Raw genomic sequence first — 144,179 nt, forward strand, 5'->3', positions numbered from 1 at the left:
TATTTTTATTACTTGAACATTTTTAGACATTTATAAACCTATTAACAGAGAAGCTGCATGGATTATAATAGACCTATCTGGGTCCCAGGAAACAGAATTCCTGTTTGGGAAAATGTCTTTCTCATAAATTATCATTATTTGTAAAAATAAAAATTCCTAAGCTGTTAAGTTTACCAGGGTACAAAGTTTTTTTTTTTTTTCTTGGAATCCACTGGTCTCTAATACTTATTACGTATGTATGTTGCTTATCAATTACTCATTACCTATACACATACAGCATATATTTAAACATGTATACACGTGTACATACATACACATTCATTTTTGGAAAATTACTAAACTCCTTTTTCTTTTATTTAAAATAAACCACACCCATTGAAAACTGGATAAAAGCCTTCTGATAAAGTCTTATCCTAAAATGAAGTGTGTACGTATATACATATAGTCAACATTAATTTTGAATACTGCACAAACTATTTTCTAGTTTAAAAATTTACAGTGATCAACTAGTTACACACTGAATCATGGGAGAGAGGCTATAGGCTGATGTCACTTTGAGTTATGCCTTAATTACCCTGTTTCTAGTGCACTAACTTGCTAGCCATCTTCTTTTTTGTCCCCTTTATTTTTCTGAGAAGGGCAAAACATCCTTGAAGATCACTGTTATATTCATAGCAATGTGTTTTATGTTTATGGAAAACCTAAAAACCAGAGAAAGCCCACAAAATAACAGTCATTTCAAACCAGAGACAATGCATTTTTTCTCATTTATTCAAATTCACTGCAGGAAGTAAACACTAAAAGATTAAAAAACAAAACAAAAAAAATTCACACTGCAGTATGTACAGTTTCATGACATCATATGAAGAAATTAAATTTCTAATAAAAATGGCAAATTATATTACTGAGCAGATCGCATCAAACTTGGTTGTAAACACCAGAATTCTTACTATGAATGGTAATGTGCCTATATTCCAGTATTGCTAATACTGCGATACTCTTGGAATAATATTTGCAATGGGATTACAAAATTCATGAAAGTAGTTGTGTGAATTCTTTACGTTTAAAAGTGGCTGATGATTAAAAAAATTCTTTAATAAGACCCTTGGATTCAAAGCACATTCTTTCACAAAGCTTAAACCACAGACGTCTTGTCCAGAAATGGAATACTGTCATGTTGCGATGAACATCTGATCTGATTTGTTAAGACATTTTGCCAAATGCACAGATGCACAGGGTCCCCCATGCACTTTTCATGCAGCAGGTAATCACAACTTAAATAAAAGGTTTATTCTATACATTTGTCCAGACTTGCAACTGTATACATACATGCACAACTTTTAAACCTGTCTGATTATATTTACACTTATACATGGAATATACAGGAACCAAAGAGATTAAAAGGCTTTTCTGTTGCATTACAACAATACAAAATATGTATTTTTCATTAAGGAAATCACTATTTACATCACCTTTAAAAACCGATTTTAACATCTTCATGTAACAAGTCAATATATATATATACATATTTTATATATATATATATATAAAATATATACTCTCACCAGTTTACTCTTCTGTAAGATGCAGCAGAGAATAAACAGGTAATGAATGCTACCTTACTGATGTCAATGAGCTGTAGTACCCTTTCACAAATGACTTTATTAGAAGAAATTGTCTAGATATCTAAAATAGTCCTTGAAAATGTGTATATGTGCATCCTTGTATCTACATATGCATAAACAAAGTGAATCTGTGGATGTATGCCCTTTCTCACTGTTCTTTAAAATCACCCTAAATTCAAATTGGGAACATTCTCTAGTAAATCAGAACAGCATTCTTTGTGGTCATGTTTACTTAAGTATTACATATTCTCATTCCTTTGTTAACAACAATGAAAACAACCAACCAACCAAAAAACAAAACAAAGCCCACAAAAAAAAAAAAAAAAAAAAAAAAAAAAAGTAGCAATGCTGGCCCTTGGTCTTTTCCCTGACCTAAATTTCACTCTCTTGTAAAAAGGTCATTTCCCCCTACCCAAGGGAGAATACCAACATATTTTTTCTGACATACCTCTAAGGCTCCAAACCTTCCACAACGATCAAGAAAAATGACTTGTTTAAAAGCTTATTTATATAGTGTTGACAGTAAGATTGTCATAGTATGGACATGGAATAGAATATATTCAACTGGCCAGTGGATTTCTATGTCAGAATAAGCCTATGCCTTCACTTCTCCATGATGTTGCATAATACCCACTCCTATTACTGTATAATATTTCCAGTAGCTATTTACAAATCATTCTGAGGAAAAATAACCATTTAGGGTTTTAGATCATATTAGGAAATCACACCTATTTTTAATATAAAAATCTTAGAAACCACTTCAAGTGGAACAATTTTAAATCAATATCTTTCTAACCAGTAGTGATTATAGAATAATTTTTGATAGGTCATTTGCTAACCTGGTTCACAATTAAAAACAAAATATCTGGTGAATGAATTGCGGATTGTACAAACTGAACATAAAAACAGACCTGTTTCACAATTGAAATCCCATGTGGCTTCAATAATATATTAATTTCTTCTAAGACAGTATCAACATTTATTTTTCACCACTATTTTAAAGTAAAAGATCCAATGGAGTGATTGTGTACAATTCTGTCATGTATACGTGCCCTTTGTACTTTTTATTTAGTCAATCTGAGTTGAGTGCCTTTCTTGGGTTTAAACTAAATGTTGTAACCTTTGTTGGCATTGTTCTTAGGACAATGGTTTTAATAACGGTTAAGGATGTATTCAGGAGAAGTTTCCAAACCATCCTGGAATCACCTGAGTTTGGTAAGTGGCCCTGTTTTTCCATCCCTAAGGCTAACTAAGTAGATGTTACTCATTAGAACACATAAATAATCACAGATTTACCTGAGATGTTGAGCCAGATATGAAAGTTATCCCCTCCACCCAATTTTTTTTGTCATAAAAAGTGTTCTGAACCCGATTTCCAAAGACATAACGGTAATATATGAACTACAATATTGCAAATTTTTAGCTGATGTTGTGACTGTATTGGGGAAAAGAGGCATCACATAGTTTTTTTGTTTTTGTTTTACAGTCTCATGTTCTGAGGAAAGTCATAAGCCATGGTTCTCAAACACAAGAAACACCTAGAGAGCATGTTAAGATGCAGATGGAAGATTCCATGTCCACTTAGCAGAGATTCTTGTTCTGTAGATCTGAGATGCTGCCTATGAATCTGCATTTTAAAACAAGTGCTCCAGATGGTTCTAATGCAAGTGGTCTGAGTTCAGCTTTAAGGAATCCTGGTCATAAGACTCGCAGGTACCACAGGAATGGTAAGAATTAACTTTTACAAGAGATGGTGAAAACTGTCCAAAGAAAAGCCATTTTGCTTCTGTTAAAAACAATTTCTTAAATATTCAACTTTTCAGGAAACCACCTAAAGATAAATGTTAACTTTTCTAATTCTGTAAAAGGAGGAGTATTAATTTAGTAAAGTAGTTAAAATACAACAAATGGAAATCTGCCTTTTTTTTAAAGGATCTATCAAACTTCCCTCAACTGTAATCAATTTTTACTAAGTAGCACAACGTTTAAAGAAATATATATTGAAAAGGAGCAGGGTGGGACAGACATATTGGGAACCACAAAACCTCTTCCAAGAGTTAAAAATAAACATTTTTTTTTCTTTTTAGCAAAAGTGAAAAATGTAAGCATATATTTTTCTAATTTATTTTTGAATTGGATAATAAGCTGTGAATCAGCACTAGGTTTTTTTTTTTTATTGGATAATTATCCTTTAAAGAGTCGTTTAACAGTTTGGACTTTAAAAAATGTGTTATGTAGGCTGACTTCTGAAAAGCAAACTAAAGTACCCTAATAAAGGCAGCAAAATGCATGAATCCACTATGAATGGAGTTTTACATTTTAATTTATGCCTATTATTTATGTTTATAAAAGAATTTCATTCATAGGCTACTCACAGTTGTTATCTGATGCATACAGAAGTGTTAAACAACCAATTGCTAGTTCAGTAGTTTCCTCATGACACCTAATGTTAAGCAAAAATTAGTATGCATATTTCAACATCACCAGTAACCAATACTTTTCAAAATGAAAAAAGTTTCAATTATACCATGCTTTTTTCAAATCATGCTCTTATTTATACAGATCTCAAGTTCATACTCATCAGTTTTAAAAAGATCAAAAACTGGATGGCAGGTACATTTTATTCTGATTCTTTCTTTATCGTTAGCACGTTTCCCAGAAGTCCATAAACTTCTCCATTTGCACTGTGTGGGCGAGAAGCATTATTTCCCATATGGCTATTGTAAGGGCTTCTTAAATTAAAGAAAGAAGCTTTCGTTTCTGCAGTAGGAAGTAACTCTTCTTTGACTGTGACCTGTGAGACACTTTCAGCAGATGAAGGCTCCCTCCAAATGTCCTTGTCTTGTGTTTCTCGACTGGTAACAGAATTGCCTCCTTTCTGAAGCATATAATATAGTATTGGGTTGGTTTTGGTCAATCTTGGAGAGTCTTTTTCATACTCATTCTTCTCCGCATCAGTGATAACCCACTTAATGGGTCCTTTCTCACTGGGCATGGAACACCCATTCAAAAGCCCAGATTCTGGTCTAGACCCTGCACAGCCCAAGTGCTCAGGGAAAGTAGGACTCACAGGAGTTTTTACTACGCCTGGGTATGAAAATGTCCTGTTATCCATGCAACTACTGGGCTGAGTGGAACTGTACATCAGTCCATTTAAAGAAGAAATGCTAAATTCAGGTTTGCTGTTGGTCACATTATTTTTGTGTCCTTTCTTTTTACTGTCAGCCACAGAGTTACTTCTGTGCGGGGACAAATCTCGCGCACAGTTTTCCGAGAGAAGCAGCTGTTTCAGAACATTAAAGCTTTTGCTCTCTCTGGCCCAACTCCTGTGTTCACTTTCGCTGGCTGAGCCATGACCAGCAGGATATTTAAATTCAAGATCATTTCTGCTAAATTTCAGCTCTTCCTGGTTAAGCAAGGACCCATACAGTACTTCTGGGGCACTGTGATTGTTTGCAGCATCAACAATGTTGTTTTTCATCTTTTTAAATGGATTTTCTAATGGCTCAGTATAAAGCTTCCTTTTCTTAGGGACCATGCAAAGATTCTTTGATTCTAGAAATGCCATTTCATTATCTCTGTGACTCTTGTCTGAATCATCTGCCAGGTAACTATCTTGATTTTGTCTTAGCAATCGACTTAACAGACCATTCTTGGAGAAAGAAAAATCCTGAGGTGAAACAGGCTCCGATTTAAAGTCTTCGGACACTGGTAAGGCAGGTGCGCTTCTTTGCACAGCAGGAGCCATACCCAAGAATGGGGCACTCTTAGCATCATGGCTCAAGTGCACATGTGTGTTAGGAATTTGTAAGTCATCACAAGGCTCAGATTTTATTTTCACCATCAATATTTGTTCACTTAAAGCTCTCTCTGAGTGTTCCTGAGTACTTTCATCTCTTAAGGGAGTTTTCTCTTTCTTTTCACTCTTCCCTTTGTTGGGGTTCCCCAGGAGCAACTGGAGGACAGTACGTCTTTCAAGCAGATTTTCTATTTCAGAACCAGAAAGCCCTGGTTCAGGACCTGTTGGTTGACTACTAAATGCTTTATTTTCTTCGACTGCATTCGTTTTATTTGAGAGCAAAGGGCTATTTAATCTATCAATCATACCTATCGGTTTATCTGTGTTTCCAGTTAACAGCTGTTTGCTGGGTCTCTGCTCTTCCACTGACATGGAAGACTGCATTCCACATTGTGCTAAATTTTGTAACAGCTTACTGGCACTAAAAGTTGCAGAGTTTTGTGCACCTTCGTTTTGGCCTGGTTTCTCTCCTGGTGGGTCTTTGCTTTTTGTAAGGTCCATTGAGTGGTTAGATGCAGTATTTGTTAGCTTTTCAGACTGAGTACTGCAGGCATATGGTGGGGAATTCCATTTGATGACTAGAGAGTGTTGAGAGAGATTGATGGGAGACCCTGCTTTGCTTGATGTAAGTAAAGGTGGAGTGCTCACTGGAGTAGTCCGATTTGTACTGGGGCTTTCTATCACAGAAGTCCTTGCATAATTTTGTGTATTGAACTTGGTCACATCATTGTGTACTCCCTGAGGGCTGGTGTTTTTTTCTACATTTTCTTCATTCTTATGGCCAAGTAGCAATTGAAGAAGTGTTACTTTCTGGTGTGAGTTTAGCTTAGAATTCTTTGAGGTATCTTGATCTTCTTTGATATCTACATCTGGGACTTTTGGATCCCAAGTGTTTAGCAAGGATTGAGTAAAGTTATCCAGGGAAACAGGTTGGTCAGATTCTGATTTTTCAGTTCGGTGTTTGCAAGACAAGTCTATGGGAACACAGTTGGAATAAGAACTTTCATCACCACTGCTGTCATCTGTAAAACTAGGGTTGTTATCTGAATATTCATCAATAGTTGTAGGTGTACTACTTTCCTCAAAAATGCTTCCTCTCTCACTGTGACTGTGTCCATTCATTGGCTTAGGTATAGTCTGGCTTTTAAGAAGATGTAAAAGCAAACTATTGTTAGCAGCTTGTTTTATATTGTTTCTTTCCAGTGAGTTCTTATAACCTGCATTTTTAGGGGAAGAAGGAATGACACCCATTGGATTTTGAAACGCTGTAGCACTACTTTTGCTAGCCATCAATTTGCTTGATGATGTTCTTGCCTGACCATTAAGATGGCTTGACATTCCTTTTGGGAGCTGGAAACTGCCAACATCCTTCTGGCCATTTTCTTGCAATCTGGCCATAGCAGCAAGTCTTTCACTTGCTGCTTGATTTGCATTTTGCGTTTTTAAAGCGTGTTCTCGAGAATACTGCTGCAAATGGGCTTCGCTTGACAGAAGTAATGCTAACTGGCTACAAGCAACACTAGGTTTAGGTGAGGTGGCAGGACTAGCCCTTTTTTCCACCATGCTTGCAACAGCCTGCAATCTTGCAGCACATGACAATGGTTCACTCATGACCTTTGTTGCACTTTGTCCAACATGATGAGGAGACTCTGCAAACCTATCTCTGATGAGGTTTTTAGTCACATCAGGAAGATTCGTATCAGGCTTTTGATCTTTAACTTTACTTTTCTTCAACAAAGTTTTTAAGTGACTTGATGCAACACCATAGCACCTTAAATCCTTCTCCACTTTTAAAGAATCATGACTGAGAGCATATCCTTGCTCCTTGAGGCTCTGCCTAATTTGTTGTGACAGAGCAACAGTCTGCAGCCTAGAGCTGAATGACTGAAGCAAAGAGGCCAGTAATGTGCTATCCTGTTTGCCTTTAGGCACACTGTCAACCATGCCAGCTAGCAAAGCTTCCTTCTTTACGTTTAAATTTACGATAGAATCAGACAGCCTCTTCCGCTTTGCTGCATTCCAGTCCTCAGAAGACTGCAACAGTCTGGCTTTTTTGAGGTGCAGCATGCCAGATCCCTGATATGTATGTGTATTGAGAACTGGACCATTACTTTGACAGGTGGGAAATGCACTGCCAGAAATGTTAAAGTTCTGATCCTCTTCATTATGCCCAGCAGACTTTTTGTCAACGGCAGTACCTGATCCCCCTGCTGCCTGATGCATTAGTAATCCTTCTAGGTAAGTTAAAACAATAGAATCCTGGTGCACATCAGAGCCAAGCTCTTCTCCATGAGTCATGTTCAATAGAAGTGTTCACAAGGGCTTGGTTTCTATTCACTTTAAAGAATGGTTTTCTGTGGTGAGTGCGATGTAACTTTAATAAAGGAGTATCAGTTCATCACCTTCCATCGCAATCAGAGAGAGATGTACTGTTACATTCTGTCCAAGATTTCTTCTGGCAATGACAAGATGAATGCAGTCTGACCACAGAGCTGATCAACTTCTATGCAAGAAGGAGGAGGAGAATTCCTTAACACATAGGTCTGCAGCAGTAAGCAGATAGAATCCTTAGTGAATATACTCCTTTTCCTTCTTCATCTTTTGTTCCCCATTAAATGCAAATATCAGCGTTCTAAAAAAAATAAAAATAAGAATAGTTAAGGAGGCAGAACTAGAATCATGTTATGATACCTACAAGCAAAATAATATAGCATCTGTAAGTGTATATATATATTACATATAAATAATAGACATATATATGGACTATAGTCACTTTAGTAATTTGTTTTATTGCCGTTCCTATTCAATTGAAAATGTCTACTGGAAATCCTGTGGGTTAATCCATACTGTTAAAATGATCAAATCATTAGAGAAGAGAACATACTTTAATGTTATATAACCATCTTCCAAAGCTGCCAAGTCTCTGAATTTTCATAACCACCTTTCTGCAAAGTAATGTGAATGTTAAGTCTCCTTTATAGCTTTATAGCTCTATAGGGGAACTAGAACTTGCTTCCTTACATTACTGGGCACTTAGGAAGAAACAAAAGTAGATGTGCAGAAAAAGGAAAAGAGATGCAGACTCTGATGAGTCTGATGTGGGGTTGAGGCCAACAGAACAGATTCATTTCTGACATCATCCCCCAAACACCAGACATTCCATAAGTAATTTTTAGAATTTCCGTTTTCAAAAAAATGAAACCACTAACAAGCTGAAGATTATTTTGTGAGACTGTTCAAAGTGTGACCATCTTAATCATATTCATAAACATTAAAATACAGTCATAAACTTACCTACCCATAGTTTTTACCATGACTTATTAAAGACAGAGGGGAGTGACTCTTTAGATGCTTGTTCAGGGCTATCAAGGGTTTAATGTAGTTCGTTAGTAAATCCTTACTCATGTGCTCTATGGAGAAGTCTTAATGTCAGGTCCATTCCTTACAGATACAGAAGTCAGGGAGGGCATAAACATATATAAGAAGTACAATGGAGAATGCCAAAGACATTTTAGTCACAGTTTGAAAAATATTCCATGATATTTATTATCTAAGAAGATACCAAAAAATTTCCTATCACTAACACATACACAACAGAAGAAGCAAGAACTCATTGCCTTTCTGAAAACTTGATAGATTAAGTTTCAAAATTGACCTAAGGAAGGGGGGCCATTACACCTTTGGAAGAGAAGCTGGAATAAATCCCATGCAGTTTGTTTTTCAGGATGCCAAAACATTTTGTTCAAGTTATTAGACCTGAAGCTATCAACAAATACCTTGGTCCCTATGGAACTTAAAAGGTAAATTTTAATTGAAAGACTACCCTGTAGCTTTTTAAGTACAATGCTTAACTCTAAGTCAAACTTTAGGAGATAATTATCTGATTGTATCAAATTGTTGAATTTATTGATTAAAAGGATAAGAAATGATAGCCAAAGAGAAAGATACAGAAAGGAGGCAGCAACAACTAATTTCAACTGTGTAAGGAGTAGTATGAGAAGAGACTTTCTTGAGATTCCAATGCCACCATTTTAAGAAGCTTTGCCATAATGTACTTAAGATGGATATTTTAAGAGGTTAATAATGATATAGAAATGAAATGGTTATAATGACTGCCACCAAATATCCATTCTCCCATTTTCCTTTACTAATAAAACCCTGACTTGTTTTTCAGGGAGTACGGAGGATAGTATCCCAGCTAAACACTACTTTTTCCCCCCAGTTGGTTATATCTTACAATTGATGGCATGTTGCTTAACTGGAGGCTTATTTTTCTTTCTTAGTGGTATAAAACATAATGGTACATTTTACAACTGATAACATCTTGGAGTTGAGGAAACACAGTTTTCTAATTCTCTTAAAAAAACTTAATATGGCCGGGTATGGTGGCTCACACCCGTAATCCCAGCAATTTAGGAGGCCGAGGCAGATGGATCGCCTGAGGTCAGGAGTTTGAGACCAACCTGACCAATATGGTGAAACCCCATCTCTAGTAAAAACACAAAAATTAGCCGGGTATGGTGGCATGTGCCTGTAGTCCCAGCTACTCAGGAGGCTGAGGCAGTAGAATTCCTTGAACCTGGTAGGCGGAGGTTGCAGTCAGCCGAGATCGCGCCACTGCACTCCAGCCTGGGTGACAGAATGACACTCCATCTCAAAACAAACAAAACAAAAGTAACAACTGCTAATATACAATTAATTCTCAACTAGGTAAGACATTTAACAACCATTTAATGGGATATGCAAATCCACTGTATTTCCCTCCATACCACTGCCAACCTTTTTGTTCTTGGGTAGACTCAAGAAAGTCAAAATCATACCAGTCATTTGAAAACTGGTTTGTAAACAGCCATAAAACATACTTTATTTAAGAATAAGAATGAAATAAGGAGCATCTTTGAGTTCATATTACTCCTGTTATTGCTTTCTACTTTTTACTGTGCATGATATAATTTGCAAAGTATTATTCATTGCTTTAAAAAGACTGAATTTACACATTTCTGAATTTACAAAGCAGATTTGGAAGTTGATTTAAAAAGGAATTACCACAGTTTCCTTGTAAAGGAGCTCTAACACTGTATTTTACCATTTATTTACCTCTCTACCATTTATTTCCTATCTTCACAGAGAAAGTAGATGACAGATATTAAGAATAATCATCTCTTAATAATCCATTTTTTGGCAATCAGCTTTCTCAGGTTGAAAATTATTTCTTAAATATGAAAACAATTTTTAACTTCAAGAACCAAAATGACATATACAAATAATTTTATTAAGCTCCTTGGGTCTGAGGACTGTGCTAATTATAATTAGTACAGTGCAACACAGTCAACAGATAACTGAATCTTGGGATACATTAAGTTATTCAATGACCAAATTCCCAGTAGGAAGGAAGGGATTTTCACATTCAAACACACACATTCTCTCACTCTCAAAAAATACATAGATGAGATACTAAAATAATTCAAATCACAAATTTGAAACCACACACTGTAGTTCATCACTTAAAGGAATGACGAGGCAAAGGTCGTTCTAAATATTCAATTGTTTATTTCATTTAAATCAATACAACATATTCTTACTGAACTCCCAATCTGCTTCGAGATATGTCTTAGGATTGGTGAATTATGTTCATTTTTAAAAAGGGATGTGATAGACAACATCTAGAGAACCGGGCAAGGTGAACGTCCACCTTTAAGTTTCTAGAATATCTCTAATAATAAAAATATCTTCTCCCCATGCTATTTCTTTTCACATTTTCACATGACTCTTATATCACCAAGCACAAAAAAATTAAAAAATTAAATGTGATTTGAAAAATCTTCCAAAGATTAAGATTTTTAAATGAAAACTATAAAACAAACATTTTTAGTTCAGAAAATGTGGTTACCATAGTATGGATAAAAGTCACTATGTGTATGCACTAAGCTGTCACACTTTCTTCTAGAGAAGTGGACCAGTAACACATTTACAATAGATTTAAAAGGAAGATGAATAATTGCTTCCAAAATATTCTAAGTCAAGGCGGTTATTTTTCATTAATTTCTTTGAAAAAAATCCTATAAAACGTACCAATTACACGAAGCAGTGGAGAAAAAGGATTTTCTTATGGAGACCTGTTTTTTAAATGAGGTAAGTCTGTAAATCAAAGATTGTGGTCACTTGGAGAGGCTGCCTCAGGTGACACAGCAGCAACACCTACCACTGTTCTAGCAGAAAATGAAGTGTCTATCCTAGGAAAGCAGGAATTCTTACACCCCTTAAGGCCTGAATGCACTTAGCTCCTTCTATTGAAAGCTCTTCGGGGAGCAGAGTGAGCCAAATTTCTTTAGATATCTTCCTTTTCTCTCTCTTAAACTAGAGAGGGAGAAATCACTAACAATCCTTCTCACCTTTCCCAAGCTTTGCCTTTTCATTTCTATAGTATAGAATATAATTGAGAAATACAGGAAAAAAAGAAAATGAGGCACGATACTAAATAGTACAGCTTGTTGGGACCTATGGATTTAGGGTATAAGGTAAAATATGACCACTACCTAATAAATAGGAGTTTTAAGGTTAAAATGTTATTTTAAGTTATTCAATATTAGCTTAACTCATTTTCTTTTAGTGAAAGACAACCACATTATTCATGAAATTCCAACACATAGTTCTCTTGCCTGGTTTTATATAAATATAACTTAAGAATTTTGCCAGGTGTATACATGAGTATATTTAGTTACAAATACCTAAATATCAACACACATTTAATAATTAGGTTACTTTAGAGCAGCGGTCCTCAACCTTTTTGGCACCAGGGACTGGTTTCATGGAAGATAATTTTTCCATGGAGTAGCGGGGTGGAGATGGTTTCGAGATGAAACTGTTCCACCTCAGATCATCAGGCATTAGATTCTTATAAACAGTGGGCAACCTAGATCCCTCGCATGTGCAGTTTACAATAGGGTTCACACTTCTATGAGAATCTAATGCTGCCACCGATGTGACAGGAGGTGGAGCTCAGGCGGTAATGCTTGCTGGCCCACTGCTCACCGCCTGCTGTGTGGCCCAGTTCCTAACAGGCTTGGCCTGGGGGTTGGGAACCCCTGCTTCAGAGAATTGCAATTAATGTATATTTTGAAACTGGAATTGTTTATAAAATATTGAATCCACTGGTTATTTTCTTAATTTTGATGGTGATTTCATTAGAGCTTGTGCTTGTGTCTATTTAAATATATAAAACATTTTCATCACAGTAAGGGAGAGACTTTACTTGTATGGTATATACTTGTTAAATAACTTCTAAGTAAAGAAAACAGAACTTTTCTAGAATTTGGCTTATGGCAGATGAGAAGAACCAAAGGAAATAAAAATACTAAAGGGGCAGAAAAAGAAAAAAAACGGGAAAAAATACTAAGAACAAATAAAGGCATCATAAATTCTGCAACGCTCATGAGGTGCCAGAAGGAAAAACTTAGTTTACAAACTAAGTAGATTATATTACTAGCCTGCCTAAACATTAGGTTGGTAGATATGACATGCAAGGTGAAGAAACATTTCTTTCATGAACACTAAAAATGCATATATACAACAAGAAAAAAGTAAAACCTACACAATAATAGAATAAAAGCTAACTGAGTGATGTTTGTTTCAACTTGGCTGTCATTTTTATAGAGTGGTTCCATAAAATTTTGAGGAAAAAAATGGTTAATTTTAACGAAAAATTTAGTATAACATTCAGGATACCAAGAAGTGCTAAATTTTGATTTCAGTATTATTGTCTTAAGTGAAAATCAGCTCGCATAATTTTTTTTTTTTTTTTTTTTGAGACAAGTTCTCACTCTATTGCCCAGGCTGGACTGCAGTGGTGAGATCACAGCTCACTGCAGCCTCAGCCTCCTGGACTCAAGTGATTCTCCCACCTCAGTCTCCCAAGCAGCTGGGAATACAGGTGTGTGCCACCATGCAGAGCTGATTTTTTTTTCCCCTGTGGAGATGGAGATCTCACTATGTTGCCAAGGCTCATCTTGAACTCTTAGCCTCAAGTGCTCCTCCCGCCTTGGCCTCTCAAAGTGCTGGGATTACAAGCGTGAACCACCACACCTGGCTCTTCTACAATTTTAGTAAATTCATTTTAACCCTCAGTACACCAAGAAAAACAGTCATCATCATTTATCATCTGGGTCCAAAAGACATTTTATTAATATTTAAGTTAATTCATGAATAATTTACACAATAAGAATAAAGAAATGACATAAAACAACTTCACTGATTTTTTTTCCATAAGAATTTAAACATAATATTGTAATTCAATTCTTCATTCCGTTTTCCTGGTTTTGAAGGAGTATACATCTGAAAAGGACAAGGTGCTTTGAAACCGACAGCTCATCAACAGGTTCATGGATGAACCTGGAAATATTTATAAATATTGATTCCAGATTTCAGGTATGTGTTTAAAAGGACTCTTGGGTCTTCTTTTTGTACTTGAAGAATTCAAAATGTGTTACATTTGATAATTTTAATAGCTCATAATGATGTTGAAAAGATGACAGAAATTTCTGCTTTGAAATTGCCCAATATATTTCATTTTTAGATTAACAGCAATTACAATGATCAATCCAATGAATTACTTCATTTCTGTATCATCTCTTTCTTTACAATCTCCTTTATCAAACACCCACCTTCAGTATTTGTCCACTTATGAACAGCTTCAAATAAATTTGGTGTTCCAAAAATCATAAAAGACGAAAGAATACTGTCACACACTCTTTGAGGAAAACAGAGCCATTGAAGTTTTTGCCACAAAACACTGAGTGTTGAATACCGAGCAATGCAGTCTTTCCTAATGAATAACTAACTGGATGAAAATACTATACTTACTTTTTGTCCTGAGAACTATATTTTTGAACAATATTGTTACTCATTGATCCCTGTGTTTGAGAAAATTCACCTAGGGGCTGGGCGCAGTAGCTCATGCCTGTAACTTCAGCACTTTCAGAGGCTGAGGCAGGATGAATGCTTGAGCCCAGGAGTTCGAGACCAGCCTGGGCAACATAGCGAGACCCTGTCTTTACAAAAACATTAAAAAAAAAAAAAGTAGCTGGGTGTGATGTTATGAGCCTGCAGTTTCAGCTACTTGGGAGGCTGAGATGGGAGGATCACCTGAGTCTGGGAAAGTCAAGGCTGCAGTAAGCCATGATAGCACCTGTGCACTTTAGCCTGGGTGACAGAGCAAGACCCCGTGGAAAGAAAGAACAGGAAGGACGGACGGATGGAAGGAAGGAAACATTCATCTAGGATGTATCTGAAGACAACAGTCAGTGGTATTGCTTATATAATCAATAGCACCACAATCATTCACGTGTAAAGTATTACCATCAGTTTTTTTCCATTCATCTTCTGGTTTATCTAACTGAAATATCTTCGTATGTCAACTTTCCTCTTTGACATTATAGATGGAAAAATACTAAATCATCAATTTTTAATAAAAATTTAAAATGGAATGACTATAAAGAAAGGGTCTCCAGATTTTTTATTTTTATTTTTTTACATTCTTGAAAGATAATGTAGTATAATGGGCTCTAAGAAAACTGAAGATGGGGCTGGGTATAGTGGCTAGCCTGTAATCCTAGCACTTTGGAAGGCTGAGGTGGGAGGATCACTTGAGCCCAGGAGTTTGAGGTTACAGTGAGCTATGACTGAGTTACTGTACACTGCATTCTAGCCTGCGTGACAGAACAAGACACTGTTTCTTAAAAAAAAAAAAAAAAAGGAAGGAAGGAAGGAAGGAACGGAGAGAGAGAAAGAAAGAAAGGGACGGGAGGGGAGGGGAGGAATAGAATGATGGTATAACAGTGATGATTTGTTTTAGTATTGCATCATCCTTCTAGACACTTTCATTATTTTTACTTTTTATTATTTTAGCCTTTTTTTTTTTAAAGGACAGTTGGGAATAAATAATGAATTCATTGCCAAAATGGTAAAATGCCAAAATACTTAAAGATGCAGAAAAAATAAGATCACTAAGATTCCATATGTACTTTTGACTTCTAAAAGGTTCCAATGGACACATATAGTAACAGGAAGATACTTTGTTTGAGTCTATTAAGGACACATTCATTAAAACTTAAAAAAAATGTGGTATTATCCTTCCTACCAGTTACAAATATATTTTTTAAAAAAGCATTTGAAAACTAAAACTGAGTCCAAAGAACCCTGATAGTATACAAAAGGTTAATGTATTTCATGATAATAAAATTCATCTCCAACTACTTAACAATGTTAAAATTATAAACAGAATCTTCCTTTTATTAATTTAAAATTGTTTATAAGCATAAAAATCCTTTAAAGTTTATAAAGTTTAGATTTTACTGATCTACATCATGTGGTGGAAAAAATTATTATGGTGAAAAAGAATTATTTTAGAAAGTAATAAAATCAAACTAAACCATGAAAAAATTCCATGGAATCTTCACCATATGCGTAGATTGATTTAGGGCAAGATCTAAGTTTCAACACAAACTAGTTTAATGAAATATCTAATAAAATGCTTGAATTACACAGTATATTTTAAAAAGAGCTACATTTACTTTTTTTATAAGTATCTGAACAGTACAGAACTAAGTGATAGGTAATTTTTTTAGAGCTTTTTAAATAAAAGACAGTAATAAATACTGTGCATACTAACAGTTCACAAATGGGTGATATATTGATTCTCTAAAATAGTTAAACTATTTTCAATGCAATATGTTTTACATTTTCTGTTTGGAAATGGTTTATTCAACAAAGGGAAACTTTGAACTTCTACACACTTTAAAATGATAAAATCCAAGTGATAAGCTTTTACTTAGATAAATGAAGAATGCATCTGGCAGAATTCTTACATGTAGGACTATTTTTGGTTGAGAATAGAGAAATAATGACAACAGTCTTTCTCCAGCTGTTTTTAAGGATGCAGTATCTTACTTGCAATTAAATACTCAATTAAAAACACATTTAAATGATTAAACATCGACAAGTTTACTTGGTATGCCATTTAAATTATATCTAAGGACTACCTCACGACTTCCAATTGTTTCCATGAGATCTCCCCCAATTTGTTCTGCAATATCAAGTAATACCTATTTGAGTACTGAATTTAAAGGGATTTCTACAATGCAGCTTTGACCATTAGGACACTTGGCTTTGCCTGGTTCCTCAAAATGCGTTAAGTAATCAAAGGGCTACTTAATTATGTCATTCAAGAATAACTCCTAATGGACAATAATATTATCTATATTCCGCTGTGGATAATTTCAGGGGTATTTTTATACAAATGGTAAGAAAAACATTAATATGTTTCATTAAATATTAGAAGAAAAATATCTAAGTACATATTAAGAAGATTCCAAAGTCCCAATTATTGACTCTTTTATTTAAAAAAAAATACAGATCCAGGTATTCAGAGAACTCTCGTTGTTCTCCAAAGCAGGGCTTTGAAAGGAAGTTTTAAAAGCTGAATGAGAAACAGTAAGCCAAAAACAATTTACCAATGGGATGTAACTCCAAACATTTTATCCGAAGGCATGAAAGTAGCTTTCCAAACCAAGGGCCAATGAAAAGTTAAAATACGTAAAACCCAACACGTAATTTCACATAAAAAGAAAGGAAAAGTAACATTTTAGGTATGGGTCCCGAAGTTTCATTTAAGAAGACAACAGTGAATCCTCTATTATAAACTAAAAGATAAAAAGTCGTTGGAAAAAAACATTTAAAAAGGAATAAAAGAAACATTCAAGTGTTGACATTTCACAGCAGGGAATAAGACGACAATAAGAATATGCCTGAAGTTTCATTTCTTAAAATATATTTCTAATTACTCGAAGAAAATGAATCAAAATTAACATATGTCTTTTAAGGGAATCTGAATTCCAAGATACTAACTTTCTTTGAAGTATTATCTTTATGAAAAGGTAGATGTGTGGTCATACAATTTAACAGGTGCCAAAAATAATTATCTAAATACATTTTGCTCAACTGAGGGCCTCAACATTTGAAATGAGAACTGAGGAGTTTCTTGCTCTCTCCCAGGGGTTCTCATTTTAGGTGCAGATGCTCCTCAGAGACAGGTGGCATGGACACCAGAGACACCGGTGACAAAAACAGCTGCCCAGGCTGCTCTCCACTGCAACCTGAAGGACTTAATTTTTTGGCCCAAGGCCAAATTTGCTCCTAACTTCTAGGTCCATCAGCTTTAACTTGCTCGTCAGCTGCTTCCATAGGAGTAAAATAGTGTCATTCACATTCCCACCTAAAAAAGACTCATTAGGAGACATTCCTGCTTGACTAACTCAAGCATTCAATGCAAGGACACATGTATATGAGGACCTCTCTAAATCTAAAATTTTATGCCTATGATTCCAAGTAATTTGTCAAATTATATAGCTGATGAAAATGACAAGCATTTTAACGAGAAAGATGATATGCTGTCATAAAGTTGTGGAAATAGACCTGACCAATATATTTTATTGTCTTTTCAATAAATTCTGGGGGAAGGAAATGGTTTTGAAATAGCCACACACCCAACCCACCTAATGCCTCAAAAGTTATCTATGTTCACAACTTTCTTCTGTAGAGTCACAGAATTGCAAACAGATGTTTATTTAAAAGCTAAATATGAGCTTATATTCAAATTGGAACTTTTGCTTATCTCATAACAGCTATATACGGAATAAAATGGAGGATAATCACAAAGATTTAGGATCTTTGATGACACAAATAAAAGAGACAGATGAAATAACTGTTCTGGTGACAGGAAGAAATACCCCATAATTGATACGGCAAAATAAAGAAGGGCTTCTTTGTTTTGAATTCTCCTCAGAAGGCCTAGGTATATGAATCAGATTCAATAAATTTGCTATTCATTTTACACTGCCTCTATAGTTAATCTTAAAAACATTAAATTTTTAAAAACAAAATTAAGATGAAAAAGTTGGAGATTTTAAGTTAAAAATCAAAGATCTAGACAAAGGAGCTAGAGAAAGAGCTAAACTGCCAAACAATTTCTATTTCAAAAATACAATACATTTCTGGATGCTGTGCTTCAGTCTGTCTTGAAAATACTGACACTGGAAAATTGTTAAATAAAGTTAATTTTACCTACAATTTTTAAAGCTCCAGAAAATTATTATATGACAGACAGTACATACCTATTTATGATTAGTACTAATGTCTATTCACTACCTTCTACTGTTATCAAAGAAACAATAGTTTTTCTTAATGAACATAAAATAATCATTAACAAATTATTCTGGCAGCACATAAGTATAAGAAAAGAGTGTAAATACAAAAATAACAGGGAGTGTTTGCTTCTCACCTTTCTCAACAGCTCTTTGGAGTAACTGGTGCTTTCTATCAGTTTTCAAGAGCATAATATTTTCCAATCTCTATCAAAATAAGAAATGTAATGGAAAATGGATCTTTCTTCTTCTGGAACTGCTTGAGTGTTTATAGTATATATACAGGGATATCCTTTGAGATGGGAGCATCAATCCTATTAAACTCAACTATGGTTTCCCCATCCCTAAAACAGATATGATATACAGACACAAGCACAAGGTCAAGGTCACAGATCGGCAAGAAAGATTACCAACAGAACTGATGTAACCAGCTGGCTTTTGATCAAAGCTCCTAGGGTTTTTAGTACACTTAGACACTCTGCACTTACCCACAGAGTACACTCTGTTTTAAAAATGTTCCCCATCTTTGAAGTCAAGATCTTCATGCACTTCTTATTATAAAGTACACTCTGTTAAAATATTGTATTGGATTAGGAATAAGCGAAGAAACCAGTATGTGTTTTTTTTTAGTAGAGACGGGGTTTTACCTTCTTGGCCAGGCTTGTCTTGAACTCCTGACCTCGTGGATCCACCTGCCTTGGCCTCCCAAAGTGCTGGGATTACAGGTGTGAGCCACTGCACCCGGCCAGAATTGTGAAATTTTATGTGTTTGTGTGCATGTATATATATGCTTGCACTTTTATTTGTTTGCTTGTTATAACCGATCATTGCCGTGTGACAATTTTAAAATTAACTTAACTTGCAGTTCCCTGAATAGATAATGCTCTCTCACAATTCCAAGCTTTTGACCCATCTGAAACTGAAATTAGTAGTATGTTCTGCAATGTCTTGGGTCACTTGTTTCCAAAAACACAGATTTAACTTGTAAGTCACTGCTTCAACAAAAGAAGTTTTATAATTTATCCATAGTCTTCCACAACAATTTTCAAATCACAGGGATCAAAAGAAACTTTAGTTATCAACAATGACCAAAAAAAAAAGTGATTCTTAAAGGAATATATTATTAAATATATTAGTGCAGGCCAGATGTGGTGGCTCAACCTGTAATCCCAGCACTCTGGGAGGCTGAGGCGGGAGGAGTTCAAGACCAGCCTGGCCAACATGGTGAAGTCCTGTCTCTACTAAAAATACAAAAATTAGCTGGACACAGTGGCATGAGCCTGTAATCCCAGCTACTCAGGAGGCTGAGGCACGAGAATTGCTTGAACCTGGGAGGCGGAGGTTGCAGTGAGCCAAGATCACACCATTGCACTCCAGCTGGGTGACAGCAAGACTCCGTATCAAAAAATAAAATAAAATAAAATAAAATAAAAATAAATAAATATATACATATATGCAATTATCTAACAAAATCATGCCTTTTGTTTTAGTTGTTTAAACAAGATGTTAAATTTATTTTAAGTTACATTTATGAAACCAAGAGTTATGTGATCAACGTTCTTACTGAAGCATTCTGGTCAAGAAATCATTTTGAAGGATGCATAAAGCTGTTGGGGTAAATTTACACTATAAAAGCTTTCCTTGCTAAATCAAGTACCACCTGCTGTAGCTTTATACAATTTGCAAATTACTTATGCTATATGTACATGTAAATGTTCTCAATTAGTGGTTTTTCATATTTTTGATAAATTAAATACCTTTGCATGAAAATAACCCAAAATTTACTATCCTAGAAAGACTGCTAGTTTTTCAAAAATAAAATAAAAAAGAAAAATTGTCAAATTATCAAATTAAATACTATTGAAATGACATATATGACATCACTCTAGTCATTACAGGTCCCAAACACAAAGATATCTAGACAGAAGTTTCCAGTCAAGCTGTGGAAGAGAAATATCACTACAGACACAATCCGTGAGCACCCAGACATGGTGGTGATACCTGTAAAGAGGAATCAATAAATCTAACTAGGTCCCATCCTACAGGATTAAGGAATCAAAACCAAAAATACTATATGCACAATGTACCTGCAGAAGTTCTATGTCTTTAAATTTTCACAGGTAACACTAAAGTATGCCTGTCAACTCGGAAAATGAAGCTACTAGCACACCATCAGCAGGCCACTTACTTACTTTAAATGGTTTTATTATTATTGAAGAAATTGTGATGCGTGCTTTACCCTGACCTCTTATTTACCCATCTATCCATACGACCAAGTGTTTGAAGTACTAATCTCAGGAACAATAGCCAGTAAATGCTAATCTGAGAACCAGTTCTGCTGTTGTCCAGGTTTAGGGCACATTCTGTCTGTGCAGCAAGGATAGTGACACATGCTCCTTGGCATGGCACCTGCCACTCATAGTCAGACACAGACCCAGGTTGGGGAGAGTCAGGAGGCTTTAGAGGATGACTCTGCTGTGCTGAGGAGACAGAGGCAGATTAGCGGTCTAGGGAACATGGGTCAGGGCTTTTGTGATTTCAATTGTTGGACCAAAAATATTTCAGAACAACTTTTCTCTTAACAATAAAGAACATTAAAAACAACTACTTACTTCCTACTATTAGCATCATTTAACAAAATTAAATCACTTTAACACTGAAAACTAAAATCTTTAACGAAAATCTCTCATCGTTTTTCTGTTGCTTTTTGTCTTGAGATAGAATGATGATGTGTGGAATGGCACATATATACTATATTGATCTCTTCACTATTTAGTAGTTCATTTGATTTTTTTTTTTTTTTTTTTTTTTTGAGACAGAGTCTTGCTCTGTCACCCAGGTTGGAATGCAGCAGCGCGATCTCAGCTCAGCACAACCTCTGCCTCCCCAGGATCAAGCGATCCTCCTACCTCAGCATCCTGAGCAGCTGGGACCACAGGCACATACCACCATGCCTAATTTTTGATTTTTGTAGGGACAGGTTTTACCGTATTGCCCAGGGTGGTCTCAAGCTCCTGGGCTCAAGACATCCTCCTGCCTTGGCCTCCCAAAGTGTTGAGATTACAGGCATGAGTCAAGGTGCCCGGTCCTAGTTCATTCAACTCTTAAATTACTTAAATCTTTACATAAGAATTTCCCACTGTTTATATTTTATTTTGTGTTTTGGTCTTTCCCTTGCTTTCAATTATCACATTTATATAAAATACATAATTTGTTCTATAGAAATTCTTGTCATTAAACAAGAGGTTATAAATAAGACAACAGAGGAGAAACAGGGCAGTAAGAAGAATAAAGAACCTTCTGCTTAGTGCCCTTCCCCCCATATCATCCTTACCATCCTCATCTTTTGAGGAAAAATACACCAGACTTAAAAATGCATACAGAATCCTGCAATAAGCCCCATTTGTTTACAGTCAAGCTAAACAACTAGGACATCTCTTTCATTCTGTAAGTCTCAGCTGACAACTCACCCTCTCTTTAGGCAGCCTTCACTGAACTCCATAGCCTGAGGGTAGTTGTTCCTCTCTGTGACTCCACAGCACTCAGTAGATCTTTCAATCATCTTGTTATAAAACTGTACGGTCACACGTCATTTTATTGTGCTTTGCTTCATTGTACTTTGTAGTTATTGTGGGGTTTTTTTGTTTGTTTGTTTTTTTACACTCTAAGGATTTGTGGCAATCCTGTCGAGGAAGTCTATTGGTACCACTTTTCCAACAGCATGTGCCCACTTTGTAGCTCTATGTCTCATTTAGGTATTTCTCACAATATTTCAAGCTTTTTCATTATTATTGTATCTGCTACGGTGATGTGTGATCTTTGGTGTTACTATTATAATTGTTTTGGGGTGCCATGAACTGTGCCCATATCACAGCATACTTAATAAATATGTATGTTCTGATTGCTCCACCACTTAGCTGTTCCCATCTCTCTCCCTCTCCTCAGTCCTTTTTATTGCCTGAGATACAACAATATTGAAATTAGATCAATTACTAACCCTACAATGGCCTCTGTGTGTTTTACATGTCTCACACTTTAAATCAAAAGCTAGAAATGATTAAGCTTAGTGAGGAAGGATGTTGAAAGCCAAGACAGGCCAAAAGCTCAGCCTCTTGCACCAGTTAACCAAATTGCAAATGCAAAAAAAAACAATTATTGTAGGAAATTAAAAATGTCACTCCAGTGAACACATGAATGATAAGAAAACAAAACAACCTTATTGCTGACATACAGAAAGCTTTTGTGGTCTGGATTTAAGATCAAACCAGCTATAACATTCCCTTAAACAAAAGCCTAATCCAGAGCAAGGCCCTAACTCTCTTCAATTCTACGAAGACTAGAGAGGTGAGGAAGCGGCAGAGATGGTTCATACGATTTAAGGGAGAAAACAATAAAACAGTGCAAAGGGAAGCAGCAAATGCTGACAGAAAACCTCAGCAAGAAAAGCCAGAGGTCTAGCTGAATGAGATAAATGATGAAGGTGGTTACACTAAACAACAGATTTTCAATGGAGACAAAACAGCCTTAAATTGGAAGAAGATTCCATCTAGAAATTTCACAGCTAGAGAGAGGTCAATATCTGGCTTCAAAGCTTCAAAGGAAAGACTGACCCTCTTGGTAAAGGCTGATGAAGCTGGAACTTGAGGTTGAAGCCAATGCTCATATACCATTCCAAAAATCCTAAACCCTTAAAAATGACGATAAATCTACTCTGCCTTTGCTACATAAATGGAACAACAAAGCCTGGAGGAAAGCACATCTGTTTACACCATGATTTGCTGAATATTTTAAGCCTGCTGTTGGGACCTACTGGACAAAAACAAAAATTCCTTTCAAAATATTACAGGCCATGTACCTGTACACTAAGGGCTCTAATGCAGTTGTACAAGGAGATTAATGTTGCTTTTATGCCTGCTATACCCATTCTGCAGCTCATGGATCAAAGAGTAATTTTGACTTCAAATCTTATTGGAAAAACACATTTTCTAAGGCTTTAGCTGTCATCAAAAGTGATTCCTCTGATTGGATCTGGGCAGAGTCAACTGAAAAGCTTCTGAAAAGGATTCACCATTCTAGATGTCATTAAGAACATTCATGATTCATGAGGGGAGGTCAAATATCAACATTTACAACTTCATGGATGACTTTGAGGAATTCAAGACTTCAGTGGAAGAAGCAACTGCAGATGTAGTAGAAAAAGCAAAAGAACTAGAAGTGAGCCTAAAGATGTGGGTAAATTTCTGTAACCTCATAATAAAACATAAATGAATGAGGAGTTGCTGGTTTTTTTTTTTTTTTTTTTTTTAACTCCTGAGCTCAAGTGATCCTCCCACATCGGCCTCCCAAAGTGCAGGGATTACAGGCGTGAGCCACTACGCCCAGCCTGAGGAGTTGCTTCTTACACATGTGTAAAGAAAGCAGTTTCTTGAGATGGAATCTACTCCTGGTGAAGAGGCTGTGAACACTGTTGAAAAAACAACAAAGGATTTAGAATATTCTGTAAATATAAACAGTAGATAAAGCAGTGGGAGGTTTGAGAGGATTGACTCTCTTTTTGAAAGAAGTTCTCCTGTGGGTAAAATGCTATCATCAAACAGCAACACATGCTACAGAGAAATATTCCATGAAAGGACGTCAGTCAACGTGGTGAATTTCATTTTAAGAAATCATTTTAAGAAATCTTATTTTAAGAAATCATTAGAGACCCCAACCTTCAGCAACCATCCCGATTGTTCGGCAGCCATCAACATGGAGGCAAGGCCTCTACCAGAAGAAAGATTACGGCTCTCTGAAGGTTCAGAGGATCGTTAGTATTTTTTTAGCTATAAGGTGTTTTTAAGTTAAGGTATGCACATTATTTTTAGACATAATGCTATGGCACACTCAACAGACCACAGTATAGTGTAAACATAACTTTTATATGGACTGAAAAACCAAAAAATGTGCTTGCTTTACTGAGGTATTCATTTCACTGCAGTGTCTGGAACTGAACCTGCAATACCTCTGAGGTATGCCTGTGTTTTGGTTTGTTAAGGCCTGGCTCCCCATAAGAGTATAAACTCCTTATGGGCAAGAATTATGTCTTTTTCATTTTTACATCTTAGCACCTAGCAGAGGCAGCATTCCTAGTAGAACATGCTGTAAACAGCAAGTAAACCTTTTGGAGCCTTGGTCTGCAAAATAAGGAGTGGGCTGTCATAATTCTATGGGAACAGGAGAATTAAAATGATATGACAATGTTTTTAAAATGATGGTTTCAGATCCAACATATCTTTTTCCCTGGAATATAAATTAACAAAAAAGGCACAAAATTAAAGAATAAAAAAGTATTTTATCCTACAGAGAGTTCTGTGGGTTTAGACAACATGCGTGACTAATATTATGGTAGAAAACCCACAAGATTTAAGCCATCTATCTATCTATCTATCTATCTATCTACCTACCTATCTATCTATCTATCTATGAGACAGAGTCTCCCCTCTGCCACTCAGTCTGGAGTGCAGTGGTGTGATCTCGGCCCATTGTATGTAACCTCTGCCTCCTGGGTTCAAGAAATTCTCCTGCCTCAGCTTCCCAAGTAGCTGGGACTACAGGCCTGCACCACCATGCTCAGCTAATTTTTGTATTTTTAGTAGACACGGGGTTTCGCTATGTTGCCCAGGCTGGGTTTGAACTCCTGACCTCAAGTGATCCACCCGCCTCGGCCCCCCAAAGTGCTGGAATTACCAGCGTGAGCCACCATGCCTGGCAAAGCATTTTAAAAATATACATATTTTTAGAGTATTTTAAAGTTTTTGTAAGATGATCTTTATTTTACCACTTGTTTATAAAGAACTGATCATACTAATTTGGTTTCCTTTAGTTGCTGTTTCCCATGTCAAGGTTAGTAAGATCTGGTATGGATTTAGGTTATATCAAGAATGAGTATATGCTTCAAAACACCAGTTCCATCAAGCTTTTCATCATTTTTCCTTTTCAAATTATCTCCCCTAGATAAAGATGAAAACCCAGTTAACATTAAAATACTACTTTGTTACATTTTCTTTTGATGGAGATATTAAGAAATGAAGTATCACATCAAAAGATTTAGTCTCTAAAACCAGACATTCATTCTAAAAAATAGTTACAATGAAATAGGCAAAGTAAGCCTTTATGCAAGAAAGGCTTTTCATTTATTTATTTTTTTACAGTATCAACCACAATTAAGAAACTCTCTGTGCCCATTTTAAAAATCAATCATTGAAGCAGATAATAATTGTATGCCAAAGAATTTGAGCCCTTTAAATGTGTGATAAAGATTAAATCAAATTGGTCAAAGCTACTCTTGGAATGATCTTTTTAATCTGAATCTGTATTTGTTGAAGAGCTTCAAGTATGAATGTTCAATGAATATGGCTAAATAAAAACAGTATCTTAACATAAAGTGATTAATTATGAAAAAAGTAGTGAAATTCCCTTTTAAATAACTGAAACCTGAAAAACTAAAAACCAATTCAACAAAAACAACCATTACCCAAATAAGTCTTGAATACTGATGCAAGATGACTCCACGTGTCATTGCCATGGCTTTCGACTTTTTACCATATTAGCATGTTGCCACTAGTAGAAACATAAAATCAAGAAAAATCACTCCTTTGACCTCTTTCAAAGAGCTTCAGATCCACTCTTGCCTTGTGGCATAGTATTAAACCTTAATAACATTTCTCAGGTCTGAGAAGGCTAAAAAGTCATGTGGGTCCAGAAAAGATCTCACTTTGCTGTGAATGGATAAGATTTAGAAACCCAGTGTTCTAAAATGCATAGTAAGACACTCTTTTATTTAGGCAACTGTTTAGGTATTTGTTTTAAATATATGACACATCAAATCAAATTTCCTTGTCTATAATTAGAAAATGGAGATTTATGGCATATATTTTATTCATTTGAACTAACGACTTAAACCAAACTTATAAACATCTTATCCTTCATAATACCAGATTACACAAATTTAAAGAACTTGTATCCAGTTGGAAGAGCAGCTAATTTTTATGAGGTGAAATCTATTTTCCTCTAATAATTTTGCCACTGGCTATTATTTTCATAATAGCATGGCATGTAAAGTAATTCTCCAAACATGACAGAATCATAATGTAAAGGTTGGGAGGCAGTTGAAAAGTCATCTACCTAATCAATCATCCTGTCTGATGCTTAATCCCCTTTATAAGCCATTTGCTATCTCTGGTTATCTAGTTTATTTCTGAAACCTCTAGTGACCATGAACTATCTTCCAAGGTGGTCTTTTGGAGACAGATGGCTCTGGGTTCAACTTCTTCTGGCTCTACCATTTACCAACTCTTTGATCTTGGGAAAGTTGGCTACTCTTGAAAGTTGATCATTATTAAATGTGCAAAAGCACTACTACCTGTTTCATAGAGCCCCTGTGCTGAACAAATGCGGTAATGCTCACATAGCCTAGCCACAGAGTCGTGGCTCAGTAAGAGTTCCTCGCATAACTCCAACAGTATGAAATTCTGCCTTGCACTGAGCTATAATCTGTTGAGTTTTAGTCTGACTATTGGTCTTTTTGGGGACACAGAAAACAAGGCTAATCCATCAGTTACCTTTCAAACATTAGAAAACTGCTGCCAGGTTCCACTGACCAGGTCTATCACCTTGTTAAGGCCAAGATAAGATAGTTAAAACCCATTGTTGACAGGGGCTTAGCAAAGGGCAAACAAAGGAAGACAAATGTTCCTGGGGCCAGTCTGTGGTGGGTGCTGCAGAGATGCAATTCTTTACAAATTCCTGACTGGCCAAAACAGTGTATAAAACCTCCTGGGAGCTCTTGTCACTGACCGTTGATTCCTACAAAGTGTATTATACATTTTAAAAGCCCTGCTTTATCACAGGTGCTTTAAGCCATACTCACCCTTCCTCAAATGAAATACTAGGATAGAGTTGTCTTTGATTCTCCTCATGGGGTTGGTTAACACATTATTTATCCTTATTCCCATGTTACCAGGTCACTAAAGCTCAGAACAACTGAGTGGTTGGTTAATTGTCCAGTAAGTGCCTGATCCAAAACTATGTCAAGGTCTTCTGGAACATAGTCTTTCCTATCATATTCAACTGCCACAGACTGTAACAAATGTGGATTTGAAAACTTTTCGTAAAGCAAAATGCATGCAGCACTCTGAGGATTCTGGATTACTTTTCCCACTCTAAAATCTTGTCTCTGCCAGTGTCAGTCTCTTGCTTTTATTAGGAAGGCCACAAAGCACTGTGGTGAAAAGAACAGTCTCTGGATTCCTGACTCTGCTATTCAGTAGTGGGTCACTTTGGTTGATTTACTTAACTGTTCCGAGGCTCAGTTTTTTCAGCTGTAAAAGGAATAATAATAGTATCTACCTTATAAAACTGTTGTATTAAATAAAAGGTACATGTAAAACACTTAGTATAATAGCTCACATTTTCTAAGCACTCAATGAATGTTAATTGTTTTATTATTCACAGACAAAGTTTCAGCCCAGAGAACTTTCTCAAAAAAATTTTTTTCTGACTTACTAGTCACCCTATATAAAGCTCCTGGAGGGTTAGGATTGTCATTTGTCTTTAGATAGATAGATAATATAGATAGATAGATAGATAGATAGATAGATAGATAGATAGATAGATAGATAGATAGATAATCCTGAAAAATTAAAAAGAAAAAGCATTTGGATCTGTAAAATAATTTAATAATCTAGGTAATTAATTCTTTCACTTATAATTTTGTGTGACAGGTTAACTTAAAGCGAAAAGTAATTTCATATACAAAAGATGCACATAATTTCTTCCTTACCTAAACCTTTTACTTAAGAACCTGTACCCAAATCACAGACCTCAGGAGAATGGAATAACACTGGGAACCTAACTAATGGACCAATCATTTCCTCTCTTGACATCTGGAATTCAGAGGGAGACAGAAAGCTTCATTTTGGAGTGGACTTCATGAGGCCACATTTCAGATTAGTGCCTAGAGGAGTCAGTATTCTGAGAGAAAAGATTGAAGCAAGCACATAGAGAGAAGCAGAGATGAGGGAGGCAAAACGAGGAGAGGAGAGGGAAGGGACAACAGGGAGGTGCTGAATGAATGGCTTTCCAGCTTCAGGAGGGGCAAAGTACTCCTATCACCAGGTTCCTGAAGAGTTTGCTGCATGCCTCTAACAAGTCCTCCTGTACCTGAGCTTTGTTGAGGGGCTTCTGTTCCCTGTAATCACACCACCCCTAAGATACTGCAGTAACATTATGTAAGACAAACTGCACATTTTAATCCAAGGTCCTGAAGAACTCTGCAAATGCTCTTTTTTCTCACTTTTCCTATAGTGCCTTTACCTCACGTATGGTCAAAGCGCAACATGTGGCTCTGAATTTCAAATGGGGAAAGCTAATAGCACAAAAAGGTAAATAAGATGTCCAAGGTCATACTTACAGTTTGTAGCGGCAGAACCAACAACAGAATTTCATATTTCTTATTCCGAGGGGCCTGCACTAACCAATAAACCAACTGCCTCTCTCGGTGAAACTAAAGTATGCCAATTATCCAGACTGTGTAGGAAACGTTGACCAAAACAGGGGTTAATTGGACATTGGTTGTTTTAATTCCATAATCAGCTCCTTCCCTGAGCTACCCTGGGAGTGAATAACATATCTTTTGCAGGAATGGGAAGGAGGCCAGCACAGGCCATCTGGCTGAACATGTCCTTTCCTCAAGTTATCCCTGCAGCTGTGTGAAACTTACTGATGTTGAAGAACTTTACAGTTTAATTTGCTTTATCATGTTCCCTCTACTCTATTAAAATGAAAAGTAGACAAATCTTTATGTTCATATTAGCCAAGCAGTTTCCCTGACTCCAAAGTTATGGAATAGACATGAACATATATAGTCTATGTGTGTGTGGAGGTGAGGAGGAGGGGACCCTGAAATTTTTGGATATCAAGAAAGACGTTTCATATTCAAAAAGAACAATTCATTTAGACTAGCGCCACTAGCAAATAAACAAAAACTTGTTATTCTTTTCACATGAAAATGAAACTAAAATACTGGTCTTATTAATTATGAAAAAAAAGAAACATGAAAGAGAATAGGTCGCTTATTTCCTTGCCCATTTTCCCCACTTCTCCTTTGTAAATTTGTAAATATGACAATAAATCTAGACTATTAAGTGGAAGAGTATTTCCTAATATTCTAGAATACTCTAGAATCAGATGTGCATCCAGCAAGTGGGCTCAGTCACGATTCTAGAGCCACTAGCCTAAGAGCCGTTCCAGAAGGTGAGCATGTATTTTTTCTCTCAACAATTCTCTCTTCCTGCCTCCCTCCACCCCTCCTCTTACATGGTTTACTTTCTTCTTTTCTCCATCTTTTATTTCTCAAGTTTGAATGTATTTCTACCTGTCTTACTCATGAACATTGCTGGCATTCAGATACTGACATAATGCCACCATATTCCTTATGCTGGGAACTGTGTACTAGGGAGGGCTGGGGTGAGTTACTTTTAAGCGATGCAAGTACTAATGCCCAAGTTTGGGTCTGACTAGAGCTGTCCAAGCCCTAGATGATGAGCCTTGAGCAAGGTTGAAGAGACTTGAATAAGGATGAGAATTAATGAATGTAAAAAGGCAGTGTAGAGGGAATGTCTTTTCCCAATACACAATTTAGGTACTATGACTATTAACTAGAAGAAGGTAAGAGTCAGAGGGCAACAGTAAGAAACAGCCAAGAGGTAATGAAATCTTAAAAGAGATGCTGGTGTTCAAGCTATATGTGTGAACAGACATGGAAAATGAATTCCTAAAGTGAAACTCTAATGCAAAGACTGGGTGGATGGTTATGCTGAAGTTGGCCAGCAAACAAAGACCAGATTATTCTTCCTCAGAGGGCTAGATGGCAAAATATTAGATAAAGGGACCCTGATACAGCTAACTTCTATCATTTCTAGCATCATATGCCCGTATTTATAATAATAAATGGACATAGCATCTAATAATAAGTAGCCATCACCCTGCCTGCAAAGTTCATTCGTGAAGTTGAGTGGGAAGAAGGGTTACCCTAGGTCAGGTAAGGCCAGTTGTACCTAAGGGCTCTACATGCTTCTCTTGTTTCATTTGCTGCTGTTAACTATTAGGTTGCCACATGTCTCTACTTCTTCTTAAATAAACTCTGATGGCTCCTGGTCCTAGATTACAGCCCTGGCCCAAAATGTCTTGACAACAATTGCCTAAAGGAAGGAGTTAGGAACAATAATTATTCCACGGTGTGATGGCTAAGAAAAAGAGGCAAAAGATTCCACTGCTGTAGTTCTAACTACTTCTCACTTACTTTCTTTGTGCATATCATGTAACATGCCTCTTCTTATTAACAGGACCTGGGCTCTGCAGGACTACTCTGAATCTGTCCATGAAAACCAACTTTTGGAACTCTGGGGCTATGAGATAACGAAGAAGAAAAAATGTTCTATGTGTTATTTTCTCTTTGTGCCTCACTCTATTCATTTAAAAACAGAAAGCTCAACAAGATCCTCTTTGAGATTCTACTGCATTTTCCTGGGCTTTAGTTATTTTACCTCCTTATTTTAAAGGCCTTTTTGAGAATGTTGTTAGTTCAGCTAAACATGATGACTCTGCCTTTCTTCCTCTGCTCTATCTTGTAGGACTGATGTTCCTTTCAGGCAGAAGCATGCATTTCCACTCCTGACAGAATAAGATGCCTTATTTCACCTCCCCTATTACCCACAAAAAGGGAGACTTGTAAGTGTCACTCCAGAATTTTTGCTATTGAGTTTTAGAGATTATCATGGCCATAAAAAAGGAAATAAAATTATTTGCATAAATAATGTCAAATTTTCAAAAAGTAAATGGAATAAAATACTCTTGTATAGAAAGGAAGAAATAAAAGGAAACAAGGTCACTGTTCCATTCATTGTCCCCACAATATTACTAACACCCAGGCATATGACAAAGATTTGTCAAAAGACTTCCTAATATTAAATTGGAAGATGACTAAAAATATTGTCTATTTACATCTGAGATGGCAAGAAACCTCATCCAGAATTAAAAAGCTGCTTTCCTTTCATCTTTTTTTCTTTTTCCCCTTTCTCTGACCAACATTTTCTCCTCTATTCTAAATATTATACACAGCCTAAAAAAAGTCAGTCTTGTTTTGTTTTGTATGCTTTCAGACAGGTCTCACTCTGTTGCCCAGGCCAGAGTGCGGTGGTGTGACCATGACTCACTGCAGCCTGAAACTCCTGGGCTCAAGCAATCCTCTCACCTCAGGCTCTGGAATAGACGGGACGACATTCGCGTGCCACCATGCTTGGCTAATTTTACATGTTTGTTTGTTTATTATTTATTTATTGAGACGGGTGTCTCGAAATGTTGCCCAGGTTGGTCTTGAACTCCCGGACTCAAGTGATCCCCCCACCGGGCCTCCCAAAGTGCTGGGATTATCAGTGTGAGCCACCAACCCCTGCAGAGTCTACATCTGAAATAAACCACAGAAGCAAGGATATCACTTAAACAATGTAACTTACCAATTCAGTCTGAGTGAGTTTTGTAGTTTACAACATATTGATGAAAACAGTTAAGTGTCTACATTCCGTTTACATAAGAGAATGCTATTAAAGCTTTTAAAATAAAAAACTTAAAACTATTCCCCTCACCCCCCCAAAAAGTCTAACTATAAAGATGGGTTTGCTACAAAATAATTATCAAAACTGATTTACCAAGTAAGATGTCCTCTCGCTCACTGCCCCCCCAAAAATATGTATACTGTAGGAATACTCCTAGGAAGTGACACAAGTGGAAGAAAAAACTTTCTTTCAATATGCTAAAAACATCTACAGTGCACTAAAAAAAAGTCCCTAAATTTGGCAATACATTTCTTCCAGAAATGTTATTCAATAACATAAACATTATGAAGTAGAACTGGCTGTCCCATATGTTCAGAATAAAAGGGTTAAGCGGAGTCCTGCATAACTAGCAAAGTGGAAGAATAAATGGTAAGATTAAGACATACACATACAAACATTAAAATCTAAATATCAGAACAACTAAATAAAAATTTACTTTGCATCTCTACTTTTAACTATATAATAAAAAATGGTCATTGGATAGCTGATACTTGTCAAATCTCAGCAAACTTATGACTGAGAAGGTATAAAAATGGTTAAACCTTAAAATATCTGTTCAATAATCCGTTTTTAATTATCAAAAAAATGTTGACATGAAAGGCACTTCTACAATTGCAAAGGGAAACCTTGTATTTTGCATGGCTATGTAGTTATACTTTTGTGTTATCAGTGGTGAGTCTGGAGATAAAAGATGATCACACATAACCAACTAAAGTCGAGACCAGTAATGACCAAAAAAAAAAAAAAAAAATCAGGGCTGAGAAGCTTCCTATACTTGACTTCATAAACTATTTTACTGTATTGGTTACTCAGAGGACTAGATACCACTCCAATCCACAAATTGTCAACCTCAACAACTTAAATGTACGAGTCAGATTTTCCACAGCTCACTTCTGAAAGACCTTCATTTATACAAAAATCCCTTCCACATTCGTATCTAAAAGATACCATGAGCCTTAAAAACAGTAACACTGGGGCTCAACCATTTGCTTTGTAACCCCAGGTTAAATGTGTCTGAGCCTCAGTTTAACATGTATAACAACGTATTTAATGAAGCAGTTGTGAAAATTAAAGATGACAACGTCAGCCTGGGCAACACAGCGAGACCCCATCTCTAGAAAAATAAAAATAAAAAAATAGCTGGATGTGGTGGCACGTGCCTGTGGTCCCAGCTTCTCGGGAGGCTGACACGAGAGGATTGCTTGATCCCAGGAAGTTGAGGCTGCAGTGAGATGAGATCATGCCACTGTACTCCAGCCTGGGCAACAGAGAGAGATATGTCTCAAAAAAAAAATGACAGTGTATATACAACATCCAATCCAACACAGGAGGTCCTCAAGAGATGTTAATTCACCTTTTTCCTTCTTTGTATTACTTATATCTGTAGTATTGATCATGATTTATATAATTATTTTAATATCTTATATTAATTAGGCAAAGTCTATCCTTCCAAAATCAAGCACTATAGTGGAAACTCAAGTAAGTAGTACTACTTTGAAAATGTTTTGATACTCAAGTATCTTAAACAATTTTCTGTATAATACCACGTACCAAGTATCTGGTATTTCCAATTCCTGACAGATTCTGACATCTACAGTTGGATCATGTATTTATATATTTTACTCTGCCTTGGTACTTTCAATCATATGACACTGCTTAGTCACAATAAGCCTATTGATTCCTCTATCCTATTGTTTATAAAACCATCCATTAAAGGCAAATTGCAAGATTTTTTTTTTGGGGGGGGAGGTGGGGGCGCGGACTGAGTATTGCTCTATCGCCCAGGCTGGAGTGCAGTGGTACGATCTCAGCTCACTGCAACCTCCGCCTCCCGAGTTCAAGTGATTCTCGTGCCTCAGACTCTCAGGTAGCTGGGATTACAGAGGTGCACCACCATGCCTGGCTAATTTTTGTATTTTTAGTAGAGACGAGATTTCACCATGTTGGCCAGGCTGGTCTCGAACGCCTGACCTCAAGTGATCCGCCTACCTCAACCTCCCAGAATGCTAGGATTACATGCAAATTGCAAGATTTTTAAGCTATAAAGAGAGTTTTCTTGAGCGCTATCAAACCTTTTTATTATTTTCATTTAACTAGAGAAAATAAAACTATTAGCTTACTGAAAAGGATCATCCTTCTGAGTGATATGACATGGATCAACTTTAATTTCACTCAAGAAACAATTTTTTAAAAATAGAAATTTTCATTGGAATTGCAAATGAACTTTGCTTTTTACAGTGAAAAACACTGTTGTCAACTGCAAATGATATACAACAGGCATTTTGTGAAGATATTTCGTTTCAAAGATACCTTAAAAAAGTGGACAGCACACTGAAGCTAAGAGAACCAACCTTAAAGTCAGGTGGCCAGGCTTTGAATCTTAGGTTCAGGCAGCAACATTTCTGAGATTCTAGGGATAATATTAACTATTTAACAGGGTTGTAAAAAAAATGAAAGCACTTAACATTGTGTCTGCTATCGTCTAAGTACTCAACAAGTTCAAGTATTCTAGAGCAAACAAATTTTATTTTTCCCTCTGAAGTAAAAGCAAAAACCTATACTCACCTGCTTTGTATTTTATCAGTACTACAAAATAAATCCAAAACCTTTTGCCATCACTCAGTAGTATAAGTAACAATAAAAACCCAAAGAGTAATAATTATTCCAATTTCATACACATTAAATGATGGTATTGCAAATATAGCTTCTGATCCAAATAAAACAAATGGAAAATGTAACTCACATTCACGCAGACAGACAACCACATACATACTAAATAAAAGGAGTAACTAGATAAGCAGAAATCACAAGACATGTCAAAGATCTGAGTTTTAGCCTAGAGACTGTCATTTGCTACCAGTATTAACCTTGGCAGCTTGCATTTAATTAAGTCTCAGTTTCTTCATTTACAAAAGAGGGAGAAGGAGTCCTACTGCAGAGAATAGTTGGGAAGATTACAGGCTGGACTGTATGAGGTGGTTTCTTAAACCTGGGATACAAGGCCTTCTGAGAAATGTACATGTAGGCCTATGGGATCTGAGATTGTCAGTAGCTTCCAATAAATCATCACTTACTTGAACCACAAAATATAATGAAATGTAGGTTTGTCAAAACGCTTCAGAATCTTTAAAGCTATAAATGATTTTAAAGTCGTGTTAAACTTCCATGAATTACAGTGTTCTGGGAGAGTGAGAGATTTAATTTTGTAAGAATTTTAATATTTCATAAATATGGAAGAAAGAGAATTCTTATATATGTAAAACTATAGCCTAGGAAATTCTGTCAAATAAGACGGAGAAACTCATTGGTGATTAGAGAGACTATTTTTAACGTAAATTTGTCTGACAACTGTTGTGATAACTGGTTTAGCTGTGTGTGTGTGTGTGTGTTTATTACTGTACTCACTTCCTAACTGACCCTCCTCCAACACATTTTCCACCCTGCAGCCAATGCTCTTTGTAAAAGGTAAATCTCTTGGCTAAAAACTCATAATACTTTCTATTTCACTTAAGAATACAGTCTGAATTCCTTTCTATGGTTTGGAAGGTTCTGCATCAACTGGCTCCAGTGCATCTGACCAACCTTATCTGGCATCATTTAGTCCTTTGCTCATTCACTACGCTCCAGCCAGGCGACGTCCAACAGAAATGTAATGGGAGCCACCAACATAACTTTAAATTTTCTAGTAGCCACACCTTTTCAAAGTTGAAAAAAAGTAAAATTAATTTGAGTATATTTTATTTAACGAAACATACCATGGTATCAATATGAAATCACTATAAAATTCTTCAGTTACTTTACATTCTTTTTGTAGTACTAAGTCCTTCCTCCAAGTTGATGTGTATTTTACACCTACAGACTACCTCCCTTCTGGAAAGCCGCATGTGGCTTGTGGCTCCTAGCTTCTTCATTGAACAGTACAGCTCTAGCTACACAGACTTCTCTGGATCCCAGAACACCAACAGTGCTCTCCGGTCTTGGCGCGTCTGTGTGTGTGGTTCTCTCTTTCGAGAAAGTTTTTTCTGGCTTTCTTATGGCTGGCTCTTTGCCTCCTTCCCCAAACTCAGCTTAAATATCACCCGCTAAGGTAAGTCTTTCCCAATGACTTTAGGCAAACAGTCTCCCCATTTATTCCCTAGCAGAGCACCTCGGAGATCACAGTTGTCTTAGAACTTCTCTCATTCTGTCATGTTTTGTGCTTGCTTTCCTTGCTTTTCAAATATTTGTTTATGTCCTGTTTTCCACCACTAGACTGTAACTATTGCTCCATGAGAACAAGGACCACTTTTATTCTGTTCACCATGGGCACATATGAGATACTGAATTTTTGCTAAATATAATAAATCCATGTCATTACTCTTAGTTGCTCCCTGACCACTTCTATACATAATATTCAGAAACAACTGGGAGCATAATATACACGCAAGAAAACAATAAATATATATATAATTATTTAAATTATAAACCAAATAAAGATGCTTACAGGATATAATTTTTGAAAAATCCTTCTTATTTTCAAGACACTTTTATAAAGATAAAAAAATCACTTTATTAAAAATTACAAGTACTATCCAATTAAAAAATAAAACTTTACTTAAACTCAAATCAAATCATAAGGCATTTCGAATATTTCTCCCTTTCCTGCCTTCCTGAGAAAAGTATTGTGTTAATTGCGATTCATTTGGCATTCACACTTCTAAAGTCAGATCACCCCAGTCTCCTACAGATCTACAAAAAATCTTTAAATGCCAAGAAATTTTTACAATTAAAGGGAGAAAAAAGTCAGGAAACTATGAGTGATATTTGAAGAAAGATAAAGGTTTAGTTAAGATTTAAACAAATTAAATTTTACTTTTTCTGCTTTTAACTCTCATTTTCCAAATCATTTATTATAATTCTAAACTGAGATTCACAGCTCCTTCAGACATATTATACTTTTAAGAGGAAAGGTGATCACTGACAATTATGCAGTTTTTGATACATATTTTAATAAATTCGGTACAAACAAAAATCACATAACTGATCATGACAAAGAATATATACTTTGAGAGAGGAAAAAATATGACTAAAGTCACAGACCATTATCTAGGTTAAAAACAGAATAAATTAATAGGTAAAAAATAGAAATAAATGGTTGCATACAGCTCCCATATTATGGTTACCTAGTCAAGTCATCTGTTATTAACAGTAGGATAAAAAAATATGTCAGTAGAGGACATGGTAATCTTACACATAGACACACAAACCCACAAAAATAATCATTATATATATTATTTATATTATCCTTGAATATATATATGAAAAAATATATTTTTATATTTATATATATACACATATTTATATATACAATTTATATATAATTTGTATATACTCCAGGTATTATACATTTGTCTTCTCATTTAATCCTCATAACCTAAAGAGGAAGAAACTAAAATAATCCCCATTTTGCAGATGGGGAAACTGTGGTGTAAAGAGGTGAAATAATTTGCTTGCACACTTTGCCCAACTTTAACAGTTGAATTAAAGAACCAGGCCTGGAGATTTATTTTCCAGTAATTGGAGGGAAAGGGTTAGAAACAGTTTAGCCACCATCCCTACGACTTGCAAGCTTATAAACTTAATTTTGAGCATGAGACAGCCCGTCTCCAAACCACACCGCCACTGTCTAGTAGTTTCTCCTTTATCTCTGTGTTCGGTCAATTTGGCTTTCTGATCATGTCTCTAGTTCCTTGTTCATTTCTCTACTGGAAATAAAACCAAGTCATGAATGTAGCCCATGTGGTTGAAGGCCTGACCCACCTACAGCTAAGTCTGTCAGCACCTTGAACTAGGCATGTGATTTTTGGATGGACCTTCTCAGTCTTTAACTTGAATATTTATCTGACATGTACCGCTGGGACCTATCTACAAACCCCAGCTCCAATCCCAGGAGTCTAATCTCTCCATGAACAATCTGAATTAGAATATTTCTTGAATTTCTTGAAAAGTCAGCATTTAATTATCACTGAAGGAGGCAAGCATTGGTCCTTGGTGGTCCCCACATAGCAAGAGTCTCAATTGGCTGCCTTCCTCTGCAAAGCCATGACTATGTTATTAAAGAAAACGCTGCCACAGATATCAAATATCAACAGACTATATAACATGTTTGTGACTGTGCTACCGTTGACCCTTGAACAACGCTGGCTTGCACTGTGTGGGTCCACTTATAAGCAAATTTTCTTCCATTTCTGCCAATCCTGAGACAGCAACACCAACTCCTTAGCCTACTTAATGTGAAGATGATGAGGATAAAACCTTTATTATGATCTACTTCCACTTAGCAAAGAGTGAATATATTTTCTCTTCCTTATGGTTTTCTTCAGACATCTTCTTTCCTCTAGCTAACTTTATTATAAGAATACAGCATATAATACATATAACATACAAAATACATGTCAATCAACTGTTTTAATGTTATCGGTGAGGCTTCTGGTCAACAGTAGGCTATCAGTAGTTAAGTTTTGAGGGAGTCAAAAGTTATACACAAATGTTTTAACTGCACAGTGGCTGGAACTCCTAATCCCCACATTGTTCAAGGGTCAACTGTATTCACAAGTTTATTCCAATGTGAACTCTCTTAGAAAGAGAGAGAGAGAGAGAGAGGCAGGCTTTTGCTCTGTTGTCCAGGCTGGAGTGCAGTAATTCAATCACAGCTCCCCACAACATTGAACTCTTGGGCTCAAGTAATCCTCTCACCTCAACCTCCCAAGTAGCTAGTTAATTTTTTAATTTTTAGTAGCAATAGGGTCTTACTATGGTGCCCAGACTGATCTTGAACTCCTGGGCTCAAGCAATCCTCCTACCTCAGCCTCCCAAACTGCTGGGCTTACAGGGGTGAGCCACTGTGCCTGGCCACTGTAATTTTACGTAAAGTTTTCTTCTCAAATTTTAATATCTTTCTTCATAATACTAAATATGTTGTCACCCATTCTTGGCATAGAAGTCTACTGAGTCCACATCCATAGGGAGCAATTGAAAATTCTGTGTGTGTGAGTTTGCTTTGATTTATGTTCTATTTGGTTATAAACTTTACTGCAGCTACAGGAATAAAATTTGGCTATTATAAACGTAACAATTATTATTTCAGAAGCATAAAATTGAACAAAGAGTTGATACCAGGTTAAAAAAATAATCACTTTTTTAAAAGCTAGATGATTTGTGTTTTAGCCCTGGCTCAGGTCCTAAGCAGTTTTATAACAGTAGCTAAGTAGTAACTTGCATAAAGCCCAGTGTTCTCATCAGTTAAACGAACTCTTTATAATAATTCCTAAGGTTCCTACTGCTCAAGAACTCCAGTCCAAGCCTAGCTAACTTGGATACCAGGTAACACTGCATGCTCATTTACTGAACTTAGGGAAGTATCACCCACATGAAGTTGTTCTCACAAATGTCTTTCATTTCATGGCTTAAATTAATAGTCATCATAACATGTCAAATGTTTGTTTTCTCTATAGTTTAATGTACCTAGATATAGCTGACTAAAATTAACAGGTGATTTTCTTGGATGTTTAAAATAATTGGTTGATATTGGTTAATAAGCATAATGTACCTAAACTGACAAGATGAAACTCAAAGAACTAGATTTCACAGCTTAATAAATTTCAACAACACAGTAGATCTGCATATGAGGGGAAAGAATAGAGGCAATTTGAAGTGAAGAAGAACTCGAAGCATACATTTGGAAGAAGTACACTTTAAGACTCAGTCACTTGAACTACTCTGACTGGAAAACAATTCCATAAACACGATTCAGAGGTTGGTTCTAAAACACTGAATTCCTGTTCCTTCAATACCTAGAGTACTCTCAAAAGAGCAACTCATGTAAAAACTCACCACCATGAACACTGCACAAATTGAAACCATAAATAGCCAAGAGAGAAGAAAGGAATGTATTGGGGTGGGTGAGAAGGGAGGGTGGCTGAGTATTCCTTATTCATGTGTTCAACAATTATTTATTAAGCAGTTATTATATGCCAGGTACAGTGTTAAGCATTGTGGATACTTTGGTAAACAAAATATAGTCCTTTCCTATTAAAACAATCTTCCACTCTATCAAAAAATAAATAAATAAGAAAAGAAAAAAAAAGGAAAATATCAATTTTCTCTACTTGGTCACCTCTTTTAACTTCCCCATCTTATTGGGCTAATTATTAACCATGTGCATGCCATGTATTTCTTTTGAGAAAGTGAAAGATTCTAAAATCTTCAAAATTTGGAAAGTAATTACAAAATCAAAAACTGTAAGTAAAAAGAGTTTAAAGAACATGTTTTATTCTGAAAAATAAAATATTCTGATTTTTTAGTTCTATAGTTTACTTTTCCTCTACAATTTCTGATATGTGTTTTCAATAGAGAAAAACCCACAAAACTAGGTGTACAAAAATACAGTACAAATAATTTTGATGCCTATATCCAATTGAAACAAAATATAATAGTCTGAATTTTGTAAGGGAGTTCAAGTTCTTTGAAAACATCCCCTTTATAGACAATATGACCTCAAATAGTTCATTTTAATCAATGTTTTATGTCACAGAGTGCTATATTTATTATTGACAGGTGCTTAAAAATGCTTCTTCACTTGGTCATTTTCTATAAAAGTATCTGCAAGCCAGTCTAGACCAAGGTCTATAGCTTGTGATTATACAGATCTCCGGAATGTCTTCAGGACGTATAATTACTACATACAGAACACTTATTCACACATTTAAATGGAAGTGAAATGTAATCTAAAAAATGTAAAGCTATATACTAGTTTCAAGAATACAAAAGTAAACAATAGGAAACAACGTTCATTTCATCAGTGTATTACTATGAGGTATTTTGCTTCCTCTCTCTCCTAAATCAAGTGTTCTGATTGTAATCGAAGGATCAGGATGGGGACAGAAGAGGGAAAAGGGCACCTGCAGTTCACATGTGGCAAGAGGCTTGGACAAGAGGAATTTCTTTTCTCCCCTTGCAGTACGGATTTATACACAACTGACAAAGTGCAGCTGTGACCACATTTTAAGAACGCCTAAAAATGCCCAGGGGTCTAATTCCTATCACAGATATTTTAATCACTTTATAAAATGTTAAAGCATTTATTCCTTTCATATTAAGTAATCTCAAATATCCCAAATTGTACACTACAAGTCTCTATGTGAGTAACAATCACAGAATTTAAAAAAACCATAAGAAATGTGCAATTTCTTTTTCTACAACAGAATAAAACAGTATAATGTTTATGCAAATCAAGCTAGCAGAAGAATAAAGTAAACAACACATTTCTTAACTTCTTAATATAGTTCAAGGTGGTGTAGTGGCCACCTCTTTTCTTGTTTTCATGAAAATCTCTTTCCTCTGCACCATGTTATGTAGAACTTTAAGAATATAATGTACTGAAGATAATTTAAAATAATTTTCTAAACTATGTCCATAACCACCTCCATGACTGCTCCCATCTGATGGTTAAAATCTTACAGTATTAGCTTGAATTTCATCTCTGCCTCACATGTTTCAAGCAGGGAAGCAGATTCAGTGCCTCAGAACACTTTACAGGGTTTCATTATCAATCAGGTTATGTTCCCAGTGACGCTTTCAGTAAAATTATCTTATTCGAATGAACTCTCTTGGACTGAAGTAAACAAAGCTGTAGCCCATTGCTCTCACATACTCTCCATTCATTTATTTCGTTTTTCTTTACTTAGACTTACAGCACGTGCCCTAGAAAGAGCGCATGTTGAATATTCCTGGAGTGTCACAATATGTGATACAATAAAACAGATTACAGCCCTACCTTTCTTTCACAGCAGTGGTGCCAAGCACAGGTATACCGGAGCAATCAATTTGTTCTGCAGACAGTAAGGCTTTCACAGAATACTAATGTAAAATCTCTTTTCTTTCTCCTTTGCCTTGACTCCCCAATGCCCAGGTCCCGACCAATACAAGGAGGAGGGCGGTATGTCTTCTGCTGAGATAACCACAACTACTAATCAAGTATACGTGTACAAGGGCACAGGATTAAACCTCCACCAAGCTTGAGTCAGGGTTTGATAGCAGCTAAACACATGCACAGCATGGTCAAAATTAAACACACACACACACACACACACACACACGTACCCACGCACACACACGTGCCATGAAAATACAGATGTGTCTACTTCGGTGAACTAATTCATCACACTCTACCATGCCTCGTTTTTTTATCTCAGGGGCATAAAATTACCTCCTGTTGAACTGAGGACTTAGATTCAACAGTGCCCAACAATTGTTTTTCCAGAAACGAGAATCATGATCAGTCTTCTTTGTATTCAACTGTTAACCATTTTTAAAACTAGGCATTTTTTTCTTAATTGTACTATCCAGCGCAGTTTTAAATGAATTTATCATTTCAGGTATTACATAGGGTTAATAGACTCGGCATGGATTCTTCAGATTTTACACTTAAAAATATATTGTAATAGCTCAAGTCTACTTTCTCAAGAAAAGTATGTGCATTACCAGTAATAAGACATACAAAAGATTTCCATGTATCTTGAAGTATTTACATTATGAATAATCCCAAGCTATTTGAAAAATATTTTCAGGTCTCAACAATTATTTAAAAAGCACCTTTAACACTTCATAATTAAAGTGTTATGGTTAATCTTACAAATCTACAGTTCTGGTGTTCTTTTCAATTAGACATCTTCACTTGGCTTATTTTTCTTTTATTCAAAATGTGAAAAGGTATGCCAGTCATTGAGTAGGCAAATGACAGAAGTTGTTAAATATTTTTTAACAACATACATTGCCACATTTTAATTTGGCTGCCTTAATTTTCAAATAACTCTTGAAAAGTATTGATAGTTAAGGGGCTGCAAACTAAGCAAAAATTAAGAACAAAAAACTCTAAATAACTGAGGAAACTTATTAGGAGGCATCCTAAGCCATTCTGTTTTCATGTAAACAACTGCTTTAACACTGCTAAAATACATGTGTCTCATTTTGCACTTTTTCTATTTCTTAAAAAAAATCAGTAGGAACAATTAAGAAATACTAGGGACTCAATGAAGTATTGCAATAATGTTTAATCGATACTGATGCATTTGTCCTTGACACACTGACCATGTCATCAGGCTACTGTCATGTGATATCATGTCATTTCTCCACCTGGCTCATGACCTTGTCCTCTAAATGACCTAAAGCTTCCCTCAAGTAGCAGGAGGCCCCTCCCCGCTGTCTCAGCAAGGTCGAACGGGTCAGCGTGTCCTCATCTATAATCCACCACCATTTGTCAGCAGGGAGGCTGGAGGAGGCAGGCTTGCTACAAGGGGAGAATGCCCAATTAGGCAGCTGTCACACAAAGCATAGGCTGCAAAATTATCCCCTGTCAAAAGAAAGAGCAGCTGCGGGTGCCAATTACAGCAACCTTTCAACCCTTTAGGTACTGGAAACTACACAGAAGTAAATGAAGAACAATTAGTGATAACAAATCGATGAATTAGGACAGTAAATTAGAAATTACTAGCAGGTGAGCTTGGGTCACACATGACATTTAGGGCACACCAGACTCCAGGAAAGGGCAGGATGCAATGAATCACACTAACCATTTCCTCACATATAGATTGCCCCTCCAATATTTTCTTTTTGCAAATCTGAGATCTTTAAAATACCCATACCTAAAAATATGTATCTTAATATACACACCCTTTCATTTCATGGACCCCCAAAATTGTTTCTCAATAGGAGAAAAATCCTTCAGAATAATAAGTCTAGTTCATTCTAACTTGTTTTCACACAGTCCAACATGTTATCCCCTCAAACAAATTTAAGTGTGGCTCACAAAATCCAAAATATCAGTTTAAATCATCACACTTAAAATATTGTACTTGTCCTGATTCTACTTCAGTGAAAAAGCAACTGGGTATAAATTCTGAGAAAACTGCTTTGCTAATATCATAATGTTGAAGGTAACTTTCTCTACACAATGTCATTTTGTGGATAAAAAAATAACTGCCATGTGTGCTTCTATACACAATATACATAAAGAAAATATCAACCACAAAAATACTCTCTTAGATTGTTCTGTTCCAATCCTTCAGAGGTGATACACATTAAGTCTCAAGCACAGAAAGCCAATGCACTTGGACTTTGTCCAACTAATTTATTTGGTAGTTAACATTCGCAGGCAGCGAAGGAGGAACATGAGGAAACAAGCCCCACGAAGGGGAGCAGATCCAATATGGCTACTGAGTGTTCATGGACATGGTTTCATTGTGCCTTAAAATGTCATGCATGTTCAGAAACAACTTTCTTAAAGTCCATTTTTAACTAAGATTAATTTTTTTCCATAGAAAAAAGATGGTCTTCGTACATCAATTCTTTGAAAGTTGAGAAACCTGAATGATACGTGCTGTTATTTCTAAAGAGGCAGGAGAAAATTGCTTAACTAGACTTCTAAATCACAAATGGATAAAAGTGAGGAAGAGAGAAGGTGAGGCAATAAAGAAGCACTTTACTCACCCACCTCCAACACATTATAAACAAATCACAGTTGCCAGAGGGAAAAGTGTGTAATTCCTAGTTCCTAAGCCAAGCCATGTGATAACGTTTCTAGGAAATAGATGTCATGGAGAGAAAACTTCTCCATTAAAAGTTTATCTGAGAATTTGATTTATAAATTATATTTCATCATTTAAAAACTGGGCATTTATAAATTCTCTTAAGTTTAGAATGCAACCCTCTAAAGTCAGACATAAGGAATTCAAAGCAATGACAAGTAGATAGGAATGAACGAGTTAATGCCTTTAGAATTCAGCTTCCATCATACATGGGTGACTATCTCTTTAAATAATTTAAATCCTCTCCATCAACTACAAAGCTGTTTTGAAGCCATTTAGCTTTGTTCTTTACATGTGTTCTAATTAAGAAATGACCTTGTCATCACACACACCAGAAATCCGGGATTATTTCCTACAGCAAAAATTCACAGAGCCCCCCAAAGAAGAAAAAGGGGGGTAAAAAAGACTTCTTCCTCAGTTCCTCACTAAAGGAAGTTGTTGGTTGGTTGAATGCTGAGGCAGTTTCCCCGCATAATTTTTTTTGTTGTTGTTGAATGTCACAGGGCGGGTTAGCGTGACCTTGAGCTGCATCAGCAGCACAGCAAGGGTCGAGATGCCTGCAGGCGCCCTTGTACTGGATTTGCAAGACAAAAACCTTCAAACTGGCTGAAGGACATCTTAAATCTCTTCAAAGGTTTTCCGAACTAATCTGGGCTGCTCTTAGCAGGATCTGTGCCAGTGTGAGAAGCAAAATTAAAAACAAGGTCTTTGACAGGATGTTGTCTCCTCTTAACCCTTCCCAAGCAGAATAGAACAAACCACCAGCATTCTGGAGAGAGGGTTTACCTAGAAGCATTCTTTCATAACAAATTATGTAAGCAGACAATCACAAAGAATGGGGCAGTTATTAGTTCTCAAAAGTAAACAACCCTTCCATTGTGCTTATTAAAGAATTCAGGTCGAATTCTTTCTTGACTATATTTCAGTGTAGTGAATGTAAAACTTAAAGCTCTATTTGTATCTTTCAGATTTGTAGCACAGTGATAGGTTAAGACTAAAAAATATTTCCATTAATATTTATCTCTAGAATTTTCATTTTTAAAAAAATACATGGTTTTAGTTGGTTAAGTCACAAACTTCATGCATACTGCATATAGCTTACTAAAATTACAGGTAAGGAAAATTACATTATAGCATGTTTACTAAATTTCTTATTCCCAACATGATGAATACATTCTTAAGACGGAAAAAAAAATCATTAGAATAGTGAGTGACACGAGTAAAACAAGGTAAAGTAATCTCGGTCTTGTTATAAAAACATCAGCATGACATTTGATGTTTTAGCATTACCAGCGCATGGGCCAAAAGAGAAAGTATTAATGCCAGTAGAGGGTGTTTGATTCTTCCCTGGCAATGCTCTCAAAATTTAATTTAGTAGCTAAAGTAGGCAAATGTTTAAATCATTACTCTAGAACAACAAAAGGAAAAAGATGAATAAAATAGTCCTGGCTCTCAAGAAATAAATAGTCTGGTGGAACAAACAGCTGTAATGCTTAAATCGCAATATACGCTAAAATCAGTGTGTCTCCATCTATAACATGCTGGTTTGTCATCATCAGATGTAAGGTATGTCGTGATTAGCTCTACAGAGTATTTAGTGTAAGTATTTAGTGTAAGTACAGAATTTAATAAGATCTAAGAGGTTGCAAATTATTCTCTTTTAAAAAAACAGACTAAATAAATTCAAGATAACTTGAGTAATAACCACACTTTCACTCACTTGGATTCAGGTATGTTTTTCTAAACAAGACAGGAAAAGGACAGAGTAATAACACCTAGTGAGTAAATAAGACCCGAGAGTGCATCGTGTTGGTGATTTTCTTCCTTAGTCTCTGTGCGAAAGGAGAGAGAGTATATACTGTGCTAAATGCAATGACTGAAATATGTAAAAAGTGCTCTAGGAACACAGATAGGCTGTAACCAGGTTTTTAGTTTATATGTACACGAGCAGGTGGTGGTCAGTGATGGTTAAAACATGAGTAAGGGCTAGCCAGGCAGAAGAGAATGGCAGCCATTCTAGGGTCCAGAAATAGCACTCAAAGGCAAGGAAGAGCTGAGTGTGACACAGGAAGTGTGGTAGCCCAATGGGAGTGGAGATTAGGCTGGAAATGCAACTGGGACCAAGGACTTTGAATCAAGGCCATGCCAAGAAGCTGGCCTTTATCTGGTGGGTTTCTTTACAAGCAATGGTATTATTAAAAGCATATTAGAAAAACAAAACCAGAAGCTATGGGAGTTGTTGATAGCTTGGAGGGAAGAAGAAACTGTAGATCAGTTAGTGCACTGCCATGGTCAAAATAAGGCAAAGGCAGGAGAGTTGAAGAAAAAGACAGCTCTGGAAACAATGAAGGCTGCTTTGAATATTTAAAAACCAATTTGTTTAACATCAACAGTGCTATAAGACAGGGTGTTATTTCATAGCAACTTTATTAAATCAAAGATAAAAACGATAAAAATAATTACTATATCTCAAGCCTAGGTTTGATAAACACTGTGCTAAAAAAATGATTTCTACAAAGTTTCAAAAAAGTAATTCTTACAGGGGTGCTTTAAAGAGTCAGAATCAGATCCTGTTTGAAGTCTGAATTTTGTACTTTGAACTATCAACCTTCATTAAGTATTAGGTAAGGGTTTTGCTTACTAAGACAGCAACATGTACCTTTTCAGAACAGTGTGAGAGCGTATTTCCCTTGGCTATAAGACAGAGATGTCCAACTTAAATTATAATGTGGTTCTTGGAGCTAAGAGTTCTATCCAACACTAATGAGAAAAAAAATTAACTCAGCAAACATTTATTGAGTCCCGACTATGTTTAGGACACAGAATTAAAAAATAAAAACTACCCAACATTCTATCAGCTTCATGTTTTTAGATGATCACTCATAATGATATCAAGTCCTCAAATTCCAGCTTGCATGACATCATCACACAATAAAAAGACTATGAGTAAAAACAGTATGAAGCTGTCAGTAAATCAAGTGTCGGAACTAGCAGCCATCTTGGTATTCCGATCCAGCTGAAAGGTACACAACGCATTCCCAGAACCCTCAGGGAAGACCCAGCACCAATGTAATTTGAAGAGCGTCGTCAGATAGAGACTGACTGTCTCGCTAAGACCTCAGAAAGAATTTAACAGAGTATCAGCCAAGGTAAGAGGGTAGGGAGTAAAACAGAACAGGAGTCACCAGGGCCAAGTAAATATCTGCCAGAGAGCAGACTGTACTCTCAGAAAAGGACCGCCAGCATCAGGGATCAGGTTGAGGCAAGTGGAGGGGAAGGTCACGCAAAGGAGAGAAGGAAAGACTTGAGGGGAAGCCTACTCAATCCTGCAAAATAACACATCAACTTCATTTTGTGAAATTTTTTTAAACGACCAAACCTCTGAAACCTCTGGAGTTGGGCGAATCACCGTAGGAGAAGTATTAGAAGGTACACAAATCATAAAGAGGACTTGAAAGCCGGGGTAGGGGGGGAAATCGACAGGGCATAACTAGGAATGACCTTACTGAGTATCCACAAATAAAATGACTTCTCCTTGAGTAAGCATCTCTGTCTTACAGCTGCCAAGCCAACGCTGGCAGTAAGTTCCAGCACATTCTAGGTCTAGACATTAATAGAAAAGTGTGTAATATGATACACCGTGCAGTTATTAAAAAAAAACTTATTAGTCTACAAACACAAAAGCAAGGTTAACATTATTGGAATAAAAATATAGAAGATTCTGTTCTCAACTAGACAAGTGAATTGCCATAATACAGCAGTTCTCAAAGGGTGGTCCAAGGATGCCAGAGGTGGCCATGACCCATTCAGGAGGCACATGAGGTAAACACTACTTTCATAATACTAAATGATATCTGGCTTTTGGTATCATTCCTTCATAAGTGTACAGTAGAGTTGTCCAGAGGCTATATACATGGAATGCATCCTTGTGTAACTCTTGTTTTAAATTTTTTCTCAGTTTAAATTTCTAATATGATAAACATCAGTTGATATGAATCTCATAAATAAAAGCTCTCTTGGGTCCTTGATAATTTAAGAATACAAAGTTGTCTTGAAAGCAAAAAGTCTGAAAGCTGCTGCTATTAATAGTTGAAAAGTACAATGTTGGTTTTCTTCAAACATAATCTCTTCTAATTTCAAGAATTTCCACTATAATTATGGCAGATATATATTGTTCTCTGTGCAGAATGTCCCTAAGACCAAGACGAGGAAAGAAAAGAAAGAACTTTCTAAAAAGATGAGTAAACTAAGGAGGATATGAAAAATCTCCCATCTCTAGAGTCGCTATTATTCTGAATTTACCATACAAGGAGTAACAAATGTACAAATATTTATAAAGAAGCTGCTATGTTGTTAAGAGCTGAAGTTATAAGGATAACTAAGTGATAAACCAGCCCTTAGTGGGCTCACAATCTCATCGGGAAAAAACAGAATCAACAACATAGTGAGATGCTACTAAAAAGAAGGCATGGATAAAGTGGAGAAAGCACTGAAAGACACAATTTTTGGGAGAAGACTTAGTGGTAAGGCAGGGAACACCGTTTTTAGTGAAGGTTCTCTACAGAGGCTGCATGTGAACTGACTCTAGGGACAAACAAGGCTTTCTCAACTAGAAAAGAAGCTTCAGTATTCTTCAGAAAGTAGGAGGACCATCAGCCCAGTCCAGGAAGCACAATGGCACAGAGTATGTTCTAGAAACTTTAAGTAATCACCTCCAAGAATAAAAATTGCCAGTAATGACAAACTTTTATAGAACATGACAAAATAATTTAATGGCATGTTCTATAAAAGTTATAGATAATTAAATTTAATGATGAAAGATGTGGACTTAGATTTTGTAGTCTTGTTAAAAACTTCTAATCTGTCATATAGCTTTTTAAAAAGACAATAAAAGTGAGTTACTAAAAAAAATAAAATAGAAACAGACAAACAAATTATTGGCCTTTACTGCAGATATTTTGAGAAGCACTAGCTTGGAGGACAGGCTAGAAGATGGCAGGTGGGGAGGAGGTGCAGAGAGGGGCGGCAACAGCAGGAGACAAAGCTTCAAGCTAGAAGCTTACACAGACTGTACTATGAACATTTTTTTAAATAAATAAATGCAAAAAGGAAGCAAATGAGGTTTGAAAATTACTCATATACCTCTAATCCAGAATGAAGAAATTCTAGTTATCTAAATAAAATGCATAAGCTCTGACGTTAGAATCAGACAATTTTCAGATATGCAAACCACAGGCCACATTGTTGAAGGGCAAATGTAGCAGGGAATCAAGGAGACTATCAGGTTCACAACAGTTAATTTCAGTGAAAAAAGACCAGGGTCTGCGTAAGAAGAGAAAGCGTATTGACAGTTTGATCAACACTTTTAAAATTATTTTGATTCCTTCATTTGAAACCTTTCATGGAAGAGAAAAAAAAAAAACCTGAGTTGATATGGAGGCTTCACATATAGCGACTTTATAAAATCTGGGTTGATATGGAAGCTTAGTCTAGTAGGGATCTTCCTCCCCAAACAACATAAGTTATATCAATTAAGATACTAAGTAAAAGACTTATGGAAAAGTCAATTCTTTAAAGATATCAAATTAAAAAAATGTTAATTGTATTAATGTTTCCCATAGTAACAGTAAGTTAGGACTAAGGAAGGTCTATTACTTTTCTATGTTCATTATGCTATTGCAATTGCTACATCATTTTTGATCAGACAAGTAACACAAGTAAGCTGGAGTTTTAGGAAGATCTGGTGGTTGTGAAAGACTCGAACAAGGATGTCAGTAAAGAGGCTTGCCAGCACAAGAGCTCCAGATGAGAAATGATAAGACTGAACGAAGATGGCTGGCTGTGAGAAAGGGAATTAAGAGTGGATGCAAGCAATGCTGGAAACTAACAATGATTCATTTGAGCCAAGCATACAGATTTTCTTACCAGGGTTATCCACAAGGCCAGGAAAACACTAGTGAGAAGGCCAAATTGGTTTACGGCAATTAATTCCAACTAGGACAACTCACCCAGATTATAAATTGATCTTTCTTTCACCAGCATCATGTTCCTACTAAAAATCCAGTGTGAAAGTTTAAACACATTTTACAAAGAGTTATTTCTTAAACAAATAAAAAAAAATATGACTTTGAGGAGTGTTTTATGAAGCTGGAAAGGCATTCCATGTATACAATTAGCCTACTTTACCAACCTTGTAACCCAGCTCATCAGTACTGGCACTTTTTTGTTTGTTTTGTTTGTTTTGAGATGGAGTCTTGCTCTGTCGCCCAGGCTGGAGTGCAGTGGCACGATCTCGGCTCACTGCAAGCTCCACCTCCCGGGTTCACGCCATTCTCCTGCCTCAACCTCCCGAGTAGCTGGGACTACAGGTGCCCGCCATGGCGCTCGGCTAATTTTTTGTATTTTTAGTACAGACAGGGTTTCACCGTGTCAGCCAGGATGGTCTCGATCTCCTGACCTCGTGATCTGCCCGCCTCGGCCTCCCAAAGTGCTGGGATTGCAAGCGTGAGCCACCGCGCCCAGAGTACTGGCCCTTTTTTTAAAAAAAAATTTATATAGATATTTTATGTCTGACATGAAAGTTTTAAACTCAAGACATCTATTCTACTACAATAGTTGTCAAAAATTTAATCAAGCTAGAAAAAAGTACAATACAGAACTCTTCCTAGTGGAAAATCATGACATATAACAATAACAATTCCGTTAGAGAAAATTAGTATATTCAAGTGTTTAAGCTAAATTGATTTATGGTCATTTAGTTAACACTACCCAAGATATTCTCTGTTTTTCTATCAGCAATTTCTATCAAAATTAGCTAATAAATATTATACACTGAGATAAACAGCACAGAAAGTATATAAAGTCCTATAAAATATAAAAAATGGTGAATTAATTTGGTTAGTTAATCCATATGATGATTGTATCTCTCTCAAAAGAAGGAGCTAACAAAAGAGCAAGGGAAACATGGCCTAAGACACTAAAAGGCTTTTTAAACACTCCATTCTTTATTTAGTTTGCAATATTCAATAAATTACATCCTTTTTCCTCCCAATCATTATCTTTGAGCTTTCAGTCAAAAAAACATTACTATACTTAAAAATATAACATAAGTGTTTTGCAGGGTATGACAAACTATAGTAAAAACCTCATAAAACATTAGTTTAGAATCTTCAACTTGTCAAATACTCATCTCCTGAGATATACCAGATCCTCCTTTTGGAGACACAGTCCACTGGTTAATGAAAGGCTTATTGAAAAGACATTCTATACTTTGACCCAACACCTCCCAAGCTTATTTGACCATGGACTGTTCATTCAAAAGGAAAACATATTTAACACAACACATTTTAGAAAAAACACATTTGACATAATCATCTTTAAAATCTAAAAACATTTAAAAATATGTGAAAGGAATATAGAAAAATCACTACTAGTAATTCGTTTTTATAAATTTTTAGTTTTCAAAGTTGTTCACTATATATTATAATGTCTTTTTTTTTGTTTTTTTGAGACGGAGTCTTTCTCTGTCACCTAGGCTGGGCACGATCTTGGCTCACTGCAACCCCGACTGCCGAGTTAAGTGATTCTCCTGCCTCAGCCTCCCAAGTAACTGGGACTACACGCACACGCTACCACACCTGGCTAATATTTGTATTTTTAGTAGAGACAGGGTTTCACCATACTGGTCAGGCTGGTCTTGAACTCCTGACTTTGTGATCTGCCCACCTCGGCCTCCCAAAGTGCTGGGATTACAGGTGTGAGCCACCATGCCTGGCTGTCTTTTTTTTTTAATCTGGAAGAAAAATCTAAATTTGACAATTTTCTAAGAACAACTCATTGGCTGTGTATATTTACCAGATGGCTACCTATAATTTACTTATCCAACTCTTAGTTGGATCCAGTGAGCATTGCTTATCATTCTGGCTACGTGGTAAAACAAAGCTGTTGAAAATTAAGAACAACAACAAACCAATTATATCTTGTGGCAGGGTGGTCACAGGAATATGCATGATTATAATGTTAATTTTAATAGAATTAGAAGTTCAGAAATGGGGTTCAATATCAATTGTTTCATCAAATATAAAAGCAGATTTCAGACTACCAACCAGTGACTAACACCTAATTATATGTGAATAAAAAAATTTTAGTATTTACAAATAATTGGCTCATTGATTTTAAATTCCAAGTTTGGGTAAAAAAAATATGAATATATGAAGTGACTTGCAACCAAATAATTATTAGTAATTTTATGCAGTCTTTTAAAAAATAACATTTTAAAGATTTTCTTGATGAAATTACAAGAAAAGCTAAGCATTTAAGTGGCTGATTAAAATAACTTCATTACTAGGTTTTCGGAACATTATCAGAACAGTGAAGAAAAAGCAGTTAGGATTATCCATATGAGGCCTACAGGTAAGGAGCAAATTTGGCTCAAAGTTGCCATTCTCCTTTTGAAACACTGTGGTCAGATAAAACATGGTGAATTTTAGCATGCTGTATCTGCTCTCTCTCTCTGACCAGAGTTTTTCAGTTAGCTAGATGAAACTGAACTATTCACAACTGATTATGAGCACAATAATCAATCATTATGCCTTTACCTAGTTCACTTGGATTTCTCCTTCCCAGAAATAAGCAGCATAAGGTCCAAGAGCTTAAGACATGACAAATTCATTTAGGTTGTAGCTATACTAGAAAACAGGAGTGTTAATCCAAGTAGAATTAACCATGCGCTCATCGTCTTTTTTGTTGCTCTGCCCACCTACTTGTGTTAATTTAATCCAATTACTTTATCATTTCTCAGAAATGCTAATAATGCTCTTTCCTTTGTGAGAGGAATTTTAATAATTCCAAAAGTAATCACTGGTCTATACTATAATAAACACACAATAATCAAACATGCTTCTATTTTTCCTCAAAACGGTAATTAACTTTTTATCTGAAATCAGGGATTGCTATTTTAGGATTTGTATTAACTGTCCATTTTCTCTGGCTTTTGATAAATCAAATTAAGTGTTATCAACAAAAATACTATTTCTTCTTTCAAGCTTTCCAATTCCTCTCTCCAGAAGTAATCTACACACTGAATTCTCAAGAATATTTTTCTCCACTTCTCTTATGGCATTTAACCCCTTTTACTGTTTGATTACATTATTTATCTACATTTATTCTTTCCATATAAGTTCCTTAAAGGAAGGATTGTATCTCTTTCATTTTTTAAACCACATTGCCTGATGAAATAACTTGCACAGATGAAGCACATAATACATATTTTGAATTATAAGCTAATTTATAACTGAGAAAGAATTGTCTGAAATATATTAAAGTCATAATGATTAAGCCTTAAGAACTCAGAAAAAAAATATTCTCACCGTCTGTCTCCAAGCTCTGAGCCTCTGCTTTCTGAGAAAGAAAATTGAGAAGGCTGTTGAAAAGTAGCTCTGATGTCATCCGGAGTCTTCAGATTCCCCGTCCTCCTTCAGTCAAGTGTGCATCTTAACAAGAGGGAAAAGATAGTTTGGCATCTATTCCAAACCAGATTCTGGAACACCTTTTGATGAAGTTCAACTTATCCCATTACCTTTTCTTGTTCAAGTTCAATCCAAAAGTAGTCATTTGACAGAAAAATATCAATTGTTTATGAATGCTGGTTCATTAACGGAAAGCAATAGATCTTTGCTTTCCAAGTAATAATCGATAAAAGTAGCTACTTCAACAAAATAAGCTGTGAAAAAGGTTTACAGTTGCTAGGATGTGTTTACTAAACTTTGTTAATTTCAAATTTCTTAGCGTGCTGTGCTAAATTAATTAATTTACATGCAAAAAATTATAAATCCTCCTAAATGTGTATTTCTTTAAAAAAAGAGTAGCTATAGTTTTTCTTATATGTAACTTTTTCAGTTTCAAAATACCAAGTATGTAATCTTTGCAGCAAAAAAATTGGTAATAAATATCAAATGCCCTATATCCATAAAAAGATTTACACAACAATGCCCAAAGTAGATTTATTTTTAATAGTCAAAAACTGGAAACAACTGAAATGCCCATCAATAGGTGAATGAATCATATGGTATATCCATACAATACAATTTTACTACTCAGTATCAAAACAGAATACACACAACACATATGGAAAATAAATATGGATGAATCTCAAAATAATTACCCTGAGTGCAAGAAGCCAGACAAAAAGAAACATATTTTGTGTGATTCCATTTGGATAACATTCCAGAAAAGGCAAATTCATCTATTGTGAAAGAAAATAGATCAGTGGGGTTGCCTGGGGATGAAGGATGCCCAAGGGAGGGATTACAAACAAATGTCATCTTAATGGTGATGATGGTTTCACAGGTGTACACACATGTCAAACTTGTCAGATTGTTTCTTAAATATGTGCAGTTTATTCATCAATTATACCTCGATAAAACTGTAACAAAAATTAAATGCCTTAACATGTTACATGTCCATTGATGCAGCAATTCTATGTCTAAGATTTATCCTAATTTAAAAAATCATGGATAGGTGTAAATATTTAGCCATAAGGATGTTCAAAATACATATTATTATATTTGTGCAGTGCATTGTATACAGCCATAAAATGTCAAAATGAAAAAATTAGAAATAGTTAAATAAACTACAGTATATTACATCATGGAATATTATGTAGTCATTAAAATATTATACAAGAAAATTAAATTATATGAAATTATATACTATATAAGTGATAAAAACAGGAAACAACATTATTTCAGCATAATTGAATTTTTGTTTTAAACAAAAGTAAATGCAGTAATTATTTCTGCATTTAGAGGTAATTATTATTTTTTTTTTGCTGATTTGTATTTTCTAATTTCTCTACAGTAAATACATACATATTACTTTTCTAACAAACACCACAAATAAAATGATGCAAATAGGAAAAAATCTAAAATTGTCCACTCCCTAATACAAGTATAAAACTCCTAAGAGGCAGTGCACAATACAGATGTAGTTCTGAGCTATCACACAGCCACCAGCAGCACCCTACTAAATAGCTGTGGGAAAGAGACAGGTCTGACACATAAACGGGAGCATCATTAAATGAGTAATGCTTTACCAGTTACAAAAGGCTATCATGGACATGACTGTATTTGATTTTCACAACTCAGTGAAATGAGCAAAGATTCCATTTTATAGAGGAGCAACAGATACTGAGCAGGGCTGGTTAAGTCATATGCCCCAAATTATAGACCTTGGACTCAACCAAATCTTGACTATAAATTCAGATAGGAATTCTAAGAAGAGTAGGAAACAATCACTTGCCCTGATTATATATACCTAGAAGGATGTGATTCACACATCAACTTAACAATAACCATATTTGCAATTACATGAGTACTCCTATTAGAATGCGGTAGGGACCTTGGGAATTTCTGAAGTCTCCAATCCCCAATCTCTGAAGCAATATTCAAGGCTCACCCATCTTCCCGTTATCAACATTATCTACCAACTCACTGAAATTCCAGTAGAATTTAATTGTTGAGTTTTCAATTACCTTTTTTCCTTCTTGACAAAAAGATTATAACCTTTTATTTTAAAGTTGGAACAAGAAAGTAACCATAACTATATTTAAGAATGCTGGCCGGGCACGGTGGCTCACACCTGTAATCCCAACACTTTGGGAGGCCGAGATGGGCAGATCACGAGGTCTGGAGATCAAGACCATCCTGGCTAACAAGGTGAAACCCCATCTCTACTAAAAATACAAAAAGATTAGCTGGGTGTGGTGGTGGGCACCTGTAGTCCCAGCTACTAGGGAGGCTGAGGCAGGAGAATGGCGTGAACCTGGGAGGCGGAGCTTGCAGTGAGCCAAGATCGCGCCACTGCACTCCAGCCTGGGTGACAGAGCAAGACTCCAAGGAAGGAAGGAAGGAAGGGAGGAAGGGAGGAAGGGAGGGAGGGAGGGAGGAAGAAAGGAAGGGAGGAAGGGGAAGGGGAAGGGGAAGGGGAAGGGGAAGGGGAGGGAAGGGAAGGGAGGAGAAAGAAAGAAAAGAAAAGAAAAGAAAGAATGCTGCAAATAGTAATCTATAAATTGATTACTGGAACTTTAAAATATGAACTTGTGGGCTAAATCTTTTTTTGGTCTAGGTATATAGAGAAGAAACCCTACAAACTGGCATATTCTGTAAAGAAAACCACCAACTCCTGAGAAGAGTAAAAGGAAATATCTCTAGAGGAACATTATTATTATCATTATTATTTTTATTTTTAGAGACGAGGATCTCGCTATGTTGCTCAGGCTGGTCTCAAACTCCTGGGTTCAAAGGATCCTCCCAACTCAGCCTCCCAAGTAGCTGGAACTACAGGTGTGCACCACGGTGCCCAACTTAGAGGAACATTATTAATGAACTGGTCATTATCTGTTGATGACACCATAAGGAATCCTTACAGCTACTACTCTTACCAACACTCCCAGAACTAAGAGACTTAACAGGTAATGGTAACTATAGTTTACTGAGCAATTACTACGTCTCAAACATAACAATAAGCCTTTTACAGATATAATCTTTAAAAAACCCTATAAGGTGATTATTATTATCCCCAGTTTGTAGATGAGGAAACTGGGTTTAAATTACTCCAAACCACAAAGCCAATAAGAGACTGAGGTGGAATTCAAATCCCAGTATTTTGGAAAAAGACAGGGCCTTGACAGTTCTCTGGAACATAAATTCTGATTTTTCTCTACTACTGTTCATCTACAATGGTCTCAATTCAGGTAATGCAAAACACTTGGTACTAGCAAGTGTTTTGCTAGTGCTTTGCAAAACACTTGGTACTAGCATATGAACTTAATGAGCCTACATTTTCCATGTAAAAAGTTAAAAGTATTCCGAGCCCACAATTTGTATTTGATATTTTGTCACATTCTAGAATTGTTTATGTTAATGGCTGGTCTCTACTAAGACATTATTATACTCCTTTTGAGACCACACAGAAGATAAATTAGAAGAATATTTAAATAAAACCAACAAAAGATAACACAAAATGAACTACTCTAACATTAATACTTAAAGTTTTCCTATATTAATAAGTGAGTAAATTAGCCTTCAGTTCAAGTCAGTGAAACTGAATATGCCAGATGTGTTTTGAATCATGACAAAAGAAGCATGTCTAATGAATAAGAAAATTTTAAATAACTTCATCATAATTATATTATGAAATATTATACAATCTTTAAAATGGATGTTTTCAAAGACATCCATTTATTTAATAACGTGGTAAAATTATCAGAATACAATGCTAAGAAAGCAAGATACTATTCATCTGAGTTGAACAAATTGCTAAACAAATTAGAAGGCTAGACGCTATGCTAGGTGCTGCAATTACAACATGAATAAGACAAACACAGTTCCCATGGGAAAGAGACAGGAAAGAAGCAAACAGAAAATAAAACAATTGAAGATTTCAAACAAAGCAAGAGGTAGAGAGGAAGCTACTTTACATAAAGTGATAAGGAAAAGCAAAAGCTTCTCTGAGAAAATGACATTTAAGCTGAGAAGGCCCTAGTCATACAAAGAATACAGTGAAGAGAATTTCCAATAAAAGAAATGGTGTATGCAAAGGACGTGCCTGCTTAAGGAACTGAGAGATGACCAAAGTAGGTAGTAATGAGCAAGGAAAAAAATAGTAACAAATTAGGTCAGAGATATGAGCATAAAGTACGACCTCAAATTTGTTTTTTAATGTGTTACCCCACACACATATACACACACCATACTGAAGGGACAGAGAACACAATGATAACAGTGATATTCTAGATGGTAGGAAAAGGAGTTGGGGTTATTTTCCCTTAATATTTCCACATGCTCCAAAATAGGCTGCATAAACATTATAATGAGAAAAAAAATGGCTAGAACTTCCAGTCCAGTGTTGAAAAGAAGTGGTGAGGGCAAACATTCATGCTTTGTCCCCATTTTATGGAGAAAAAATTCCACCTTCCATTATTAATTATTATTATACAGCTGTAGTATAATACAGCTGCTATTCCCTCCTCCCTATGTGTAGTTTTTGAGTTTTGTTTGTTTGCTTTTATCACTGACGTGCTGGATTTTGTCAAATGATTTTTCCTGTATCTATCGAGATAATCATGTGAGTTTTTACTCTTTTATGTGGGTTTTTAGTCTTTTAGTCTATTAATAATATACATTATATTAATTGTTTCAGTGTTAAAACAATCTTTACTTTCTAAGATAATTGCCTACAACTAATATCATATTAACGGTGAAAGACTGAATGCTTTCCCCACCTAAGATTTGAAGAAGACAAGGATATCTGATGTCTACTCAGCGTAACAAATGTAAAGACAGACTGAAAAAGAAGTCAAAATTATCCTTATATGCAGGTAACATGATCTTGCTTGTCAATAATTCTAAGGACTCTACAAGAAACCCAAAATAAATAATAAAAAAAAGTTTAAAAAGGTTTATGACAAGATCCACAATCAACTGCATTTCTTTTATTTATTTATTTATTTTGAGACAGAGTCTCACTCTGTCGCCCAAGCTGGAGTGCAATGATGCAGTCTTGGCTCACTGCAACCTCTGCCTCCCAGGTTCAAGCAATTCTCCTGCCTCAGCCTCCCAAGTAGCTGGGATTACAGGCATGCACCACCATGCCTGGCTAATTTTGTATTTTTAGTAGAGACGGGATTTCACTATGTTGGTCAGGCTGGTCTTGAACTCCTGACCTCAGGTGATCCACCCACCTCGACCTTCCAAAGTGCTGGGATGACAGGCATAAGCCACCGCATCTGGCCATTAAATTTATTCTTAAGCTTTATTCTTTTTGTTACTCTTGTGGCTGAATGGAATTTATTTTTGGATGGTTTGTTGCCAGTATATAAGAAATGCAGCTGGGCACGGTGGCTCACGCCTGTAATCCCAGCACTTTGGGAAGCAGAGGCAGGAGTAAAACATGTGCACTCAAAACTATAAAACACTGTTGAGGGAAATTAAAGAAGACTTGTTTATTGGAACAAAGATTCAGTTGATTGAAAGATCCAATATTACTAAGACGTCAATTCTCCCTACATTTATCTACCTAAATGCCATCGTAATCTTTTTCTAGAAATTGGTACTAAGATATATATGAAAGTATAAAATACCAAGAATAGTGAAACAACTTGGAAAAAGTATGAAGCTGCAGGACTTAAACTTATCTAATCTCAAAACATACTATAAATCTATATGGTAACCAACAGTGTTGGTCCTGCTATAAAGATACACATACAGGTAATGGAACAGAATACAGTCCAGAATAAACTCCCATTCATAGTCATTTGATTTGCAACAAATATGCCACTGCAATTAAAATAATAGTCTTTTTAATACATGGTGCTGGTACAGTTAGATATCCATATGTGAAAATAAATAAATAAGTGTAAACCTGTATCTCTCAACATACAAAAATAACTCAAAATGGATTATAGTCTGAATTGTAAAAATTAAAACACAACTTCTAGAAGAAGGAATAGGATAAACTCTTATGACCTTAAGTTACAGAAATATTCCTTAAATAAGAAAACAAAAGCACAATCTATTTTAAAAAATGAAAAATGGAATGTCATCATATTGAAAGACAATCCACAGAATGGAAGAAAATATATGCAAATCATATAATTGATGAAGATACAGTATACAGCATATATTAAAACCCTTTTAAGTCAGCAATAAGATAAACTAATCAAATTTTTTTTAATGGACTAAAGATTTAAAGGTACTTCACCAAAGAAGACATGTGAATGTTTAGTAAACACATAAAAAGATGCTCATTGTCATCCATTAAAGACATGAAATATTAGTAAAATCACAATGAGATCACATTACACACTCACTAGAATAGCTATATGTAAAAAAAAAAAAGACTGAAAAAACTCAAAGGTTGGGGAGGATAGGAAGAAATTGAAACCTTCCTCCATTGCTGGTGAGAATGTAAAAACGGCATAACCACTTGAAAAACAGTTTGGTGGTTTTTCAAAAAGTTAAACATACATGAATGTATACCCTTGCAATGACCCACTAATTTTACACTGGAGTACCTAACAAAGAGAAATGAAAATATATGTCCACAAAAAATCTGTCTACAAATGGTGATATCAGCATCAATCATAATAACCAAAAACTGTAAACAAAACAAACGCCCATCAACTACTAAAGGCAAGCTAAAGTGTAACCAACGAAAAAAGGGAATGAACTAACGATTCACGTCACCAAGGATGAACCTCAGAAACTTAACGCTTAGTGAAAGAAGCTAAATACAAAAGATATCTATATTGTATGATTCCAAAAAGATATCTATATTGTATGATACCATTTATATATGAAATGTCTTAAAAAGCTGAACTGTATGTAGAGAAAGCAGATCACCTCCTGGGGCAGGAGAAGAGAGCAGAGATTGGAAATGGGCGTGAAGGACTCTGTGAAGACATGAAAATGTCCTAACGCCGGACGGTGGTGATGGCTGCAACATCTGAGTGCATTGACTCAAAACCTTCAAACTGAACACTTGCAGTGGATGAATTGCTTGATACATGTAAATTATATCTAAATAAAGCCATGAAAAACAAAAATAAAAATGATATATTTATACAAAATCATAAATTTATTTAAAATGAGTCTGATGTGCTGACAAAGGTCTAATATCCAGAGTTTACAAAGAGTTTAAACAAATTTACAAGAAAAAAAAAAAAAACATTAAAAGGTGGACAAAGACATGAACAGACAGTTCTAAAAAGAAGACATGCATGCGGCCAGCAAATATAGATATAAAAGCTCAACATCACTGATCATTAGAGAAATGCAAATCAAAACCATAATGAGATACCGTCTCATGCCTGTCAGAATGGTGATTATTAAAGAGTCAGAAAACAACAGATCTGGCAATGTTGTGGAGAAAAAAGAATACTTTACATTGCTGGTGGGAGTGTAAATTAGTTCAACCATTGTAGAAGACAGTGCGGCAAGTCCTCAAAGACCTAGAGGCAGAAATACCATTTGACCCAGCAATCCCATTACTGGGTATACACCCGAAGGATTATAAATCATTCTATCATAAAGACACATGCACATGTATGTTCACTGCAGCACTATTCACAACAGCCATGACACGAAATCAACCCAAATGCCCATCAGTGATAGACTGGATAAAGAAAATGTGGTACATATATACCATGGAATACTATGCAGCCATAAAAAGGAATGAGATCATGTCCTTTGCAGGGACATGGATAGAAGCCATTATCCTCAGCAAACTAACGCAGAACAGAAAACCAAGCACTGCATGTTGTCACTTAAAAGTGGGAGCTGAATGATGAGAATACATGAACACACTTCTGGGGAACAATACACACTGGGCCTTTTGGGTGGGAGGTGCGGGGGGAGGGAGAGCATCAGAAAGAATAGCTAATGGATGCTGGGCTTAATATCTAAGTGATGGGTTGACCTATGCAGTAAACCACATGGCATATGTTTACCTATGTAAAAAACTTGTGCATCCTGCACATGTACCCCAGAACTTAAAATAAAAGTTGAAGAAAAAAATGAGTCTGATGTAAAACACGCTGCCACTTCTCTCATTATTTTAAATAACAATCATACTTTAAGATAAAACTAATGTATTACAATTACTCTTTGGAGAATGCAAAAGTAGAATTAAGATGACTATCCACCTTCTTCATACACTACTGGTGAGAATGTAAAATGCAGTGTAGCCACTAAGAGGAACAGATAGTTCCTTAAAAAGCAACATCAAGTTACGACATGACCCAGGAATTCCACTCCTGTGTATATACAGAAGGGAAATAAAAACCTGATGTCCATCCACTGATAAGTAGATAAAACGTGATAAATCCATACAATGAAGTATTAATTAGTCACAAAAAAGAATGAAGTGCTGACACATGCTAAAACATAGTCAAACTTTATTATGCTGAGTGAAAGAAGCCAATCACTAAAAATCACATGTGATCCCATTTCTATGGAATGTACAGAATAGGCAAATTAATCTAGACAGAAAGATCAGTGGTTGTCTAGGGCTGGGGTGAGAAAGGATGGAAATGGAGAGTGACAGCTAACAGGTGTGGGGCTCCTTTTAAGATCATGAAACTGTTAAAAAAAAGACTGTGGTGTTGGTTACACACCTATGTGAACATAAAAACTATGGAACTGAACACTTTAAACAGGTGAATTTATAGTATGTAAATTATATCTCAATAAAGCTATAAAAATGACTATTCACCTGATACTTATTAAAACATCAAAAGTAATTTCAGGGTAAAAACCTAGGTCTCTAATCTTACTTGTTTGCTTTTGAAGTTATGTCACATTTATCAGAACAGTTTGTTAATATTCAATTAATTCTGGCTAAATATAAGAATACTTTTTTAAAAAAAAAATCAACTGTATTTTTATACACCAGTAACAAACAGAAAACAACATTTAAAAAATATCCAACAGCAAAGCATACCTAGGAATAAAAGTAACTTGTAAATACTGCATGTTCAATATAAATAAAACATTGGAAGGCATTAACAAAGAAACTTAAATAATCCAAATAAATGGAATGACACACCATGTTTATTATATAAATACTCAGTATCGTAAAATGACAATTTTTCCCAAATTAAACAAATGCTGTTAATGCAATACCTATCAAAATGTAAAAGGTTTAATAAGTTGATTCTAAAATTTGCATGGAGCAGCAAAAGCCCATGAAAGAGAAAAAATCCTACCACCAAAAGAAAATAGTAGGAAACTTGCCTTGCCAGATACCAAAATGTATCATAAAGTTCTAATAATTAAGCTAGTGCGCTCCTGGAAAAAGAGACAAACGAATTGATTGCTGGAGAAGTAGACTATCACACAGAGAAAATATTTGACAGAAGTTACACTTTAGATCCCCAGAGAAGGGAGACATCATTCAATAGTGCTGAAACAACTGGTTACCCATTGTGGAGGCAAAAGTGGATTCCTGATGTCTAACATATAAACAATAAATTCCAGAGGGATTAAAGTTTTAAATAGAGCAGGCACGTCTTTAATATTTTTAAAACAAAATGTAAGAGGATATCTTTATGATCTCATAGTAGGAAACGTTTCCTTAAGACACAGAAAGGGTTAACTATATGTAAAGCGTTAAGATTAATAAATTCAAATGCATTAAAATTGAAAACTTCATTCATCAAAAATACAACAGAAGATGAAAAATGAACAACACCATAAAATACACAGCCAAAAAAATTGGGGGTTGGTGTGATGGCTCACGCCTATAATCCCAGCACTTTGGGAGGCCAAGGTGGGTGGATCATTTGAGGTCAGGCGTTCGAGACCAGCCTGGCCAACATGGTGAAATCTTGTCTCTACTAAAATACAAAAATTAGCTGGGTGTGGTAGCGGTCACCTGTAATCCTAGCTACTAGGGAGGCTGAAGCAGGAGAATTGCTTGAACCCAGGAGGCGGAGGTTGCAGTGAGCTGAGAACGCATCACTGCACTCCAGCCTGGGCGACAGACAGAGACTCTGTCTCACACACACACACACACACAAAAACTTTGGTATCCAGAATGTGTGTGTGTGTGTGTCCTATAACATTTTAATTAAATATGGGCAAAATAGAGGGGGTAGCCCTAATAAGAGGGGTCAGAGAGCTCAAGCAGGATGAGGTGGGTGTCACTGTGGAGTGGAAGAAATGATGTCGTATGGGGAATTCGGGCCCAAGCTCTAGATCTGTATTGTACTTGTTATTGTATGTGTTATTTTAAAATTTTTAAAAAATTAAGACATAAAAGTATTTAATGTAAAGTTTTAAGTACATAACGTACAAAAGGTATGAACTCACATTTCACGAAAGAATACACTAATGGTGAATAATCACATGAAAAGATGTCTAACCTTATTAGCAATCACAGAAAAGCAAATCAAGACCAATAAGATGCCATTTTGCATCCAACAAATTAAGAAAAGGGTGGTTTGAGGTGAGCAGGATGACAGAGAAGTCCTTGCACAGGAGTGGTCCAGCACTGGCTATCAATGCCCAAGCTGGAGCAGAACGGTGTCCACAAAAAGATGCACTGTGGTGTGCAATGTAGAAATCGATGTGGGATGAGAACGGCTTCCACATAAAGGTGCTTTGAGGCTCAAGTAAAACTAAGGGGCAGGGTGAGGGACAGGAGAAATGGCAGATTGACTACATACAGGGAGAATGATCAAATAAAGTAGCACTAAGGATCACGGTAGTTAGGTTTCTCACTGTAAGAGGAGGTACAAAAAGGGAAGGAAATATAACTCAAGCCTATAGGATTGGAATGAAATTAGAGATATCAATATGATCAAGGGACGACATGTCAAAAAGATACTGAAGGGGGTCCCGCTGGCAAAATCAGGGACAAGATGAGCACCAAAATAAGTTACAATAGTAATGGATTACAGCTCACTGAATAAAATACGGGCTCATAAGCACACACTGATACAAATAAATTAACCAAAACTGTGATCAGGAAAGGGATTTTACATAGTTTCAAAGCACCTGCATGCAAAATAATTATTAATTACAGAGGGAAAATCAGTAATTTCACAGTAGATAAACTTAGCAGACACCATCTTAATCAAGTAATCCCAGTGAAAAGTCAACAGTAATCGGTCAAAATGAAATTGTATGCCACCGCATGGGTTGCAAAGAGAAGACACAGTATCACTTCTGTGATATTCCTGCTCAATATTCATAACATGGATCTAATCATGAGGAAACAGAAGACAACCCTAAAGGAAAAGATATTCTACACCATTACGGGCCAACATGTTCTTCTAACATGCCAGTGTCTTTAAAGTCAAAGACTGAAGAACTGTTCCAGACTGTGGGAGACCAAAAAGATGAGACAAGTAAAATGCAAAGTGTGATTCTAAACGGAATCCTTTTGCTGAAAAGGACATTATTTGGACAACTTGGAAACCTGAATGAGCTCTGAGGATTAGATAGTAGTGATGATCAATGATTTTGATGGTTTTGTTGTGGTTTCCAAGACAAGGTCTTGTTTCTTTCTGGGAAACACACACTTGTTTATTCATGGGAAATAAGTCAACAGAGGAAAAAAGTTCCACGGTATTGTACATGTAACTTTTCTGTATGTGTTACTTTAAAATTAAAAATATGTAAAATACAAATGCATAAAAAAACAGTTTTGAGTACACAATGGGCATAGGACACAAAAAGAATTTCATAAAATGATACACCAATGATGAAAAAACACATGAAAAGACATTCAGCCTCATTCGCTATCACACAGAAAAGTAAATCAGGATCATAATACAATGCCACTTTGCATCTACTAATTTGGAAAAAGTTAAAAAGTCTGACAATTCTTAGATCTGACAATGATGTAGCTCAACAGAAGCTTCTGATATATTATTAATGAAATGTAAACTGGTCTGATAACATTGGAAACAACTTCATATTATTTCATATAATTGAGCATTCTTTACATATCTACTCTTGGGTATATACCCTAGAGTCTTGCACATCTTCTTCAGAACACATATAAAAGAACGCTGACATCAGCAATGCTTATAATAGTCATACATATGTGTGTAAATATAAGTACACCTATATATGTATGTAAGTATATCAACATAGGTATATCAAAAACAAAACAAAACAGTAACAAACAAACGAAAGGACCCAGCAACCATCCAAATGTCTACACAGAGGGGAAGAAATAAACACACACAATGGAATATTGCCCAGGAATGGAAATAAATGAGCTATACCTATATACAGCAGTATAAATAGATTTCAAAAAACCAGTATGAGATGAAAAAGCAAGTCTCATAACTGTACATATTAAATAACTTAAAAAGTGTAACTGGGTTGTTTGCAACTAAATGTATGAATGCTTGAGGGGATGGACACCTCATTCTTCACGATGTGCTTACTTCACATTGCATGCCTGTATCAAAACATCTCTGTACCCCCATGAATGTATACACTTGTACCCACAAAAATTAAATTAAAAAAAATTTGAAACAGCAAGTATCCGAAGACTTCATACAGAATGCTACCATTTTCACAAAACAAAAACATAAAGTAACATATTATTTAATGATTAATGTAAAAACCAGTATTATTTAAAAGGCAGTAAATGATTAACACAAAATTGAGGAAAGTGGTTGCAAGACACCAGGGGCAAGGAGAGCAACATACCAACAAATGCAGCTGTGGTAGTTAAGTCTGATTCTATGCTCGATGGTAGGTTCTTGGCAGATCATTTTCATATTGTGCCTCATAATTCAAATACATTCCTGTTTATACCAAGTGTTACTTACATAATAGAAAATAAGTGGCTATATTGTGGCAAATCAGAGCTTTGACAAGTATCTTGTTTAGGTAAGCATCTTAATAATTTTCACACATGAACAAACGTTAACCGTTACGTAACAGATTTTCTTTATTCTCCTTGTTAGAAACAAAACCAAAGGAGTATATAAAGAGATATACTCAAAAGAATTGAAAAACTGACTGGCAGATAAAAACTTATAGCTTGGTCAATCAAAGAATGAGGCTAATTCATATCTACCACCACTCTGGTCTCAAATAAAGCTAACATAAATGCTTGCTTATTTAATTACTGCAAACTTCAGAACTGTCTGATGAAAGATGGTCATTTTGCAAAAATTACTTAACATGAGAAATAGGTAAACTGGAGTAATTCAATACACTTCAGGTTCTTAACAAAATGCATTTTCCCTCTAAATCTAAACAGGCTTCTTTCTCTCTACGTGGTCACACAGGCCAGCAATCATATATTCACCATGACAGCCAAAACTGTGATGAGAAAATACTTAATCCATCTTAAAGAGCAAACTTTACTCGCACAATAAATACCTCTTTATATTTATTATATGGTACTTCCATCTAAAAAAAAATACAATTCAATTTTCTCAACAACCTTGCATTACAGGTAGAGCACACACTGTTAAGCAATAACCACTGCATGCAGCATAATACTTAAAAATATTTTAAATAAGTTAGAAATTTAAATGATACTCTAAATCAAATTTGCTATCCAAATACTTCTTGAGTATCTAGCATGTGAAAGGTACTCTATAAGGTGCTTTTTTTGGCATTTTATGTAATGCACACGGATTGAAAATCTTAGCTACGTGCTGCATTCTTGTTAAATGCAAATGAGTACAATAATCTGGTTAAAAGACATCTTACACTAATTCCTCTTCAAAAGAAAGGGAGCGAGAAGCCATTCATCCTGATAAACTCACATAAGATATACTGTACTGATCCTTTCTCTGGGCTTGGATTTCTTTTTAATGATGTGCTTGCACATTAAGTACGGGCTACACAATACTGAGGAAGTTGGAGTGGGGTAAGATCGCCTATTTAATAACACGTTTCCTTTAGAAGGATCATTGCTTCATGTTACAGAGGAAACAGACATAAAACTAAATCCACACCATTAGTCCTTGTGTTGTATTTCTTTTTGTATGTATATTTTTTACAAGGTTTGGAGTTGAAAAATCAGGCACTGATTCAAAGAATAAATAGATTTAATATGCAATTTTTAACACTAACGTAGGCACTAAATAAATGTACAGTGTACAAATGTTTATTTGAATACTCTATTTTAAAATTACTTCCAGTGTTTCCCTGTGTCGTTCAATGGAACATAAAATATCCACTCCATATAACACTTAATTTTTCTATTTCCTATTCTTTATTGTTATTATTGAAATTATATTCTTTTAAAAGTCATTTCCTATTATTAATGGTCAATATCATTCTTTTAAAAAATATACACTGGTCCAAAAAGTATTTATATAAACAAGTGTTTATCTGACATCCCCATTTGGAGGTCTCCAAGCATTTCAATATGTCAATAACTGAGTCCCTGTTATTCCTAATCTCAGATCAGCTCCATTCTTCCAATTGTTCAGGCTGCCATCCGAGATGCCTCTCTTCCTCTCACACCCACATATAATCTTTTAGCAAATTCTGCAGGCTTAACCTTGGAATCCAGAATTCAGCTACTTCTTACTGTCCCCACTCAAGTCATCTCCTTCTCTCCTGAATTATTACAATGGCCTCACTGGTTTCCTTGCTTCTGTTTTTGACACCTCTTTGATCTACTTAACACAACTGCTGAAGTGATTCTGCTAAAACACGATATTGGGCCACTCTTCTGCTCAAAACTTTCTAGGGGCTTCCCCCTCTGACCTTATCTCCTGTGACTCTCCCTCACTCACCCCACTCCAGCCACAGGAACTTCGACTGGAATACTCTCCTTCCCAGAGGGCTGCATCACTAGCTCCCGTGCTGACTCAGCCTCTACTCAAGTCACCCTCTGGGTAAGGCCTTCCCTGCGTGTCACCTAAAACTTCCTGGACATCTCCCCCGACCCTGCCCTCAAGACCCTCCATTCTCCTCTCTTTGCTTCAGTTTTTATTTAGCACTTAGTAAGATACCATAAATTGAATTGCTTTATGTTATTTGTCTATCTCACCAATAAAATGTAAGCTCCAGGAGGGTAGCAATTTTTTTCTCTTTTGTTCACTGTTCTATCCCCAGGACTTAGAAGAATAACCAAAATACAGTAGGCATTCAATAAATATGACGGGGTGGGGTGCATGGTTCACACCCATAATCCCAGTGCTTTGAGAGGCTGAGGCAGGAGATCACTTGAGCCCAGGAGTTTGAGGCTGTGGTGAGCTATGCTAACCCCACTGCACTCCAGCCTGGGCAACAGAGTGAGTCCCTGTCTCCAATAAAGGAAAACAAATAAATAAATGAATAATAAACATGTCTGTATTTTGTGATCTCACCAGAGAGTCTGCAGAGATGAACAAAACTCATATCCTCACCAGCTGTGACAAACACTGCAGTGACCTCCTCAAAAACACACTGTCTTCTTCCTTATTCGCCTGTAGAAACTCACCCTCTTCCCCTCAGGAGGTGAATCTCAATTAAGAAAAGCCACTTGTGACAAATAATGTCTACTCTGATAATAAGAGGCAGGGCCTAGGCATGGGTATATGATGTAATTATGACCAGTGAAGGTGACAAGGAAATGTGGGAAAATAGCCATCTTTCAACCATGAAGAGTGACATCACCAAGTCACTCAAGACGGCAGAGTAGAAAACAGAAAATACCATGTGGGACACTAATAAGATCATTATGACAATTCATTAACTGCCAATACTCCAAATTTGTTGTTGAGTGAGAAGACACACCCTTACTGTTTCCGTTACTTGTAGTAAGGCCTTCTATTACTTATATTTTTATTAACACAGAAAAGTTTTTACGAATATTCACACAGTTTCCCACAATGGGTTAAGTTAAACTAACACGAAGTTGGACTGATTCACCTGGTAGAAGCCAGGTGTTTTCCCTTTCTTCATGCTGCATGCCTAGACAACATGTCACATGACAATGAAACAAGATATTTCAATGGAAATCATATTTTCTCACAGGAATAATATGTTATAAACAGGGCTTCCTCTTAATTAAGAATTGAAAATAAACATATTACCAACGCAAAGGCAGTACAAATATAGAGCTCTAATAAGTTAAATGGTAAAATTATGCTCCCAATGACGACATACTTAACAATGTTCTACAGAATGATAAGTGCTCATTCAGAGGGAGGAAAACGTAGAAGGAGGGAGAGAGGAGGCTGGGTGGTAAGGAGGGAAGACGGGAGGTCCCAAGACCAAATAAATTCAGGAAATGATTTAAGTTAAAATACATCACTACATTCCCTTTCTATGTGTATACACTCTGGAAGGTGGTTGGAGGATCACTACCTTCCCTTTCTATGTGTGTACACTCTGGAAGGCAGTTTGAGGATCACCACATTCCCGTTCTATGTGTGTACACTCTGGAAGGCGGTCGGAGGATCACTAAATTCCCTTTCTATGTGTGTACACTCTGGAAGGCGGTCAGAGAGTCACCACATTCCCTATGTGTGTACACTCTGGAAGGCGCTCGGAGGATCACCACATTCCCTTTCTATGTGTATACACTCTGGAAGGTGGTTGGAGGATCATCACATTCCCTTTCTATGTGTATACACTCTGGAAGGCACTCGGAGGTTCACCACATTCCCTTTCTATGGGTATACACTCTGGAAGGTACTCGGAGGATCACCACATTCCCTTTCTATGTGTATACACTCTGGAAGGTGGTTGGAGGATCATCACATTCCCTTTCTATGTGTATACACTCTGGAAGGCACTCGGAGGTTCACCACATTCCCTTTCTATGGGTATACACTCTGGAAGGCACTCGGAGGATCACCACATTCCCTTTCTATGGGTATACACTCTGGAAGGCACTCGGAGGATCACCACATTCCCTTTCTATGTGTATACACTCTGGAAGGCACTCGGAGGATCACCACATTCCCTTTCTATGTGTATACACTCTGGAAGGTGGTTGGAGGATCACCACATTCCCTTTGTATGTGTATACACTCTGGAAGGCACTCGGAGGATCACCACATTCCCTTTCTATGTGTATACACTCTGGAAGGCAGTTGGAGGGTCACTATATTCCCTTTCTATGTGTATACACTCTGGAAGGCACTCAGAGGATCACCACATTCCCTTTCTATGTGTATACACTCTGGAGGGCGCTCGGAGGACACCACATTCCCTTTCTATGTGTATACACTCTGGAAGGCGCTCAGAGGATCACCACATTCCCTTTCTATGTGTATACACTCTGGAAGGTGGTTGGAGGATCATCACATTCCCTTTCTATGTGTATACACTCTGGAAGGCACTCGGAGGTTCACCACATTCCCTTTCTATGGGTATACACTCTGGAAGGTACTCGGAGGATCACCACATTCCCTTTCTATGTGTATACACTCTGGAAGGTGGTTGGAGGATCATCACATTCCCTTTCTATGTGTATACACTCTGGAAGGCACTCGGAGGTTCACCACATTCCCTTTCTATGGGTATACACTCTGGAAGGCACTCGGAGGATCACCACATTCCCTTTCTATGGGTATACACTCTGGAAGGCACTCGGAGGATCACCACATTCCCTTTCTATGTGTATACACTCTGGAAGGCACTCGGAGGATCACCACATTCCCTTTCTATGTGTATACACTCTGGAAGGTGGTTGGAGGATCACCACATTCCCTTTCTATGTGTATACACTCTGGAAGGCAGTTGGAGGGTCACTATATTCCCTTTCTATGTGTATACACTCTGGAAGGCACTCAGAGGATCACCACATTCCCTTTCTATGTGTATACACTCTGGAAGGCACTCAGAGGATCACCACATTCCCTTTCTATGTGTATACACTCTGGAAGGTGGTTGGAGGACACCACATTCCCCTTCTATGTGTATACACTCTGGAAGGCGGTTGGAGGATCATCACATTCCCTTTCTATGTGTATACACTCTGGAAGGCGCTCGGAGGATCACCACGTTCCCTCTCTATGTGTATACACTCTAGAAGGTGCTCGGAGGATCACCACATTCCCTTTCTATGTGTATACACTCTGGAAGGCGCTCAGAGGATCACCACATTCCCTTTCTATGTGTATATACACTCTGGAAGGTAGTTGGAGGATCACCACATTCCTTTTCTATGTGTATACACTCTGGAAGGCGCTCAGAGGACACCACATTCCCTTTCTATGTGTATACACTCTAGAAGGTGCTCGGAGGATCACCACATTCCCTTTCTATGTGTATACACTCTAGAAGGTGCTCGGAGGACACCACATTCCGTTTCTATTTGCATACACTCTGGAAGGCGCTCAGAGGATCACCACATTCCCTTTCTATGTGTATACACTCTGGAAGGTGGTTGGAGGATCACCACATTCCCTTTCTATGTGTATACACTCTGGAAGGCACTCAGAGGATCACCACATTCCCTTTCTATGTGTATACACTCTGGAAGGCACTCAGAGGATCACCACATTCCCTTTCTATGTGTATACACTCTGGAGGGCGCTCAGAGGACACCACATTCCCTTTCTATGTGTGTACACTCTGGAAGGCCCTTGGAGGGTCACCACATTCCCTTCCTGTGTATACACTCTGGAAGGCGCTCAGAGGTTCACCACATTCCCTTTCTATGTGTATACACTCTGGAAGGTGGTTAGAGGATCACTACCTTCCCTTTCTATATGTATACACTCTGGAAGGTGCTCGGAGGACACCACATTCCCTTTCTATGTGTATACACTCTAGAAGGCGCTCGGAGGATCACCACATTCCCTTTCTATGTGTATACACTCTGGAAGGCGCTTGGAGGGTCACTACATTCCCTTTCTATGTGTATACACTCTGGAAGGCGCTCAGAGGATCACCACATTCCCTTTCTATGTGTATACACTCTGGAGGGCGCTCGCAGGACACCACATTCCCTTTCTATGTGTGTACACTCTGGAAGGCCCTTGGAGGACACCACATTCCCTTTCTGTGTATACACTCTGGAAGGTGCTCAGAGGTTCACCACATTCCCTTTCTATGTGAATACACTCTGGAAGGTGGTTAGAGGATCACTACCTTCCCTTTCTATATGTATACACTCTGGAAGGTGCTTGGAGGGTCACCACATTCCCTTTCTATGTGTATACACTCTGGAAGGTGCTCGGAGGACACCACATTCCCTTTCTATGTGTATACACTCTAGAAGGCGCTCGGAGGATCACCACATTCCCTTTCTATGTGTATACACTCTGGAAGGTGCTTGGAGGGTCACTACACTCCCTTTCTATGTGTATACACTCTGGAAGGCGCTCAGAGGATCACCACATTCCCTTTCTATGTGTATACACTCTGGAGGGCGCTCGGAGGACACCACATTCCCTTTCTATGTGTATACACTCTGGAAGGTGCTTGGAGGGTCACTACATTCCGTTTTTATGTGTATACACTCTAGAAGGCGCTCGGAGGATCACCACATTCCCTTTCTATGTGTATACACTCTGGAAGGTGGTTGGAGGACACCACATTCCCTTTCTATGTGTATACACTCTGGAAGGTGGTTGGAGGACACCACATTCCCTTTCTATGTGTATACACTCTGGAAGGCGCTTGGAGGGTCACTACATTCCCTTTTTATGTGTATACACTCTGGAAGGTGCTCAGAGGTTCACCACATTCCCTTTCTATGTGTGTACACTCTGGAAGGCGCTTGGAGGATCACCACATTCCCTTTCTATGTGTATACACTCTAGAAGGCGCTTGGAGGACACCATCATTCATCTGAGATGCTCCCACTCATCTCTGAAGTAATCCTAGGTTCAAAGTGGAGGAAGGAAGTAGGTCAGTGATAGTTTGACCCAAAGGGGGTAATTTTGAGTCAAAGGGTTTTGATTTTTAACTCAAAGCCAAGCCATTAGTAACGAAGCCAGAACTATGACTATCCAAAACAAGAACTCTACAAATTCTCACTACAACCACCTAATAAACTACATACTGCCTCATCATAAGTCTTAAAAATTTTAAAAATTCTAATAAACTCCTTGTACTATCAAGTAACTTATTGTAAACATAATAGGACCAAAATAGAAGATATTTTTTTAAACTTTCCTATAGGATAAACCTAACTCTATCCTTTACACAGTATCTGTAATATACAGTAATTGTTTAGTTATCAGTAGTTCTAGTAGCTGTCATTTTTGAAAAAATATTTGGATGAATGATGGCTGTAAAAAAAAAAAAACCGTTCAAAGTCACTGAAAAAAAGTAGGGATTTCCTTCAAAACCTTCTCACCATATTCTCTAATAGTAAACAAAGGCATAAAAGTTATTCTGTTGGTAAAACTTCAAAAAGCAGTAACTGAATCAATTTAACTAAGGACTTTAGTCCAGAGAGGAAGAGAGGATGTCTGCTCATTGTAAGGTTGACTACAGAGGTCTACTTATCTCAGATCCAATCCTTGCTTCCTTCTGCTCTCCCCTGGTCATGCTACATTCAGGAAATGAAGCAGGAGACGCAGCAGAAGGGTGAGTTAAGACTGGAATTAAAAGTCTGAAGCCACAGAAGGACCAAAAGATGTGTGTGATGTAAAAATGATTTTACAAAAAGATAAAGCAGTCTGTTTGATTTCAAATATGGTTCTTTTAAATAATGGGCCACTGACAAAGCTGAAAAATTAAAATGATCACTGGGCGCGGTGGCTCACACCTGTAATCCCAGCACTTTGGGAGGCCGAGGCGGGCAGATCACGAGGTCAGGAGATCGAGACCATCCTGGCTAACATAGTGAAATCCTGTTTCTACTAAAAATACAAAAAATTAGGCGGGCATGGTGGCGGGCACCTGTAGTCCCAGCTACTCTGGAGGCTGAGGCAGGAGAATGGCGTAAACCTGGGAGGCGGAGCTTGCAGTAAGCCCAGATCACTCCACTGCACTCCAGCCTGGGCGACAGAGCGAGAATCTGTCTCAAAAAAAAAAAAAAAAAAAAAAAATACTGCAGACTATGTGCCAGGACTGCGTTAAATGCTTAACGCAGGCTTAATTCCTATACGGCAATTCTCAAATAACTCTATGAAGTTATTCCCATTTTACAGATGAGAACACTGAGCCTTAGGGAGGTAAGGTGATTTGCCCATAGTCAACAATAGTAAGTAAGTGGCAGAGTTGGGGTTCATACCTAGATTATCTGGTCTTGTTCAAAACCAGCACATCACAGCCTGTGTCAACTTCAATCCATTTACCCATAAACACTACTTTGGCTGAAATGCAGTTTATTAAAGATTTTAAGTAGCCTCAAGTATACTTCTATACTCTAATGGTGACTTTCAACATGGAATGTAAGTTTTAAAACAATTATCGAGTGGGTTATTGTCAGTTATCATGATTAACTTTTATTAATTAGACACAAGTAAATACCTGTTATAATACTGTTAAGACATACATTATCTCACTTAATTATTATTTATAAAATAGAGATTATCCAATTTTACAGATGAGGCTCAGAGAAGTTGAGTGACTTTCTCAGTTAAGGGGTAAATCTGGGATTCAAACTCAAGTCAGTGTGTTTCACAGTAAGGCATTCCACAATCGCTCCCCAATAAACCTCAACAGTGTCAGATCAATTGCCTTGGTCACCTGGTCTCCTGATCATTTCATGAAAAATTAACCATCTGTTTATAAATCATTCATCAAATTTCTTGTTCCTAGAGCTATGCTAAAGACACAAATATAATTACAAGTCCTTGCTGGACCCCACTAGACTCTTTAAATAAAAATATGTTCCTAGGGTAATCTAGATTCTGGCAATTTCTATTGCAAATTCACCAAATCCCTTGCTTTTGTTACTACTACAGCATAAACACCCTGATTTTTCCTTCCTGGAATAAAGCCTGTTAAAACTTTTTGCAGGAAAATCTCTAGGACTTTTTAAGTATCAAAAAGCTGAGGAAATGTTGGTACTTTAAAATAAATCCTGACCCAGTAAGAACTGGCACTGAGCCTTTTATTTTCTTGCAGTCAGCAAAACTACAAACCTATAAAAATTCAAATAGTAGTTAAGGGGCATGCATTTTGAAGTAGTTCCATATGTGGTGAGTCACTTCCAAACTCATGCTTTATACTGAAAACTTTTTTTAACCTGGATATGTAGGCAGAAATCACTTTTAAAACCTATCACAGCCATACTATGAAAGGAAAAGCAAGTCCATGTGGGAGTTTACTAATTGTTTCCCCTGAAAACTGTTTTCCTGGGGGGAAAAAATGAATATTATTATTGACTCCTATGTACCACCTTGCTTTATAGTTCAAACAAATTCAGAAACTGTTTTTCCTAACCCAGTATTGATCTACATCTTTGCAAAAACGAAATGAAAGACAGGTTAATCATCCAACAAACATAATACGCAAGTGTGTATGAGAAGAGGAGAGCTGGAGGAAGTGGAAAGAACTAGGTCAGTAGGTGGCAGATGTTAAGTGGTTCAAACTTGAAAGGAATCCTAAAAGCATGGACCGAGGTTTGTGGAAACTCTTAAAAGTAAATGAAAATAAAAAAATAAAAATAAAAATGTGTGGAAGAAAGGTTCTAATTAGAAGGATGTGCGATTAAGTAAAACAGTAATCATCCAAAAACCTATTTTTATTTTTTTGAAAAATACATTAGAATTAACAATATTGTCCATAACACATTATCTTTCTATAGCATTACACTGATGTCAATGCACTTTATGTATTTCCTCATTTATTCTGCATGATATTCTTATGATGTAAGATGTATCCTCATCTTACAGATCCAAAAACTGAAGCTCAGGTTAAATGATTTACTAAGAGTATATGTGAAGATGCAGGGCTCAAATATAAATCTTAGGATTCTAAAACCATCATTTTCCATACTATTGTATTTAACTGTGGCTGTTACAGTAGCTGCTCTTAATGCCTACTCAAGAGGTAAAAGAGAAATATACCCTTTGTTTTAAAATTATTTTTAAAAATAACAATTACCTCTGCCTTTTCTGAAAACAGGAATCCTTATATCTCAAATAAATGTTTTCTTTTAAAATACAAGTTTACAAGGTAATAAGTAATATTCATGTGATAAGTTTATCAGAAACAAGTCTAAATGCCTAAGCCAATTTAAACAGTTCACATTTATTCATTTCATACAATGTTGCTATAAAAATAAAGTCTGTATAATTCTCATTTTACATTAAAGTAACCAAGATGAAGAGAGATTACACTAATAAAAAGTTTAAAAGCTAAGAAAATAGCTTTCTGTGGTCACCAGACTAAGTTTAAATTGTATATGACTTTTTTTTTTTTTTGAGACAGAGTCTCGCTCTGCTGCCCAGGTTGGAGCGCAGTGGCGCGATCTCAGCTCACTGCAACTTCCACCTCCTGGGTTCAAGCATTTCTCCCGCCTCAGCCTCCTGAGTAGCTGGGATTACAGTTGTGTGCCACCATGGTCGGCTAATTTTTTGTATTTTTAGTAGAGACAAGGTTTCACTGTGCTGGCCAGGCTGGTCTCAAACTCCTGACCTCGTGATCCACCCGCCTCGGCCTCCCAAAGTGCTGGAATTACAGGTATCGTGATGTATATGATTTTCTAACAAATACTGTAATGATGCTTTTCATCCTTAATAGAAATCCATGGGAGTATTTAAATAATATAATAATGTTAACAATTTCTTATTTTCTGAAATTATTGTGAAAATGGCAAATTAGCAGTAACTCAGTAGAGGAGTACCACTATTAATATAAACTGCATGCCCATGTTTTTAAAACACTTATAAAAGTAACTTTAATAACACTCCTTGTGAGGTTATATCCATTTCTATGACGATAAACAGGCTGTCTTTCAGAATTTTTGTCTGTGATATGAATAAAGCCAGAAGATCAATATTTTTTTAACCCACACTGGAAAAAAAGGCTGAATATTTTCTAAACTTTATGCCCTAGATAATAAAGTAAGGGCTGTGTATACTGCCCACATAATCTGGGTGGCCAATAAAGTTAACTTCCCAAACCTATTCAGTTGCCAAAAGGGTATCCCAATGGCACATCATATTTTGTTACAGTAAGGAAGATTGAGAAACTATAATTGTTTCCTCCTCCCAAATTCAGTTTCTGCTACTACTCCGTGTCACCAACATCTCAGCATTTAAATACATAAAACCACAGTCAGCCCAAATGTTCAGGGTCTATGTATGATTACAGAATTCATCTTTGTTTATGCTGCTGATTCTATGAAACTCATTTCCTCCTTTAACCTTTTACCACTTCTTTCTGTGAACTAAATTTACACCCACTATCCAGATATACATGATCTTCAGCTTTTGGGGGTTTTTTGGAGCGGGGGTATCTCTGAAAGTCAGAAACTTATTTCATTCTTAGACACTGTTCTTAGCACGAGAACCATGCCCTAAACAAATGAAAAAAAAGTCATTATCCCCAATTCAGTCCCATTTAGAATCTCCACTAGCCGGACAGGCTATTTAGCAACATTTTAAAAATACTCTTAAGAAACACAATTGAAAAGGTTGGGTTTATATTTAAGAAATTTAGAGAAATCCGTGAAATGATTCTTTTTTAAAAATATACTGTACCCCAATGTGAATTAAATATGAAAAACTAAGGATAAATTTTGGGAAATTAACAAAACTTTTATCTTTGAAATTGTTACATTCTAAGCAGGTAATTTATTACTTTCATCAAAAGCGTTCGTATTTTCTGTCGATGAACAGCAAAGAATATTAAGTCTATAGTAACTTACAAGAAAATAATAAGCAAAATTTAAGCAAAATAATAAGTAAAATTTATTTAGCTAACATATTAAATAAATTTTGCTTATTCAGGTAAGGAACATTAAAAGAGCATTCTACATATCACAGTAAGTTAAGTCAAAGAAATGTACATATTCAACAAAATAAAGCCTGAGTACTGTCATAATTACCCACATCACACTTTGCAACCTGTAAATTTCTAACACACATGCTATCATTTCATCTTCATACAAAGCACATGAAAAAACTGTTGCACAAATGTAAGTAACTTGCGTAATATAATAAAGATGAACTTTTATCTTTTTTGATCGTTTCTAAGCTTTAAAATTTTATCAGGACATACTCCGGAGTTCTGTTTCACCAATACTTTGATTTATCACCCTATATGTGGGAGGCATCAAGCTGAGTGCTTTGTAAGTCACAAATTTATAAAAGATACAACCCCCTCCATCTAGAAGTTTATAATTTTGCTGCAGCGATGAATGAAATGCTATGAAAAATAAAGGCAGTGCGAATGGCATTCATCAACCACTAGGAGAAAGTAGATGGGAGCACATGTTCCCTTCTGTCTGAGTGGCCATACAAACCACAGGATGGATGACCTTTTGGTAAAAGAAAACTAGTAGGGTTCAAAAGACATCTGAGCTGAAGATAGCAAAAGTAATGTGGCAGAATAAGAAATGTGCAATTAACATGTTTAAGGAAGGGGCAAACCAAATATTTGATCCTGAGATATGCAAAGAACCAGGTAGAAATAGGACTTGTCTTATCTTGTGAGCAAAGGTCTTCGTTCAGGGTAATAATAATTTTCTTCAGAAAGTTTTACTTTGCTGTGTAGAATGTATTGGGTAACAAAAACTAAAAGGCAAAAGACCAAACAGAAAGTTACTGCAGTAACTATCTAATAATCAGAACGTAATAAAGCCTGAATTTGGAAAATGGCAGTGGAAAGACAAAGAAACCAAAACTCATAATTCTTCCTGTTCCAATGAAAATGATTATTGACATAGTCATAATTAGGGCTGACTGCAATCAAATGTTAAATATGTAAAGGTGTAATATAAAACCAAGAACCTGCCAATACACTTTTAGGAAAGACTTTGATCACATTTATCATCTCATACTTATCCTACAATGTAATAAACATTATAACGTCCCCTTTGAATGTACTCTAGGGTACCATATACCATAACTTGATGTCTTTAATTAAATTTTTGTACTATTTTAAAAACATTTATTGTAGTTGACCTAAAAATAAAACTTCGAGAACTACAATTAGATACCACCTGTACAAAATGAAAGCCAATCTATCCTTCCCTATACAAAATTACTTTCCAAAACCTTTCGAGCTCTGCCTGATCTATACTAAGATACAAAAATATAATGTATGTCTCCTATATTTTACAGAAATAGAAGAAATCTTTTATAAATGTACTTCTCAAACTGATTACCAACATAATTTTATTATCCAAATTAAAAAAACATATATTTATACCTATAAGAAAAATTACCTGACCATAATAATAAACTCTATTTTTTGAAAATTTCATATTTACATATTACCTTTCAAAGGGATGTGTATGTCAGTCTGATGAAAAAAACTACTTTCAAATTATTCAAATCATCCAAATGTATTGTTATGCTTATAACTTACAATTTTTGTTTTCATTTCCTTTAAATATTCCCTGCCCCAGAAAACCTATAAAGGCAAATTTTCAGAAATATAAAAAAATGTGTATCTTCTCCATGCATTCAATAAATAATTAGTCTATAAACAGGTATGTCCTCCTTCTAGATGCTCAGCCTCAGACTAGCTTCTTCAGATTTATTAGTAATGAACGCAACAGAAATTCTTGCCTTCAGGGAGTCTCAATTTTAGAAAGATCAAACAATAAATAAACTATACTTTAAAAAGAAACACAAATTTCATTGTATTTTTAAAGGTGTTAAGTGCTCGGAAAAAGAGAACAACATAAAGAGAGAGGAAAAAGAGGAGGCTTCCATTTTGAATTGTGTGGTCACCAGGGTGGGCTTCACTGAGAAGATGCCTTTTCAGCTAATGCAAGGACTTTAGTTTTATACCAAGTGAGGTGAAGGCTTTTAAGCAGAGGAATTATTTTCTTTTCTTACTACCCAATAAGAATTGAGTGTCAAAAAGAGCACCAATTTCATTTAAGAGTGTGGAGGTAGTATTATCAAAAATGTGTTGGGGGTAGGGCTGTAAAACAACCACTGTATCTCAGATCTAGGAACCAAAACAAGCACTGAAGTGTGATTATGCCATTTATTTCTCAAAGGGCTACTCCCTCCACAATAAGTTTCCATATTGACTGTTTTCACAGGTCAACAGTCCCTTATCCACATTCCCAATTTTGAATACCAAGAAGCTTTAAAACCCAATTTGGTGGCAAAATCAAACCCACATTAATGTGAGATGGTTTATAGTCTTGATTTATCCCATTTGGCAAAAATAAACATGAAGAAACATTAACCCTCAAAATTTAGGTAACCTTTAAATATCCTAAGTAATGAGAAGTCATAGGCATATCTATATGTACACATACAAACTATTTGTAAACTTCCCTATTTTATTGAATATGGTGGAGTTATACCATATAGCAATTTCTCACATTCAATTAAGCCAGCCATGCTTTTAAAAAAAGAAAAACACACTTCCCCTAAAAGTAAAATTCTATCTAGTATAACAGAACCTGGAATAAGATGGAAGATATGAATCTACTGTTACAGATTTTGATTTTTTAAAGATACGTACCTGTCATTTAACATGCCCCCTAAACACTGGCTAATTGATTTATCTGATGTTCAACCAAAGAAAATGCTACTTATTTCAAAATAGAAGGAAAAATAGGCTGAAACTTACTGAAAGATAGTACTTCAGCATTTGACATGACACCTTTCTATTGGATTTTTAAGGGTAATTTTAACTAGTCATGAACTTGACTAAAGCACTGTCTTTTAAAAACCCAAAATGTAACTCTATAGCTGTGCTGTCTAATATAGCAACCACTAGACACATGTGGCTACTGTGCACTTGAAAGATGACTAGTCAGAATTCAGAGAGCTGTGAGTCAAAACACACACCAGCTTTCAAAAATTCAGTACAGATTTACATTCTTTTTGAATGCAAAATATCTCATAATTTTATATTGATTATTCATTGAAAGGATAACATTTTGCAGATACTGGGTTAAATCAAATATATTCTTAATTTCACCAGTTACTTTTAACCATAGCTACTAGAAACTTTAACATTTAAAATTTAAACTTAAATAATGTAGCTCACATTATACTTCTAGTGAACAGCACTGCTCTACAGGAAAGACCTAGAAAAAGATTAATTTTTCAAATACTTATATGCTACAATGAATAATATCTATTTTAATCACCAAAACAATAAAAACACAAAGGTCACAAGAAACACTTGTCAGGAATGCTGAAATAAGTGTTTTGTAACTCAAAAGTATCTATTACTTTAAATATTCAAAGAGGTGTCCAAATATTCAACTAAAAAAAAATTTCAATATACGTTACATCTGATTTGTTTCAAAATCCACTTTCAGTATTTCAATCATACGATCATAAGTACATACAGGAGGGTTTTGTGTCCTAGTTTCATTCACTAGGGTTAGAACAAATCCAGGTTTTGTGAGCCAAATACATATTATAATGGAATCAGAAAATAGGTAACTTATTTTTTAATAGACGGGAAAATTTAAATAACTCCTAAGAAACAACTTTGGAGTTTACATTAAGTCAAAGAAAAATATGTCTCTCTAATTATAAAACCTGCCATTAACAAAAGACACACTGATTGACATTTCCTAAATATTCTTAAAAGCACTGTAAGTACCTATTACTCTAAACACATGCACACCCCACCACTCAGCAGTTCCACTCCCATGCTTACACTGTACTCATGAGAAATGAAGGCTTATTTCTACCAAAAGATCCAAAAAAGTTCACAGCAGGCTTATTTGCAGCCACAAACTCGAAAGAAAACTAAATGTCCATTTACAGTGGAATGGATAAATGGTGGTATAATCATAGAATAGAACACAGACAATTTAGGGGGAAAAAACAAATAACATACACAACATGGATGACTCTTACAGACATAATGTTGATTAAAAAAAAAACACTAATGAGTTCATACGACACGGTTCCAACTTTATATAGTTTAAAACAGGCAAAACTAATCTATAGTAAAAGATGCCAAAGACTATTCCTGTTGGACAGAGGCAGGATCAATTAGAAAATACACAAATACAATAAGCCTTCTGGAGTAGGGTGCTAGTTACTCAGACTATACTTACATAAAAAACAATCAAGCCAGCAAATAAGAGTGTCTACTTGATTACATGAAGTTACACTTCAGGAGGTTTTGTATAAAAATAAGAAATTTCTTCTTAAAAGGACCTTACGCATTATGATTTCTTTTCAAAATAATTACTTAAAACTAATTCCTATCTTGAATATACATGGGAATTTGTCGATTTAATCCTTCAGCTAAACTTTCAATTTCTTTGCAGTTTCTTTTTAATAAGAAAGAATAACTATCAACTCTATTGAAACATACCTTTAATTTTGAGATATGACAACCTTTCATGAATTGATCATTCATATTAGCATTAAAATTATAACTTCCATCTTTATAGCTAAGTGTGAATGTTTATACGAAATATTTATAATAGTTCATTCTCTTCTTTAATTTGAAAAGATAACTCTAAATTCCATAAAATTCAGTTTCTGACATATAATTTATTTTACTGATACAGTATATTTTAATTTTAATTTTTTGGGTTAATTTACAGTTCTTTCACAGACCTAATTTGCTTATTTACATTTCTTATTTGCTTTTGCCTTTCCCCCGTAACCAACAAGAAGAGGAAGAATACGCTGGTTTGCCAATAAATAATAATCTTAAACACAGAGTTTCCATTTTAAAAGTTCAACGCAGCATGCTGGGGAGATTAATTAAAAGACTATATTCAACCAACCCTAGAAATTCACACTGCTTGACAGTGATTAAGAAAATCGGTAAAAACCGATTTTTGTATTATTTCATATGAATAAAAATCATGAATATTCAGCTAATAAAGTTACATCTGCATTATAGTAAAAGAAAGTGGCCAATTCACTACCATCTTAACAAATACATTATTTTATTAAATGTATTTATGCATCCTTCCTTCATCTGTTTCTATTCCAAGCAAGACAGCTGGCGAAAGTTTTTGAGAAGGAAAACACAAGATACAGAGGAGGTATAAGGTTGAACATTAAGAAGGATGCCTTGGATATAGATCAAGAAGACTATGTTCACCACTGACATTAGTCAAATTGGCTGGCATATCCATATGTGGTCTATGAAGTATGCTATGGCCTGAATGTTGTGTCTCCCCAAAATTCATAAATTGAAACCATATTTGCAATGTGAGGGTAATTTGGAGGTGGGGCCTTTGGGGAGTGATTAGATGATGAGGGCAATGCCCTCATGAACAGGATCAGTACCCTTATAAAAGAGCTCCCAATAATTCTCTGGCCACCTCCACGCATGTGAAGTTACAGTGAGAAGTCAGCCATCTATGAGGAACAGGCCCTTACTAGACATTAAATCTGCTGGCACCTTGGTCTTGGACTTCCCAGCCTCTAGAACTGTGAGAAATAAACCTCTGTGGTTTATAAGCCTCCCATCTATGGTATTTGTTACAGCAGCTCAAATGGACCAAGATAAGGTACCAAAGACAAAGCACAAAGTGAGTAAGTTTCTCAACAGATGATTTTAACATAACCTTCCTTCCTAGTAATATGTCACGTGTCCTGACACTCTGGACCTACAAGCAGATAAATTATTATGCTATACCAATCTATCCACAAATGATCATGCAAAGAGAGAACTTAGCAAATGATGTTCGGAGGCAAAACCAAGTGGCCTGGCTGAGTCTGTCCATGGACCCTGATGACAGACTGATCCAAATGCAGATGGCAGCTGATCCCTACACTAGAAGGTAGAGCTGTCATAGGCAGGAAGAATTTTGAGACTGCCTGAATGTTTCAGGTATACTTCACACTGTCTTAGATAAAAAGGAACTTTATGTATCTCATTTTCAAATCAAGACATTCTTTAAAATAGTTCTATAGTAGTAAGGTAAAATGTAAATACCTCAGTATTTAAAATAGGTAAAACTGGTTTACTCTAAACCAGACGTTTTATTCGCTTACACAAAATTTTGATTTACCAAAATTGAAATATAACCTTCTTTGTGACAAATGGCAAGGTAGTTTATCCATATCTAAAAGTTAAAGAAAAATAACAAAATGTGGCATAACAGTCTTACTTTTCTACAATTGGAAAGGTTTGATAACATTTTAAAAAGTGGGGCAATGAGACAAAAGACAATACCTTCTGGCTGTGTTTCTCCCAAATGTTCAAATAATGAGTCCTGAGAACAGTTCTGAAATAGCTCACAATCCAAACACTTCCTGAAAATTAAGAGAAATAAGTGTTACTTCAAGTGCACCTTATCTCAAAGAGTTGTTTTACAATGGAATTTTAACTACTAACTAAATCATCTCAAAAAACAACAAAAAGATGTATTACAAGGTAAAAAAAAAAGTATTCATATTCTTCATGATACATGCTTTCTTTGGACATAGTTGTTGACCACATGTAACAAAACAGCTTTCATTACAGAATTATTTGCCAAAATACACTACCCAATTGTTTTTGTTTGTTTGTTTTTTGAGGTGGAGTCTCCCTGTGTCACCCAGGCTGGAGTGCAGTGGCGTGATCTCAGCTCACTGCAACCTCCGCCTTCCAGGTCCAAGCGATTCTCCCACCTAAGTCTCCCAAGTAGCTGGGATTATAGGTGCCCAGCACCATGCCTGGCTAGTTTTTGTATTTTCAGTAGAGATGAGTTTTCGCCATATTGGCCAGGCCGGTCTCAAACTCCTGACCTCAGGTGATCCAGCCGCCTCGGCCTCCCAAACTGCTGAGATTACAGGTGTGAGCCAGCGCACCCAGCCCACTACTCATCCGCTTTAATTTTACTGTAAAGACTGTCCCTATTGTCAATGATGTAAAAAGTTAATGTCAAAGATAAAGAGGAATTTCAGTCAAGGATTCTGGGAGAAAAAGTATTAGAATTATTTAACAGTCATTGCAGAGTTTGAAACACCTCATTTCTTTTCTGTACCACTAGGAACAGAAAATGTTAAACTCAGAATTAGAACCATACTAGATATAGAATGACACTGTCATGGAAAAGTTCATACTTTCAGGAACAAAAGAGTGGATCAAAGTTTTTGGCCAGCAAGAGATGTAGCAAACAATTTAACATTGTGGTGGCTGAGGAAACTTTATTTTGGTCAACAGGCCAATGGACAGTGAAGCTAGCGGTGATTAAGGGAGGTACCATGCGAATTCCCTGATACCACCATAGCAGCATTCCATTTCTATCAGCCACACCACTTAGATCTGACTTACACTTCTAGAACTCTCAATTCCTAGCCTATAACCTATGATCAGTTCTCAGGGATTATAGCTTTGAATAAAAATAAATCTGTAAACCTGAATTCTAACCTCCCAAAATAAAGTAGCTATTTTTCATTTTCATTTCATTTTACTGGGGGCCCTTCAATCTCCTTAAAACCACATAAAGATAACAAATTTCTTAGAGTAATACTTCCCCAACATCCAGCTCTTCACCACTATACCTGCAGGTCACTAGGCTGTATCTTGCTTATTGTTATTCTCCCTGCGTCTGTGAGCCTTCAATACCCAGCATGGTGCAAGGTATACAGCTGATACTCAGTAAATGTCTGATAAATGACATCAATTAATCACAGACCCTTAATCAATTAATATGCCAGGCTTAAGTAAAAATATCATAAAAGAGAAGACAGTAGTTTTATATGGACCAACTACAATGAAAAATATATGCCTTTAATTACTACACACACATGCACACTCTCTCTCTCATCCACTCATTCACTGTCAGTTCTTCATCAATAAGACTCCTCCAGTATCTATTTCAATGCTCTCTTAATCCCCCCCCGCCCAGACAATCAGCCTGGTTGGGTGGTAGGTGTCCTTTCTACCCAGATGAGTTGGGACTCTAGTGTCGCTGTCCGACGTCCTATACCAACCAGCATGGTACTCAGGCATTAATACAAGTCTCTAAGCACATAAAGGCATACCTCGGAGATATTGTGGGTTCCATTCCAGATCACTAAAATAAAGCAAATATCACAATAAAGCAAGTCACACAAGTTTTTTGGTTTCCTAGTGCATATAAAAGTTATGTTTACACTGTACCATAGTCTATTAAGTGTGCAAAAGCATTATGTCGAAAAAATATACATACCTTAATATAAAAATACTTTATTGCTAAAAATGCTAACAATCATGTGAATCTTCAGAGAGTTTTACTCTTCAGTGATGGACACCTTGCCTCCATGTTGATGGCTGCCGAATGATCAGGCTTGTGGTTGCTGAAGGTTGGGGTTTCTGTAATGATTTCTTAAAACAAGACAACAATGAAGTTTGCCACGTCGGCTGATTCTTCCTTTCACGGAATAATTCTCTGTAGCATGTAATGCTGTTTGATAGCATTTTACCCACAGTAGAACATCTTTCAAGATGGGAGTCAATCCTCTCAAACCCTTCCACTGTTTTAGCAATTACGTTTACATGATATTCTAAATCCTTTGTCATTATTTCAACAATGTTCACAGTATCTTCAATCAGGAGTAGATTCCATCTCTAGTAACTACTTTCTTTGCTCATCTATAAGAAGCAACTCCTCATCCGTTCATGTTTTCTCATGAGATTATACAAATTCAGTCACATCTTCAGGCTCCACTTCTAATTCTAGTTTTCTTGCAATTTCCACATCTGCAGTTACTTCCTCAACTGATGTCTTGAACCCGCCAAAGTTATCCATAAGGGGTGGAAGCAGCTTCTTTCAAACTCCTATTAATGTTAGTATTTTGACCTCTTCCCATTAATCACAAATGTTCTCAATGGCATCTAGAATGGTCAATCCTTTTCAGAAGGTTTACAATTGCCTTTTCCCAGATCCATCAGAGGAATCACTATCTATGGCAACTACAGGTTCACAAGATGTATTTCTTCAACAGTAAGACTTGAAAGCTGAAATTACTCCTTGATCCACAGGCTACAGAATAGATGTTGTATTAGCAGCCATGAAAATTAACATTAACTTCCTTGTACATCTCCGTCAGAGCTCTTGAGTGACCAGGTGCGTGGTCAATAAACAGTAATATTTCGATAGGAATCTTTTTTTTTTTTTCTGAGCGGTTGGTCTCAATAGGGGGCCTAAAATATTCAGCAAACCATGCTGTAAACAGATGTTCTGTCATCCAGGCTGCTTCTTCCATTTATACAGCATAGGTAGAAGAGATTTAGTATAATTCTTAAGGGGCTTAGGATTTTTGGAATGGCCAAACACTGGTTTCCACTTCAAGTCACCAGCTGTATTATCCACTAACAAGAAAGTCAGTTTGTCCTTTGAGGTTTTGAGGCCAGGCATTGATTTCTCCTCTCTAGCTATTAAAGTCCTAGATGGCATATTCATCCAACAGAAGGCTGTTTCATTTACACTGAAAATCTGCTGTTTAATGTAGCCATCTTCATCAATGATCTTACCTAGATCTTCTGGAAGCCTGCTGTAGCTTCTACATCAGCATTAGCTGCTTCATCTTGCACTTTTATGTTATCCAGGCAGCTTCTATTCTTAAACTTCATGAGCAAACCTCTGCTAGCTTCCAACTTTTCTTCTGCAGTTTCTTCATCTCCTCTTGGCCTTTGTGGAATTAGAGTGAGGGTGCTGCTCTGGATTAGGTTTTGGCTTAAGGGAATGATATGGCTGCTTTGATTTTCTAGGCAGACTACTAAAATATTCTCCATATTAGCAATAAGGCTGCCTATTAGTCCGTTCTCACACTGCTATGAAAAAATGCCCGAGACTGGGTAACTTATAAAGGAAAGAGGTTTAATTGACTCAGAGTTCCGCATTGTTGCGGAGGTCTCAGGAAACTTAAAATCATGGCAGAAGGTGAGGGGAAAGCAAGGCACCTTATTCACAAGGCAGCAGGAAGGAGAAGTGCCAAGCAAAGTGGGAAAAGCCTCTTATAAAACCATCAGATCTCGGCCTGGCATGGTGGCTCACGCCTGTAATCCCAGCACTTTGGGAGGCCAAGGCAGGCAGATCACGAGGTCAGGAGACAGAGACCATCCTGGCTAACACGGTGAAACCCCATCTCTACTAAAAATCAAAAAATTAGCCAGGCGTGGTGGCGGACGCCTGTGGTCCCAGCTACTTGGGAGGCTGAGGCTGGAGAATGGCGTGAACCCAGGAGGCGGAGCTTGCAGTGAGCCGAGACCGCACCACTGCACTCCAGCCTGGGCGGCAGAGCAAGACTTCGTCTCAAAAATAAATCAATCAATAAAATTAAATTTAAAAACCATCAGATCTCGTGAGAACTCACTATCATGAGAACAGCATGGGGGTAACTGCCTCCAGGATTCAATTACCTCCCACTGGGTCCCTCCGAGGACACATGGGGAGTATAGGAACTACAATTCAAGATGAGATTTGGGTGGAGACACAGCCAAACCATATCAGGCTGCTTTGTGTTCTTATCATTCATGTGTTCACTGGAGTAGCACTTTTAACGTCTTTTAAGAACTTTTCCTTTTACATTCACAACTTGGTGAACTGGCACAAGAGGCCTAGCTTTCAGACGAGCTTGGCTTTTGACATGCCTTCCTCACTAAGCTTAACCTTTTCTAGCTCTTGATTTAAAGTAAGAGTCCTACAACTTTTCCTTGCATTTAAATACTTAGCCATTATAGGGTTATTAATTGGCCTAATTTCAATATTGTTGTGTCTCAAGGAACAGGGAATTCCAAGGAAAGGGAGATGAGATGGGGGAACAGCCAGTCTGTAAAGCAGTCAGACCACACTTAACAAGTTCGCCGGCTGATATGGGCACAGTTCATGGTACCCCAAAACAATCACAATAGTAACATCAAAGATCACTGATTACAGATCACCATGACATATATAATAATATGAAAAAGTTTTATATATTGTGAGAATTATCAAAACGTGACCACAAAGACACAAACTGAAAACATGCTGTTGAGAAAATGGTACTTGCTCAATGCAGGGCTGCCACAAACCTTCAATTTGTAAAGAACAAAATTATCTTCAAAGAGCAATAAAGTGAAGCACAATAGAATGAAGTATGCCTACACATCAGCAACACCAAAGCTACCCTATATCATTAACAGGGTATGTCACCTAAGTGTATAAGTCAAAGATACCTAGAATCATAACTACGGGCAGCATGTTCCCAAAATCTTAGTTGACAGAAGGCATCTCCTCAAAATAGAGTTTATAACTATCAGACAAAAACAAACAGAACCTGAAGAGACCTCCAGGTGATTAAGGAAAAAAAAAAAAAAAGCATTATCATTTCCTATTAGGACATTACTTTCTTAGGAGCTAAATAAAAACATTACCAAATCATTTTATGTAATAAAATTTAACCTTATTTTGACCTTTCTCATAAAGCAAATAAACCTCTCTATGCAATAAGGTTCCATCTGAACTATGTAAGATGATAGGCAATACCTTAATTGCATTCATTTACATGACTTTGAAACTATTCTGGGCTGAAGTCACTGACTGCAAGGTCACAGAATACAAAAAAGTAGAATGTGTGTAATTTACCAAGGAGAAATGATCCACTTAGCGTAGCAGCACCTTTTCCATCCTTCATTAGGGGATACTAAATGCTTAATGCAATCAACAGGTGTAGACATCTCCATTTAAAATATATCACACAAATACACACACACACACACACACACGTATTCATTTTACAAATATATAAATAACACTAAAATATATATTTGAGTAAGTCCATCATATATTATGGTTTTCTTCTTAAAATTAATCTGCCTAAATAGAGGGTAAAGAACAATTATATACCCTAATAGCATTTAGAATCAAAATACAATGTAGGGCCATTATTTTCCCATTGTCTTGTAAAATTTCTAACACCTAATATTCAGGTTACAAAGCTATAGTTTTAGGACAAGAATTTAAAACACAGGATGCCAAGTATGTTAAGAGTTCCCGCTTTCATTTTTTATAACCTAAACAAGAATATATTCAACTAATTTGCTTAGAGAAGCATAGTTTACATGTCTCAAATCCAATAATACTATATGAATAAAAGAAAAGAGGTACAATAGATTAACAGATTAACAATCATAGATTACAGGGGATAATGTGTATTCTCCAAAACCTCAAGAGTATATCAAAACACACACACAAAAAAGTTAACCCTACAAAATATTTCCCTTTAGCTTTGTAAAATGCAACTGTAACACAAACAAGCTATTATTGGCACTTGAAGTTACTGGAGAAAAGGGAAGGAACTCAAAAGAATAGGATTTAGGGTACTTTTTAAATGTTTATAATATTAGTACATATGCAGAATGTGAAGTATTTGTTTCAGGTTTAATACAACATCACCAAAAGATTCATTTAAGCAGTTTCCACCCATTAAATTAGGTGAATCTCTCACATTTAATTTACTATCCAAGCACTTTTACACTACTCAAGCCAATCTTTCACAACTTACAAATGATTTAATGAAAGAGAAGCAATGATATTACAAAATTTATGCTTCTTCACCTTCTCTCCCTATAGAGAAGGGCAAAACTTTTTTTATGAAAATCTATATTAGATCCAAATCATTTCAAGTGATGCTACTTCACAAAGAACACACGGATGGACACATATTTAATTAATATATTCCTAAATAAACTTCAATACATGATGTCACTTTGTCCTTTGTAAATGAGAAATAAAATTTCTCAATGTCTTTTTTATAAGTTAAGCCAATTCACTTTGGATTAGCTTAGTTTTAAAATAAATGCATACATATACATAATAAAATACTAATTCCTATTATTATCTACATATAACTTTCAGTGACCACATCTTGGTATTTTAATTTTCTTTCTGTAAGAAACAATTCAGGGTCAGACATGAAATATATAATCTGTGTAACTAGGTAACAGGCAATTTTTGGTTCACATTCTTTGACAAGGATAAGTATTGAGACCAATCAGAACCTTCCAATGTGTTTCCAATGTTCTTGGCTACATTTCTATTTAAACTCAAACCTCAGGAAGAATATAATCTTCTGTTAAGACAACTTTTGTTTTTCTCAAACATTCTCTCTCTGCCTATCCCAAAAGAATCAATCAATGCTTTATGTTCCTAAGTTCACTGATTATAAGGACAATATCTGAAGATTTCATACACATAATATTGGGATCTTTCCTTTCCTTGAATTTCAGAATATGTTGGAGACAATTTCTATAACCACAACCTAGTATTTGTGTATCTTTAAATGAGCTACAATACAGAACTGAAAATGAACTATATTAATGGCATCGCACTTAACAGCTTTCAATGAAGAAATAGGTTAGAGTCTAAGTTCAAACACACTTCAAACTCACGTGACCACAGTAAATCCTACCCTTAAAGCAAGTACATATGTATGTATTGTTTATGTTTCTTATTTTCTGTATATTATGATGGTTTTGACTCCTTTCTGGCTGGGAAGAGACTGCCCCTCTAGGGGCCAGCCAATGCTTAGAGAAGGCAAAGGACTCAGCACGCCTTTCACAGGCAAACTAACCAACCCACAGTCATACCTCCTCTACCTGACCCATACACCTAGGAGGCAATATTCTTCTGCCTGGTACCTACCAGGCAAACTAGGGATCACTCTTACAGTCTAGAGCTTGTATACCTATAACTTATTCAAAGCTACTATTATTATACACCTATAGCTTATTAGTAGTAGTAGCAGTAGCATTTACCTACAGCTAATGCAAACTAGCTAATCCTAAACTTGGTTACCCGCCCTGCCTTGCCTTTCCCACAGATACTCCAGAAACGGCTGCAGCCTGGTCTCTCTTCTAGCTCCTGCCCCTTTGGCCCCAGACCAACACTGGGGCTTTCTCATGTGGCCCTGAATGTCATGCTGTGCCTCCGAGAACTCATGAGTATAATAAACTTTGTTTTCCTGAGCCCCTCCTGTGTCTCCTTTTCACATGCACCTGACTGACCACATAAAAGAACACAGAACTCTGTGTGTGTGTTCGCGTGTGTGTGTGTGCGTGCCCATGTGTGTGTGTGTGTCATTTTCATTTTATTTTCCCTTCTTCAGGAGGTCAATAAAAAATTATTACACCTTTAAAAAGAGGTACCTAAATAAACAAACCTACCAATTCTGTATGCAAAATTAAATCCTGGACTGACAGTGTTGCTCAGGTAACACTCAGAAAAGAACAATGTGACTGAAACTGTAAGGAACAGGTCAAAAACACTCCATTTAAAATGTAAACACCTGCTACAGAATATTTTAATTCACAAGTCCATCTAGGAAATATTTTTCTTCCTCCCTCACCTGTTCCCCCACGTATCTTGCATTCAACACCATAAACAGTACTTATCCCCCATTATAAAACAGTTGACGGTTAAAACAATGAGCCAACCAAGAAAGTATAATATTCTATAACTGACATTTACTGCGTTGGCCTTGGACTTCTAATCTTTACCAGACGGGCACACAAATCAATCCATCAGCTCATAAAGGTGTGCTTTTTTAACCTCTAAAACAGATGGGATTGGCCAGAAGTGTCTGGCATGTCAAACTGCTAATCACTGCTGCCCTTTGCACAAAATAACCCACTTAAGTTGAGGCATGGTTGCACTGTAACCGACATTAGTCTGTGGGAAACCCATTTAACTGTCACACACTCCTGCCACTCCTGCTCTCCCTTAATTAAGCCTAATGCCTTATGCTTTGACCTTTTGTTCTAGCCTATTAACCCTATCTAGTACAAGTTCAATTATGTTAAGCTAAAAACTTTGCTGTAAAATATTAAATGCCAAGCTCAAAAAATCATAAGGGACATCCTCTCAGCCCTAAGTTCTATTCACCCTGATACTCAATACATTTGAAAGTAAAACCTCACTTTCGAAGTAACGCTGATACTGAAGCAAGGAGACGTTATATGACTCACCCATTTCATAGCTTTTCCATGGCAAAGCCTCACTAAAACCTATCTAATCCCTAGCTCCAATTCTTTAATCTCCATGGTGCTTCTGATTAATAGTTAAACCACCCGGAAGTATGTTAAGGATACTAACATTTTCACCCCAAAGTATTATCCTTCGCCATCCTCTAGAATATGCTATGCAAAGAGGCCTAAAACAAAATAAACTGCGACTTCAGCAGCTGAGAAGTAATGATTCCTTTCCCCTCCCACACATCAAAACTTCCTATCCTATCCCCTCACTACTTTTTTCTTCCTTTTTAAAAGTAACAATGGTCATTGAGAACTACTAAATCCTGCAACACTCACAAGGTAGTATGTACAACCACAATTTTCCCCCAGATACTTCACTGAAGTATTCAATACAGCCAATGACTTAAAACTACAGAAGGTAATTACAACTTGCTACTTATCCTCACTGGACAAATTCACACAGCGTTATCTTTTCAAATACGTCTTTTTTACACCTATATGCATATGAATTGTTGTTCACATTTACCAGAATTCCAAAAAACAGAACCAAAAACACTTCCTAATTCACTGTAAAATAAAACAAAACGTAGTCCAAACTAACATGCTATCATTAAAGATATTTTAGTTTTACCACAGTGATGTATACTGTTATTTTTCCTTCCATTTACTTCATACAATTAAAAAAAGGTTCTTATCATTCTCACTGTGACACATAAACAACTTAAAGATCAGTAACATAAAACAAAATTTGAATTTCTGATTGGTATAAAGAAATCTATATTAATTTTAGATTTTCAAAAGATTTAAAGTCAGATTTCAATTTTACTTTTGTTGACTGCCCAAAGGCCCATTTTTACCTATTCTCAATATTAACAAATATTGTCAGCTTTTGCCTTTAGCAACCCTAAACTTTACAGTTTTAAAGCAGCATGCCATTATATAGAATATACAATGATTTTGCAAAAGCAAGATCATTTAGAGTACTGCCAAAACAATGAATAATCTCAACGAGATAATTTATTAAAGGAGGAAAAAAGAGAACGAGAGTTTAAAATTTACAGTGAATGTGTTTGTGTTGTTAGAATGATGCCTGCAAAGGAAAGCATTCCTTGGCATTATCAGGAGGAATACCCATGGATGTGTAAAATGTAAAATAAATAGATCGATGTATGGTCAAAGCTAAGCAAACACTTGTATCAGGGGCAACTACCAGCAACTTTAGTTTTATTCGCCCTTTTCATTGCAAAGGATAATAGTGTTAATTTCGATCGGACATGGTCATGCCTTAGCTACAACTTTTAGTTCATGAAACAGAAATTAAGTTTGGGTGTCTGCTGAGGAAACCAATAGTGGGAAATTCACACTCACAACTAATTTATAGAAATTCACGCATTTCTATAACATACCAACTGACACTAATGAACAATGAGGGAAAAAGTTGTTCAGGAATTCAGGATAAGTAAGCACTGGAGGAAAGCACACAGTAGAACATAGTGCATAAATAGTAAATGTGCTCATTTTTCTGCCCTTTTACTTCATACATTAGTCCATTAGCTTGTTCCTTTTTGCTATGATTTACAAGCAGGTGAATACACAGAAATATGAGCCAAAAGAAATATACTCTCAAACACTCATAAAGTTACCTTTGTTAAACAAAAAACAAACAAGAAACAACTTTGTCTTCACAAAGCAAGAAACTAGGTTAAAGTTATTTTAAGAGCATCTGTTAAAAATCAATATTATAAATATATATCCATATAATTTATTTATTTATTATTAGCATTTTAAAATAAATTTCTCGTCTAGAAATCTCTGAGCTCCATTTCAAAGTAATTTTATTTTCTGCCTCTTACCAGCAGTTATTAATGTAGTTGAATATGACTCTTAGAAAAGAGTCAGGAAATTCACCTTTAGTGAAGAGCAAATCCTAATTTTTAAAACATAGAAGGGCTTCACATACTACTTAATCCCATAACTTACCAAGTTCTGAATCATCAATTGTTCTTGATACCCTCTTAACTTTTAAGGTTAATAAACACCAAAATTAACTCTAGATGTGAAATGTTAAGATTTCCACCTTACCAAGCCGTCAAATCCAAGGCAGTTAAGTGTGCCCAGCTGGTGGGTCCTTTTGACTACAGGAAGTGATGCTAAGGAAACTGCCTAGTAGGCTCCAGAAATATTTTTATTCATTTCCTTACAAAAAAAATGTTGCCCCCAAAGATTTTGCTAAACATGTTTTCTAATATAATTTGTGTATTACTGAAGAAATGTAATATTACAAAACAAATTATTTCAAGTACCAATTAATCATAATGTCACTAACAGTCAGTTTCACTTTTTCCCTCATAATTAGTATGCCTGGAAAGAAAATGATACATTTTAAGGAAAAAATATTATTCCTTTAAAAAGTCCTAATTTAAACAGACTAAAGAAAAAATGTGGAAGAGCTTCCATTATTCATAAGTTACACATAATAATTAACAACCGCTATGCATAAATACATAAAGGTTCTACTGCTGTGCCAAATTTTGCCAGTGGTTGGGACTGGTACAGTTCAATTCAACAAATGCTTATAGACATCCTTCTGTGTGCCAGACACTTACAGGACCAACAGTACACTGATGAATAAGCTCCTATTCATGGAGTTCTACCAAGGAAAACAGCTATAACACAAGTTAAACTTTTACAATCAGGGTGTACACAAAACTGTGAAAGAAAATCTGATCTTGTTAGAGGCTTGGGGACAGAAGTAAGCCTACAAACTCCCTTGCCCACTGTCCCATGAGGGAGAATATTCCTTTCCAATTTGTTTCACCAACATCAGGAACGTGGCCAGTGTGTGGTCCATGAAAAGGTCTACACATAGGTTTCTTCTCTCTTGCTCTCTTTCTAGGGGTGTAGACCAACGTGCACTTGGTTCATGGCACATTATCACCATTGGTCCACACAGTGCCCCCTCATCTTATTTGTTACCTTTCTCAAGAGAATAGAGGAATGGGGTCCATAACCTTTGAGATATGTTTCCAGTTGAACCAACAGACGCGACCACCTACATTAATGGTGTTGGAATACTACTCATCAGTAAAAAGTAGAGCTGGCCTGTGAGTGTTCTGGTCAACTAAAGTTATCTGGCTCTCTTCGTCTACAAATAAATAGCAAGTCTCCCTACTTCTTTTTAAATAAAATTCCAAATGTATGTAACATGTAAAACAATGCCACTGCATGAACATGTACATAACTGTACTCTTCTTTTTTTAAATTCTCAGCCTGGAAATTACATTTCAAGTACTAGAATATTCAACAAATCCTAAGACTTTTATGAAGACCATGAGAAGAAAATAAGGTACTAGAACAAAAGTGATGCAGCCAGCCAATTCTCATTTCATGTCTCAAGCCCCAGTTCTTATTATAGATCCCTTCGTGGGGTTAGCTTGGATTTTACTGTGGGATCAATGACCAAAGTTTATTAACTATTCCTTACACCTGGTACACAAACCCCTCTTTCTGAGACTGCTTTGACAAAAATAAACAAAAAAGTGTGAAATAAATCAAGATTTGACTGACCATCCTAGGTCTACCCAACTGCTAGCTGAATGACTTTCAAAACGTCTTTAAATTCTTAAGGACTCAATTTCTTCCTCTGTAAAATGCAGATAGTAACTGTTTTGGGCATTTTAACTTAATGGCAATAACAAAAACTACAGGAAGATAAGTAATTATTGACCCCATTGTATCACATGGATCACATTGTATCACATTGTATCCCATGTATCACATGGATCATCTTTTTTTTAAAAAAAAAAAAAGATGAACAAGATATTAAGAAATAAAAAGGAAAACAGAGTAAAGACAAAACAAAAATAGAGAAAGAAGGAAACCCAAGAGGAAAGAAAATGGCACATAAGCACTAAATGGTAGCATTTTATCATTATTTTATTTATAGTCTACACTAACTGTGTGCTCTTCCATACAAAAGATGCATCTAAAAACCAACTTGTTTGATAAATGGGAGGAGGACAAGGTGCCTCTAAGATAGGTGTGCTTGAATCCAGAGCAGCCATAGCTTTTATCAAATTCTCTTCCAACCTGAAAAATCTAACAATTCTATGAAATCACTTCAATTTGTGAAAGCCCAAGCAAAAGAAATTCAAAGTTAAAAAAAAAAAAAAGAAAGAAAGAAAATGTAACTTTGACTCAGGTCAGTCAAGTATTACCAGGACAGATAAAAGCAGATTTTTAGCAATACAGTTAACAATGGGTCTTGCCACAATAATAGCAAACATCCAGATAGTGGAAAGGAATCAGATGGTAAATTTAAAAAAGACTGTTTTCAATCCTTATACTTGGCATCACATAGATTCAGTGTATTTTAATTCTTTTTTTTTTTTTAAAAAAGCATGGATCAGTTAAGGAAATAATATAAGTTCATTCTGATCTTTAGGAAGACATTCTTCCCCCCATATTGTTCACTTTGACAATTTCTCTTTTTTCTTATTTGGCCAAAATATAATGTATTCTCTAAACAAAACACAGATATTTCCTTTGCAGCTTTTATACAAATCTCTTGCTTTTCCAACATGATTTGGCAACTCAAAATCCAAGGCACCCTAGAAAATAGTATGTTTACATGTCTTATTATTCATCTTTGTGTCTCCAATATAGTTTCAATTTGACTATACCTTTCAGTGTATAGGGAACCACTCGGCTTGAATCTTTTAGGTTCAAAATTCCATAAATTTTAAATGAGGCAAGTAAAAGGAGGTGGAGAAGCTCATAACTCCATTTCTTATGGCTTTAACAATAAAAGCACGTACCTGGTATGTACTTAAAAATGTACTATGTGCCACAAAGCTCCCCAACTCAACAATCTCCCTCCTGACACAGTCTACTCTCAAAATAAAATCAACTACTCCTCATCTCTCTACTTCCACTTCCTTCCAATTCACAAACACATTGTTAATTTCCTCTTTGTATTTCAGAGACCAGTTTATCAGCACAGGATAGTCTTCAACAAAATTGTTGTGAGTGAAGACAGGGTAATTAAAAAAAAATCATGTTAAGAACTGTTAATAGTCAAGAGTTGTAACTTTTCAACCAGGAAGAGCTATGGTTCTGAATTTGCTACAACTGCTCCTTGAAGTGGACAAACATAACTAGCCTTGGGAACACTCAGTTTAAGACCACGACAAGCTATTTTAATGAATTATATAAAGAAACATAGTTGCTTTCACTGCCTCAAATAACACTGCAGTAATTCTGTGGTACACTTCAGAAGAGTTAGCATTGGAGGGAAAAGAGCCTGTGCGGCAGCCCTTGGTGACTACATTTCCCTCCAGTGCAATGCAGGCAGCAGGACATCAGCGCTTTGAGAACTAGCTAGCATAAGTTGCTGCAGAATCATCGACTGGCAACAATGTGCTTCCCAGAGAGCCTGGTCTTGGCGAATCCACGCTATGAGGCTTGCAAATGCTGCATGAGTTTTACGGCTACCAGGCTGGGAGCAAGGTTTTTTAACGGCTTCCTGAAAATCAGATGGCAACTGTTTTTTTCTTCAAACAATGGCATATTCTTTAAGAAAATCAAATTATCAATGAAATTAGCCATGTGACTGCAGGCAAGTTAACTATTCTTGCATTTCTCAGACTAGGTTTCCTTATCTCTAAACTAGAGAAAATGATTCCTACATGTCACAGGGGAACTGGAAGGATTAAAAGACAAAATGTGTGTAAAGCTTCCAGCACAATGTCTGGCACAAAATGGTTGCCCCAAAAAGTTCAATACTCTTCCTTTCCCTGCTCCCCCTCCCAACAAAACAGGAAAAGGCAACAGCCAAGTAACTAAACAACTTCTTAATATTTCAAGTTTCTACCCAATCATCTCTTCTTCTTTTAAAACCACAGGCTTGAAATCTTTACTGTTTACTGTCAACAACAGCATATACTGCTGTATAGTCAGAATTTTAGAATTTAGAAATCAAATATAACCCCCTTATTCAACAGATGCTGCCAGGGGAGATAAAAGGGCTTTCCTTTTATCTGTATCATCTTGATTTAGTAGCAGAACCTAAACTCAAAAAATAAACGTGGAATAACAGGAATACTATTTTTTAATATGTTTTTCAAAAATCAAACCTGAGCCTACATAACCCATTGTGCAAACAGTCCCTTTAGGAGAAAAACTGCAACTGTGATTAATTTCTCTCGAGAATATTTATTTCCCATTTGGAGAGTTTCACATGTTTCCAAACATATTTTCTTGATGTCCTCCATGTCATTGTGTATTCTCTCCTTCCCTTAATTTGTTTCTTTTCCAGTGTATAAATCTATTGCTCTATTATAGATTATTATAATATAAACTCATAAATTCAGGAATTAAAAAAAAATCTTTAAAAGCATGCTTCTCAGAAATCATTACAATCTGTTAAACACCTGCTATCTCTCAACTTCTAGATAGATTCCTCAAGAGAGAAGTCCTTTTTTCATTCTGAACTTCTAATTCTCAAATTTTGATTGTGTCCTGTTAGTTACCAAACACACCATTATACTACTACTCTCATTTCAATATTGTACATAAACAATTCCCCATCTTACTAATGAAATGCTTTTTTAGAGCAGTAACATATTTAACATGTGCACGTTATGAAGATTATAGGCAAACTCAACTATGAAAAACATGTAACTATAAGGAAAGCCATCTTAGTCACCATATGTGACTACAGCTAAGCTTTTCTCTTAAGTATCTAAAGCAAATCACCAGACTTTTACCTAGTACCCTCATAGCTAGATAAGAAAGTAAAAGTAAAATAATGAAAGCAGACTCTAAACAGCAGAAGCTCCAAACTCCTTAGTTTCTCTGTTGTGCTCAATCCTTTAGCAAATTACAGGCCTGAAAACAAGGAGTAGCTCTATCACTTAACAAGTGACTAAGGAATAACTTTGTTAATTAGAAGTCCAAGGGTGAGAGGCTCCTTTCCACCAAAGCTCTGAATAAACACCAACGTCAGGTCAACCAGAGTTGTCTTGGTCCCAGGAGTAGCTTAAGCTGATGACTCAAATTCCCAGCAGGATTCTAGTTTAATATTTATTGAAACTCTGAGCTTAGTCACACAGTGACTTGGAATTTAAGGCACATGGGGTCTCTTCTTTCCATCCTTAAAGGTATTTTTGCTAAGTGACACAAAGTTAAAGAGGCAGGATGGGTTTTAATTTAGAGTTTTTATTCCCTGAGGTGTAAGAAGTTAAAATTTTATTTTCTGGGGAGAGTGAACCATACTAGCTCTGAATTTCAAACACAACTATTAACCCTGTCAGAGAATTCTATTATCAAGTTTTATGATACTGTTTATTATTATTTTTTTGCTACCCCAGCCCTATGTATTGAAAGTGGAAAGAAGGAAGGGAGGGAAGGAGGGAAGGAGAGAGGGAGAAGGGATGAATGGATGTATGTCACAATCACCTTTCTAGCCAAAATTGCAACATATGCTGGAGTTCTTGAAATTATTTCAACCAAAAAAAGAATCACAGGACTCATAATTTGTTTAGCAGGTAATTATTTGCCCCATTATCTTCAAGAACAATCTATCTTAAAACTGTGTATAGCTTTTTAAAAAATCCTAGCACTAAGAGGATCCTTTTTTTCATAACCCCAAAGAGTGTTTTCTTCCTCTATTTCTGAATTGCCAGCCTTCTCAATTCTTTAAATCTGATTCACATTATACTACTTTTAGAGTTCTAGGCTAAATGTTTTATCCCTAGCATGATCCAAGGTATTAATTTCAACAAAATACTAATATAATGATAAAATGTATCACATTTATTTTTAACTCTTTCCTATTCTTCTGTTTTAAGAACTTAAGGAAAACTATTTTATGTTTCGGGTGCATTTTGATAAGCCAAAATACCACAACTTTTGTAATTCTTCACTTGTAATATTTGCAAGATAGTGTAGGGATCAGTTTGAATTTCAAGGTTCATGATATAGAGTATGTACCATAACAGTGAGAAAAGTTAGTATAAATTCCTACTCATCTCAGTTTCTATATTTATTGCAACAAATTAAAACTGCATTTCATAACTCGTAGTAAAACAAAAGGAAAGTTCTGTTCTAAATAAATTCCAATCTTCAGAATCCTATACATTCAGTATCCATCAACCTGAACACTAAATTTCAAGAAAAAACAACAGATGGGCATCCATATAATAGTTTGCAAAGAAACCCTGATAAGACTTCAGGAGTTTCTGTGGTCTCTATTTTCCCCCTACCATGAATCATAGGTAATGTGCTTAAATAAAGCATTCTTTCTGCAGTTATTTACGTGTTTATCTTTATCAGAGATCCTATAAAAGAATTATCCAGTTCACCACCCAAACTTTAGCACTCAGAACACGGTTTTCCCTGTTGATGAAGACCCTTGGAAAATTCCAGATCTTAAAAGATTTAAAAAAATGTGATCTAATATTAATTCATTTTCCTCCAAAGTATAACTCCTGATTCCATGCTGGTACCCAATTTTGATCCTCTACTTTAAAGATGTCTCAGAGACATTCAAAACAAACTGTGAACATGCACAAAAGGGGAACTTGTCGTTTCTCTGCCTCAAACAACCACTACTTATATAATATTGCTGGCCTCATAAAAGAGAATAGAATCCATTACCATCAGCAATTCATGTCTCTGCTTCAGCATCAGATGCAAACAGGATACAGAAACTAGATCTCTCTCCTCCATTTACTTTTTGTTCACTCCAACCTCTCGACATAATCTTCAGTTCCATTCCAATGGCCTGTTTCACCATCTGACACTCCTGGTTTTTACCTTCTCAAGTCTTAGTGGCCATACTGGTGTTACATTTCTCTAATTGTTGTGTTATCTAAATACTACAGGATGAGCTTGCTCATTTCCCCTCCCCCAAAAGTCCCTGAAAAAACTACAACTTAAGGAAATGCAACTTGAACCTTTTTTAGTTCACAGATTCAAACTCATATCCTGCAAGACCCTAGCATATCTTGTTGAAAATTTTCTTTGACTTTTCAATAGTAGTCAAGATTATTTTAATGAAAATATTTCTCCAGTTGGAAGACATGAGTATACAGGACTTTGCTAGAACGGCAAATGCTTTTTCCCAGTCTTCATCCATGTAACAGTAAATCATTATTAAACAAACACACAAAACAAAACCCACTCTGATTGTGTATCAATCACCTGAAGGCGCAGAAGGGAAAAGTACAAGAGTGAAGAAACTTCTCCCCAGCCACAGCCAAGAAGGAACGCTGCAACTAAGGCACTTTTCATGGAAGAAAATATCCAAAGATCTAGACACTTTTATTTTAGAAAAGGGGAAGAAAGCAAGGGAGGAAGGGAAATGGTAGGGAAGGGACTAGAACTCCTCTTCTCTTACTAACCTACATTAAAAACTAATTGTATCAAGCAATCTCAAATGCAAAAAGCAAAACTGACCCTATCACAATTTAAAGTGAATAATGCTTTCCTTGACAAAAATTCGACATTTTAAAGTTATTCTGAGCAAAATTATCTTTTAACCTGATACACCAAACTATTACTGCTTTTCCCAAACAACAGTCAGAACATGAGCTTTTAAGTTTCTTACATTCTTTACGTTTTAAAATTAAAAGCCAAATTCCTTTAACCTCATATATCCTAAGCCACTCTGATTTAAAATTACTTCTATGTCATTGTCTTCTAGCATTGGTCTGCAATAGAATCTGTGCAATTAACAATAATCTTCTTCCCTCTGATCTTTCTAGAGTCAAAGATGGCATATCTCCTTATCTTATTTGTTCCATTAGATTGGCATATTTTGCCTCATCTGTCACCTTCTATCAAACTCTGCTTTCAGATATGCGTTAATTCATTTTTAGTTGTCCTCAATGTTCTAAAATAGTGATGTTTGACAGAATTAATACAGTGCTCTAGTTCTTTCTGTTCAACTGGTATTTAATTAAAGATCTTGGAGGCCATCTTTCTCTCAGGCTACACCACTTAAAGGAGGAACATTACTTCCTCCATGGACAATGTGATAAGCCACATGGCAACAAAGCTGCCTCCCTAAGGTCTCATTTAATAGACTGCTTTACCACATATAAACTACCAGCAAAACAGATTATCACTTTAATTCACATTGATTTTACTTTTCATATCTCTGAACCACAACTCTGTCATGGGCTGCGTTCTCTCTTAACTTCTGAATTTCCAGAATTTCTGTAGTTGCAATGCCCTCCTGTATTTTTGCTTTTGTTTCATCTGGACTTCAAAAAGTTCTAATGGCATCTGATTTGGAAGATTTCTTGAATCTCTGATAACAACGCAGAAATCTTTAAGCAATCAGAACTGCCTTGGCGCACAAACTGAAAACTCCGTTTTAAAATCTTTTGAATTAACATCTTTTGGAGAACAGCCCACCCAACTTGATATGTCATAATTTTCCATTCTAAAGGCGGAACGGATAATTTAAATTGGCATTTGCTATTTATTACTTAAATAATTGTTCTCTTGGATGGCGTTTTGAAAGCTAGTACTTCTTAATCATTTTCAACTATATCAGAACTGTAACAGACATGTCAATTTAAGCAAACTTCACGAGCGATAAACTAACAAACAGACTCTAGGTGGTGGTATAGGTTATTTTTTATCATGATGTTTTGCACTTATAACTGCAAGAGTCAGAAAAGCCTCTAGTCTCTTCACACACTTCTTTAGTGCAAAGTTAACAATATTTTAGGGTGTTAAAATTAGCAAAACCCAAGTTCTGCAGAGTTTAGAAATGCATGTAAAACAGGCATTAAACCTGGTTTTCAACTAACTTCCCACAGGCATTAAACCTGGTTTTTCAACTAACTCATTTGAATAATCGACAACGAACAGTCCTTTTTCTTTTCTCTCTTATGTTCTGATGTATATTTTACTCACACTCTTAGGGCACTTTTAAAGGTAAGTTTGGAAAGAGGTCTTTCTCCACCAGAGTATGAAACAGACTAGAGCAATCAATCCTACAACCTGCAGGGCAGTAGCTGCTCCACTAATTGATTCTCCTTCTTTGTCTCTAGGAACTATGCCCAGGCAGAAAAAAAGTTACTATAGGTGATGAAGCTAGTGCTCCCTGAATCAAATAAACCCTATCGACGTTACCGAACTGCTGGGCAAAACCAGAGCAACTCACTTACTTGGAAGGTGAAAAACACTTCAACATACTCCAGGCGGCAACCGACATTTAGGGGCCAGGCAGATGAAACACCATTTGTTTAAAAAGTCTATTATTTCACTGTCTCTTCAACAAAGGTGGAAAACTGATGATTAAACACTGAATAATACCACCCACTTATTAAACCTATGATTCACTAATAAGCAGGTTCAATGCAATTCATAACTTTAAAGAATGAATTACCGAAGCCCCTTGCTTCACAAATTCCCCCAAGAAACAGAAAGAGCATTCATCACATATAACCCGACATCCATTTTTACTATGGACACCTACAGATGACTTCTCTTCCTCTAAGGACGCAATTTCCTTCACAATCCCCCATGTAATTATATACAATACCAGAAACAAACTCCAACTCAGTTCCACCAACTGGGTTTTTAAAAGTCCTTGTGCCTAAGAACGTTTTTTTCCCCAAAGTAAAATGTTCCATTAAAACATATTTTTAAAACGCAAAAGTGCTTATCATTCCGTACTTCTTTTACTACCTTCAGCAGCCAATTATCAACGTGATAAAAGGTAGAAACTCCTGGAATGCTTCAGAGATCAACATGTGTCACAGACTCCCAGCCTGTCCGCCTCTAAGACACAGTTGGTTCCTTTGTTCCTTCAGACTGAACAGCAACTCCTGATTAAAATTGGGAAACTACTTTGGAAGGGATGGGAGGGTCTGCAGAATACGTCCACGGAAGTCTTCATAAAACAATATTCAATAGTAATAAGGTGGACACAGAAGAAGGGAGAAAAGGCAGCCTCCCGGACTTCCACCGGGCTCACCCTAAATGGGAGCCGGCCCCTGGCTCCTGGTAAAATGATGGCTGAGGCCTCGGGTCCGTGAGCCTCGCCATCGGGAGGGGACGGCGAGTGCGGGCAAAGCGGGCCCGGGGTCGGGTGGGGGACGGGCGAGCTGTCCCTTTTCCTATTCACTTTCCCAGCCGGGTATCCAGCGAGCACGGAGCAGGGAGGCACCCAGGCGAAAGGCGCCGCCCAGGATCCGGCTGGACAGCAGGACCGAGAACGGCGAGGCGAGCGGTGCCCGGGGTTCGGGACCGAGAGGGCAAGGGAGCGGGGGCAACCCCGACCCGGCCCCGCGCAGGGGCCACGCGACGGCCGCCCCCTTGCCCAGAACTGGCACGCACGGGCGGGCCGACCCGGGGCCACTCCACAACTTGCCGGCCCGCCGCCCCCGGCCCCTGCGAGAACCCGGAGACTCGAACCAGGCAGCAGAGGCAGGATTTCCCCGGAAACGCGCCCTCCCCGCCGCCCCGTGCGCGCCCGCGGCCGGCCGCGCTGCCCCCGCCGCCCCGACGCCCCCGCGGCCCTGCCCGCCAAGCCAGAGCCGAAGCGGGCCGCGCTCCCGGGCCGTTTCCGGCGGCGCCGGCGGCCGCTACTCCTGGCGCCCTGGCCGCGGCCGTCACTCACCCCAGGCCGCCGCGGCTCCCAGCCTCCGGCTCCGTCAGGCTCGGTCCGCGAAGGCGCCTGCCGCCCCGTCCTGGCCCGGCGCCGCGGCGAGCTCTTCCCTCCGACCAGCGGCGCTCACGGCGCAGCGGCGGACGCGAGGCCACGGGCGGACGGGCGCGCGCGGGTCGCGGGCGGGCGTGGGGCCGGATAGTCCCTGCGCCTCGCCGCCGCCTCCCGAGTTCGGGGCTCTGCTGCAATGTCTGCGAGGCTGACTTTGAGCGCCTCGCTCACCGCCCGCCCGCCCGCAGCCGCGCTCCTCCCTCCGCCGCCGAGTCCGCCGCGGCCCAGTCCCTCCCCTCGCCGCCCCACGCCATTCAGCTCTTCAGCCAAGTTTCTTAACCCTTTTCTCCCCCTCCCTCCCATTGTCACCCGGTCAGGAGGAAGCCGCGCGGATCCGGGCGGCTCACAGGAGCTGCGGAGCCCCCTCTGTTTCGTGGATTTCCTCCTCGCCTGCTCTCCGGGTGGCCCAGACGGGGCTGCAAGACCCGGAGGCAGCGAGAGGACCGCGTCCCCGAGAGAGGGGCTGCTGGGCGCGCCCGGGCGGTCCCCGGGCTCCCAGCTCTGTCCAGCCGCCCGCGACCGCTGCAGGCGCCTGGACAGCTCCTCCTGGGGACCCGGGAAAGCGCTCTCGGGACCCAGGCCGAATGCTCCCGTTTAGGCACAGCCTGGGGGCCGGGGCGCCCCAGACGCCCCAGGGTCCCCGCCTGGGTGCTGGCGCCTTAAGCGTCTACCTCCTCCCCTTCACCCCACAACACGCGCTCCCTGGGCCCCCTTTCACCCACCCACCCCCAATTTCTATCTCCTTGTAATCTGTGTGTCCTGCTTTAATCTTGGGGGGCACGGGCGCGAACTCTGGGTCACTTTGACCCCACGCCCAGCACGTAGTAGGCGCCCAGCACTCGTGTGGAGCGACTCCGGGAGGAAAACTAGGAAGGAGACCTGAGGAGCGCCCCGCTCAGCTCCCTGGACAGACGTAGGACCCAGGAGCAGGGTTAATCCTCGGCTGCTTTGTCACTGCGAAGTCTCCAGCGGAGTCTGTCAGCCAATCTGCATCATCCCCGGGAAGGATCTGACCCAACAAGACAGGGGAAAAGGAGCAGGGCTGCTACTTCTTCAGCAGCTCTCCTCGGTTCAGTCTCCGAATAAGAAATAACAATTACATCACGAGGCCGGGGCGGCAGCGCGGTGGAGCCTCTTGGTTTCCTGCAGCCTAATCTCGCTGAACCCGCCTCTAAATTGGGGGGGCTACAGATTGGTGAAACGAGAAAGTGGAGGGAGGAGAGAGTCATATGAAACCATAATTTCCCCTTATCCTTGTATTTGCTGTTTTAAAAATCGTATCCTCAACGCTCCCCAGACATCTCACTAGAACTATTAACACCCCCTCAACACCTCCCCAGATGTCAGGTTTCTTTTTGACTTGAGCATCTAGCATTTAGTAATTCGCCATGAAAAAAATTACCAGGGGAAACGAGTGTTGTTGCTGAAATTGTTTTTGCTTGACACAAAAAAGCTAAAGTACAGCTTAGTCTCACCCGAAATTCTGAAATGGCATGCCTGTGTTAAAACACTTATTACATAAGACAAATGAGCCGATGAGGCACTCCATTCTTATATGTAGGTTTTCATATCCTGAAGAATTTGATAGCATTTGGAAATGAAGTTGCTAATGCGCTTAAAAAACAAAAACTATCCAAGTCATGAAACTGTATTCTATGCCTGTTATGTAATGGCTGTATTGTGTATTGCAAATTTCACTTAACCTTTAAAAATATGAATGAGAGTTTTACAATACTGTCACAGTCTTGAAAGTGAAAGCAATTTTTCAAATTAATGCTTAATAAATTCAGCACCTAGCACAGTGCCGGGCACATAGTGCCAATGTTTTCCTTAGTAGCAATGGCACATTTTAAAACAATTATTTTACATCACCCTAGTGATTGAACTATGCAATCTGTTGCCATTTTATATAGTTAAACCTCATATAATATAATACCATATTATTTGCATATACCACAATTCAAAATCTGCTCTAGGCAAATTAGTAAAGTCTGCCGTTTTTTAGTGCATCATTTATTCAGAATTGATACAAAGCAAACCGTTTCAATTCAATGATGACCAGCATAATTGGAGCTTGGCCCTTAGTGGGGGTCAAACTTTTTTTTACGAAAATTATTTTTAACCATTATACAAAGATTTTTCAACAATGTATTGCAAATGTTTCTCTTAAGCAGTTCATTGAACGTCATTTAGCATTTTCTTGACAATTCAATGTCAATTTTATTAAAAGTAATTATTGTAGTAGGTTGTAGTGGATTCAGTAAATATATCCAGTTCCTATTCTATATTCTTTCTAGGTGTTAGGCATGCTCCCAGGAGGTATAAAAGCCGTCAGTCGCTGCACCGAAGGACTCTAGGATGCCATGACTTAGTGATTATCTCTGCCTTTTGTAATTTCTCTCTCTCCCCCTTCACTAACTGACAATCTGTTGTCTTTACTGTTACTAGCATAGCTGCCACTAACATTCTCCTCATCTTCTGATTGGTAACTTCCAGTCTGGTGCTGACTGGGAATCCAGATAGCCTCACTTGTCACAATTCTGTCTAAAGTAAACTTAATAGGTTCTGGGTAAGGGACTAATGGGCTCACCAAGGAGTAGGGCGCACACACACCTTAGTGCATAGACTTTGGGAGAGATATTTGGACTACTCGAGTCTATCTTTTAAATACATTCCTCTTACTTCTTAACCAGGTTTTGGACCGCGGAGATTGCCCAACAAGCCGATAATATTCCAGCCCTCCAACATTGTTGTTAAAAAAGTCCACCGCTATATGTTAGGTGACTTCCCAAAGCTGCTCACTTTCTTCTTCTTATTCTGTTTTCTCAACCCCACAAAAATCCGGTCACTGAAATCCTGAACTCTTTTGATAGTGGCATGAGTGTTAAGTAAATTGCACACCTCTTGTGGAATTCATTTTCACTTAATCATGCTAATTATGTGGAGACTTGTTTGTTGTTGTTCTTTGTTTTTTTAAGTAAATCAATACCTAAATTTCCTGGCTAACAGTCATTGCAAGGATACTAGGGCATTATATGTAATATAAGAATGCCTATTTTGTAATTTGTACTTTGAAGTCACATCTCATTTGAATCATTTGTGATGTGAAAACAATGCTGTTGGGTTTATATACTTAAACACCTAATTATTGTTTTACGTCCAGGGTTCCTGTGGGATCACATGCCTTTAGTTCAGTCTCAGTATACCTCTCCGCCACAAAGATGTAGTCTGGGAGGGGTATGCCTTTGGTGTGTTCTCTAAATCTCTCCTGTATAGCATTTTCAAAAACCGTTTTGTGAGTGGGTATTTGCTTGTCTGTATCCCACTGTAGAATGCAAGCAGTACAGGCACAGGGTCCATATCCCTCTCATTCACATTTGGGGACTTCCAGCTACCTATCCCTGTGCCCAGCAAACAATAGACATTCAGTAGATACTGGCCAACATACTGTCATAACCCAGAGGACAGAATGTATCTTTCTCGTGGGGTCCTGGCTGTGATGTAAGGGAGTTCAGAGAACATTTTGCAGAGAAAATAATGCTTCTGCTGGTCATTGAAAGGTTAAAAGAATTAGCCATGTAGGCAAAGTGGGAAAAGGGGTCCTCAGGAGAGGACATAGACTGTTTAACAGTAGAGAGGTATGAGAAGACAAAAATATGCACTGAGAAGTACTGAGCCCATATTTACACTATGGAGTGAACTATGACAACTGAGGGGGGGACATATGTGTAATATAACAGATCACAGACAAATGGAACCCTACTGCAGTTACATTATTAGCCACAGTCCCTTACCCTCTGGAGCAGCACTGACCAATAAAAACATAAAGTGAACCACAAATGTGAGCCACATAAGGAATATTAAATTTTCTGGTAGTTACGTTCAAAAGTACAGAGGAACAGGTAAAATTAATTCTAATAATGCACTTCAACCCAATACATCAAAAATTACCATTTCATGTCTATATAACATACAGAATTATTAATTAGATATTTTACAATCTTTTACAGTCTTCAAAATCCAGTGTGTCTTTTACATTTATAGCACATCTTCATTTGGACTAGTCTTATTCCAGGGCTCAACAGCCACATGTGGCTAACAACTACCATATCGGATAGTGCAGCTCCAGAGAATGTAGGAAATATTTAATAATATAGTTTAAGAAAAGTTTCTTAAGAGGAAAATCTAAATCTTGTTAACTCTAAGAGTTTATGCTGATTATCAGGGTTGAATTATGCTAGGTTATGAAGACCACCTTCTTGTGTTTAGACTTTTACACCAATTACAGAATCAGCAAAGTCTGCATTTTATGTACTGTGCCTTCATTAATGATGCTGCAGTTACAACTACTTCTATCTCTATTAACTGTGGTGGTGGACTGTAAATGTAAACTGTCTTTATGGCAGAAATAAAACGCTATAGATTTGGGGTTGACTAAGCTTTAAAAAAATTCTCTCTACAATATGAAGCTACCTCTTCTATGCAGTTACTGCCAAGCATCTTCCTAGCTGTAGAAGTCCAGGGTTTTGCTCTCTAATTCTTTTATGCCCAGTTACTTGTAGATGACAAAAACCACCCCGACCTTTGTTTGGGGCAGTCGCCTACCTGAAGCTGCAGTAAGGATTTGCTGCAGCTCCCTGAGTACCAAGAAAGGTCTAAAGAGCTGACATGAAGATGCTTAGACACCCTCTGTGCAGGTTACTGTGCAGCTTTCCCTAATGAGATTGGAGCCCTTTTGGTTTCATTGGGATTTGAGTGCTGAAGACTGGCAAATCCAGGGCACTCATTTTCTATGCTAAAATGAATCTTGAAAACTGTATCTTTTAAAAAAAAGTCTGAGAATGATTGTGTACAAGTAGCCAAACCTGTGCAAGAAAAAGGCAGATACTTTAATGAAATGCATATGTGGTCGATGCAGTCTCATTCCTTCTCAAAACAAGAAAATATCTACTATAGTTAAAGGGTTAGAAAAGCCAAGAAGTCCCAACGAAGCAAGGAAAACCTGTCAGTTTTAATGATGTGTCAGTTTGATATGTCTAAATGATTGAGAGTAAATATTACATGAAACCTATCCTTTTATGTAGAAATGGTGTATGCAGCTCTCATTAGACAGTCCTGTCCTAAATGCATATGAAAGTTTTCTTTAAGGGATTTCACAAACATAGGACCATATTATGAATCAATTCAGTAAAAACATGGTCCTATTATTTTTAGATATATTTAGATAGACTTGAACTAAAGAAAAGTGCAGTACACATATGTTTTTCCAAATAATTCAAGGTTCTAAAGGGAAGAAAGATATAAAGAAAGCATGATGTATGCTTACTATTTGTATAATTGTTTGGCTCTCAAAAGAAGACATAGACACTGACCTGTCTGTTTTAGATTAGTTTAAGAAACATAAAAATCTCATGTAATTTTTCTTTTTCACAAAGAATTTGAGCGCACAAATGCACACACAAGATTTCATGCAATTCAATGGTGGAAAGAATCATCTTTTCAATACATGGTACTAGGATATCTACATGCAGAAGAATGAAATTGGACTCCTTCTTCACATAATATACAAAAATTGACTCAAAAGGAAACATAGACTTAAATGTAAGAACTAAACTGTTAAATTCTTAGAAGAATATATTGCAGTAAATCCTCATGACCTCTGTTAGGCAAAACCTTCTTAGCTATAACACTGAAAGCATGAGTAACAAAAAATAGATAAATTGGACTGAAGTCAAACTTAGAATCTTGTGTGTTTCAATGGATACCATCAAGAAAATGAAAAGATAACCCATAGAATAAGAGAAAATATTTGCAAATCATATATCAGGTAAGGGACCCATATCTAGACTATATAAAAAACTCTTACAACTCAATAATAAAAAGGCTAATACCCAGTTTTTAAAATGAGCAAAGTATCTGAATAGACATTTCTCCAAAGAAGATGTACATCAAGCACATGAAAAGATACTCCATAGGATTAGCCATTAGGGAAGTGCAAATCAAAACCGCAGTGTGATGCTACTTCACACTCAAGGCAAATGGCTATAACAGAAAAAAAAAAAAAAGATGAAAACAAGTGTTGGTGAGCATGTAGAGTCATTGGAACACTCAATTGTTATGCCTTATTGATGCATAGCAAATCGCTTCAAAATTTAGTGGCTTAAAACAAGAAACACTTATTATCTCATAGTTTCTGGGGACAAAGAATGCAGGAACAGCCTAGCTGGATGGTTCTGACACAAGGTCTCTCATGTGGCTGCAGTCAGGGTGTTGGCAGGGCCTGTGGTCATGCGAAGGCTTGCCTAGGTCTGGAGGATCAAATTGCAAGAAGCCACCCTCACATGGTTGTTGGCAGGAGGCCTCAGATCCCTGCCACATGGGCCTCTCCTCAGGCTGCTTGAGTATCCTCATGATGTGGCAGCTAACTTCCACTAGAGCAAGCCGTCCAAGAAAGGGCGAGAGTGAAGCCACAGTGTCCTTTCTGACCCGGTCTCCTAATTCACACATGGTTACTTCCATTTTATTCTATTAATTAGAAGTGAGTCCCTAAGTTCATTCCACACTCAAGAGGAAAGTCATCTTGAAGGGAGGAGTAGCAAATAACTTGTGAACAGGTTTTAAAACCACCACAGCAGGCAATTCACATTTTTGCCTGCGGTCTGCCTCTTTGGTTTCCTAAACCAACTTGCATGTCCTTGTTTCCATACACTGAACAGGCTCACTGCCTCCCTCAAGGGAACAAGACTTAAGCATCTTCTGGTTACTGCACCAAATCTATTGCTTAAGAATTCTGGGTGATATGCAGCACTCCCCAGGACGCCCCGATGAGGCCCCTTGAAGGCTGGTAAACAGACGTGCTGTCAGCCACAGCACATTTACATTTTCAACCACAAAGAAGGAACAAGATCGTTGCAATAAATCTGTCCATTTGGAAAAGGAAGAATGAGGAACACACATTGGTCACCATTCCATAGTAATTGTCAAAACCTACTAAGCAGGAATAGCCAGGACTCCTTTCCTTGGCAATACAGGAAGTTCCTTGATTGACCAACCTGGTAGCCTCTGATTCTTTCTCCTGAATGTTCTCCCTCGTGCCTTGCCCTCTGCTGTTCCTGGATCTGCCTTTGAAGTTTCATATTTGACAGTTTTCCTCAACAGATGTATCTGAGACAGACACGGGGGAGGCTGTCCTTCTTGGAGACCTCTTGGATTTTTAAATATTTCAGCACAGGGGTTATTTTAAAGTTTTAACAGTGAGATGATTGCAGTTCAAGTTGGGGATTTCTTTGGGATGTTAATTTCTTCAGACACTTAGCAGGCTTGATTTGTTTCCATTCCATTCCATGTACAGGTTACCATAGCCAAAAGTCTTGCCCAGACATGGTTTTCAAGGCTGCAGATTCTCAGTTTTTATTTACTGGGCTCTGTACTCTGCCCATCCCTCTGGCCCTTAAATTAATGGTGTCTACCTTGAGATCATCTGAAATAATAGGTTTAGGTGGGGAGGCAATACAATTTATCACCTCTTGCTAACAATATCACTGCTGCTTTATGACAAAGCACAAGTCTTACCTCCTGCTAAGCCTGCAGTTACATGGCCACAGCTTAAAACTTCTTCAATTTCAAGTACAGAGTAGATGACTTTTTCAACACTGCAAGGCCCGTATCGCTGGACTCTTCATCAGTTGTTAGCAAGTATGGGCAGAGAATGTCTCCCTTAGAAAATCTTTTCTTCCTTCCACCTCTATTTTCAGAATGTTTGATTCTAGTCTGAGTTCACCTAACTCAAAAGACTTTACTGAAAATAGCAAAACTATACCACCACCTACAAACACTATGAATTTATCTTTCATTTCCCTTAACGTTATGGCCTCAGTCAGCGAAGATTCTGCTTTTCAAGGTAAGCAGTTGGCAGCTTAACCAAATAGTTTGCTACCACATTAAAAACAGAGCCCTATCACACACTGCCCAAATCTTTCTGCTAAATCAGTGGTACTTGTACCATGCAGCATGCCATTTCTGGTACCTACTGGCCATGGTTCCTGGTTACAGAAACAAAATTTACTCTTGCTAGTTTAGGCAGAAATGTGTGGTTTTTTTCTTTAATAACAAAATAGTTTACAACATTTCTTCTAGGACCCAGAAACCAGGCTTGGATAATACATGAGAGAAACATCCAGTTGCACAAAGGGACTGTCGTGTGGAAATTCCACTCACCTACCATCTGCCACGTTGAACCAATAAGGATACAGACTAAATACTAGAACCTTCATTAAAACTCTACAGAATAAACATACACTTCAACCAACCACTTTACTTGCCAAATAGCCCTATAGATTCTGCCTTACAATGTTCATATCCGGCTTCCATGTCTTATGTAGGTGCATTTGGTTGGTGGAGACCAGGTCACATGTGAAACCTTAGCTTCACCTGAGTCTGAGAAATGTCACATTCAGCCTTCCAGTAACCTGGAAAGTATACTAGGAAGAGATTGGAGTAGTATTTAGTGTGTGTCATTCTGCAGTATCTGGCACAGCGGCCAAAGGTTTATTTTTGAGTTTTCATTATATTTTAACTGACATACTAAAATTTGAGGAAAATCATGATAAAATATATAGTAAAATTAATAAATAGCATGAATTACATTGACTTACTATGTTCCCTTTTCTCTGTAGGATTCTTCTTGGTTTTAGCGTTTGTATTAGTCGGTTTTGTGTCGCTATAACAGAATACCTGAGGCTGGGTAATTTATAAAGAAAAGGTGTTTATTTAGCTCACAATTCTGCATGCTGGAAAGTTTAAGGGCATGGCCCTGGCATCTGGAGAGGGCTTTCATGCTGCATCATAACATGGCAGAGGTCAAAGGAAAAGCAAAAACGTGTAAAGAGACAAAACCTGAGGAGCTTCTGACCTTTATAACAAAGCACTCTCTTGGGGACTAATTCATTCCCAGGAGGACTAATCCAGTTCTACCAGAGGGAAAACTCACTACCAAAAGAATGACACCAAGCTATTCAAGAGGGACTTGCTGCCATGAGCCAAACATCTCCTATTAGGCCCTGCTTCCCAGCACCACTGCACTGGGGATCAAATTTCTCCTCTCCTCTCCTCTCCTCTCCTCTCTTCTCTTCTCTTCTCTTCTCTTCTCTTCTCTTCTCTTCTTTCTCTTTCTTTCTCTGTTGCTTTCTTTCCCCTTCTTTCCTTCCTTCCTTCCTTCTTCCTTTTTTTTTTTGATACAGGGTCTCACTTTGTCACCCAGGATGGAGTGCAATGGCACACAGTTCACCGAAGCCTCAACCTCTGGGGCTCAGGCAATCCTCTCACCTCAGCCCCACAAGTAGCTAAGATACAGGCGCATGCCACCACACCCAGCTAACTTTTTTGTATTTTTTGTAGAGACGAGGTTTTGCTACATTGCCCAAGCTGGTCTTGAACTCCTGAGTTCAAGCAATCTGCCCACCTTAGCCTCCCAAAGTGCTGGGATTATAAGCATGAACCACCTTGCCTGGCCTAGAGATCAAATATCAACATGAGTTTTGATAGGAACAAACTTAAACCATATCTAAGCCATAGCAGCATTCTTGCTGTTGTAGTTTGTTTGGCCTACCTGTCTATTTTAAAGCCACTAATAGGATTCCAGAAATGTTTGATATATATCTCCATATGCAGATAAATCAATAACTGCTCAGTTCATCTCCACAGTTTTTCATAGTCAGGTGCACGTCTTTGTTCCAGGCCCTTCCCTGGTGAAGACACAGAAGTGGAACATGGTTGTGGGGCAATAGTCAACAGTGAAGTGTGGCAATAATTATGCCTGAGGATCAGAACTGTTCAGTGGTGAGAGAAAAATATCAGCTGGAGCTAAAAGTGGCATGAAATTAAGGGAGCAGGAAAGGTCAAATATCCAGTAGAGAGCAAAACCCAAGTTTCTGAAGCACAGGAAGTATTGTAGATTGTAAAATGAACAATAACTCACCCAATGATCATTAAATTTGGGTAAATTTTGCATTAATTGTATTTCACTGTATTCTAGTTCTTGGAAAGTTGGCTAACACTGTTAACCGGTATATCATATATTGATTTTGTTGGGATACAAAAAATGTGCTTACTCTTGGATAAGTGGATAAAACACTTTTGGTTGTAAGGAAGAGCAACTTATGCCAATTAACTTGAGAGAAAAGGAACTTCTAATTCATAAAATCCAAGGAAGTGCTGTCCCATCAATCCTCAGGAGACCATAGCTCTTCATCCTGGTGCTCCACCAATAATGTGCCTTTTTTCTCCACTTAGTCAGTCCCTATTGGTCCGATTCTCCAAAGAGAAAATTTGATTGACTTTTGGCCAGCCAATGGACTACTTCTTTCATGGTCAGGTGTCCAGCCCTTGTCTAACCAGTGATACTGAATGGAGGTGAGGGCAAGTTCACTTAATTCAAAGGACTGACATTCCCAAGCCTGTGAATAGGGCTGGTAAAACTAGCAGAGTAAGACGAGTGCGGTAGATCAATAAACTAATGACTCTAGTACACTTATTATCTTTTACACCACATAAATTAAAACTTGTAATATTGTAACAGCATCATTAATCTTATTTACAAACTGCTTGCAAATTAATGCTTGTGATTCTTGTATACAAAATACATTAAACATATTCATTCTTTCACTAATTATTTACTCGTGCCTACAAGTACCCTGTGGCACAGTGTATAAAGTTCTCTTGATGCCAAATGAACAAACCATGGACACATTCTTTGAGGCACCAAAAGAGGAGACAGCTAATATTTACTGTAATCTATTTTTTAATACAGGCATAAAGATGAGTATTACAGGGAAATGAGGCATTGGTTCATATATGGGGGATTGAAGGGAAGGTTCCTTCCTTCAAGGAAATGATTTTTGAACTAGATCATGAATGATGAATTTACCAGTGTGCTTTTCTCTTATGGTCATCGCTGATTAGCGTTTATATACTTACTATAACATCTTATTATCAAATCATATCTTACAGGTGGTATTTCCCTTTCGGGAAGTTTTGTTGATTCTCAACGTGTCAATATATAGAACTAGAACTGTATTTTGTCAATTGAAAGTAAATTCAGATTCCCTCACATGGGGTAAAATTGTTTTATTTTTCTTTCTTCTTGTAATTTTCTTTCCCTTTCCATAGGCATTGAAAAATCGTTTTCTAATAACATAGCTTTCATGAACATGAGAATTTTTCAGGTGTCTCTAGTGGTGGTGGTGATTGTCATTTCCATAGTCTCTTCCTTGGTATCAAGGCCAGCCTTAAACAATGTTGTGAAATATGCCAACCATACCTTTGCTACCAATACATGCCCTTTCTCTAATGCACTTTTAGTGCAATGCCCAGTAACTGCATAACAACATTGTATATTTAGGGACCAAATCTTTTTCCTCTAATGCACCATCAATTGTTTCATGTACTGTTAAGAAAGAAGATTGTAACCAACTAAATAATGGCACAATGCTTTCTTATGACATAGAATTCTAATTGTATACCTATTGAAAGGGCCCTTTTAAACTTATTTATACATAGATTTTTAATCCTCTGTCACTCATACATATAAATAAAAGGACAATATAAGTGAATCACATTCTTTAAGATATTCCTAAACATGTTCACATTGAGTTTGTCCCACAAGAATCACTTTTTGACTTCATCATCGATGTTTATTTTTAACAAAACACAATTTACTCTTTTGTGCCATCAAGCAGTGTTTTTGATGCAGCATGCCTTGAAAGAGTGCTCCGCTACTATGTCTGTACATTTTTTTCCAAGCTGCTGATCTCCACTGTACAGGCTTTGATGTAAATGCACTAGAAAATGACACCCACAGACAGTGACACGAAGACACATTCCCATTTCCGAGATGTTAAAATATCAAATGATGACTCAATGGCATATGACATACAATTAAAGAGATATGACACTACTTGATAACTTCCAAAGTATTAGTGCAGACCTTATGTTTCTTTATCATTATCATAAAGGAAGCCAAATTAGGTAGTCATTGATTCTTATTTTACAGACAAAGTACTGGATGTCCCCCAAATTAAGTAATCTGCTCCCAATGACACAAAGATAACAAATAGTAGATTTGGTACTATGCTTGATAGTACTGGGGTATTTTATTTATAATCCAAGGCTTTTTCCACCAATTCATGCTATTTCTGCCATAAAAGTAATGCGCACTAACCAATTGTGTCCTTGGAGCACACCAATTTATGCTATTTCTCATCATATTTCTTAGATATTCATAAACCTACACTGTAACTCTCAATCTCTCTACCTGTCACTTATCCTTACTGATTGAAAAATTTAATCCAACAGTTCACAAACTATGTCCCCCAAAATACTGTTGTTTCAAGATTTTCTGTTTTTAAATCAAGTAACAGTCATCTTTTCTCAATTTGCAGGAAAAATTCAACTATCAAATGGTCTTCTAAATCAAATTTTTTCCATATTTTTTGTTTAGTCCTAGTTTCTGCTATCATTTGATGATACTAGAATCTTGTTTCTTATGGTATTGAATTTACACAAAACATGATCATTTTTCGTTTACCATAGCAACATTTCAAGGTATTATAAAAAATTTTCCACAAGTATTACATTTCTTGAACAAATATGGAAACCCTTGATTTTATTCATTCTTCTGGAAGCCTGCTCTCTTCCAGATACACAGATATACTAATGGTTCAAATACGTGGATCCGTACTGTTTAACTGGCAAGTTACTTTGTTAGACTCCTCAGAAGAGTCCTTAGAAAATTCATACAGAGTGAATTGAAGACTGGGAATTCGAGACACTTCATAAGACAAAGGAGTCATTTTTTGCCAGTCAGCCTTTTTCAAATTTCTTTAATTACATAATGTGAACAAGATATTCTAATTTCAGGACAGCCTTACCTGTGACCAACACTTTTTCCAGCTAATTTTTGGGGGGAGTAGCTCAATCCTGCATCAAAGAATCAAATTTACAGCTTCTTTCTACCCAGGAAAGAGCTGATGCACTTAATTAATCTTTCCAGGAAGCCAGGCTGACGCTCATTATTTCAACACATTGTATGCTTAAAGCATGTATAATTTAATCCTGTTTGAAAGATAAGTGAAAGAGAATTGACATAAAATAGCAAGAAAGCTCTGAAGTGAACTGAGCTACATAATTTGGGCATAAGCATTCTTAATATCACCTTTAAAAGAACTTGAAATATATTTGATGGTGGGAGAAATTTTAGTATAGATTTGAAAACTATCAAACAGCATCTGTTGCCTTCTCCATTTTGATTAAAACATGCTCACAGGGAAAATAGTGGTTTGTCTGTTAAGTCAAACACTAATGAAACATTTGCTAAAATAATCTCTTTAATTTGGACAACATTTGGCAATAAAGTGCACTCATTGGATCATTTGCCTGTATTCTGAGGCTTCCGAGTTAACTGAGCACAGCTAAGTCTAATATGGTAATGGGCTCTTTGTTAAAACCTGGACATATGCATTTCTCATGCTCGGTTGTGTTCTCCTCTGGTGAAGAGAGATAAGAAACGTTATTGTGATGGCATTAAAGGTTTCTCATTGACATATCTAAATACCATGAGTCTGAACTGTTTCATTTCATCATGTCTCATTTCTGTATATCTTTTGAATCAAAGGCACTATGGCCATAAGGCTCAGGTGAGGAATGAGGATTAGTGGTATTAGTCAAGTCGCCAAAAACAGAGTTAGTAATTAATGTACAGAAACTGTAGAAATGCTTTTTGATTAGCCTATGGGAGTTCACGTAAAACATAATATTGCTGGCATGTGAAACAAAATAAATCCAGCAGGTAATATCAGTAGAAAATAGAAATAACTTATCACTACTACGTACTATTGTTTTACAGAAATTAGACTAAGTGTTTTCAAATTCAAATTGGTTCTTGTTTCTAAATTACTGTTTTAAATTTTATGTACGTGTGTGTTTGCAAATATATGTATACAATACACACACACACACATACACAGCACTCTTGCACTCCACACACATAATGTGCTTCGTGTTAACATTTACTACTCATAGTCAATTAGGCAAGTAACTAGTGGACATACACACACACACACAAAGTATACCTGCAGCTTTGTCTTGCATCCTGCAAAACCAAAGCCTTAGTTGTCCGTGTATACTTGGAAGAACTGACTTGAAATGCCCTTCCAGAAGACATATGTGTCTAGATCATTATGTTACAACTCTTCATTAGTTTTGAGTTTTTGCACTATTAAAAGAAGAGCAAAGTGATGACCTTTTTAGTCTCTTATTCCATTACCATAGCTCAAGATGGGCTTCCTTTTATTCTTTGTCTATAAAAATATTCTTATCTACCTGGAGAGTCAGGCCAAATACCACTCTCTACATAATATTTTCTTCCGGTATAATATTTCTCTTATACTTCTTTGTTAGTATTTCATCCAGGCTTGAATATGGTCACATTTCCAGATGCCCTTTACTCGGTTGGACTGTAAGGTCCTGGAAGGCAGGGACTTTTGACAAATCTGGGAGCAGCTGAAGAGGCAGTGTCAGTAGAGGCGGCATTTGAGGTGCCGACCCATGACAGGAGGAGCATGGGCAACAGCAGAGGACACACTGCTAGCAGCCATAACAGTGGCAGGGGTTGAACAAGCAGAAAAGATGTAATAGATGTGAAGTCAGAGGAGTAGTCAGCGACATTGGCCTGGGTCCTTCCATGAGGAGCAGACTCGAATGCTAAAATACATTCCCATGCCTCTTCCCACAGCACTGCCACCACCTAGAATTAAATTTTTGACAGTAACAGCAATTGTGTGTTTTTAGGATGTATTCTCTATTAGTAAACTTTATTATTTAATGTTATTTCTCTGGGTAAATCCTTCCTCATCCCTAACACTGAATTCTAGGAAAATAAGTTTCCCAGGAATCTTCTTAGTTGAGGGTCAGGAACTCTAGCAGATTGCTATCAAACAAGTAAAATGTAAGTGAATATCCTTACACATCAGTTCATTGTTAACAGACTATTTCTCTCCTTTTAACCAAGTATTCTCAGTGATTAGTACAGTTCCGACCACACATATAGGTGTCAATAAATATTTAAATGAGTGACTAACAATAAATAGTATTTACTTGGGGCTTATGTATGTCGACATGGTACAAAATACTTTATAGATATTGTGTCATTTAATAGTACTCTTATTCCTATTTGATAGATAAGTAAACTGGACCTTGAGAGAGTAAATTATTTGTTCTAAGTCGCATAGTTAGTAGGTGGTAAAATTAGGATTTGAACCAAAGAAACCTATATGCAGTGCCATAACTTTTAACCTGTATACTACATTATCTCCCAATACTGAAAACATGCAGGAATGAATGGCTGAATGTACCATACTTGATAAGAGACAATCATTCTCTGGGTTAATTGTGCATCAAGAATAAAAAGCTAATTAGGAGTACAGAGATGCAGGGCACTGTCCATTCTTATAAACAATTTGTTTTGGTAACAGTAACTAATTTTTACTTATTTTTGTACTTGAAATGGGATGGAATGCGCAATCAATTTTTTAAACATTATTTTTAAACCTAACATATCTACATGATAAAAAGAAACTTAAGATGACGACTACTTCAGCAAAGAATGATAAGTGAAGCACCAGATGCTACATATTTTCAACTGCAAAAATATCATGGGAAGCCAGCTGTATCTTCTAAAATTTCATGATGTCATTGTATGGCTTCAGGATCTATTTAGCTGCTTTATAATCTTATTAGCTTATCTCTGCTTCCAGTCATGCACTAGGCCTTAATTGCATAGGTTTGTTTATAATATTGTTAGTGTTCTGGTCTCATATTTCAAGCAAGAAGCATCTTGCTTACAGGCTAGTGCACAAAAACTTGCCACCCTGAGCAAAACCTAGTGATCCATTGCAAACTGATATCACTGTCCCATTTTTCTGAAGAGGTCATTGTTTCCTGGCATTGAGCTATCATGCTAGTGACTCAGAGTTTTTTATTTTATTCAACTTTTCCCAAAAGTTCAAGTCTAGGATGATGATTTCAAAGTGTGATGGAAGCGAAGTGTTTCAGTTCAGCGAGTTTCAATGTCACAGTGAAATTTACCACGTTTTCCAGGAATCAGTTACACTGCCAGGTCGAGAGAGATTTCAATTATATTAGGGATGGAAATAATTTTGGATTTCTTACAGTTCTACTCTGATTTTCACTGTCCCATCTTTTTGCCCCCCAAATTTATTCATCATTTTATTGTCTCCAATCTACATTCTTTTACAGGTTAATATTTTCTCATTACAGAATTTTAGATAAGCTATTGTCAGATATTTTCTTGGAGATCTCATACAAATAATTGAGTTGTACCACTTTCAAAAGTTTCAAAAGTGGAACCACTGGCACTTCCTGCCCAATAAGAGAGGATGTTCCTCATGGCCCTACCAGAACTAACTTGGGTCTTCATAGAGAATGGGTGGCAAATTACCTCCATAAGACACTATCTCTACCTATATCTAGTGGTTAGTTGGGCAAAAATGAGACCATCTTTCTTTCCCTCATTGCCTTCTGTGAGTAAAACCTATTAATTAAGACTCTTCTATGTACAACCAAACAATTCAAACTGGTCTGGATGTTTGGGGAATGGGAATTGAACTGATATGCTTCCGTTAAGTGAGAAGTCCAGGAGTTTCAGGGATGGTTTCAGGTGGGGCTGGTGTAGGCAAGAGCTCCAGTGGTGCCCTGGTTTTGCTTCCTCTCGGTCCTCTTTGTGGTAGACTTAGCTCTCCACCCTTGGTATGTTAGCATCATTCTCAGCTTCATTCACAGAGACAAGTGGCAGAAATCTCCAGCCTTTAAATTCCCCAAATTCCTAGACCAGCAGAAAAGGACAAATGATATTCCTCATAAGGACAATTTAAAATTTCCCCAAAATCAATGTCACTGGCTTTGATTGGCCTGATTTGCCCATGAGCTCACTGGGAAGCAATTACTGTGGCCAGGAAAGTGTGATGCTCTGATTGGCCAGTTCTGGATTACAGGCCACCTCTGGAGTCATGGAAGTGTTTTCTCCACAGGGGCCATGAGAACTGAAACTGGAGGAGCCAGTTCCCAAATAGATCAGTTAGAAACAGTTATGAGAATAGGATGAATGGATAGTGGCATCTACTAAACAGCGCCATTTCAGTTATTCATCGTACTTATTCATATGTTTGGATATTTTCTCTTTCTCTTTCTAGTTCTTTTAACAAGCATATTAAACAGTCGGTCTCTGTTTTTCTTTGGGCCTGTTTGCTTCGAAGCTGTCATGTTACATCTGGCTTTTTTATATTTCCTCTTGGGTCATGCCTACATTTTGCTTTGTCCTTTTTACATATTATTAAATTTCGTTATCATTGTTTTCTTTGGTTACTGTCCTGAAATATCTAATTTCAACATCTGCCAATGTATTCATTTCTTCATATTATATTGCCTGGATTTGGGGATAAATATTGAAAAGTTGAATGAGTGGCCAGTTAGCATCTAAGTACTCCTTTATGCAGACAATATTATTTTTTTGATAGCGAAGGAGAAAAGTCAGTGTTTTATAGTAAGTAGAGGGCACAGATGTGAAAGAATTAGGAATGAAAAGAAAAAATAAATTAAAAATATTGAAACATCTTAATTACTCTACTCAACCTTTTCTTCATAAAGCCTTTTTATTAGTGCAATTAATAACAAATAAATTTATTTGAATTTTGCCTCCTCTTTATGACCGTGCCCACTGGAGCTGTTAATGAGTAGGAAAATGATTAACAGGCAGGTGGCAGAGGAGCTAAGGATGTGAATCAAAGAGGCCAGATAATGCACAAGGTCAATAGTGAGTGCTAAATAATTGATTGATACACAGCTGTATACAATACACAAACAGGACAGTGATACACACTGCAAAACACTATTGTTACTAATGGTCTCAGGTTAGCAGCTGCCTTTCACCAATAATGACTTTTTATGATCAATTCTTACAATAATACAGTCCGTGTTTTTGAGTCAGTAGATTCTAAAATAACTTCTTCTGGAAGCCTTTGGATATATATTTTTCACTTGATAAAATAGCCATTAGACAACAATATAATGGACACTAAAATCTGTCATGTATTTACTTCAACAAAACCATCATGTATACCTATTTTTAGTAGAATGCAGTTTTTGAAACCTGTAATGTCTGCATATGGTTCTACATTCAAGAGATAGACAAGGCATACAGGGAAGGTAAGTCTCTGTCCTTCAGCTACCCAGTTCTCCTTTCCAGAAAAAATTGCTTACCTGTTTCTTATGTCTCCTACTACAGACAATGTTAGCATTTGCAAACATGTGTACCTCTACAAACATAAATGAATTTTTATATACATACCTAGTAACACATTATTAAGCACCTTACTTTTTCACTTATTAACATATGTCAGAAATTTCTAATGGTTAAATTACAAACAAGGACGTTGAGGACCAGGTTTCTAATATAAATTCTGACATTTTGAAGAGTAGTATTGTAATTGCTATGACAGTAGGCATAAAATAAGTCAAAACACCCCCTTGGCCCCCAGAATAAACATATGAAAAGAAATGTAAATTCAAATTCAAATGAGAAAATCATTGTTACCTATCAAATGAGCAAATAATAACAACAATGAAATCGTTGTTATTTCAATATAAAATTGATAATGTCTATGGCCAATTGCTGAAGCCAGAAACCTCAGAATCATTTCTGATTTCTCTTTCTGCTTCATCCACATTAAATCTTTCACTAAGGCCTCCCATGTCATCCTCTAAAATATACATATTAAATTTCTCCAGAGGACATAGCTGAGTTGCACTCAGAAACTGTAAGATAATAATATTTGCTTTGAGCTAATTTGTTTCACTATGATATGTAACCAATATACCTTGCTTTGAGCTAATTTGTTTCACTATGATATGTAACCAATACACCTTTAATAGCACCTTGTTTTTTATAGTTATGGTACTTTTTAAACTCTGTCATTGATTGTTGTGATATTTATTATCTCCTTTTTAAATGCATACCCCAGAGAGTAAGAATCTTTTGTATTTGGTCCCCAAAATACCTGTGACATTTATTATAGTCCTGAAATTCAGTTGTTGAATAAAAGAATAAATAAATGAATTGATATTCTGGATTTACTGCCTATGAGAAAATGTAAACTGGTGTAAGCTCATTGTCTGTGAGTTTATCACTTTTATATCAAAGATCTTAACTTTGCCAACTCTTTGATCCAGCAATTTCATTGTTAGAAACTTATCCTGGAATATGAAAATTTAGCTAGAATAAAGTTTATTGTAACTGTGTTTATAATAGCAGAATAGTGTAAACAATGTGTCCCACAATAGAATATTCAATTATGGCGCATCCTATGTATCCATTAAAAATAATGGTATAGAAAAATATTCATTAACATAGAGCATATTCACTATATGTGGCTGAGTGGTGCAAGCAAGTTGCAAATCAGAAATATAACAATAGGTCCTATTTACTGAGTGTTTAGTGTATGCCAGTCACTGTGATACACACCTTATGTGTGTGATGTCATATATATAACATATCCAGAGGTGTGTGTGTGTGTAGATTCAAAGGCATCAGATAGCTGCTTTTTCCAAACACTGATCTACATACTTGGAATATGTATATAGAAGGTTATGTCACTAAAATGCTTACAGTGATTATCTCCAAAAGGAAAGATGGGATTTGTGTTTTTGCTTTTTGTTTCTTTCCCTCATTTTTCTACAGTGAGAAGGAACCTCAGGCCAAAATGCCAAAAAAGGAGAGTTGCCAAATGATAAGGGTTACAGATACCAAACCTAGAAAAAGGAGCCAGAGAGACAAAGAGCAGAATGGTAGATCAGGGTTTGGGCAGGAATCCAGGACATGCCTAGAATAAGGAACTATTGTTAATGCTTCTGCTGGAATATGCTGCCACTTCTCTAAGATAATAGGGATCCTGTAAAGTCTGGGAAAGATTCTAGGTAGAACCTCTGCTGGGCACTGACATAATTAGGCATTTATGTGCTGCTCAAACTGAATGGTCTCAGTCAGCTGCAGTATGGCCCGGCTGGAGAGAAGGTTGCCAGGTCACAGGAGCTTTTAAAGAGGTGTCTGTTCTACTGAGCCCTGCTGGTTTGTGTGACCTGGTATCTTCTTGGTGCTGACTGCTCAGGACTGAGACCTTCTGCAGGTTGAAGGGTTTGAAGAGCATAGCCCATTTCACCTATGTATTCTGGTTGGTCTGGCTCTCCTAGTCTGCAGTGTTTAGATGCCTTGTCATCACTTGCCTGAAGACCTGACTGAAATTTGGAATCAAGAGCCAGAATTGTCTATTCCTTGAGCAGTATTGATTTCAAGTGAAACAAGTTTCTAGAGATATGGGCATGGAGATTTTGTTTGCTAGGATGCTCTTTAAGTATCAGCTGCAATGGTGATATCAACATAGGAATCAGAATTTTCAACTGTTAGGATGCTATAGGTTCATTCATGGAGCAGATTACTCATTTTAATTCCTGAGATCTTTATTGGGGTTGTCAGAGTGAAAAAGTATGGCATGAACCACTGTTTGTATGTAGAAAATCATAGAAATTGTTAAACGTCCTTGATCATCCTTCCTTTCCATGATACTTGTGTTTCTAGAAATTCCACCTCAAAACTTAATATGTTTTATTGGCATTAGTGCAGAGATCGCATATTCATATTATGTTTAGAACAGTCGTGATGTTTAGAATTAAGGAAATGAGCTCATATCTCTCAAGAAGATGTCAGCATTTCTGATTCTGTTTGGTTCAGAATCTGTAGAATCACGTCTTGGGACACTTAATGGAATTATAGTGCATTCAAAAGTTTGGAAAACTGTTGTCCATTTGCCATGCTCTCATATCAAGTGTTTAGCCTGCAAAGACTCAAGAGTCAGATGGAGTCAGATGATCCCAACCTCTATAAAGATAATCCTGGTATAGGTGAGGATCCTCAAAGAGGATCTCATAATGGTTTGGCAGACATGGAAAACAAACAGATTTTTCTGCTCTTTTTTGAAAGGGGTACCATGGGGCCTAATGAGTTTTCAATACAGAATATCACTCTATATAATCTTGAGTACCTAGAAAGTGAAGATACTTGCTGAACAGGTACTTGTATATGGGCAAAAGAACCTGCATAGAGTTGTCCTGATTCCCAGTTTGTGTTACCAGGTTTTCCACCTTGGAGCCCCCAAGATATTGCCTATCACATGGGAATGGGTTGGTTTTGGAGCAGTTGCTAGGTCTACTGGATCAGTGCTTGGCAAAAGCATTTATCGGATGCCTTTCGGTCTATCAAGGATCAGAATAGGATGCAACTCCACTCCACCTTTAATTCCATAGGGTGCAGAATGTTTGCCTCCCCCAACCACACCCCCATCCAGAATATAAACAAGGCCTAGCCTGCTCTCTTCTTCAGCGGGCTGGGTGGCTCTTAGATTGGGCCCCTGCATACAAAGATGCCCATGATCATAGTTTTACCCCTTCTACCTTAGACACTGCGTGCAGCCAGCACTCTTTATCCTTTCAATTTTGTCATCTAGTGCCACAGTCCATAGGCACCAGGCATAAAGACTGGCTATGACCTCGGGTATCTTGGAAGGCTGGGGAGAGGGTAGGTCAGCAAGGTTCAGTGTTTGTGGACAGAATGGGTGATGATGCTCACACAGGATTGGCAGAGATGTTTAACCCAATTGTTAATTTAAGTATTATTTATGTCAACAACGGGTTGCTAGTTAAGCATTCAGTACAAGTTCTTCAACCATTTCAGGAGATAATACCACTCAGTGTAAATTGCATTCAAGGACAAAAGAGCAGGTCAACAGACCCCCTGAATTATATATTTTAATCTGAGCTCAAATTGGAACCAAAAATCATCTGTAAGTATAAGTGTTTATTTTCATAAATGTATTTTTTCATAAAACACATTAGTAGCTAAAAGCTAACAGTTTACTTATAAAGCTATTAAAAGTTAAATAACTTTTTTATAGAAAATTAGTGCATCAGAAATAGACTTGAAACTAAACCCCCAAATATCCAATATTGAGTCTTTTACCTGGCTAGACTGTTGACCATCATATGGCTTAAATTTATCTTATTGATCTAGTAAGATAAAAAGAGATGAAATTTCCTGGAAGAAGGATGGCTATTTCTTTAGTATCAATATTTTTATTTGACATCTGTCAAGTCAAACCCATATTTGTTTTTAGTCATTCTAAGTTATTAAAAACTATTGTTTTATGCTATCATTTTGGAATGCAAAACCATCGATCTTTCTGGAAAAATTACAATTAGGCATGTTTGATCACCCTTTTCCATGACCCAGCTCTATCCATCTTGGAGGTAAAAAAAAAAAAAACTATAGAAAAGATGTAGGTCATTATTAAGAAAAATGGTTCTTCAAAGCTCTATTGATTGCCAAAAAACTGTTACTGTGAAAAGAGAAATCTTCAACTACTCCTAAAATAATTGGCTGGACATATGTTATATGTGACCCAATGGCACAAAAAAGAATTTCATTTAATCAACAAAATAGATCTTTCACATAAAAGTTGGCCTCTTATGATGACATACAATAATCACCAATTTTATAGTGGGCTCCAATATTAAAGAAGCCCTTCTGAAAGCAATTGACTTTAAAGTGGTCTCTGTTTTAACATCATAAGATTCACCTACTGTCCAAACTAAATTGTCTCGGTCAGTTGCGCTGTGGACTGGATGGCCAGAAGGTCCCCAGGTTAGAAGATCTTTCAGAGAGGCGACTATTCCAATAAGCCCTGTTGGTTTATGTGATTGTGGCATCTGCTTGGTGCCGACTGCCCAGGATTTCGTATGCAAATTGAACAAAATGGATAGCCACCCACAATTTTTTAAATGGATTTTTTTTAAAAAAAGAGTAGATTGAGATTTAGAAATTATTGGCCACAATCTGAGAAGGCCACTTTTTTTACCCTCGGTTTTTTAATCTAGAAAAATGAGGAGGGAATTGAATTAATAATGTCTAATTCCTTTCTTACCTCTAAGATGCTGTGATTTTGTTAATGCATACTAATGCTTGTTAATATGTTACTGATGACAATAGTTCACGTGTGTTCATCTGTTGAGGCATTTTCTTTCTCATCCAAGGTGAGATAACTTTTATCATGACTTTCAGCCTGTTTCATTTTATGAATAACTATTTTGACTCAGCTTTGGCTAATGTAATCTTTCACTTAAAGTTGGCAGAAGTGAAAATTTTGTGAACAAAAATTATTTCAATGTCAATAAAAGTAAAATAATGTAGAGCAATAGTTTTTCCCTTATTTACAGGAAATTTTTGAAGACATGGCATTTGTGACCCAGCTGAGAATTCTCCTGGCTTATGTAGTGAGGGAGGGAAGAGAGGAGAGATGCTATTTGCTCAGAAGTAATTAGCAATCTGCAACCACTCATCAGTGAAGAAATGAAACTAAAGCCACCTGTCAAAATTAGAACTATAAAAATACATTAACTACCATTAAGTATTATAAATAAATAGCCAGTTTAAAATAGAGTAGTTGCTATATTGAAAAATCAGGATTGTCTATTATTGTTCCCAAGCATATTTAAATAGGTATTACACAAGTATTCCCTTGATTTCCTCATTATCTTCACCCTGAAATTGATTCTGTGTCTACAGGTGGCTACTGGATCAATTACTTTTAGTCAAATCTCTTTTTAGGCCATCTTGATCATTCAGTCATGCCCAGCTAATCACATTGGTAACTTATTCAACATGAATGACTCACTGAAAAGACCACGAAATCTCAAAGTCAGCTGTTTTCCCCATGGGTCTTCCTTCATATAAACACAGGACAAAGGTACACTTTGCATCCATTCATTTTAAATTACCAAAATGTCTCTGGTTTTCATGATTGCAGACTATAGTGTACAGGTTTCAGGTAAGCTAGTCTTCTCTCAGATTGCCAAAGAAATGCAAAATTGCTTTTACTATTAAATTACATTTAACCATTCAATCTATCTCTAACTTCATTTCTTTCTTACATACACATGTTTAAAGTTATTTAAAGTAATATCTGCACAACTGATATGGTTTGGCTGTGTCCTCACCCAAATCTCATCTTGAATTGTAGTTCCCATAATCCTCACATGTCATGGTTTCCCCCATGCTGTTCTCATGATAGTGAGTGAGTTCTCACGAGATCTGATGGCTTTATAAGTGTCTGGCATTTCCCATGCTGGCACGCACTCTCTCCTGTCACCTTGAGAAGAAGGTTCCTGCTTCTGCTTTGCCTTCCACCATGATTGTAAGTTTTCTGAGGCCTCTCCAGCCGTGCAGAACTGGGAGTAAATTAAATCTCTTTTCTTTATAAATTACTCAGTCTCAGGTATTCCTTTATTGCAGCATGAGAACAGACTGATACAACAACTGTATATAAATTTTGGGAAAAATTTAAAAAAAAAATTTACTTGTAATCATAAAATAACCATTAATATTTTACTTTGTTTTTTATCCTAACCTCTTTCTAACACATAAACATATTCACACACATGTAAATACAAACGAATGTCTCCTATCTATCGCATTTCTCTATCATGTTTATCTGTTTGCATACATGGATATGTATATGCATGTATATGCATTGTATTATGAATATAGTTTATTATTTTTCTTTTACTCCTTTAAAAAAATTTCAACACAGTGTCATGGGCATGTCCGTATATTTATTAAGTAGTCTTCAAAAATCTAATTATATAGTCTGTGTAATATCATCAAAGTATTCAAGATATTTTTAACGTATTTATTATCGAATATTAGCATTTCCATTTAGAATTCACATCATTTTTGAAGACTGCTCCAGATATATATCTGATTTACATAGAATTACATATCTGATAATTCTGCAGCCATAACCAAATATTTACATCTTAATCTTCATATTTATTATATTTAATGGCTCTATTGTCCCCTTAATTGTAGTCATCTGGTCAGGACCAGAGTGAGGGGACTTTCTAATGTCATTTCATTTTGATGACTCTATATATCAGTAAGAAAACAACTCTTCTTTCTAAGCAAAACGTTCTTTTCTCTTTAGTGCCCAGCAAAGAATCTTCAATCTGCATATACTATACAAGAGAGAAGTAAGTGGATTGACCCATAAAGGGAGAAAAGAATTAGCATTTTCCTTTACTGTTACCTGGTTTATAGAACATTAAAACATCTGCCAAAGGCTATGATAGTTTAGTCTATTTTAATATGGAAGTAGTATATATATATATTTATACATATGGCTTTGTCTTTTTCTGCATTAGAAAAATGAAATGTGGTGGTTCTTTTCTGGGACTGTTGTTGGAAGTTTAATCCCTCCCTCCCCTCAAGAGAAGGAAAACTCAATTTCTCAGTTTCTTATGATCTGGTATCCGAGTTTAATGAATCATCAGGTTACATTACACAAGGGTTGGGAAGACATGGGAAGATGGGAATTTTTATACACCATTGGAAGGATATAAATTGGTACAACAGCTTTGGAAGTTAATAATGTCTATTCGAGTTAAAGGTATACATTCTTTATAACCATCAATCCTATTCTCAGTCAGGTACAAAAGGAGCCAAATATATTAATGGTATTCATCTCAGCATTGTATAATAAATAATAGCAAATAATAAATAAAAAAGTTATTGCAAATAATAAATAAGAAATACAATAAAAATAGCAAATAACAAACAACAAAAAATTGAAAAAAAGCAAAAAATAAATAATAGCAAAATTTGGAAAACCTAAGTAACTACAAATGAGAGAATAGACAAATTATGATGTGTTTATATAATAGAATTCCATACAGCAGTTACAAGGTATAAACTAGATGTGTAGGCAACAATATGGACAAAACTAAAAGTCATTATGAATGATAACAGTAAATTGCAGAAGTACATATGCACAATGATTCCATTCATGTAATGTTTAAAAACAATACCACTTCTGGTTATGGTTATCCCTGAGGAGGTGGGGAGGGAAGCACAGAGGGATGGGAATAGAATGAGGGATGATATAAAGAGGTGTCAATAATATCTCTAACATTCCAGTTCTTAAAAAGAAAACAATTTCAGAAGCACATTTGGCAAACTATTAACATTTGTTATATCTGGGTGGTGGGTAAACAAATATTTGTTATATTCATCTCTGTAGTTTTCTGTATGTTTGAAATGTTTTATGATTTTAAAATGCTTAAATATTATTTAAAAGTTCTACTGTAACTGTCAGGGAGAAGAGACTTCAGCATTTGTTTTGGGGTACCAGGGGGGAAGGTAGGAAGGTGGAAATTGAGAAAACTTGGGAAATGGTGGGGAAAAGCTTTACTGTCTGTCACAGGACATTGGCATCTCTTCAGGAATGGAGAGTACGTATGTACTGACACTTTCACTTGTCAAAAGCCAGGTGTGAATGACACGGACTTTGCTTAGTCTTTGTCTGTCTGACTATGCCAGGTGGACATCTCCCATAGTGCCCCAGGATGGCCAGAAATAGAAAGGCCCAGGTTGTTTCACGCAAATGCTGTTGGAAATTACAGTCTTCTGGGTCCTAAGACACCTATTTTCAAATCTATTACCACTGGCACACATGCCCACACAAAGTTAGCAAAGAATATAATACAAATGTTATTTGTTGGCAAAAAATAAGTTGCTCATTTTATGTGCAATGTTGACAACAGTGGTAAACTGGCACTTTGCTCACTATGAGTGGGATTGCAAATTGGGACAATTTGCCAATAAGTGTCATGAACCTTAAAAGCACAAAACTTTCTGACCTTGTGATTCCTTATTCTAAAGAATCAGAATGTGAAGGGGTTGTTCACAACAGTACTATTCATAATACAGACTATTAGAACAGCTTAAATGTCTGACAATATTGAAACGAACAAATTATTGTCATTACTGCAATACAATGGAACATTCTACAACTGTTAAAAATAATGGAATACTTTGCAGCCGTTAACAAGTTTAGTATTGGGCTGGGTTGTGGTGGCTCATGCCTGTAATCCCAGTGCTTTGGGAGGCCAATGTAGGAGGATCACTTGAGACCAGGAGCTTGAGAGCAGCCTGGGCAACATAGTGAGACCATCATCCTCACAAGAAAATGTTAACAAATAGCTAGGTGTGATGGCATGTACCTGTAGTGCCAGCTACTCAGGAGGCTGAGGCAGGAGGATGGCTTGAGCCCAGGACTTTGAGGTTGCAGTGAACTGTGATAGCACCATTGCACTTTAGCCTGGGTGATGGAGTGAAAACTTGTCTCTTAAAAAAACTAGAAGGCATAGTATTGAAACCTATTTATTTACATGAGGAAAATATTCACAATATATTTTGTTCAAGAAAAAAATCACAATACAAAATGGAATATACATAACAATGAAAATTTGACAAAATATATATGCATATTTATATGCACAAATGACAGAGGAAATATTTCAAAAAGGTATTACCTTATGATTTTTATTTATTCTTCATTTATTTATATTTTGCATGTGTCCTATAATAAACATGGTTTTAATAAAAAAATTTAGAAGACAATTGGACACTAAAATAATAAACATTTTGTAGTCCTCCATTCACTTTTATAACAGACATTTTATGTAGAAAGAGAATTGGTCTGGGAGTCCAAATACGAGATCTTTTCTTTCTTGTAGCGTTTGCTTTGTATGTCTCTCTGGTCCCAAAACTTGTCATCTGTAAAACTGAGCCATAATCCATACCCTACCTAGTGAGTTAATATGCCGGATTAGCAATCAGCGTATGAAGGCCTTTGAAATCTGGGCTTATTTCTTGTTTTAGGCTTGCTTTCCTTCAAATCCCTCCACTGCAGCCCACTGGGCTGCCTTTTCCATGAACTTCATTCACCTATTCCTTTTCCTGCAACCCTCTTCCAACTATGTAAAAAGCACAGTCTCCTCTTTCACAGCACTTGCCTCTGGTATTGCAATATATTTTTCCCATTACATCCACTAGACTGTGAACTCTTGAGGTTGTTTATGTTTTATTCTCCCTTATCCCATTAGTGCCTAGCACAATTCCTGACACATCATCAGTAAATATTTGCTGAGTGCATAAGTAAAAGAGAATATGTATTGTAAAAGCAATTTGCAAACTGCAAAGTGCCGTAAAGTAAGCATTCCTTATTTCATATGTGCAAAGATCTCAACATTAAGCATGTATTAGCAATGCAATGCAATATGTAGGAATTGCGTAACAAACTCAAGAGTATAATGAGCATTTGTAAATTTGTAAATTTGACTAAATCTTCTGGAGGTGTTAAGATGAACAAGAAATTTTCCTAGGCTGCACTACAAGGAAAAGTCAAAAAAACAATATTTTTGAGATATGGTTAAAAAGAAACCCACTAGGATCCAATATGAATAGCATATAATATGAAGCATTTCAATAGAGATGAGCAATATCAATACTACTTAGTGAGAAAGGCTTAGCTGGTGTCACCATCACGATATCATGGTTGTTAAGCATCCTCACAGTACAGGAGTGCAGATTATAGGAAGCCACAGAATAGGGTCATTGGTGCCAGTCTACTGTTATGAAAGCTAATATAACATGGGGATATACTACTAAGCATAACATCCTGCAGTGGCCAGCCAACCATCTAGAAGCTAAAACTAAGCCAGGTCCACAGAAGGCTTTGTCCCCTTTGGGGCTCTATATTTTTTAAGTGATTTGGAAAGTTGGAAATGAACCAGGGAAGAGCAACAAAAATAATTAGTGTTGGCAAATGGACCTATGGAGAACAAAAGGGAAAAGAACTTGGAATTATTTGAGCTGAAGAAGAAATTGCTGCAGGGTGACCTCATAATCACTTTCAATGGATAAAAGGGTATCATAAGGATAATAGGTGCTGGGGTTTGAGGGAGCCAATTCATTATTTCTCTCCTGACTTCTGGTTTCCAAATTTCTAGAACCAAATTCAAAACGGGTCAAAGCAACCAGGTGAGAAGTCAAGGATATAATCAACTTTCCTCCCCCAAAGAGTCATGGTTTCTATGTCAGAGGGTGCAACTTGGGCCTGAGATCCAAGTAAGGTTTCCTGCTACTTTGCTTATTTCCTTTTCTCCACTCACAGCTCTGCTTCTGCTACTCAACTCCACAAATCTTAATACAGGACCCAATCAAGGAGAGAGCTGGGTATAGCAGGTGAGATGCTCACCCACTGGCCCGTGCATGCTCGTATTCTGCTTCACATGTGGTTCAAGGAATAGAGAGAACCAAGTGATTTTGTCCCAGTCTTAACAATAAGAAAAGTAGTAACAAAGACAGAAAGAGATAAGAAGTGAGCTTCTTCCACAGCAGAGGAGCTCAGCTGTTTTGCTCTCTGTAGAAATAACAGGGAGCTGTGTAACAAGCATCACCCTCCCTCCAAAACAACAGGGCCCAGGGGATCTCCATTTTCTCAGTCGTAAACCAGTTTTCCAAAAGGAAGATCTCTCTTGAAAACAAAAATAATGCTGAATGTTTCAGAGAGAATGACATAGCTCTCTGAAGGACAATTTAAAATTTCCTGCGGAGAGTTCTGGCAATTACAATCATTGGACCAACATTGTTCAAAGTGGTTCCATGGAATGGTAACAGGGATCACACGAAAAATAGGGTTCTGTGGTCAAATCCTTTTGTGAAACACTAGGTTAGACCAAGTTAAATCATTTTCTATACTAAAGGTCATAATAAAACTTTTAGTATTATAATATTTATAGTGAAGCTCCATGTTTTCCAGAATCTTTCTTCTTTTTGGCAGAGTATCTCATTTGGCTTGTGTTTCATAAAATATACTTTGGAAAATGTAGCCTTAGATGGTTTCATTCACTTAACGTGGAGACAGAAAAGTTGGATCTCGTCTACAAGCCTCTTCTAGCTCTACTACTTCATGACTAAGTTTGGTGCAGTGACTCATTAGAAACTGTAATCACCACCTTTCACCAAGCTTAAACCTCCAAGTGATTGGTGCAACTTTTTAAATGGAAATGAGACTTGGACTCAGCTGACTACATCTCATTGGGAGACAATACAGCTTTGTATTAACAGTTTATACTGACGAAACCATGAAAAAACACAATCCACATTTATTTACAAATTTTTTATTTGTTTATCTATACTTAGCAACATGGTTGTTTCTCGGAAGGTCAGAGTAAGGTGCTCATGAACTGAAGTTTAATATTGGGCATTGGTACTTTATTTTTGGCCATTTACGATTGTACTATGCCTTTACTTAGGAGGGGCACACAGCAAGAGTGTGGATAGAACACAGGAAACTCATGGTTGCTTGTGCGTAACAAATAACATTATGGCTTTTCTTATAGTAACATCACACCACGCTAGAGAAGAAAAAAGGTTTTCTCTCAGAAGAAAAGGATATCATTAACCCAAAAGGGCCTGTGGTATCTTCTGTTTTGTGTTAAATAAAAGTCTTACATCAATTTTCAGATTCTGAAAATGTTCCCTTTAAAGTTTTCTGTTCTTATGGATAATAATGAAGTGGCATCTGAAACAACATACTCCATTCAGTTCGGTGCCTTGGCAGGAAGTAGCTGAAAGAAATTGCTTCCATAGGCAGAGAAACCTGCTGAGGCTGCAGGACAATTGTGGAAGGAGGACTCTCTCAGCTGCTTTAAGGGTTTTGCAGCTTGGTTGGTTAGTCCAGAAGATGGTAATTAAAAGATCCCTTCAAGGGAAAGAATAGCTTCAAGAAAAGCAAGATTTATGAGTAGATTAGGAGAGCTTCAGGATTCAGGTGCCACATGCTGTATGTAGCTAGGAGTGCAGGCTCTTCTGTGACTCACAGGCATACCTGAGTGCTTCAGAGACAAATCAGTCTCATTTTATTTCTGGTGCAGATCTCCAAGTTTCTTAAAAGTCGCTCCACTCTCAGCATATGTGTGTACCACCTTTTGCAAGAGAGCATGGAGAAACAGAGAGCATATTATATTTCCAGCTCTGATGTACTTGTCTTAGCTATATTGTTTTGAATCTGGCATTTAGACTGAATATTTATCAGCCACGTTGTTAGTTATGTCAGTAAGAGAGTGGGTATAAAGCCCATCTTGAATGAAATGCTGAGAATGAGGCATCTGACAGATAAATGAAAATTCAAGTGTGGTTATAGGCACAGGAACAAGCAGTGGTTTTGCCCCAATCTCAACAATAAGAAAAGTAGTAACAAAGAGAGAGAGATAAGAAGTGAGCTTCTTCCCCAGAAGAGGAGCTCAACTGTTTTGCTGTTGATAATGAAATTAAATGAAAATTCAAGTGTGATTATAGGCACAGAGTTTCATTTATTTCACAGATAAACAAAAATTCAAGTGTGATTATAGGCCCAGGTAAAGGCTGGCCACACGTTGCTAGGAGCTGAGATAGCCAGGTCTGTGATCTGAAGTTTGCCAGAACAAACGGAGCTAAATATACACATATTTATCTTGCCCATATAACCCTCAAGCCTTCACCTACTTTGCTAAGAAACTTAATACTTTCAAACAAAGCTATAGACCTGAAGCATAACCCATGTCTACACAAATACTAAACTTTCTACAGAACTAGAATTCATCGAGTTACCAATGACCTGGAATAAATGAAAAGAACTGGGTCATGCAATGTCTTCTACACAGCCTATTTGCAACAAACTGACAGTACTGAAGACCACCAGGCTGGGAATGGATCAAGGAAATATTCACTGCTTATTCTAGGACTTCAGGGAAAGAAATTATTTTTCTGTTGTACTATAAATACATAGTCAGATAAATAAGAAATATAATGTTAAAAACAGCAAATAATCCTTTTCCTCCCAAAAGCATTGTAATCTATTCATGACTACTGGTACAGAGCAAGTGTCCACAGCCAAGGGAAGCAAAAATCATTTTCACCCAAACAAGCTGTCCCAATAGGAGGGTTTGCAGGGCCCTCAGTGAAAGAATAAACGTGGTTGAAAAGACAGCAATTGGCCAATGGTGCCGTGTGTAAGGAGTGATGAGAACACAAGATAACATCAAGAAAGACAAACGTAGGAATCACAGTATCCGTCGGGCTCATCAAATAACCATCACTGTGGGTCTTAATGGTAATGTAAAATTAAGGTGGCCCAGAGAAAACTATGTAAAGGAAATGAGTAGGCATTTTACAGATTGGAAAATCTAAATGGCCAACAAATTTGGGAAAATATATTTCATGAACCAAATTAGTAGTAAGGGAGATGAAAAACAAAGTAGCAATGAGATATCACTACTCACTCATCAAATTATAAAAACAAATGGTTTATGGCCAGTTGCCAGTTGGGTTGTGGGAAAAAGGACACCCTTAGACATTGCTGTAGACATGTGAACTGCTTCGGTGATCTTGGGAAACACTTTGGCACTATCAATTCACATCAAATATATGTGTTTTTAGACCTACATGTATGAACTTCTCACTCAATAATCCTACTTTGAGACATTTTGCTATAAAAATGAAAGCACTGGCCGGGAGTAGTGGCTGATGCCTGTAATCCCAGCAGTTTGGGAGGCCAAGGCAAGAAGATCACTTGAGGCCAGGAGTTCGAGACCAGCCTGGCCAACATGGCAAAACCCCATGTATACTAATAATACAAAAATTAGTTGGGTGTGGTGGAAATTAGTTGGGTGTGGTGGTGCCAGCCTGTAATCCCAGCTAGTTGGGAGGCTGCAGCGGGAAATCACTTGAACCAGGGAGGTAGAGGTTGCAGTGAGTCGAGATTGTGCCACTGCACTGCAGCCTGGGTGACAATGTGAAATTGTGTCTCAAAATAAATAAATAAATACAATAAAATAAAAATGAAATGAAAGCACCAGCATATAAAGGTATTGATTGCATCATTGTTTTTGGTAGCAAGTGAGCATGTTTATATACTTGCAAGTATATATATTTGCAAATGTTTAATTAAGAGAAAGATGTGGAAAAAAAGAAGGAAAAGGGAGGGGAGGTAAATAATATCTAAAAATAAAATTGTTTATGAAATTTAAAAAATCATGTGACTATGATCATATTCAAATAATACCATATAGATAGGTCTATATAAACACAGAAATGTTAGGAGATGGTTACCGAAATGTTCATGGGTTTCCAAGAGGTGTAACCTTAGGTAAATTTTTTTCTTTTTCTCGTGTTTTTGTATTTTTTTCTTTTTTACAATCAGCAGATTATTTTTACATCAGAAGAATAGAGAAAGGTATGTTTTTGATTAGCTAAAAATTTTAACATAAAATTCTAATATTGTGTCTATAAAATGTTTTATATGGATTAGTATGAATTGTGCAAATTACCAATGAAGGCAGTGGAAGTGAGCCTGGGGAGAGGAGTGTTTTAGCCAGAGTTTGCATTCTTTTTATTTCCTGCACTCTGGATCTATTCAAATCTCGTCTCCTGCCGAGGGATTCAGTGCAGAACTAAAATATGATGACTTACTTGGCAACAGCAAAAAAAAGAGCATTTACTCAAACGCAATAAAGATAAGCAATAAGTTTCAGTGATGCATATAGTATGTTCTTTGCTCGCCTGCTTGTTCTTTCTTCTCTCAGCAGAAGTTCAACTGAAAATAAGCTCAAACAGCAATTTGCCAAATTAGCTAGTCACCTCACTTGTGACCAAATCACATCCTATAGAGATGCTGAACCCCAAGTTTTTGCTCTCTGGAATATACATAATTTGAAGAGTCTTTTCACTTAGTAAATGAAGGGGTAACCGGGTAAGTTCAAGTTACTTTGAAAGGAGATGTAGAAATAATACTTGTGTGTAATATCCACAGATAATTCCCAAGTTATTGCTCCCCAATCTACCACCCTTCCAAACACAGCCATGCAAAAAATATACATTTTTCCCTTTCTCTGTCCTTTTCCCAATCTCACAAGGAAGTAAACTGATAAAGGCTTATTGAAATCCTAAAAAGCAAATTGCAGGAAAAAAATTTAAAAAGAAAACATAACTTAGATAAAGCAGTGGATAGATAATGAAGAATTTGATATATGATGCCATCAACTTTTACCCAACAGAGACTAAGGATATTTCACTTTTGTTTACGTGCTTCTTCTCTCTTTCTGATTAATCCCCTGGCTGACAGTGTTTTGCCACTCTAAATAGCCCTGAACCAATCTCCATGCACAGAAGTCACTCTATGTAGAAGTCTGGGGCATTCTGATTGGCCAGCATGAACCCACGTGTCAACCCTTTGGCAGAAGAGACTGTGTCTGTAAGCTGTGCCATCAGGGAGATGGGCAGCTCCCAAAAAGAAAAAAAAAAGCGGTATGCAAATCAAAAGTATTAGCTGTTCCCTGTGTTGAGGTACACTTGAGAAGTAATTTTCTAGGTGTTACCACCAATGTAATAACTTTCTTATTCTATCTTTTAGCATATTTGACAAGTACAAACAATATATAAATGCAAAAGAATTGATTCTTTTCCTAGGGATCCAGAGTGAAGTTTTATCCCATGCCCTTATTTTGAGAAGTGATTTCTAGTGGTAATCCCTATTGTTATTCTTGTTGGCCACTGATAGCACAGCCATCTATCTTCAGAAGGGTTGACACTTGATTTTTTTAATAAATGGTCTTTGTATTATGCTGTTAGGAAAATCAAAATATTGCCCTTTAGTACTCCTATTTACGGATTAAAATTCTCATAAGATTTCTCTCCATGTGAACACAAAAATGTCCTTTCTTTTTGAAAATCCATCCCAGCAATTAGAACAGTTATCCTTTCCAGATATCAAGCCACTCCTCAGATGGCCTGTATTAGTTACTACTGCTGTGTAACAAATTGTCATAATCTTAACAGCTTAAAACAATTTCTATCTATTATCTCACATTTATAAAGCTCAGTAGTTCAGGTAGACTCTGTTAGGTTCTCTGTTTGGTTGGTTTCCAAAGCTGAAATCAAGGTGTTGACTGGCTTGGCTGTTACGTGGAGCCTTTGGGCAAGAATCCACTTCCAAGCTCATGCAGGTTGCTGACAAAATCTAGTTCTTGTGGTTGTGGGACTCACGTCTCCATTTCTCCAGTTCTCTTTTCAGCTGGGAGCTACTCTAGTTCCTTGAGGCTGTTCCAGATTTTTTCTCATGTGCTTCCCTCCATCACAGAGCCAGCAATGCTGTAATGAGTTAGTTCTTATGTTTTGAATCTCTCTGACCTTTTTAAGTGCCACTTCTTGGAGAAAGTGCTTTAGTTTTAAGGGCTCATGTGGTTAGATCAAGCTTACCCAGATCATCTCCCTTCCTTGTCAACTGTGCCATATCATATAGCATAATCATGGGAGTGAAATCTCATTGCCTTTCTAGAGATGAAGACGGGGTATCTTTGGGGACCATTTTAGATATTCTGCTTATCACCTGCCTACTGCTACTATTACTACTACTACTACAAGCCAGCATTGATTCAGTGCTTGTTCAGTGCTTGCTAGGTGCTTTGTATGGATTATCTTATTTAACATCTATAGTATTTTTAAAGTGGGTGCTGTTGTGAGTTCCATGTTTGGATAAGGAATCAGGCTTAGGGCAATTAAATCCTTGTCCAAGATGACAAGCCAGCAGGAAGTGGTACCAGGATATGAACCCAGGCCTGGCTCTCAGGATTTTACTCTTAATTGCCTCTCTTGTTGGTCATTGTTTCTTTGCTCTCCCAAGAGTAACCTTTAAAGTTATCAAATTATAAACTTACATAAAAATGTCAATTACATTTTGTTAATATGTAATATGTTATTATTATTAGTTATATTATCTCATATGGACAAATATAATAGATTTAAATAGTTGTAAACCCCAAAATTTATCTTAATTTTCAATAATAAGTAAAATTTACCATATTTTCAATGCAAAGGAAAAGGTGTTTTTATTTTTATGACATGCATTTTTGAACGGTGTTTCTATTAGAAATGATTATTTGCATCCATCCAAGGCCATGATTGGCAAAATATCTTTGTGTATGCATTATTAAAGGCACCACATTTGACCTATGGACAGATCATTCAGAGCAAGAGGGCCTCTCTGGGTGGATGAATTAGAAAAAGGCAACTTGCCTTCTGGGCTGACACTTGGATAATAAAATGTGGATGGCTTTCATCACCTGCTACACACCGTTGGTAGGCTGCCTCATGCATGCAAAGCCACTCTGAGCTGTGCATATTCTCCAAACTTCACCTTGCAAACAACAGCACTCATTTACAAAACTTAGAAACATGATGCAGTGTCTTGCTGTGAGCCTAAAAGTTTTGGTCATTGCAGGATCCAATGTCCACTTAACTTCCATTAGATCAAATACTAAGAAGACTGGCCCAAGATACCAACGAAAATGTTTCACAAATTAAACTGTAGCTAATGAAATGAATTTTATGGGTATCAATTTAGGAAGACTTTTGTGCTGTATCTTTGATTAGACTTCACATTAATATTTTCCATTTTATTATATAAATGTAGAAAAACAGAGATGGGAAAAAACAAAACTACTCCTTTGAGGACTTCTAAAGTGCCCAGTTTACGTTTTTATAACCAAGACTAAGAATTAAAACTGAAAAGACAGGAATAAAAGGTTTACTGTTATAGAAGTCCAGTATTATAAACACTGTCATTCAAAAGTTGGGCTGCTTTTTTGCATTTAATGAGGAATTTATGAATTCTCATACACCATTCATCTTTCACTTAGCACTCTTTTGAGTACTAAAACATTTGTTTTAATGTGGAGTATTGACATATGAGGCAGTAATAACAAAACAAACACATAAACAAATCCTCGAACTTGAAAATGTCATGGCCTCCAAAAACACATCTCTTTTCTCCAACACCCTCAGTTTGTGACTTTCATTTATGGTGTTTTTCTTTTAATCTCAAACTTTACAGTTAATAGTAAACATACATATGGTATATGAGTCCTCGGGGGCCTAGGTCAACATCTAGGCCAACAGATTGGTCCACCTGTCCCGCGGGCCACAACAAAAACTCAGTGCTTTGTCACAGCATTCAGTGCTTACACCTACTTTTAAATAGGTGCTTCAATTTGAGTTCAAG

At 36.8% G+C, this 144,179-nt stretch overlaps 1 protein-coding gene across 11 annotated transcripts; it reads right to left on the minus strand.

Moving 5' to 3' along the window:
- Positions 1-753: 753 nt before the first annotated feature.
- Positions 754-108,152, minus strand: NRIP1 (nuclear receptor interacting protein 1). Of its 11 annotated transcripts, none has more exons than XM_063659787.1 (5): positions 106,969-107,242; positions 85,584-85,663; positions 54,264-54,386; positions 18,758-18,827; positions 754-8,056 (listed from the first exon to the last, which is right to left on the minus strand). In XM_063659787.1, the coding sequence occupies exon 5, from the start codon at positions 7,720-7,722 to the stop codon at positions 4,246-4,248; it is 3,477 nt and encodes a 1,158-aa protein (XP_063515857.1). In that variant the 5' UTR covers positions 7,723-8,056; positions 18,758-18,827; positions 54,264-54,386; positions 85,584-85,663; positions 106,969-107,242; the 3' UTR covers positions 754-4,245. The 11 variants fall into 11 exon arrangements, 10 of the variants coding, with proteins under 10 accessions (XP_063515857.1, XP_063515856.1, XP_054324561.1 ...); XM_063659786.1 differs by lacking the exon at positions 18,758-18,827 and adding an exon at positions 35,855-35,967; XR_008496420.2 differs by lacking the exons at positions 754-8,056; positions 18,758-18,827 and adding exons at positions 28,330-33,530; positions 35,855-35,967.
- Between the last annotated feature and the right edge of the window lie 36,027 nt (positions 108,153-144,179).

The sequence above is a fragment of the Pongo pygmaeus genome, chromosome 22, assembly GCF_028885625.2.
Source record: "Pongo pygmaeus isolate AG05252 chromosome 22, NHGRI_mPonPyg2-v2.0_pri, whole genome shotgun sequence".
Classification (NCBI taxonomy): Eukaryota; Metazoa; Chordata; class Mammalia; order Primates; family Hominidae; genus Pongo; species Pongo pygmaeus.

Coding starts and splice junctions, on each gene's coding strand:
- NRIP1 (XM_063659790.1), bottom strand. CDS start 7,722: ATGACTCATGGAGAAGAGCTTGGCTCTGATGTGCACCAGGATTCTATT.